We start from the raw sequence: 144,179 nt of genomic DNA, 5'->3' as shown, positions 1-144,179 counted from the left end.
AGCTGAAACCATGGAAGTCATTTCTTGACCAGAGAAGCAGTATAGGGGGAAAAACTAGAGCCCAAGTTTGAAAAGGGGAACTCCAAGCTCAATAATGGAAGGAGTGAAAAAGAGCCCAGAAAATTAAAGAAAAAGAAACAGGGCAAAAGTTAAACAGCATGTTGGAAGGTTTGGTCAACAAACTGTAAACGGTTTGGATAGTATTAACAGAGAAGTGAGAAAAGATAAGGTACAGGTTTAGAGCTAATCCTGCATCATGACTTTGATTCAAACTCTTATTCTAGGAACTAAGATCTGGCACAACCGAGCTAAATATGTAAAAGAAAATGACAAAACCAAAGTCAGAGATCAAATACAGAACCCTATGGTCTGTGAATTTCCTAGTAATAAATAGTCCATTGATGCTTGCTTACTCTTTCAGAGCTATATTAAGCATCTATTTCAAATGGAGTAAAAGAGGGCAAACCACAGGTAACATCTGATAGTAATTAAATTTTCTAGTATTTATAAACCTGCATTTACATAGAAAAAAAAGGTCTTTGGTTTTTCAAAGTTTGTTTCATGTCATGATTTATCATGATTATTCCCACATTATTACATTTTTTATGTTAACCACAGGAAATAGGTTGAGGAAGATAGACATCATGACAACCCAAGGAAATAAAACTTTCTAATCAATATATTTTAGATTTTCAGTTTTCAGATATAATCAATAGTTCACCAGACTGATGCTCTACCAACTCTTCTAGAAGTAGCCCCAGGACAACCTAAGCCCTCTTACCTATTGTTCTGAGCACATTTATTCCTTTAAATGAATTTCATTTTTAGATCCCTCATTTGTTCATGCTTCTCTCAGTTCTAAGCATTCATACCCACCATTATATTCTGCATGCTGCTTGTAATTATCTTGCCCCTATCAGAGTCTGCATGGTTTCTCACACTTCAGATCTATGTGAGCATACTTGAGATTATAATTATAGTCTTGTATATTTTGGTTCAGCAATTTTAAAAATATCAAAAAACAGTGACTCTTTTGCAAACAGAGATTCTGGAACATATCTACATAAATGGCTATTTATCTTTTGGAGGTATTGGACCTGTTTTAAAGTTGGATAAATGCTCTTTTCTCTAGTGAAAAACACATAACATAAACACACACACATACAATTTCATATAAATTTAAAGAGTTTACTTAATAGCTACTTATCCAATCTAGGGACCATAGGCTATTACAAAATTACTACACTAGATGGTTCCAAGTTAGGAAAACAAATTCCTCTCTCGTGCTGCACATTATGAAAAGTTTCATAATGCAAAAAGTCTTCTTAGACTTGTGTTTGTGCGTAGCATCCTTCAGTCTCATTTCTATACTTGGGTACACCAAGTGTTTGTGTTTGTGCGTAGCATCCTTCAGTCTCATTTCTATACTTGGGTACACCAAACCACAGGAAGTTTATAGGACATTCCATGCTTTTTCTCCTCCCCCACCCCCACTCCGTGCTATCTCCTAATACCTAATACATCCTCTGCCCTCTTTATGGTCTTACTTTAGGAAACTAGCTTCCACTGCCCTCCCCCCAGGCCAGTATCACTAATAATCTTCATGATTCTACATCTATTAGATTTTGGGGGACCTTTATTTTACTTGAATCTGTGGTAGCATTCAGAGTTGTGCCAATCACCCCAAATGTGAACTACTCTCTCCTCTTACCTTCCGCTTTGTTTTTTGTTCCAACTTATCATGTGCTTCTTTGCTTCTACACAATTTTGTTTTATTCATCTCAAGTAATACAGGTAATATTATTCAGGGTTGCTCAGAGATCTCTTTCTTTCTGCGCATTTTCTCTCTAGACAATCCATCCCAATTATAGCATCAGTTATAATCCATACATTGATGTCTCCCATCTTATTTTATATACAATCCTGATCTTTCCAGAGCCATATACATCTATACCCAAATTCCTCCCTAGTATTTTCTTTTGTAGATATGAAGTAGTTATCAAGTCCAACCAAAAGAATGATCCTTCAGTCCTAAATCTAATCTTTATTCAATTACTCTTGATGAGTGAATTGTATTCCACAAAGGGAAAGTCTAGAAGTTGTTCTTGGGACCCCCTGATGCCTTAGCCCAGATTCGAGAGAATGCAGAGCCTAAAGCAAGAGTTCTGTGTTATAGCTTTACTAGCAGGACAATTACATGGAGAGTCAGTAAAAGACAATGTGAGAGAGAAAGAATAAATGAAGAATCAATACGAAGATGCACACCATGGGACACTAATGGCTCCATTACCCAGACAACTCCTTCTTGTAGACATAAACACTACATTCCAAGACCATTTATCCAGAAGGAAAGGAGGAGGTGGAATTTTATCCACTAAATTCAGTTTTCCATGTGTCAGTGAAACCAGACCTCTAACCTAACCAGGATTAATTTCACAAGGATAGGAAACACAAATTTTGCTTTTGGGTCACTGGATAGATGTTAAGAAAAACCAATCCTAAGCTGATGTCTTTGATTCTGGACCTGGGTATTTTAGATGCTGTAGATGAGGTATTGTCTATCATCTGTTGGTTTATTATACAATCCCACTGGATTTTGTACCCAATCTGGTACTTTAATTGACCATTTAACAGCTTTTGATGGTGGCCTCTGCATTGCGGGCACATAGCAAGACTGAGCATCCTGTGGACACAGATTGTCACATTTCCACTGTCCATAACATGTGTCTCGTGCTCTGATATGCTATATGGATTAGACAAATCAAGATCAGTCGTGATGTAAGTGTTGAAATATAACTGAGAGAATGAATATACAAATGAGCAATGGCCAGAGCATACAGCAAAAGAGAATTATGACTCACAATCTAAAGCAACCAAATTTAACCACAACCTCTGTAACAGTTAGCTCAAAGTGGTTAGGACTGTATCAATAACTGCCAGCTTCTCAAATTTTTGCCCCTACTTCTACCGTAGGTTGACTAGAGAAAGCCAAGTATGCTAACCTAAGTAATCACACAGATGTCCATTTCTACCTATCCTGTTTTCAGCTTCCCCATGCCCGAACCCTCTCATCAGAGTATACTTTAAGCCTTTTCTTTTTTCTGCTATACATCTTCTAAACTTCCTATCTGTGAGCACTGACTGAAGGCAAGTAGAGTTGGCTGACTCCCTTATTACAGGAAGCTCTGAAGGGTCTTTGCTAATCTTTGCTCAAAGTGTGGCCTTAAGGACCCTCAAACAACAATCTGTTTATACACATTTCTCCTAGCTTCACCATGACCTCTTTAAAGATAGAAACCTTACTTCACTTTATAATTAATCCTTTCAATTGTGCTTAGTAAAAACATTTATATATAATCAATATTTGTTTGACTGTACCAAGAAAAACAAAAAATCAACCAAAAGTAGCCGTTAACCTATAAAAGAAAAATGAGTGGAAACAAAAAATGGAAGTTGGCCAAGTAAGATAGCTGTATACTTACAAAAATATTTGGGTATAAAATCAGCTCAATTTTCTAAAATAATTTAAAACTTAGAATGACATATTAAACAGAACCCCAAGGTAGGGAACAGGTAAGTTAAAGGGAATTTGAGAACACCAATGACAAAAGTAAACACAGAGCTCATTTACTATGGAGACTTGTAAATATCTCCATATTTGGGATTCAACTCACCTCAAACAGAATGATTCTCTCAAAAGAATTTTCTATGAGGGAAAACTGATTTGAATCCTGCCTCTGACATCACCATTTATTAAATCACTTTTATCTCCAGTAAGGAAATACCTGGCTTGTTATTAAACATGGTTCTATATTTAACCAGCAAATAGATTAGTCACACTCTAGTTAATAGAGAATATGACTCAATATATTGCTAACTTAATAACTTTTTAAAATACTAACAAGAAAAAAAAATCTCAGGTCTGCAGTGTTTTCATATGAAAAGTCGACATTTACTTCATATTATAAAAATGCTTATTTTACGATCAATGTAAGACACCTGCAATCTATTTTACCTGGAAGACACTTAATTATGTTAGTTTCAACCTCCCCAAACATATCAGTTGGAGATTGAATTTAATATTGTTTTTGAGGTAAGCCCTATAAAGCTCTACGTAGCTCTCAGTTAATACTATTATAAACTCTTTAACACCAAAATAAGTTCTTCTTTCTTGCCAGAAAGCTTTTAAAAATAACACAGATGAGGGAGTAATTTTAACTTGAGAAATTGGCCAAGGTTTTACAGAGCATTTTAACTGGATCTTGAAAAATTAGAGAGATATTAATAGACAAAACTTTTAGGAAAGAACATTTTGGCAGAAGAAATAGAAATTGCTAAGGAACAGTGACTTGAAAGTACATAGCACAGCTTAAAAACTGCTCTTAATATGACTTAGTATAATTAGTCTATATGATATGTCCCTTGTTTATGATTGAGACAGGTATAAATGGCTTTAGCGAAAACTAACTAGGGATCTGATCATGAAGGGAAATGAAGATTTTAGAAGAATTTTCTAAAGACAATAAGGAGACTTCTTAGGTTCCTGAACAAATTCACCCAAGAGGTTATGTGTTTTTGAAAGACAATTCCTGTGGGTCTATATTCAACATATTAAAGGGAAACAAATTAACAGTCTAGCAATCACAAGCAGGGTGTAAAGAAACAAACTGAGTTTTAAATAACCACACAATAAAATTTTTAAAATGCAGAAACTTAAATAATACTGTGTTTAAGCCCACTCTGAAGACTAGAGCTACAGTTTTAATGTAAGTGAGTTCTTGATTTTCATTCAGACTTTCCTGGTTTAGTGTCTGTATATTTGGCAGTGACAGTGGGAACTGTTAAAGAAGCAAGAGATTAACTATTCTTATTGACCAGGGAAATTCCAACAGAGCAGACAGTTGAAAATTTGGGTCTAGAATTCATGGGTCTGTGAGTTACAAATGAGGATGTGGGAATCATTTATCAAAAATGGCCATAGAAACAATGGGATGTTATTAGATACAAAGAAATCATATAGTTTAAATTAAAAACACAATAGTGAAACAATCATTAATGCATGTTATAAAATTAATAGTAAACTCTGAACTAACCAAAGTCCTGTTCATATAACAAAAACTTAGCAAATCTTTGTAGAGATCTTTGTGTTGGACATGGTGGGTGACAGCAACTTGTAACAAATGTGGATCTTAACTCAAGAAGATCACAGGCTAGTAGTTGTGATATAAATATACATAATCAAAGTATAACATACGTAATAAATATTATATGAAATATATCAACTAAAAGCTATTGCTAGACAGAAACCAGTCTGTAGTGGGATATAAAGAGATGTGAAGTTTGACTTTGGAATAAAGTAGACAGAATAAAGATAATTACAGATAAAGAAGAAGATACCAATAAATATGAAAATTAAAAAATGATAAATACTTGTAAATAAGGACAAATCTTATCTAGAATACAAGGGTCATGTACAATGGTTCTAGCACATTAATGTTAAAATATAGATTCTTATTCAGTAGGTCTAAGGTAAACCCTTAGATTTTATATGTCTAACCAGTTCCCAGGTGATACCAGTGATACTTACATAGAAATTGTGGGAAATAGGTAGCCAGAAAGCAGATAAACAGATTGTAGGCAATACTGAAAACATACTAAAAATTCTGTCCTCTATCACTCGGTCAGGTGATTTTAATTTGTGCCTTAATGAACCGCAGAGAAGAAAATTCCTAGTGTCCCATAGCACTACAGCATGTACTTGGCCTGTTTTATACATTGGACTCACCGATAAGCTGTTAACACAAAGATGCACTAGGAGGGAAAATGTGTTAAATACATAGATTTCCTGCATGGGAAAACTTGTTTTTTTGAACAAGTGACATCTAGTAATAAAATAAAATGGATAGTCTATGTATATCACATATTGGAAGAGTGTGATGATTGGTCTGAATAAAGACTTACTGAATAACACTATGCTTTTTCAATAGAACAAGTATCTAAAAATACAGATATTTAATAGAGTAATAGAAACAGAAATCATAAAAACAGGAAGACTCAATATAGATGGATACCAAGGGTTAAGATACGCCAAACACTGAACCAGATGTGAGGAATAAAGATGACAAAAAGACTTAAGCTTATGTACTTTGTACAATTACTGTGTTAGTGATCAAAAATACCAACTCATCTAAGGATCAATAAAAAGAGTAAGATTTCCAACCGTACATTGATCAAGTATTGAATAACAAGAAAGATTACTGAACTGGATGGACTAGAACTGGAAAGTATTCAGATTGTAGCACGTGGAGAAAAAAGAGTGGTAAGTACAGAAAAAAAGTGTGAGATACAATATAGAAAAAGCTAATGAAGTGTAATTGGAGTTCACAAATGTGAATGTATTAAAGTACTACATAATGAGAGAAAGGTCAAAAGGTCAAGAATTTCCATAGCCATGGAAGACACCGATCCATGAAATCAAGGGGTGCTAGGAACTCAAGTCTAATAGACACAGAGAAAGCTGCATCAAAGCACATCACAGTACAACCTCTGAAAATCAAAAATAGGACTATCTGAAGAAAAAAAACAGCAAGGAAAAACAATGGCACATTAACCATCTTGAAACAAAGGTAACAGTGACAATTGACTTCTCGTCAAATACATGGAAATCTGAACACAATAGTGATTTCTTTAAAATGTTGGGTGAAAATATCTGCCAACCTGAATTTCTATAGTAGTAAAAATATTCTTCAAAATGAAGGCAGAGCACTTTTCCCTTTCAGCTGGAATGTAGAACAACATGAAAGAACTTTGCTCCACTATGAATTACAAAGAAAATGGATAAAACACAAATCATGCTTTTCTTGGGGGCTATCAATGAGTGGTTGATAAAGGCTCAAAAAAGGTTGATAAAGTTGATAAAGCTTCAAAAAAGCCTTCATGAAATGAATTTTAAACTAAAATTACTTTTATAGGCAAGCAATGTGCAGCTTGCATACCTAAAGTCAGATGCCTTATTCAGGTGTAGGCTGAACAAGGGACAGGCCTTCCTCAGATCGCAAGGATGCGAATAAACAAAGATCAACAGTGAAGCCTTTGATCTAACTGTGGACTTTTGGGATATACTGGCATCTTGAAGAACCTCATATACAAAAATATATGACTGAGAGTTCTTCTGGCTCTGGTACTTGTGGAGTAGCTTCTAACAAACTCATATTACCATAATATATATAATATGTATGTTATATATATTGGGGGGGGTAGTTTAAGGCCTTAAAGCACTAAAAAAAAAAACAAAAAACAGGTAGAAATTAGAGAGGATTCAACATCCAAGTCCTAAAAAATGGACTCTCCCAGATAATATTCATGTGTGTGCCCTTTTCCCTGAGAGCACCTCCAAGACTATTCAACATAATCATGGAACACAAAATATTAAAGCAAAAGCTGCAATTTTACGAGCCTGCAGTGTGATAGATGATAACTGGGGCTCCCAAAACAACTGGCAACTGAGAATTAAAACAGAATAAATGAAGGAGATCCAAAGGACAGAGCTCTTATACATGTGTCTACATACCCCTCTTATCATCAGTTGACCCTTGAAATGCATATGTTTGGGGGGACTTCAGGGAATCTAGTAGAAAGCAATCAAACAGAAGCCCGAAAGAGTGAGCAATTATCTCAAATGTCAATCCCCAAAAAGGGAAGACGAGCTTTAGATTTTGGGTCCTACTCACTTAGTGGGGTCTACTAAATATCTCATTCTCCCCACTGAAATGACAAATGAGTTAAATCTTTCAAGTAAAGGCTGTGTACTAGAGCTTAGTGTTTCTCCTTACATTAATGGCAACATTAAAACACACCTGCATCAACCAAATGTAAAAGCAAAACTCCACAGAATCACACTGATCAGCCAGTAGCATAACAGATTGCTAGCAAACAATAAAACACAGAAGACTGATCCAGAGGGTCTACAACATTTGGCCACAATGTAGATAATTCAATCCAAATCACATGGCATGTGAAGAAACAAGAGAATGTGAAGCATGTTCCAAGTTAAGAATAGTCAATAGAAACCTATCTAAAGGGGTGCCTGGGTGGCTCAGTGGGTTAAGCCGCTGCCTTCAGCTCGGGTCATGATCTCATGGTCCTGGGATCGAGCCCCGCATCGGGCTCTCTGCTCAGCAGGGAGCCTGCTTCCTCCTCTCTCTCTGCCTGCTTGTGATCTCTCTCTGTCAAATAAATAAATAAAATTGTTAAAAAAAAAAACACCTATCTAAAGACAAACAAGATACAGTAATGAGATAACAAGGACTTTAGAGCAGCTTTACAAAAAAATGTTCAAAAACATTTTTTAAAAATGGCCATAAAGGATATACAGATGGAGAATATTAGCATAGAAATGGACACTATAAAAGTAGATGCCTGTCAAAATTATAGAATTGAAATGCTGTGTTTTAAAATGTAAATTTCACTAGCACAGTGATGAGATGACAAAAGCAACAGCCAGTGAACCTGATGAGAGACCAAAAGAAATAATTTAAACAGAAGTACAGATAAAAAATGTAGGGGGAAAAAAGTTACTTTTGGACAGTATCATACTGCCTAGCATAATTGGTGTCTGTAAAAAAAAAAAAAAATGGAAAGACTGAAGCAACAAAATCTTTCAAAGAAATACTGAACAAAATTTTCTCAAATTTAATTTTTTAAAAGCAGTGGGAAAATGTAATAGAGCTTGAAGTCCGGAATTGTGATGCCACCAACTTTGGCTTTCTTTTTCAATATTCCTTTGGCTATTCGAGGTCTTTTCTGGTTCCATATAAATGTAGGGAAAAAAGTCAGTAAAATAAGAGCAGAATAAAACATTGGCACATCACAGGACACCTCTGTGGCTTAGACAGCTAAGTGCCTTTGGCTCAGGTCATGATCTCAGGGTCCTGGATAGAGCACCCCGCTGTGTCAAGCTCCCTGCTCAGTGGGCAATCTGCTTCTATCTCTCTCCCTCTGCCCCTCCCACTGCTCAGGCTCTCTCTCTAGCTCTCTCTCTCAAATAAAAAAGTAAAACTCTTTAAAAAAAATTGACACATTGAAATTAATCTACTTTAAATCAAAAATAAAAAAGTCCTGAAGTCAACCAGAACTTAAAGAGATTTTGTGTATAGAAGAACAGCAAAAATAATGACTGTTGATTTCACAATTGAAAGAATGAAGACCAAAAGAAAAGAAAATATCTTGGGCTTGAAGGGAGGGGGAAAAATAAAAACCAAAAACTGCCAACTTTGAATTCTATATGAAGTGAATATCTTTCAAGTATGAAGGCAAAAATAAATTAAAAAATCAGTAACAATAACAAATATATGACTAGAAATTTCATAATTATTTGGGAATGAATTTACAACACTTTTATAAATAATCAGTGAGTTAAAGTAACCAATGAGTTAACAATAGAAATTAGAAAATATTTTAAACGAATGACAATGATATCCTAATCTGTCATACTTTGTGGGAAGCAACCAAAGCAGTGCCAAGAAGGAAATTTATAGCCTTAAACGATCATGTTATATAAGAAAAAAATTGTTTTAAGTAAGTCTTAACTAACTGGAATTTAAATTAAAAGATTAGAAAAATTAATATTATGCTAAAAAATAAATGAGCAAAACCTTAAAAATTAAATGAAAAACAGATTAAGCTCAAAGTAAATAGAAGGGGAAAAAAATGAAAACAATAAGATAAATATAATGGAGAAAAGCCATAGAGGAAATCAATGAAGCCAGAAAGTTGGGGTTTTGTACAGATTAATAAAATTGATAAATCACTAGAATGACTGGTCGAGGAAAAAAAAGTAAAAACATAATTCATCGATATTAGAAAGAGAAAGAGGACCTATATTTAGTAATTCCCCTGGCATCTTCTACTCCGTTACACTTTTCCTTTTATAACATACATTTAAGAAAGCACAATTACTTTTCATGCCCCTCTCAGTAGACTCTAAGCTTTAAATTGGTAAAGGGCGGGGGGGGGGGGGGGGGGGGGGGGGGGGGGAGCGGTGCGCACGTGCACTCACTCACGCTCGAGCACACATGCTTTGGACTTAACCGATATGCTTCCAGTACTTATGACAAAATTATAGCTCAATAAGATGTGTCTGAGAGAAGTCAGAACAAAAACGGAGAAACATCTTTGGTAGCTGATAGAGTAGGCAAGTCTCCGCTTTGAGTAAAAGTGTCAAGATGTCTGAGGGACAACTCACTTAGTGTAGGTCAAAATATGACTACTGTCTAGGAGAAAACAGTTAATAGCAAGAATGTAGTTCCAAATGAAGTAATTAACAAATTTATTTTGTCTTTCTGAAAATACCTAGCTTAGTTAATTCAGAAATCTCTACTTTATGTTTCATGATTTTCAAAATCTCCGAGTTCAGTTTTCTTTTGTTTTCCTATGGAATTTAACAATGATTTTTGGAAGCTCTAGCATTTCTCAGTGGCAATCACACATGGCCAAGAGCTTAGGAAATAAGGTGGGGGCAGCCTGGTGTTGACTGTGGTAGAGGAAGAGAAAGCTAAGGGCTTCTTTCTTTTTTTTTTTCCCCCTAGTCTAATATATTTTTTTTTTAATTTCTTTCACTGTATCAGAATTCATTGTTTATGTACCACACCCAGTGTCTCATGCAACACGTGCCCTCCATAATACTCACCACCAGGCTCACCCGACCTCTCACCCCCTGTTCCTCCAAAACCCTCAGATTGTTTTTCAGAGTCCAGAGTCACTCATGGTTCGTCCATGGGCTTATTTCTTAACAATGATAGAATTTCTGAGACTACAGGTGTTGTTCTATAAGGCAGGAGGTCTTCTCTCTTCATGCAGAAGTCTGAATATATCTATCTTACCCTCACCACCAAGTTTTAGCACGGAACAAAATAAACAAAATGAGATACAATAATACTGGGCTGCTACAGAGAGGGATAAGGCAAGTGAAGGCGTGTGGATCTGACCTGAATGTTTGATACTATTACTATCTGCATGTTTGTGCCCCTTCGAAATTCATAAGTTGAAATCACAATGCCCAATTGTGATTCAGGAGGTAGTGTCTTTGGAGTTGATGAGGTCATGAGTGCAGAGCTCTCACATAACGGGACTAATGCCCTTATAAAAGAGAACATCCTTGGGGCGCCTGGGTGGCTCAGTGGGTCAAAGCCTCTGTCTTCGGCGCAGGTCATGATCCCAGGGTCCGGGAATCGAGCCCCGCATTGGGCTGTCTGCTCAGCAGGGAGACTGCTTCCCCCTCTCTCTCTGCCTGCCTCTCTGCCTACTTGTGATCTCTGTCTGTCAAATAAATAAATAAATAAATAAATAAATAAATAAATAAAAAGGAACATCCTTGTCCCTTTCACCATGTAAGGATACACAGAGAAGTCCACAGTTGGGAATACTGTAGGCCCTCACCAGACCATGCAAGCACCCTGATCTGGGACTTCTGGCCTCCAGAACTTTGAAAAAAAATTTTTTACTATTGTTTATAAGCCACCTAGTCTTTAGCATTTTGTTAAATCACTCTGAACAGACCCAAACAAATGCAAATGGCTAAAGGCCCAGAAATATAATTTATTTATAATAATGCAATATTGGTAGCAAAATGTGTCATCAGTACTATACCCAAAATTTATATATAGTCAACCTGTGAACAAAATGGGTTTGAAATGACAGGTCCACTGATAATGTGGCTTATTTTCAATAAATACAGTATAGTGTTATAATAATTTTTATTTTTCATGATTCTTAGTTTCTTTTCTTTAACTTCCTTTATTGTAGGGCTACAGTATACAATACATATAACACACAAAATACATGCTAATCAACTTGTTTATGTTATCTGTAAGGCTTTTGGTCAACAGTAGCCTATCAGTAATTACATTTTGGGGGGGGGCATCAAAAGTTACAGGTAGATTTTTGATTGTGGGGGAATTGATGCTCCTAATTCCCATGTTTGTCAAAGGTCAACTATGCTTATAGAAATACATCCACACTCACACCATAAACCTCATTTAATAAAGCCATTTGTTGGTTTGCTCCTTTTCCATAAATTCTTCTCATTCATTTAGATGTCAAAGAATTTCTTAAAATGTTTTTAAATCAGAAATACATATATCCAAAAATATATGGATCCAAATAATGAGATTCAATGATAAATCTCATGGATCCAGCTAACATTTACAAGTTATTGCCTGGGTGCCCAGGGAGGAGTTGACACTTACTGGATGTTCAAGATAGCAGAGATTTCTTCCAATATAGTATCGATGGGAAATCATTCTACCTCGTTTATTTTCTTTCAAAGACTCCTGCTTTCTTAGATGTCATATACTGATATGAAAATCAGTTAAGATCTCCATGTTTATGAACAGCCACTGTTCTGCGATGTACATAGATTTCATCTCATAGCTGCCTGCTTTTCCTCTTGTTTCTCTGTTTCACTGGATGGACTGGTTCAGATGCTGGAAGGCATCAGGCTTTGCCTATTACTATGTTCTCCTGTTGCCACGATCTACAAACAGAGCTTCATCACAACTAAATCCCACAGAAGGCTTCTTTCTATGCTGGGCTTTGTTTTATTAGCTTATTTAGCAATAAAAGCTTAAGGAAAATAAACCATGTCTTCTGAACCATATGGTTTTGCTTTGATTTTGTCCCAATCCCCGCTTTTATGTCCTACATCTTCAAAATAAAGAGAGTCACAAATTGCTAAACACATAGAAGGAAATATCTTTGCTACCAAGAGAAGAGTGGTACAGCTGTGTAACAGTATGAGTCAGACATCAAAAGAAACTAAACAGGGAAGATTTTGAGAGCCCTGGGTTTGATTCAGGACTAAGTTTATGATATGGCCAAGGTTAGGATTTAATTTAAAGGATATGTATACCCTTACCTAATAGCTTTCATGGTTTCCCTTTTCCCAGGCTATCATTTCATGTCAATATAGTGATTATCGTAAAGAATAACATTACTATTGTGATAGGATGAACTTTTATGAAAATAAACTATCAATTCCAGGAGAGAAAAGGCTATTCATCGACAGGGACTGTGTGGGAAAAATAGTCCCCAGCTAGACCATTGTGTTGATCTGCATGAATTCAATAGTCTCTAACCCCAAAATGACCAATGTCTCTTTTTTTTTTTTTGTCTTGAGGCTGTATTCTTTTAGTTGCTTTTCACATCTAAAATATCAGAAAGAACCCCAGAGACACTAGCACCACCAATATACACAATTGTGATTATCAAAATATATTTGAAGAACTCTTAGTAATATTTCTGTTTCCCTCTGGAGTCCCATCCAAGGGTCTATGAAATCTATGAAATGTCAAATCCAGTATGCTTATTTAATGGATAAAACATGATGTGTAGAATTAAGAGTCAAATTCTGTTCTGACTTTCCAAGGAACACAATGGGTGTCTGGAGAGGGATTTATTTAATTATATAGTGACTCAATTTTCTCCACCTCTCCAATAAGGATGCAGATAATTATAATGGCATGACTACAAATGTATACTGTGCTAAGTCCTATAATCAGTGGGATAGAAGTAAACATGTTTAGGGCACATTAATCCAAAGCACTAAAAATAAAATATTACTCTTTGCCATGCCAATGAGAAGAATGACATAAGAAAATGTCTTTCTCAAAAAAAAAAAAAAAAAAAGAAAGAGAGAAAGAAAATGTCTTTCTCATTGTCTAAAACTAAGTTTCAATCATCTTTTGCTCACACCCACCCCCCACTCCCTTATAACTGATGAAATCTAATCCCATCAGAACTCTGTAAACCTGGATAAATATGTTTTTTTTTTATTCTGCCTTAGTAGTGGCATATAGAATTTCCATATTTCTTTAGAATTAATGTTTAAAAGAATAGTAGACTCTCTGTGTAAAGTCTCATTTCTGTAGTGCTCTACTGAATGCATCAAAGTGTTGTTTAGCAGGAGAAATACATGACTGAGAAGTGTATAAAATTATGTTTCTTAATTTACTTTCACAATAATTACAAACGTGTTTTATTTCAAAGTCTTCTCCTCTGGAGACTAGTCATGAGAAACCTCACAAAAGCAAAAGTTTCACAGTAAAAAAAAATTGAAAATGCTTTATATTCTACTCACACTCTAATAGGATCTTCAGAAATCATAGTGACACACAGACATTTCTCAAGTTGTCCTAAATTCTGTGTTTCCTGGCTGAAATAATCACAGAATCATATTTTGAGGAACAGCTATTAATAGCCCTCATAAGACGTCCATGGAAGCCATCATGAGACTGGCTGATGTGACTTTCTGCCATTTATAAAATAGATTCACATTCAACTTCTCATTTGAGCCTTGAAGATTCTCTACATAGTAGTACAGCAGCTTTCCAATGTGGGGAGGGTTTCAGACTCTTAATAAGAAGGTTGGAGTGGGGCGCCTGGGTGGCTCAGTGGGTTAAGCCTCTGCCTCAGGCTCAGGTCATGATCTCAGGGTCCTGGATCAAACCCCGCATCAGGCTTTCTGCTCAGCGGGGAGCCTGCTTCTCCCTCTCTCTTTGCCTGCCTCTCCACCTACTTGTGATCTCTCTCTCTGTCAAATAAATAAAATCTTTAAAAAAAATAATAATAAGGTTGGAGCAACTTGAGCTGCAAACTGAGATGTTAAGTTTGCAGACTTTTTGTGATCTAAAGACAGGTATTCCTTACTGAAAACTTTTATGTACTAAGTAATCTACTAGGTAGTTAAATTCAGCATTTCAAAATCTATAAGTATACTTGCAGATACGGTTATTTTCCAGAATAAACAACATCTGAAAACAAGCAATTGGTGCATACTGAATACATACAGAGGTAGTCTGTCGACTTTAATCTGTTTGCCTTCAAAATCCAGACTTTCTTCCACCTCCATTATGACCCAGGATCTCTGCACTGGGCATGATAGAGTGAAAACCCAGCTGTAGATAAGTTAGGGAATATGAGGACATGGAGATTTTTGTACTAGATTTAGGTAGTGAATTCATCCGGGAAAAGGCTCCCCTACTCCCCGGGTTTATGTCCAGGAAGACAGCCATTTTACTTAAACCCACTAATTTCCCCTTTTTCTCCTGAGAGTAAAGACAAAAGAAGCATCAAACTCCTCTCCTCTCTCTGCAGCTGTGTTGCCTCCCTTCAGTGTTGTAGGCATCTGTAGTTTCCTGGGAGGCCCAGCATTTCGCAGCCCTTTTCCCCGCCGAAGCTCTACCTGCCAACCCAGGGTCAGCTCCCCCAGCAAAGTGTTCTCAATCACTTTGCCCAATTAAATAACAATTTCTTTGGTGGAGATCAGTGCAGGCTAACACATTAAATAGTTTGTATTTTTTTTTTTAAGCATAGCTAATATTTACTTTTGTGGCCTGTGGGAATTGGGAAGAATAGAACACTCTGTAAGTAAAGAATTAAGAAGTATTTCTCCTAAAAATTTTAAAGCTTGTCTTTGATCTTCTATTCTAATTTCTTTCTTTTCTTTCACAATTTGCTTTTCAAATTCTTTTTTCTTAATGGGAAATTGCTACCATGATTCAAACTGCTACCATGATTCAAACACTTGAAATGTGAGAACAATTAATAATCATAATAATGAAGATAATCCTAATATTGAACTCTACTTTTGAATATTTATTGCATATTTATTTAAAAAATATATGTATTGCAACATTTTCACATTTTACTATGGTATGAATTTTTTGTTTGCTTTAAAAAAATTTTTTTTTACTTTCATTTCAAATCTCCAGAAACAGATGCTCCCTTAGGGAAGGAAAGCTTATCTATGTTGTTCTGATAAATCTTTTATTATAATTTCTTCTCACATTTCCATAGTTTTCTATTTTTAATAAAGTTATTTGATATAACATTATTAAGATATATTCAAAGTTTTTCACTTATTCCCAAGAAATATGTTATTTACTGAAATATCTGAATGAACAAAGTAATGACACATATTATTTGAAAATGTATTAGTTGGCTCTGCCTCCAAAATTAGGTACTAATCATAGTCTCTAGTGCCTGATTAAACAAGTCCCAGCCCTGTGTCACAGATAATACTAAATATTACAGAAATGAGAGGCTAACGCATGTAGAAAACTGTATTTATTAAAAAACAAGAACCAGGACGCCTGGGTGGCTCAGTGGGTTAGGCCTCTGCCTTCGGCTCGGGTCATGATCTCAGGGTCCTGGGATTGAGGCCCACATGGGGCTCTCTGCTCAGCAGGGAGCCTGCTTCCTCCTCTCTCTCTACTTGTGATTTCTGTCTGTCAAATAAATAACCTTTAAAATAAAAACAAAAAAACAAGAACCATATAGAAATTTGGGGGCAAATCTCTCCTTACAAATACTGTATTACATACTTCAAAATTACTAAGAGCCTAGATCCTAAATGTTCTCACCACACACACACAAAAAGAAATAATTATGTGAGGTAACAGAGCCATTGGAGCTGTGGTGGTAATTGTATGGCAGTATATAAATGTATCAAACCAATGCATTGTATACTTAAAACTTCCACCCATGTTAAGTGTTAATTAATTTTAAAAAAAAAGAGAGAGAGAGAGAGAGAGAAGGCAATTTAAGCAAAAGTATAATCATAATCTCAAAAACTGACAGAGAATTCTTCAAAATAAACTAATAGTTGCTTATTCTCTTGAAAAAAATAAAATAAATGAACCATTTCAGGGTAATTTTCCAAACCCGAGAAAACAATGTTAGCATTGCCCTTGTTCTAAGCTTGGGAAATAATGTGCTGAAGAGACGTTTACTTAATATCCAACAAAAAGAAAAACACTATGAATGAACCTGCCCTTAAGCTGCAGTGTCCACAGTAATTTTCTAGATTTGGGGTATATTCCTTACTCCATTTGTTATTACCCAATTAAACTTTGAAGTGCTAAACAGAAACAGTTTAAAAATAACAAAACATAATTCGGTTATTATTCTTTCCACCAAGGATTCATGTCATTCAGTATTCATGAAGCGAGGGCGGCCTTCGGCCACCAGGTGATTGCATAAAGTGACCTTAACATGGAAACTTAAGTCAAAGCTTCTCGAAGACCTAAACAAGACAAAACAAAACAAATCCTCTGGAGAATGAGGTAACCCAGAGGACAGAAGCTGCAGAAAGTGGCTCATATTCTTAGGGACAAAGGCAGACATCAGTGTTACTGGAACACGGGAGGCGGAACCTTTGGCTGTCCTGCAGGATGGGTATAGAGTAAGTTGTTTGGTTAAATAGAGGGCATCTGACCCACTGGAGTTGAAATTGTAGAAGAGATGCTTCCTGAAGGAAAGGAAAGGAGAGAGTAGCTTGGCCTTTGCCTTCCTCTTTCCCTGCTATTTCTCACTAAATCCAGCCAGAAACCAGATAGCAAAGAAGCCTGGAAACCATAATGCTCAAGGGTCAGCTCCTGAGACACGGGCAGAAATAAACCTGCCAACAACAGACTAAAGAAGATTGTTTGTTTTATTTGTGAGTTGTTTGTTTTGTTTTGTTTTTAGATTTTATTCATTTACTTGTCAGAGAGAGAGTGAGAGGAAGAGAGAGAGTAACACAAGCAGGGGGAGCAGCAGATAGAGGGAGAGGGAGAAGCAGGCTCCCCACTGAGCAAGGAGGCTGATGCAGGGCTCAATCCCAGGACCCAGGGATCATGACATGAGCTAAAGGCAGGTGCTTAACTCACTGAGCCACCCACGGATCCCAAAGAACAGTGTTGGTCATATAAATGGGACCTTTCTTTTTTATCCTAACCACATAAGCATACAGAGAATGTTAGAAGACACGTGGGCATAAAGGTTATTACCTGGATCCACAGTAATATTCTCAGAGATAAAGTGCCAATTATCTAATGTTCTGAACTTTTCTTCATTCAGAATAGCTCTTTGGTAACCCAGCCATGGTAATATCCATTAAAAATGCAATTAAATGAACATCACATTTCAGAAACTGCTTTAGTGTTAAATAAAAAATATCTGATTCTTGGGGCACCTGGGTGTCTCACTCAGGCATCTGACTCCTGATTTCAGCTCAGGTCATGATCTCAGGGTCATGGGATGGAAACCTGCGTTGGGTGCCATGCCCAGTGGAGAGTCTGTTTAGGATTTCCTTTCTCCCTCAGCCCTCCCCCTGCTCTTTCTCTCTCTCTCAAAAAAAAAAGAAAAAAAAAACTTAAAAAAATTATATTCTTTTAAATTAAGAGAACTAAGTCAAATAAAACCTGAGAATTAAATTATACAATACTCGATCTTAGCCAAAAGGCCAAGGAGCAATTACAAAGTGTTGTCTGTTTCTTATAAAGGACACAATACTAAAATACTAAAATGGAATCAAAATTGATTTAAATGTCTGTCTTGCTTATTTTAGGCAACGTGTTTGCAGATTCTCTGAAATAGCATCCACTGAGAGAAAAATCAGTTAGATGTTTCTGGAAAAAAATAAAAAAGAAAAGAAAAAGAAAAAGAAAACCTCTAGGAGAAATATAAGATTAGATATTGGAAACCTACATAGTAAGTAAAACATCCAGAAAATAAAATGATTTCTTAATCAAGGAAAAGAAGAGAAGGAGGAGGGGGTCAGGAAGGGAAGGTAGAGCAGGAAGAGGAGGAAGAGGAGAAGCCACCCACAAAAACATGGCATGAAACCTGTTTTCCTTCTAGTAATCAGACTTCCATCTCAAAGGTAACACTAATCAATCTCCACTATTAGTAATATGGTGCAAAGGGAAGTCCTCTAATGGCTAAACTTGAGGAATCTCAAAGTGTGATATAGTTGCAAGAAGAGAAAGCAAACTGTATTTTGAAACACTTATTTATATTTTAAATAAATGTAATTTACTTAAATTGTTTCATTATGGAAATAGCACATTATAGACAAACTCAAAATGTAATTAGGTTGTCTCCAGACTTAGACAGTCTGTGACTCCAAAATAAAGTCATATTTGTCACGTTTCCCTTGAAATATAAAATAACATGGCCTTCGAGGTCCATCACTGAAAGTGCAGAAAACAAGTTCTTCCACCAAGTTCAAGGTGTGGCTGATTTTATCTGGATTTTCTGTGACGTGCTCTCCAGAGGTGACCCTTGAGGGGGACCTGATCGGAAAGAGCCACCACATATTTGAAGACATGACAGAAGATGTAATAGTTTAGAACGTGCAAAGGCTTTTGGCTCTGAAATAAACTTGCTACAACTGAAAAACAGAAAAAGGAAGTGAAGGAAGGAAAGAAAAATATGGTTAATAGATATGAGGTAAGAGATGATGTAGGCAGAAGACAAATAATATAGGGCCTTCTAGAACATGCTGAGGAGTCTAAATTTTTTCTTTTCTAAGTGTAGGGGAAAGCCAGTGGAGGATTTTGTGCAGGACAGTGATATGGTGTGACTGTTATTTTTAAATTATTACTCTGACTGCAGAACATGGATTGTAGGGGAAAAAGAGGGATTAGTTAAAAATCTACTACACGAAGTAATGTTAAGAATAATGGTTACTCGAGCTGCAGGACAGCGGCAGACATGGAAAAACAAGTCTTTTGAGACTCAGCTAATAGCACCTGTTGATTGCATATGGAATGAGAAAAGAATCAAGACTGTGTGTTTATTTCTTTGTTTTGGGCTGAGGTACCTGGGTAGAACAGAGAAAGTAGGAACAGGGTAGTACTGAGAGCACAGTTTTGATCTATGGAGCTTGAAATGCCCGGCTGGAATTCAAACGACTCTATTAAATTGGAGTTTGGTACTGAGGGGAGTTTTATAGCCAGTGCTGTATTGTTGTTTGTCGGTGCAGATGTCACTTAGAGCCAGAGAATTACCAAAGAAGAGAGTACAGTTAGGGAAGGATATGGAGTGTAAGACTAAGCCTGTAGTCTGAGAATTCAAGGGTAAGCCAAGGAGGACCACCTAGTAAAGGAGACCAAGCTGAAGTCGTTGTAGGAGGAAAAACAGCAGTGTGGGGTCTTGAGAAATAGGAAGAAAAAATCCAGCAAGAATGTAATGGTCAACGAATTGAATACAAAATATTATGCACAAAGGATAGCTTATCAGATGCTTAGAATAAAGAGGTAAAATGATGATCACTAATAAGGCATTCATGAAATTAGTAGATTTAGGAAGTAATTTTAAAAAGTGAAAAGATAAACTATTAATACACTCCTCAAAGTTAATGAACATCTGTTGATTGAGTTACTTGCATTGGACTCACTCACTTTACGCTAGAAAATAATGAAGTGTTGAAAACTGGAAGGCAGAGCAGTTGACACTTTATAGCAGGAAAGCATGGGGATATTTTTAATTTGGGGCAGTGAAGTTATGGTGTTGCTGACCACCCAAAAAAAGCTCAAAAGTACCACACAATTTTTATGTTTGGATTGGGGGAAAGAGTTATGAGAAATCCCATAACTTAAAACTTTATCAAAATGATCTGCAGTTGGGTACCTCATCTTTCCTTTCCAAATAGTGATATTTTTGTCAAAAGATTTTTTTCTTCAAGTGTATCTGATACAGAAAGCAAAAGCGCTGTTCCTTCTCCCAAAAGAAAAAAATAAGAAATGCAATAGGCTATGATTGAGGAGGAGAAAAGTTCTTAATTAAACTTCTCTTTCCCTTTGACAAAAGTATTGAAGCTTTAGAAAGTTAGACTCTATACCCTGGTAACATGGGAGGCCAAAAAATAAAAAAGATAATAAAGAAAATATAACGAAGACATTTTGTAAGGCAATTTTATAAAGTGCTGAAAGATTGTCACACTAAGTCTTCCAAGGTTAGATTCTGATAAAGCTGTTGAGTAGGATCACAAAACAGAGTTTCCCAATCTTAATGTCTTAAGGATGTCTTAATGTTGTCTTAAGGATGCTAGCTATACTCTGATAGAGTAAGAATGGGCTTTTCCATTGCGCAGAAGATACCACTGCCAGCCCTTAACCATGAGCTCACCATTAAGCTGCCTGAACAGGTGCAGTACAAAATCAGAGATGCCTCCGTGCTTGTATTTGCCACAATCTGTCCACCAAGAAGCAAGGGATTTCACAGAGAGTGTACATTTACTAAGGGAAGATGGGAAATACCATGATCATGTACTTAAAAAGAAAAAAAAAAATAAGGCTCCATCAAGCTATAATCTCATCTTGCTTATTAGAAAATGAGTTTCCCATTTATTTCTTGAGAAAATCGAGGTTACAAACCATAAATCATTCCTATTTAATTCCTTCACTTCTACTTGATTCTCTTTCACCCTGTTCTTCTTTCCTCCCACTTCAATAAAAGTTTTCTCCCCCCACCCAATTCTTAATATTAGTCTTAACTTATTTTTGCATTCCTTTCACCCATTACTTTCTTTTCATTCATTTCTTTGTTCATAATCCTCAAAAGTTTCCCCGTAGAAGCTTGCTCCCTCAATGTTGAAAAGCATCAGACTTAATAAAAGATGGTGATGCTATGCGGCACTGAAGAAGTGAGCAGTGTCCTGGGAAGCTCTGAACTGGGCTCCCGGGAGACATACCTTTGGATGATCAGTTCCATGAAATCCTCAGACAGGGCACATACTGTATTGATGTTTCTGGTTTTTCTTATTCACCAAGCAGGGGAATACATGATCTGTTTTACAAAGGTGAATCAATGGAACAATGAATACAATGGACAAATCATGTTTGCATTTTCTTTAAAGTAAGTACTGGTGGAGAGTTATGAACTGTGTTTGTGTGGGTGTAGACTTTAGAGCACAGGGAGCAGGAAGGAAAAGAAGAGGAATGAAAGGAAGAGGGGAGAAGGACAGAGAAAGAGGCATGGGGAGAAGAAGAAAGGGAAGTGAAAGAATGGAAACTAGATTTAAAGTAAATACAATTGACTAGAACTACATGAGGAGCAGCAGAAAGGAGAAGGAACAAAAGACAAAGGAATGGAAGAAAACTTACAAGCAATGAATGAAATCAGAAGCATAAATTGATAGGGAAACACATAATCAGTAAATACTCAAAAATAAAGTACTCGGCACAGAGGGATCTAACTTTCCAAGGTTATACATTATATATAGAAGATTCAAATTCTGGTAGTCCGATTTCTGTCTTACTAATCAACGTCATACCACGAAAAGCAAGGGAATGAAGAAAAAAAGTAGAAAACTTGAAGTTGCCAGATACAGGAGCCAGTTTGACTCCATTCAAACTCCTTTCCTTAGGCACTTGATAAAACTGTCCACTTGATAAAACTTGGTAAAAGGCTCTTCAGTTTTCCCTATTCAGTAACTGACAAGCTTTCATCTGTAGACAAAAGACTAAATCCTGTTTGAAAAACAAGCCAGAAAATTCCCTGGAAAAAAGATGGAACCCAAGTTAGCATCTAAGAAGCTAATGTAAAAGTCCTTCTTTATTTTCAAGGAGCCTCACTTTAGTTTGATTAAGCCCTGGACAGATGTAACGCAGCAGATGTTACGGCAGTTGAGGCCAGTACAAAATAGATATAAATATATATTATTATATTATGTATATTTATATATTTTATTTATTTATCTTTATTATATATTTATATTTATTTTGTTGTATTTATATATTTATATTTTCTTCATTGTGTATTTATATTTATTATATAAAATTATTGTATATCTTTTATATATTCATGAATATATATTCATATATAATCACCAAATGATAGAAGAATCCAACAGGTTCAATGTCTTTATGAACAATAAAGAATGCATTAGAATCTTGGATATCATTTCAGAGGTAATCAATGTGACAGTTGAAGTAACATCTATATGTGTGCAAACACAATGGTAAATAAGTTAAGAAGTATATAAAATATCCTTTCTTTCCTAAAGAAGAAGAAGAAGAATTATTATTATTATTATTATTATTATTATTATTATTTGGGAAAGACTAAGAACAGCCCACAAACCAATTACCTGAACCAATCCTAGGGAAGCCCAGTCTTGGTCGTAGAAACAATATGACTGTTCAAATACAGCCTCTGCTACTGTTGCACTAGGTTACTTAATTTGTAGGCAGGGGTTTATTAGTGTTACCCAATGACAACCTCACCAGAATTCATATGAGAAACAATAACCTGAAAGCCTAGCAAAATTGTCTTAACTGTGACATAACTTCTTTTACCCATGATGTTTACAGAGAATGAACGGATTATCTCTTTGCTTTTGTTTGAGCCTCTCATTATTGAACTCTCTCTTGCACATTTTTTCTTCACAAAGTAGATGATGAGTGCTTTCAATCTTTTTTCAAATGTTACTCCAGATGGCATCTGATAGACAAACTACAACAGAGCTAACGATATGGACTAGTTGAAAATCCCCTGCAAGATTGCATTACTATACACAAATATTATGAAAGCCCCTTCTCATGCTCACACTCAAGGTCAGGCATCCAGGAGTATTTGTTTAATTTAGTATGAGACAACCCTACTGGTTAGACCTACTAAGTACGTATAGTATTTTGAATGTTCAGCAATGCCTCCATAAAAGAGTACATCCTCCAACCAATGACCAAAGGTCATGTTTCATCCAGGAAAAGTCAGGATTAAAAAAAACATCCTAACAAAATTAATCTAAATACAGGAAATTCTCCAATGAAAACAGTTGTGGACTGTACAGATTAGGTGTCCCTTGCTTCTCATCTATTTTTCTATCCTTCAGTGTCCTCTCTGTATCTCAGGAGGCTAGAGGTGAAAGTAATTTCTCAGATGTTTGCCAGCTCTCGGTTAGGTTCTGCAATGAGGCACCCTGGAGGTAAGAAGGGAGAAGCTATTTTTTGCTCTTCCTTCCCCCCACCCTGGCAGTGGAAATAAGAGCAAGGGAGGAGTACAGGCTATTCTGGGCAAATGTGGGTTTCGCAACAACTGCAGGTGAAGGTTGGCTTTAGCATTAGAATTCTTGGTTCAGCAACATCAAGAGGCTGACTTTTCATTTAGTAACAACAATAAGGTCCCAACAGCGATAATAAAGGCAACAGCACTTCTACAAGATTAGCGGAAAGTGTTAGTTTACGAGTTTAATCCCAGAAGTAGTCTTGGCTTCCTGATCTCTGGCTAACACCTTCTTCTCCCATGTGCTTCTCAGTGCCCCATTTTTGCTGTTCAAGACCCCCAACCACACGTCCCGTTTACTTCTCCAGATCTTCCACCATGTTTGGAACCAACTTCCTGTCTTAAATCTCTGGTTTCTTATTTTCTAACTAGACATTGCCTGTGCATTCCCCCCACCCCTTGCAAGAGACCACATTTCAAAGATTGTCATTCATGTATCTAAAAATCACTACAGAAATCACCATAGAAATAACCTCATGCACCATTTTTAGTTTCCGGACTATCCTGCCAAAATCAATTTAGTCCACGTTTGAAAGCATTATGTAAGCATATGTAAGATAGCGTCATTGTTCCCACACATATCACAAGTAAAAACAACTCTGCTGGAGGAGAGTAGTCAGAGACTTTGCTTCTCTCATCTTTAAAATGGAATGAGAAAATACATTTCTCCATTGGTTTCTTCTCTGTTCTTCACGTGTTTCTGTCTTTCCATGTATATTTATCGCTGAAGATACAGTGGGAAATAAAACCACGTCCTGCCTACCTGCTTCTTGTGTCTCTATTGAGGAGATGAAAAGTAAACGAATACATTAATTATTTAGTTATAAAACATTGCAATGGCAATGTCAAAGTATGAATTTCATCTTAATATAAATGGGAAGCTTTCAAATTGTTTTAAGCCAGAGAGTATTTTTATCTTGAGTTTTAGAAAGAAATAGAATAATATGAGACACTGTATTTTTGAGTTTGAAGAGTCAGATCTTGATAAGGAACATTGTGATTAGGGATGCCTCCAGCGCCAGTCCTTGCTGAATCTCCCTAACCTCCAGAGCTCTTCAGTGAAGAAGCCACGAGGAGATAATACTTGGCAGAAGTTGGGGATCATAGGACTAAGATCTCCAAGGAGTCAGGAGGAATGAACTTGGAAAGAGGATTTTTTGAAGCAGTGTAAATTTCCACCACATTTAGATCCAATCAACTGCTTTGGCTGCCCAATTTTCTTTTCTTTTCTTTTCCTTTTTTTTTTTTTTTTTAAGTATTCCCAAGAGCTGGCCTAATGCTTCCTTTTCCTTATCACCATATGCTTCGCTGAACTGGAGAGGTTTTATTTTACCCCAACCTGCTTCCACAACAGAAAAGAATGATCACGCACTTCTATTTCACATTGTTTTGTGAACTTTCTATAGCTAAAGAGCCAGAGGGGAAAATGACATGGAACAAGAATGAGTATTTCTATGCTTCCTCTTTTTTTTGTTACCATTTAAATAAAAATCAACTTAAAGGATAAAAGTTTTTTAAAAATGTAATTTACATTTCAGAAAAAAATTTGTGCTCAGATGGTAACAAATCTGAGAAAGCTCCTGAAACAATAGTTGGCAGAACCCTTGGGGAAGCCGAGCAGCTTCTGGGTTGCTACCAGCCTTTCCTGCACAATGGGAAACATTTGGAAATCATACCTCATCTGAATGGTCATAGGAAAAAAAGACATTTCTTCTGTGTGGACAGAACTGAAAAACACACATAGCCCTTTCCAGTCAATACACAAGCCCCCTACAGACTCCATGGCATGAAGAACCTAGACACAGCCATGATTAGGGAAGATGAAATGAACTTAGCCAGGCCTTGGAAGCTAGCCACCCATGGTATGCTTCGCTTTAGCAGACATTCTGGAAAGGCCAAGAAAGAAGGCATATGGCTGTAAATCGCAACCAGACTTACCAACCCCTGACAAATAGCAAATGGAATTCCATGCAAGCACTTGTGGGGTAGGCAATTCAGCAAGAAATAGACACTCAGATATTAGGGAGCCCTGGAGGGGGGAGTGAGACCCCCCAAATACCAGCTGGAACTCCACCAACAAGAAGAGAAAGTGAGCTAGATAAGCAAGGTAGAAACCTACCCTAGAGTGAATGTGGTGCTTAGTGGGTCATCAAGACAGACATCCAGTCAGAGAGGAACAAGGCAGAGCCCTCTAATCAGACAAATGTCCAAATTCACAACTGTCCTGGAAGTAGGTTACTGAGTCCCAGTAGATGGGGTTTAAGTTTCTCAGTTGTTTACTGCTTAAAATTAGGTTTGAAAAAAAGCCTAAGTGGTGATTTAATTGTCTCCAGAATAGGTAAAGAAAACGAGGTAAGGTTTAACATTCACAAGTGTTAATATTTTCCACCACACCCTGGCAATTCAGTCCATCCACAGCTAACAGAGGGTAGAGGTGGACCAGAAAATGGTACCTGAGATCATGAATATGTTCCGTGAAGCAGGAACAAGGACATCCTCAGGAAGCAAAAGGCATACGTAAGGAAAAATAAGGGTTAACCTGAAACAATGGCAGAGAGGAAAAAGAACAGTTCATGGGAGTTCAACATAGTAGGTCAGACACTACCTACAGTATTATTTCCACATAAAAACCAAGCGTTTGTCGGCAACACCGGAGAATGCCAGTTCCGGTGTACTGTTGTATAACACTGATGTATGTTCTTATTTATAGTCTGAGGGTTTTTCTTGTTTGTTTTTTCAAAGTAGGCAGAGGTAAGAGGCATTTGACTGGCAGTCCCAATTTCCAAATTCCTACTGTCAAAAGGAGGAAAAGTTACACACACAGGGTACTATATCTTGGTTAATGAACTCAACATATGGTGTCAATTTTGCCATACATGAAAACAGAACATCATTATTTTCTAATATTGTTCTTTTCTCCTGAAATGAGGAGTCATATGAAAGAGCTACCAAAGAATAACTTGAAAAAACATGCTTCTCCATCACCAGTAGCAGTACCCATTTTCCTACCATGGGGTCAGAGTCAGAGTGAAAAATGAAATTATTTCATGTTGCTCTAATGTAGGAGTTAAGTGAATAATCTTTTTTCAAAATCAAGGTAAGTTTTTATAACTTGAATTACCCCTACACAGCAATTACAACAGAGAGACACAGATCATAGACATCTTAGTGATAGTATCAGTCCCAAACACTGGCATAATGAATTTTAATCTCTCTAATTAGAAACAATTGTCAAAAACAAATAATAACAAACAAATAAAAATATTGGCTTGACATTTCACCCTAATGCACCTGATAGGTAGTTGAGATCTAAGTCACCATAAGGAACAAAACTAAAAGACTGAAGATTTTTCACACGCCTGTTATTTTATTGAATTAAAATAAATGTTTTCCCTAAACCCAGATTTTCATGGAAGTCAGTTAGGGGTCTGACTTTAAGAATACTTAGTGTTCTCAGAAAACAGCCTGCATGCATTCATTCAATCAATCAGTCATTCGTTGGTTTACCAGGCAAAAATTTAAGTTCTCCAACAGACATTAGAAGCTGTCGTCAATAAAGAAGAAAATCAGGGTGTAAAATATCTCAGGTGTTGATATTCAAATGCAGTAGAGTCTACTATAGGAGAAAGGTAGAAATGAACATGAGCAAACACACACACACACACACACATACACACACACACAGCCGACAAGGTTGTATGGAAATAAATGGTTTCTGTGAAAGAGATGGGTGGTTTCCTGCAAACTTACTGCCCAGAGATCACTGGGCAGTCAAGCATCAAATACTGATGGGCAGCAGAGACGTAAATAAAGGACATTGCCTAGAGACAACAAAAACAATATAAACATCAGTGGCATATGATTCCTGTACTCATAATCTGTCATCAAATTGCATTCCAGAAGTAAATATTTTTCAAAAACAAGATTCCTCTTTTCCCCTTGAAACAGCTGATTTCTGCCTCCTTCTAATACTCTCTTGCTTTGCAGTTATGCATAATAAGGGCATTTGTTCATGAAATGCAAATGACTTGATTTTCAACTCTGGAAACGTGGCAGTTCATTACCACCCCTCCTCTCACCACAAATCCATGGAAAATCTGAATAAAGGACAGTGTAGTACTAAGAGAGGTGTAAGGTCACTGAAAGAAAAAAGAGTATTGAAATCAAGTTATGGATATACATAAACTTGATAGATGACAGATGTTGACTGGAGGCATAGAGGCTAAATTGTTTTTTAACAAATCACATCAATAGAGGAAAAAATCACATCATTATTTCACAACATTTGCAAAAAATAAGTCCCAGATAGATTAAAAATTAGGCTATAAAAAACAAGGCATTAAATTTAAAAATAAAATACACAAAAATAATTTTAAAAGCTTTTAAATTGGGCTACATTTGTATTTAAAAGTTCAGTGTAACAAAATCCACCATACACAAAATTAAACAGCCACTGATGAGAGCTGTTCACAATACATATATCCTGCAAAGTATTAATATATAAACCACAAAAAAACTAAAAATTAGTAAGAAAAAGACAAAGGTGTATTTTATATTAGGCAAAATATTAAAAATGGGCTGTTAACAAAAGAGGAAATCCGAAAGACCAACAAGCACATGATAAAATAGGCTACTTTACTAGTAATCAAGGACATGCAAATTGAAATAAATATGAGATACCAATTCATTTCTCATTGGCAGGAAACTTTAAAAGTCTAATAACATCAAGGGCTGGTAAGGGTAAGATGCCACAGGATCTCTTACTCTCTGCTCTTAGACTTTAAAGAAAATGGGTTTTTAATGGGAAGATGTAGGGGAAAGAATACAAATTTTCAGTTGTAAGATGAGTAAGTTTAGAGGATCTAAAATACACAAGGTGATTATAGTTAATAATAAGGTACTGTATATATGAAATTTGCTGAGTAAACCTTAAGCCTTCTCACCACCAAAAAAAAATATATACACACACACACACACACACACATATATATACACACATATGTATTTCACTATATATGTGAGGTGATAGGTGTACCAATTATCTTGATTGTAGTCATTTCACAATGCATATGTATATCAAATCATCAAAGTGTACAATAAATGTATACAATTACATTTGATAATTATTCTTCCATAAAGCTGGGAGAAAAGAGCTATAGCTTCAAATGCAGTATTTCAATAGTAGTACTGAAAATAAGGCTACTTCTAGGCGTAAATCCTAAGACCAGAAAAACAGAACCAAGCACAAGGATATTTACCGAGCCTTTTTATCCCTAAGACTTTTTAATAGCAGTAGCAACAGCAACAAAATGACAGAATCTGAAAAAGAAGTAAATGTCCATCAGTAGGAGACTAGATGATAAGTGGTGATGTATTTGTACACTGAGGGAGAATGCTGCAGTGTTCCACTGTATAAAGCCCAGGTAATAACTGGAGCTACACCTATCAACCTGAATACTTCTCGGAAAAAAATTTAAAGGATTAAATGGTCAATAAAGATGCAAAGACATGCCAACAATAAAATATATTGCCATGGTACATATATTTAATAAAACATGAAAACATGCAGAAAAAGTATAGCTATCAATTCAAGACTGTTGCTATGTGGGAGTAAATAAAGGAAAGAGAGTGGACTGGGTGCCTTGGCTTTCTCTATAACATTATTTTCTTTACAATTATAAAATAAGCAGGGGCACCTGGGTGGCTCAGTGGGTTAAAGTCTCTGCCTTCGGCTCAGGTCATGATCCCAGCATCTTGGGATCAAGCCCCGCATTGGGTTCTCTGCTCAGCGGAGAGTCGGCTTCCCCATCTCTCTCTGCCTGCCTTTCTGCCTACTTGTGATCTCTGTCAAATAAATAAATAAAATCTTTTTAAAAAATTATAAAATAAGCAAATATGGCAAAATTACATGATTCATCGAATCCGGAGAAAATGGAAATGTGTTATAATCCTCTCTGTACTTTTTTTAGGTATTTGGAATATTTTGTAATGAAAAATTAAAATCATTTTTTAAAAAGTTAACAAAGAATACGACTGAGTAAACAGGTTGGTGACACTCTATGGTACATTGTGTAAATATGCCATTTCTAAAGCTAAAATTTTAGTTCCACTGTCCACAAACCAAGAAGCCTCGCAAGCTGTTTTATCTGAGTTGATCTAAATGCATTTAACATTACCTAGCTTTTTTCCCTGCATGTAAAGTAAAGCACATTTTTAAAACTGTATCAGTTGAAAAGCTTTTTAAAAAGATTCTTCAGCACAACCATTTGTACATTTATGCTAAATCCTTGAAAATAACATTTATTCCTCCTCTAACAATACACTATTTCATTTTTTCTAAAAAAAAGAAAAAAAAAAAAAGTACAGTAGCTCTGGGATGCCTGGGTGGCCCAGACAGTTTAGTGGCTGACTCTTGATTATAGCTCAGGTCATTATCTCAGAGTCCTGGGATCGAGTCCCGTGTCCAGTCTCTGCACTCAGCAGGGAGTCTGCTTGAGGATTCTCTCTCTCCCTCTCCCTCTGCCCCTCCCCTCCCCCTGCTTGCATGCTCTCTTTCAAATAAGTAAATCTTTAAAATATATATATATAGTAGGTCTGAATATTTGTCGAGTATCATCTCATTAAACTGTACTTTTATATTTGTCAGGACTATAACTTCAGTCTCACCTCACATAGATTTTATTATCATCGTATATTTCTTTAATCAGCTTTGTTTAAGAACAATTAACAGAGACTAAATGCTGGCATTTTAAGCATATATTTGACAATATAATACCCATGTAACTATAACCATAATCAAGATATAAAACTTTTTCAGTACTTCCCAAAATTCTGTGCTCTTTTGCAGTCAATAACTCTGCCCCAGAAGAATACTAATACACCCCAGGAGCCCCTGGAAACCACTGGCCTATTTTCCTTCACAACATATTAGATTTGTCTCACCTTGAGTTTTATATGATAGAATCAAACAGGATATACAGCTTTGCATTGACTATCTTCAGCACATCATGTTTCATCCATGCTCGTATACAGATCAGTGGTTTGTTCCTTTTTTATTTTTGAACAGTATCCCATTTATAAGTGTATTATAATTGTTCAAGCCACTTTTTAGATTTTTGGGTTATTTCCAGTTTGGGGATATTATGACTAAAGTTGCTATGAACATTCATTATCAGGGGTCTGTGTACTTACGTACTTTCATTATTTTTGAGTAAATATCTAAGGGTAGAACTATTGAGTCAAAAGTAGATACAGGTTGACAGTTATTAGAATTGTTGTGTCTGTCCTAGGCAACCAAAACAGTTAGCATGTGTTTTCCCTGGTTAATAACTACAATAAACTATGTATCTACAATAAAGCCATGTAGATGTTAACATTTTAGCAGAATAGAGATACTGTGACCAAGACCTCTGTTCTATTCCTCTCTTTCTTTTACATTTTTTTCTTTTTTCTTTTTTTTTAAAAATTTTTTTAAATATTTTATTTATTTATTTGACAGACAGAGAACACAAGTAGGCAGAGAGGCAGGCAGAGAGAGAGAAGGAAGCAGCCTCCCTGTTGAGCAGAGAGCCCGAAGTGGGGCTCGATCCCAGGACCCTGAGATCATGACCTGAGCCGAAGGCAGAGGCTTTAACCCACTGAGCCACCCAGGTGCCCCTTACATCTTTTTCATAAGGAAAACTAAAAAACGACATTAGGTGCACTTGCTTCTGTTATTATTATCATCGCTGTCTTTCTCATTCTTCCCAAGTAATTTTTTTTTTCCTGGTGGGATCTCTCTTCTCTCTTGTTTATCAACATGGTAAAGGCATAAGGGCAAGGGGTAAGGATTTTCAAGCAGAGCAGAAACATGATTAGATTTGAGATTTGCTTTTAAGGATCATTTTAGGGGTGGCTAGGAAGTTGGGTAGGTGTCAGGCTAGAGTCATAAAGACCAGGTAAATGGTAAAAGACAATGAGTCCTTGAACTAAGCAAGTGAGTGAAAGTGGAGAAGTTGTCTTCTTAACTCATCCTTACATCTAATGCAAACCAGAGTAATTTAATAGAGTAGTTTGCTGATACTTTTACTACTATTTTAGTCATTTATTTTAAAACTATCCTTGGGTTTGGGGTAAAATTCTAACTAATATAAAATACCAGAGAGGCTCTAATGGTTATATCTATTTAAATAAGTGGATTTTGTTTTGTCTTGTTTTGTTTTGTTTTATCCTGCACTAATCAGTTTCACACATACCTGTAAGATGTTATCATTTACAGAAAATCTCAGTGAAAAGAAGTCATTGACATGTTATTGTAACTAGCAAAATTGTTTCATGGTTTGAGAGATTCTCCAGTACAGAGTAAATGTTATTTCACCTTATTTTTTCAAATATATATATATATATTTGAATATATAAGAAAATATATAAGAAAATGCTGGGAATATATATATTCCCAGCATTTTCTTTCCTAGGGTATAAATGGCACTCACTTCCTTAAATCATTACCAGTCCTATACACTGAACTTAGTCACATATTTAGTAAAATCTAAAGAGGGACAGTCATCATTTTTCTTGCCTGGTTTTGCCCAGGATGAGAACCAGAAGTTATGTTGAAAGTACTAGAAAGGAGAATAGCCACAGAGAAGGTAAATACGGCATTTCTGCCATAAAGTTTGCAAAGACTGACAATGTTTTCTGCCTGTATTTTCTGTTTAAAATGACTCAATATACTGGAGTAATTTCTACTTCTCAAAAGTTCCACTGCAGGGGTGCCTGGATGGCTCAGTGGGTTAAAGCCTCTGCCTTCAGCTCAGGTCATGATCCCAGGGTCTGGGGATCGAGCCCGCATCAGGCTCTCTGCTCAGCAGGGAGCCTGCCTCCTCCTCTCTCTCTGCTTGCCTCTCTGCCTACCTTTGATCTCTGTCTGTCAAATAAGTAAATAAAATCTTTAAAAAAAAAAAAAAGAAAGAAAGAAAAGTTCCACTGCATTATATGTTCTGGTTGATCTTTGGTCCCTAAAGAACAATTTAGTCTCTATTTTCATTTAGAATTGATTATAATTCCTTTTTTATACTTATTTTCAAAGCTCCTTTTTCTCCAGAGTTTTTAAGAAAGTTGGTAGAAAAACCCTGTTACTTTTTCAAACCAAGGCACTTTTCAAAGTGGAAGGAATACTATTAATAATTTCCCAGGAATATAGGCAAAAAATCTGGACTATACCAAGCAAACTAGGACATGTGGTCAACCTAAGTAAGTAGGTTTTGCTACTGAGTTTTGAGCCTTACATGTTAAAAATCACATTTTACACTGTCCAATAAATTCCTCCACAAAAGACAACTTCAGTTCTGAATATTTTCTAAAAAGCTCACTGGCATACCAAGCCATTAAATCAAATTTAAAACAGACTAAGTAAAAAAGACCGTCATTGGTGTTTATTTAAATAAAAACACCTATGTATATATGCCTATATAGTTATCAGTGTCTCTATCATCTAGCTGCTAGCTGGTCAGGGTCACATAGTGAAAAAAGGCTGAGAGTCAGAACCGCAGTGTTCTAGTTTCACCTCTGCCACTTTATTGCTTCTTAATTTTTGTGCATTGGTATTCTTTCTATTTACCAAAGTGGTGAACACACTTACTACCCTGTGTCACAGACTTTTTCTGAAATTAAATTGAAATGATCATTGAGAAAAGGAGTTGTAAAACAGCTTAAGGTACTTATACTACAAGATTCTAATCCAAAGAGCTTGAAAGTTATGTATTGAATAGAACTGATTATCCAATCCATAAACCCTTAGATTTTTGGACCCAAATGAGGGTCTGAATAGCAGCCTTATTCGGATGATGGAAGCTCATTGGGCCCAATCTTCTCAGTAAATTAAAAAATAATAATAATAATAATGATAATAATTAATTAAAAAAATAAGAAATTCACAGAATTCCTTGAAGTTACATGTTCATTCTAAAATGCATTATTAGACAAAAGACTTTTGCTAAATTATGTTGAAAATATTTTTGCAACACAAATGTGCAACTAAATAGTATCAAAAATGCCTCTGAATGAACATTTTAACTATACTCCAAGAAAAAAAAAAAACAGTAGAGTTGTCAATAACCTCATTCTTATCCTTGTTATAAGGCTTCCTAAGAGGAAAAAATCCTGAACAAAATGAAACTTTTAAATAAACACCTTAAAGTCAGGTTATTTTCAGAATATTAGTCTCCTTAATGTTCTACATAATTAAAGAATAATTATATCTTTAGACACTGATTACCAGGAAGTTCAGAAACAAATTTGATTTACTTATATATATTTGTGTTAGTAATATACTTTTCCTCCCTTTCTGTAATCCTTATTTATCATTTCTACTTTTCTCTTTAAATAACTGAATTCTCTAAAAATATTTTGCCTCTTTTTTAAGGTTGCTGCCTGTAGTTTTGGAAGGAGAAAGGTGAAAAACTAGATTGCCAATATGTTAAAGCTCAAAGTGTTCAGCAACAAAAATACTGGTATTCCGAATGTAACAATATTACACTTATCAAGCATTTCAGTAAATAAAATTTCTCCCAAATTCCTTCTTGAGTGTTTTAAAGTGCTATTTTGGTCTTTCATTGCCATGGTTACCAAAATGATCAAAACCGCAAGAGTATATTTCAATTTGATACTCATTTTCTTTCCAATCATTGTGACTCTCTCCTTGGCACAGAACCCCCATTGATTGCATAAGCCGCTTTATGTGTGCAAGAACCATGGGGCTATTGAAGAGAGGATAAATATCCATTCTATTTAACCCCTGTTTTTACAGTTTCTTTACTATGCATTAGCTTTCTAAAAGCAAAAGAGGCTCCGAACAGGGCCAAAAAATGGCAAAACAAAACACTGCATACTTGTCCAGATCTCACAGTCTCCTTTCTCTACTGGCCTTTAGAACAATTTAACATTTTCAGATACCAGTACCATCTGTGCAATTGTCTTTTATAAGATTTTAGACTTTAAGACTACCTTGGATTGGGGGGCACCTGGTGGCTCAGTGGTTTAAGCCTCTGCCTTTGGCTCGGGTCATGATCTCAGGGTCCTGGAATCAAGCCCCGTATCAGGCTCCCTGCTCAGCAGGGACCCTGCTTCCCCCTGTCTCTCTGCCTACTATGTGATATCTCTCTCTGTGTCTGTCAAATAAATAAAATCTTTGGGGGAAAAAAAAGACTACCTTTGATAGTTAAAGGAAGAATTAAGTCAGTTACAAAAGCAGGAAAGTTGTGTATGTGTGTGTATCTGTATCTCCAGAAATGAATGGACTTAGGTGGATCCATGTAAAACTATATACCCACACCCAATCCAAAGACCCATGCATTAAATAAGTTGTCGTCAGCCTGTGCCCCATGTCAAGGTCATGATTATTACGATATCTAAATGTCTTCTTTCAATACTTCATCAGGGAATTCCTAAGCAGAAGCTATTAAAGAGAAGATGCCTACATATGAAATTAGGAAAACTAAAGCAACTTCTTCAACAGATAAGGTTAGGAACTTTGTTCTATGCTTTCCCTTAAATTCCTTGATGTATTAGGTGTATTTATCTCCAGGACAATGGTTGCCAACTCAGGATGCTATGGTCTGGAAACAGTTAATCATTATAAGTGGCGGGGAGCAGTAATGGCTACTGGCATCTAGGGGATCACCCACCTAGGAACCTCCTCCCATGTGCAGGGCGGCCCCTGATCTGGTTTATAATGTCAATGGTGTAGACGTGGAGAAACCTAGCTCTGGGTCAAGAATAACAGATGATTTTAATCTTAAGAGTAATTGGTGGAGCTGCTGTAATTGGTGGAGTTGCTGCAAGTGTTTCTTTTCCTTTCTTTCTAAGAAAGATCTTGAGGCTATTTCCTATTTTAAGGGAATTAAGGCTATTTCCTATTTTAAGGGAATTATTTGAGTGATGTCTCTCAGGGGTAAAGGATGAGGACTAGAGATGTTTTTGTTTTTGTTTTGTTTTTTGTTTTTTATCTGTAACCCAAACTCTACATGTTAGAGTTCTAATCATTTAGCTTCAATGCATCAAATGGCTTAAGAGCCTAAGTGCTTGCTGTTAGATAAGTAATTCCTCATCTCCCGGAACCCGGTTCTCCCTATGCAATTTAGAAAAGTTAACTAGAGACAGGGACAAAAAAGCGTGGAATCCTTTTCAGTTTGGAGATGCTTTGTCCCAGAGCCTGCAGGAGTAACCTTTTTCCAACCTGAATTCCATGAGCCACCTTCTACATGCCTTCAGTTACACCCAAAAGTCCACCAGTCTTATTTACTGTACAGTGAGATACAATAACTCAGACTACACAATTGAAAATTTAACAGAAGGTCATTAGCCCCAATATCTTCTTTTATATTTAGATCACTACTGGTTGCTAAGATTTCTTACTTATGATAGAAAAATAAGACAAATTTAACACAATCAGCTTTAGCAGGGCTTCTGCAAAGTATTTCCTCAGTTAAATTTACTGGAACTTGGCAATTAAGGCATTGTTACTTAACCAATCATAAACCATAAAATATTCAATGACATCTTGATGGTGATGTCCAAAATCCAGCATGTTTGGTTTCCTAAAGCAGTAAGCAACAAAACATGTTTTGCAGAAAAGGTTATAGCATATGCCAAGATGGGGTAGTAATTATCGTCAGCTTTTATATTTAATGATGATAGGATGTTATTATAGCCATCATATCTAGTAGCTGTCTTATAATCAAGTTTAAACATAGTCCTGGAGTAGCAGAGCCCAGCTCTGTGTTTTAGCAACAATTAAAAAAAAAAAGTGTATTTCCTGAAAGGTTATAAACATTCCAAAGGCGGAAAACAAAGTCATACAGAGGTACAATTAACACTTAGTTCTCCCCTTTAGGGTTCTCTCCTGGAGCTTAATGTCTAGAGAGAGAAAACCAGTCTCTTTCTAGTATTATAGGTACTATCATTTCTATGATTATCACATCATTTTTCTCCTCAGATTTTCCAGGGGTTTCCTGTCTCTGAGTAAAACAGGAGTCCTTATGATCGTCAATAAAGTCCTACACAATCCAGCCATTCACGAGCTCCCGGACTTCATCTCTTTCTTTCCCTCTTACTTACCCTATGTTAGCTTCCCTGGCGCCTTACAGTTCCCTAAAAAAAGGTAAACAGGATCCTGCCTCAGGGACTTTAAGTAACTAATTACCTTGATTGGAACGTTCTTCCTCTAGATTTCTACGTAATTCACTTTCTCAGTTCGTTACTATCTTTGTTCAAAGACTGTCACTTTGGTTATTTAAAAGTGTGAAGTGTGGAATTTAAGAAACAAAACAGATGAACATAGAGGAAGAGAATGAAAAATAAAGTAAGATGGAAACAGAAAGGGAGGCAAACCGTAAGAGATGCTTAACTCTAGGGAACAAACTGAGGGTGCTGGCGGGGTGAGGGGTGGGAAGAAGGGATCGTTGGGAAATGGGAACTAAGGAGGGCACATGACTAATGAGCACTGGCTTTTATAGGCAACTGATGAATCACGAAATTCTACCCCTGACACTAATTAAAAAAAAAAAGTAAAAATAAAAATAAATAAAAATGTGACACCACCCAGCTTCATCAGATCCTGGTCACCCGCGATCCTCTTTTCCAGCCTCATATTTCTCAGAAAGGGTGTGTTTCCCTTCTGTTACATTTCTTCCTATGTAGTTTGATAAGTTCTGTTATTAATTCAAACCTTTTTTTCTGCAATACATTTCACACCACTGTCCATAATGCACTTTAATACTACTGTATTATCAGTATCTAAATTCCAATCTGAAATAGACCTAAAACCATTATTCAATGACAAATCACTGTACTTTTTATAAATTTCCCTTATACAGTATATAACTGCAGCGAATTTCCCTGAAATGCAGCCATACACACACACACACACACACACACACACACACACACACACTAGGTGAAATAAACAATGAACCTCAATCATTCACAAATTCACATCAGGGCAAACGTTACTGACTTTGCTGTTATTCTTACTTCGCTTTCCCTACTTTTAAGTTGCTTTTTTCATTATTAAATGAAAAATATGAGCTCATTTTATTCATCTTTCTATTTCCACCTCCTTGCACTGGGTCTGGCACATAACTGGAGAACCAATCATGCTGGTTACATTAAAGAATGAATAGATTTAGTAACAGAATTACTCAGTAATTAGTAGTTAGAATAATATAAAACTTCTAAATCCATCCTTTAAAAACAAGCACTCTATAATCTCTTCTGTGTGTGTCTCTAGTTCCAAATATATATATATATATATATGTGTGTGTGTGTGTGTATGTACATATATACATATATATATATCACTTTCTATGAATGATCTTTCTGCTTTCAAAGGCACACTAATTTTTTTTCACTTTCTAGTTCAATTCTTCCTTAACAGTGATGTCAATAGGAACTTACCTTTCATTGTAATGATAATTTAAAGCCACATTAGGAAATTTTTCTTTACCCTAAATCCAAAATCCATACATCTCCTAGAATGACAGGTATTCTCACTGGCACATGACATGAATATACTATAGATTTTTGGAATTTAGTAACTAATCTCTAAAATAGAATATTATATATATACATATATATATATATAAAGTCTTTCTCTAAGGCCTTAAAATTAAAAGTCTGTAACAAATTTAACTTATTTCACATTTTTATCTAAACTCCCTTATAAGATCTGGTTTTCCTGGAGTGCTTAACAAATTATCACAAACTGGATGGCTTAAACAACAGAAATTTATTGCCTCACATTTCTGGAGACTAGAATTCCACCGTTAAGGTGTCAGGAGGGCTATTTTCCCTCTGAAACCCATCAGGGGAAACACTTTCTTGCATCTTTATAGTTTCTGATGGTTTACTTGGTATTCCTTGTCTTGTAGCTAGCTATATGACCTCAGTCTCTGTATCTGATGTCACATGGCATTCGCCTGTTATTTTCCTGTGTCCTCTTCTTAAAGAAACACCAGTTATATGAGATAAAGAGCCTACCTTACTCTAATCCCATCTTAAATAACTTCAGGTACAGTGATCCTATTTGCAAATAAGGTCACATTCTGAAGCTCTGACAGTTAGGACTTCAACACATCTTTGGTGGAACACAACTCAACCCAAGACATAAGCATTTTCCTAAAGAGGGGAAAAAAAAACCTGTAATACTCTTGTGTTAGGGATAAATCAAATAAGGCTATGCACTGCAATGCAATGCAATGTAGAGGTTAAGAGGATAGACCCCAATAGGAGCATTTTACTTCTCAAAGAAGTTGTTTGCTAACAAAAGAAAGATATTTTGGGAAGTACTAATGGCAAAGAAAATGAAGCCAGAGCTATAAAATTCATGGTGCTTCCAGAGAATGGTGTTCTCAAGTCAACAAGGCAGAAAAAGTGGTTTCAAAAATTAATGAAAAAACTACCTGATAGAGGGGTTTTCAATAATGTAAAAGGAATGAGAAAACTGGAAATATCATTGCTAAACACCACAGTAATGAGGAGAAATAGGATATTTGTGTAGCCTTAAAGTACCTTCCTCAAATTATTATTGTGTAGTTGAAATGGATTCCAAATTTTTACATTCCTCCCTCCAAGAATGATAGCTTAAATTTCTTGAGTCTTAGTTGCATTTAGCCTCTCATTTCTAATAAATCTAGCATGAAAATGGAACACATGGGAGGATTACAGAAGAGAATCCAGCAGATATCACCTTATAACCAAGTGATCAAGGTTAATATTACCAACTATACATCATGTTGATTTCATGCACCTCGGTATGATGTGATGAGAAGGGTACCTCATCTCTGTGCATATTGCTTCTGAAATTCCATAACCCCAGGCTAGTGATGTGAAAATACCAGATAAACCCAAATTATGGGACATCCTACAAAACAAACCATCCAGTGCTCTTCAAAAGTGTCAAGTTCTTTATGAAAAAGAACTATACTGGAGACTAAGGAGACTTGGCAACAGAAATTCAACACAGCACTCCGGAACCAACCTTGAAACAGAAAAATGGCATCCGTGGAAAAATAGCTGAAATCCAGGTAAAGGCTAAAGGTTGTACAAATGTTAATTTCTTTATTGTATAGTTATTTAACATTTTAGCTTTTGGGGAAGGAGAGTAAAAGGTACACAGGAATGCTTCTATGAAGTATTTGTAGCTCTTCTATGAATAGAAGAGTAAGAAAAGTTTTTAAAAACAAAAGAATGGACCAAGACTTCCAACAATGTCACTATTGTCAAAGAATCCTTTCCTCCAAAAAAAAAAAAAAAAAAGTGGAAAAATATCAAAACATATTCATTTCAGCACTCTGGAGTTTGACCAAAAGCAATGAGTTGAGAAGTGTTTACACATGAAAACACTCTGCTAGCTCTTTGGGTAACAACAGTGCCAGTTTGCAATGCCATTCTGCCTCTCCTTGCAGTCTACCTCCAGATCCATCAGCTCAGTAGTTGTCCTGGGCCAGCGCTGGCTGGAAAACCCAGCCGTTTCACTGATAGAGGGTAAGATCTGATTCTGAGCACAGGGTGAAGTCAAATGCCCAGTGGTGCTTATGATGAAAGCAACCAGCTTGGTTGGAAACAAATGATAACACCTGCAGCTCTGCTCCCATGAGGCTGCAGTCCTACTTGGGGGTAAGCAATGGGTGACCTATAAATGTGAGAGAAAGACCCTATGAGTAAGACATGCATAGAAAGAGTACATAGCTCTGCACAAATCCCTGGCTGACTCAGAAACTACACACAGGTGCATGGGAGACTCAGGAGCATGGAGGAAAGCCAAAACTGAGAGGCTTGAAAATTGCTGTATCTTTGAATGTATTTTTCTACCTCCACAAAATTATAATATAAAAGGATTATCAAAGCCCTACAGGTTCAAGGTGTTTGAGCATAGTCTTTGCCCAAATCATTGGTTGATAATGGAGATACAGACAAAAGAGGAACCCCCTAGAAAGCTAGAAAGGCATGAAGGGAGAAACAGGCAGGAAGGTGGGAGGAAGGAAGGAAGAAAAACATGGTAAAGAGACATGAGCAGCTGTATACAGTGAAGATGACGGATTCCACTGTTAAAGTACAGACAGGATACAAACAGCACACAGCACTTATTGAGAAAAATAAGTCAGGAGGACAGGAAAGGCTCAGTGGGTAGAGTCTGTAATTCTTGATCTCGGGGTTTTGAGTTTGAGCCCCACATTGGGTGTAAAGATTGCTTTAAAAAATCTTAAAAGAAAAAAGAAATCAAAATCCAGATTTGCTATATTACATAAAAATGTTTGCTTTTAGCAAAAACTTGAGTCATGTGATTTTATATTTTTAAAATATGTGAAAACAAATCAAGCCTATAGGAACTGATCCTGAATGGACCTAGATGTTGGATTTATTAAAGACTGCTACAAAATAGTTACAAAGTAGCTATTACAAATATGTTTTTAACAATAAAGAAAACCATGTTAATATAAAGAATAATATGACAACAATGATTCAGGAAATATGGAAATTCAGTGGACAAATAGAAACTATGAATGATAACCAAATGGAAAATTCAGGAATGAAAAGTAGAACATCTGAAATAATTCACAAACTGGACACTAAAGAACACGAGATGGTAAAAAAAAATTAATCCCCTTCATTTTATGACTCACAGTTCCTTGAAAGCTGGTCTGCAAGTACTTAGTCCCATATTATGCTTTTATTTTAACCCTTACCTCATTTTAGGATAAAGTGGCAGAGAGGGTAAAAAACACACACATATCACACATGTGCACACACACGTGTGTGTGCCCCCACACACACTGAGAATGACAACAACCAACCTCAACCAACAAATAAAAACTTGAAGGACTCAAATAAGTTGAGAGAAAGTGTGGCTAATTTATAAAAATTAAAGAAGAGAAAAGGCAGTGAGAGAGATAGGGAGGGACTAATATTAATTACACAATTACATTTTAAAATCATATGATTTCAGGGCACCTGAGTGGCTCTGTTGGTTTAGTGTTCCACCCTTGATTTTGGCTCAGGTCATGATCTCAGGGTTGAGAGCAAGGGGCTTTTGAGAGCAAGCCCCTTGTTGGACTCCCCACTGCATATGGAACCTGCTTGGGATTTTCTATCTCCTTCTCCATCTGCCCCTCCCTTCCATCTATCTCTCCCTCTCTAATAAGGAAGAAGATCACATGCTATAATATATTAAAATACTGAACATAAAGCCTTTTGTGGCCATTTTTTAAAGGAAGTTTATTTTCTTTTTTAAGGAGACTTAAGGAATAACAAAGTGAAAGGTTTTGGTGAACTAAGGCAGAAAACTGACAAAATAATAGATTTGCCAGAGGAGGAGCAAGATGGCAGAGGAGTAGGAGACCTAAATTTCATCTGGTCCCAGGAATTCAGCTAGCTATCAAACCATTCTGAACACCTACAAACTCAACAGGAGTTCAAAGGAAATAATAGCAGCAATTTTATGAACAGAAAAGCAAACACTTACTGGAAGGTAGGATTTACAGAGAAGTGAATCTGAGGCAATATATACAGGAAGACAGACCGTGGACCATGGTGAGAGGGCACCTCTGTCAGCCGGCTCCTGGCAAGAGATAGAGCTGCAGAGTACAAAATCAGAACTTCTAGAAGTCTGCTCTACTGAGGAACGTTGCTCCAGTGGCTAAGCTGGGTGTGGAAACCTCGCTGGGACAGTGTGGTTTCAGGACCCACGGGGTCACAAAAAGACCAGGAATGTTGAAATGCAGCAGAGCTCCCAGTATCAGAGCAGGGAATCCAGCGGCAGACGAACCAAGGAGTGGGCTCTCAGCTCCAGATTACTTTAAACTGTGATCTGAGGCACAGTCAGGCCACTGCTCTTCGAGCAGGGACCCCACAAGTGGCAGATCTGGGAAGACCCCCTCCTTCCTCCTCTGGGAGAAGCAGTCTGGGAACACTGCAGGAATCTGCTGGGTTTGGAGATTCCAAACAGGGCTATGTGCCATAGACAGAAATGCTCAGTCATGGGCTGGGTGAGAACGGAATGTGGCCGGAGACCAGGGAGACGGGAGTGATTGACTGCTTTTCTCTGAGCATGTACTGAGGAGTGTGACCCTGAGTTCTCAGTTCCTACTGGGCCGGAGTTTGGAAGGCCGCCATTTTCATTCCCGTCCTCCAAAGCTGTATGGAAAGCATTCAGGGAACAAAAGCTCCTGAGAGCGAACCCGATCAGATTGCTTAGCCCAGCCCCTGGCAAGGGCGATGCAATTCCAAATCAGGCAAAAACCTTTGAGAGTCACCAGAGCTTGCCCCTCCTCTAAAAGATCAGTAAGAACATCCAACCAATACCAAGTTCGCCAAGAAATGAGAACAGTGGGACTCCATAGCTAGGGGAAAAACAACACCTAGAATTCACGGCTTTTCCCCCATGATTCTTTAGTCTTTCAAAGTTAAAATTTTTTAATTTTATTCTTCCTTATCCTATTTTTTTTTAATTTTTCCTCTTTCCTATTTTAACACTTTTAACTATTTTATCAATTAATTTTCAAAAATCTTTTAAAATTTTCATTGTTATAGTCATATTCTATCCCTTCATTGTATTTAACCTTACTTTTTGTATATATATTGGTTTTTCTTTCTTTAAAATTTTGGAATACAGTTTCTTTTAATCAAAATATATCCTAAATCTAGCACATGGCTTTGTTCTAGTCTCCAGCCTGATCACATTCTTTCCTTTTATTTTTTTTTTCAACTAACTTATCATATCAATTCCTTTTTTAGAATCATTTTTAATTTTCATCCTTACAATCATATTCCACCCCTTCATCATGTTTCCCCGTGTGTGTATGTGTGTGTGTGTGTGTGTGTATGTAGATAGATAGATATACATATACATATATAAGTTTTTTATTACTTTAAAATTTTGGGAAGTAGTTTCATCTAACAGACCAAAATACATGGAAAATCAAGTGTGTGGCTCTCTTCTATTCATCAGTCTAAAATATATATATATATTTTTTTCTTTCTTTCCTCCTTTCTTCCCCCTGGTTTCAGGTCTCTTTTGATTTGGTTAGTATATATTTTTCTGAGGTCGTTGCTGCCCTTTTAGTATTTTGTTCTCTCACTCATCTATTGTAATCTGGATAAAATGACAAGGAGGAAAAACTAACCACCAAAAAAAAAAAAAAAAAAAAAAAAAAAAAGAATAAGAGGCAGTACAGATGGCTACAGACCTAATCAATACAGACATTAGTAAGATGTTAGAACTAGAGTGCAGAATGATTATCAAGGTGCTAGCTGGGCTTGAAAAAAGAATGGAAGATACTAGAGAATCCCTTTCTGGATAAATAAAAGAACTAAAATCTAACCAAGTTGAAATTAAAAAATATATTAATGAGGTGCAATAAAAAATGGAGGCTCTCATTGCTAGAATAAATGTGGCAGAAGAGAGAATTAGCAATATAGAAGACCAAATGACAGAGAATAAAGAAGCTGAGCAAAAGAGAGACAAACAACTACTGAACTATGAGGGGAGAATTCGAGAGATAAGTGATACCATGAGATGAAACAATATTAGAATGATTGGGATCCCAGAAGAAGAAAGAAAGACAGATGGAGGTAGAAAGTATATTGGAGCAAATTATAGCAAGGTATTTCCCTAAGTCGGCCAAGGGAACAAGCATCAAAATCCAGGAGGCACAGAGAATCCCCCTCAAAACCAATACAAGTAGGTCCACACCCTGTCATCTAATAATAACACTTACAATTCTCAGAGACAAATAGAAAATCCTGAAAGCAGCTTGGGACAAAAGGTCTGTTACACAGAACAGCAGAAATATTAGATTGGCAGCAGACTTATCCACAGAGACCTGGCAGCCCAGAAAGGACTGGCATGATATATTCAGAGCACAAAATAAGAAAAATATGCAGCCAAGAATACTATATCCAGCTAGGCTATCATTGAAAATAGAAGGAGAGATAAAAAGTTTCCAGGACAAATAAAAATTAAAAGAATTTGCAAACACCAAACCAGCCCTACAGGAAATACTGAAAGGGGTCCTCTAAGCAAAGAGAGAGCCTAAAAGTAACAGACTAGAAAGGAACAGAGACACTATACAGTAATAGTCATCTTACAGGCAATTCAATAGCATTAAATTCATATCTTTTAGTAGTTACCCTGAATGTAAATGGGCTAAATGTCCCCATCAAAAGACACAGGGTATCAGAATGGATAACAAAACAAGAATCACCAATATGCTGTCTGCAAGAAACTTATTTTAGACCCAAAGACACCTCTAGATTTAAAGTGAGGGGTAGAAAACAATTTACCATGCTAATGGACATCAAAAGAAAGCTTTAGTGACAATCCTTATACCAGATAAATTACATTTTAAGCCAAAGACTATAATAAAAGCTGAGGAAGGACACTATATCATACTTAAAGGGTTTGTCCAACAAGAAGAGCTAACAATTTTAAATATCTATGCCCCTAACATGGGAGCAGCCAATTATATAAACCAATTAATAACCAAATCAAATAAATAGATTGAAAATAATACAGTAATAGTAGAGGACTTTAACATCCCCCTCACTGAAGTGGACAGATCATCCAAGCAAAAGATCAACAAGGAAATAGAGGCTTTAAATGACACACTGGACCAGATGAACATCACAGATATATTTAGAACATTCCATCCCAAAGCAACAGAATACACATTCTTCTCTAGTGCACATGAACATTCTCCAGAATAGATCACATCCTAGGTCACAAAGCAGGTCTCAACCGGTACCAAAAGACTGGGTTCACTCCCTGCATATTTTCACACCACAGTGCCTTGAAACTAGAACCCAACTACAAGAGGAAAGTTGGAAAGAACTCAAATACTTGGAGGCTAAAAAGCATCTTACTAAAGAATGAATGAGTTAACCAGGAAATTAAATAAGAATTTAAAAAAATTCATAGAAACAAATGAAAATGAAAACATAACTGTTCAATATCTTTGGGATGTAGCAAAGATGATCCTAAGAGGAAAGTATATAGCAATATAAGGCTTTCTCAAGAAACAATAAAGGTCTCAAATACACAACCAAACCCTTCAATTAGAGGAACTAGAGAAAGAACAGCAAAGAAAGCTTAAACCCAGCAGGAGAAGAGAAATAATAATCAGAGCAGAAATGAATGAAATAGAAACCAAAAGAACAGTAGAACAGATCAACAAAACTAGGACCTGATTCCTTGAAAGAATTAATAAGATTTATAAGCCCCTAGACAGACTTATCAAAAAGTAAAGAGAAAGGACCCAAATTAATACAATCATGAATGAAAGAGGAGAGATCACAATCAACACCAAAGAAATAAAAACAATTATAAGAACATATTATGAGCAACTATATGCCAGCAAATATGACAATCTGGAAGAAATGGATGCATGCCTAGAGAGACTGTAAACTACCAAAACTGAACTAGGAAGAAAGAAAACCTGAACAGACCCATAACCAGTAAGGAAATTGAAGCACTAATCAGAAATCTCCCAACAAGCAAGAGCCCAGGGCTAGATGGCTTTCCAAGGGAATTCTACCAAACATTTAAAGGAGAATTAATACCTATTCTGAAACGGTTCCAAAAAATAGAAATGGAAGGAAAACTTCCAAACTCACTTTATGAGACCAGCATTACTTCGATCCCAAAACCAGACAAAGACTCCATCAAAAAGGAGAATTACAGACCAATACCTGATGAACATGGATGCAAAAATTCTCATCAAAACACTAGCCAATAGGAGCCAACAGTACATTAAAAGGATTATTCACCATGACCAAGAGGGATTTATTCCTGTGCTACCAGTTTGGTTCAACATCTGCAAATCAATTAATATGATACATTAATAAAAGAATAAAAATCCCAGGATACTCTCCATAGATGCTGAAAAAGCATTTGACAAAGTACAGCATCCTTTCTTGATCAAAACTCTTCACAGTGTAGCCATAGAGGATACATACCACAATATCATCAAAGCCATCTATGAAAAACCCACAAGGAATATCATTCTCAATGGGGAAAAACTGAGAGCTTTTCCCCTAAGGTCAGGAACTCAGCAGGGTCATCCACTATCACCACTGCTATTCAACAGAGTACTAGAAGTCTTAGCCCCAGAAATCTGACAACAAAAAGAAATAAAAGGTATCCAAATTGTTAAAAAAGAAGTCAAACCCTTACTCTTTGCAGACAATATGATACTTTATGTGGAAAACCTAAAAGATTCTACCCCAAAACTGCTAGAACTCATACAGGAATTCAGTAAAGTGTCAGGATATAAAATCAATGCACAGAAATTAGTTGTATTTCTATACACCAACAACAAGACACAAGAAATAGAATTTAAGGAGTTGATGCCATTTACAATTGCACCCAAAACCATAAGATACCTAGGAATAAATCTAACCAAAGAAGCAAAGCATCTGTACTCAGAAAACTACAGAATACTCATGAAAGAAATTGAGGAAGACACAAATAGAAAAACATTTAAACCATAAACCAACAACAAATTAAGCCAACCCCACACACAAGAAGGGATATAATCAAGATTAGAGCAGAGATCAATGAGATAGAAACAAGAGATACAGTAGAACGCATCAATGAAACTAGAAGCTGGTTCTTTGAAAGAATCAATAAGATCAATAAACCATTGGCCAAACTAACCCAAAAGAAAATAGAGAGGGCCCAAATTAATAAAATTATGAATGAAAGGGGAGAGATCACAACTAACACCAAGGAAATAGAAACAATCATCAGAAATTATTCAACAGTTATATGCCAATAAGTTAAAAAACCTAGAAGAAATGGATGCATTCCTGGAAACCTATAAACATTTAAGACCAAACCAGGAAGAAATTGATAACCTGAATAGACCAATATCTAGTAACAAGATTGAAGCAGTGATCAAAAACCTCCCCAAAAACAAGAGCCCAGGACCTTATAGATTCCCTGAGGAATTCTACCAAAATTTCAAAGAAGAAATACCTATTCTCCTGAAGCTCTTTCAAAAAGTAGAAACAGAAGAAAAACTTTCAGACTCTTTCTATGATGTCAACATACCCTGATCCCAAAACCAGGCAAAGACCCCATCAAAAAGGAGAATTTCAGACCAACATCCCTGATGAATATGGATGCCAAGATTTTCAACAAGTTCCTAGCTAATAGGATCCAACAGTACATTAAAAAGATTATTGAGGGGCCTCTGGGTGGCTCAGGGGGTTAGGCCTCTGCCTTTGGCTCAGGTCAAGATCTCAGAGTCCTGAGATCAAGCCCCGCATTTGGCTCTCTGCTCAACAGAGAGCTCTCTGCTTCCCACCTATCCCCCCACCGCCTGCCTCTTTTGATCTCTGTCAAATAAATAAATAAAATCTTAAAAAAAAAAAAAAGAATATCCACCATGACCAGGTGGTATTTAACCCTGGGATGCAAGGGTGGTTCAACATTTGCAAATCAGTCAATGTGATAGGACAAATCAACAAGAGAAGAGAGAAGGACCACATGGTCCGCTCAATTGATGCAGAAAAAGCATTTGACAAAATACAGCATCCATTTCTGATTAAAACTCTTCAGAGTATAGGGATAGAGGGAACATTCTTCAACTTCATAAAATCTATGAAAAACCCACAGCGAATATCATTCTCAATGGGGAAAAGCTGACAGTCTTCCCTTTGAGATCAGGAACATGACAAGGATGCCCACTCTCGCCACTCTTGTTCAACATAGTACTAGAAGTCCTAACAACAGCAATCAGACAACAAAAAGAAATAAAAGGTATTCAAATTGGCAAAGAAGTCAAACTCTCTCTTTACAGATGACATGATACTTTATATGGAAAACCCAAAAGACCCCACTCCCAAACTACTAGAACTCATGCAGCAATTCTGTAATGTAGCAGGATAGAAAATCAATGTACAGAAATCAGTTGCTTTCTTATACACTAACAATGAAAGTATAGAAAGGGCAGTTAGAGAATTGATTCCATTTACTATAGCACCAAGAACCATAAGATACCTGGGAATAAATCTAACCAAAGAGGTAAAGGATCTGTACTCGAGGAACTACAGAACACTCATGAAAGAAATTGAAGACAACACAAAAAGATGGAAAAGCATACCATGCTCAAGGGTTAGAAGAATAAACATTGTTAAAATGTCTATACTGCCTATAGCAATATACTTTCAATGCCATCGCAATCAAAATTCCACCAGCATTTTTCAAAGTGCTGGAACAAACAACCCTAAAATTTGTATGGAACCAGAAGAGACCCTGCATTGCTAAGGAAATGTTGAAAAAGAAAAACAAAACTGGGGGCATCATGTTGCCTGACCTCAAGCTTTACTACAAACTATGATCACCAAGACAGCATGATACTGTCACAAAAAAAGACACACAGACAAGTGGAACAGAGTAGAGAGCCCAGATATGGACCCACAACTCTATGGTCAAATAATCTTTGACAAAGCAGGAAAAAATATCCAGTGGCAAAAAAGACAGTCTCTTCAATAAATGGTGCTGGGAAAATTGGACAGCTAGGTGGAGAAGAATGAAACTTGACCATTCTCTTATACCATACACAAAGATAAACTTGAAATGAGGCAGGAATTTATCAAAATCCTAGAGGAGAACATAGGCAGTAACCTCTTCAACATAGGCCACAGCAACTTCTTTCAAGACATGTCTCCAAAGGCAAAGGAAACAAAAGCGAAAATGAACTTTTGGGACTTCATCAAGATCAAAAGTTTCTTCACAGCAAAGGAAACAGTCAACAAAACAAAGAGACGACCCATGGAATGGGAGAAGATATCCACAAATGACACTACAGACAAAGGGCTCATATCCAAGATCTAGAAAGAACTCCTCAAACTCATCACTCAAAAAACAGATCATCATGTCAAAAAATTGTGTCAAAAAAACAGATTATCATGTTAGAAGACATGAAGAGACACTTCTTCAAAGAAGACATATAAATGGCTAACAGACACATGAAAAAAATGTTCATCATCATTAGCAATCAGGGAGATTCAAACCAAAACCACATTGAGATACCACTTTACATCAGTTAGAATGGCCAAAATTAACAGGCTAGGAAACAACAAGTGTTGGAGAGGATGTGGAGAAAGGGGAACCCTTTTACACTGTTGGTGGGAATGCAGGTTGGTGCCACCACTTTGGAAAACAGTGAGGAGATTACTTAGGAAATTAAAAATAGAGCAACCCTATGACCCTGCAATTGGACTACTGGGTATTTACCCCAAAGATACAGATGTAGTGAAAAGAAGGGCCATCTGTACCCCAAAGTTCATAGCAGCAATGGCCACAGTTGCCAAACTGTGTAAAGAGTCAAGATGCCCTTCAACAGATGAATGGATAAAGAAGATACAGTACATATATACAATGGAGTATTGTGCCTCCATCAGAAAGGATGAATACCCAATTTTAGTATCAACATGGACTGGAGGAGATTATATCGAGTGAAATAAGTCAAGCAGAGAGGGTCAATTATCATATGGTTTCATTTGAGCATAAGGAATAACACAGAGAACATTGGGTAAAGGAGAGAAGTGAATTGGGGAAAATTGGAGAGGGTGATGAACCATGAGAAACTGTGGACTCTGAGAAACAAACTGAGGGTTTTGGAAGGGAGAGGAGTGGGAGGTTGGGAGAGCCTGGTGGTAGGTATTAAGGAAGGTATGTATTGCACGGAGCACTGGGTATAGTGCATAAACAATGAATCTTGGAACACTGAAAAAATAAAATAAAAAAAAAAAGAAAGAAAACCATTTCATGCTCATGGATTGGAAGAACAAATATTGTGAAAATGTCTATGCTACCTAGAACAATCTATACATTTAATACAATCTCTATCAAAATCCCATTAACTTTTTCAAAGAAATGAACAAATAATCCTAAAATTTGTATGGAACCAGAAAAGACCCTGAATAGCCAGAAGAATGTTGAAAAAGAAAAGCAAATCTGGTGGGATCACAATTCCGGACTTCAAGCTTTATTACAAAGCTGTAATCATTATGACAGTATGGTACTGGCACAAAAACAGACATAGATCAATGGAACAGGATAGGGAGCCCAGAAATGGACTCTCAACTCTACAGTCAACTAATCTTTTGACAAAGCAGGAAAGAATGTCCAATGGAAAAAGACAGCCTCTTCAACAAATGCTGTTGGGAAAATCGGACAGCCACACGCAGAAGAATGAAACCAGACCATTTCCTTATACCACACACAAAAATAGACTCAAAATGAATGAAAGACCTCAATGGGAGACAGGAATCCATCAAAACCCTTGAGGAGAACACAGGCAACAACTTCTGTTACCTTGGCCACAGCAACTTCTTCCTAGAAACAGCGTCAAAGGCAAGGGAAGCAAAGGCAAAAATGAACTATTGGGACTTCATCAAAATCAAAAGCTTTTGCACAGCAAAGGAAACAGTCAACAAAACCAAAGACAGCCGACAGAATGGAGAAGATATTTGCAAATGACATATCAGATAAAGCGTTAGTATCCAAATCTATAAAGAACTTATCAAACTCAACACCCAAAGAACAAATAATCCAATCAAGAAATGAGCAGAAGACATTAACAGCCATTTCCACAAAGAAGACATCCAAATGGCCAATAGACACCTGAAAAAGTGCTCAACATCACTCAGCATCAGGGAAATACAAATAAAATCCACAGTGAGCTACCACCCACAACAATCAGAATGGCTAAAATTAACAAGTCCAATAACAACTGATGTTGGCAAGAATGTGGAGAAAGGGGCACCCTCCTACACTGTTGGTGGAAATGCAAGCTGGTGCAGCCACTCTGGAAAACAGTATGGAGGTTCTTCAAAAAGTTAAAAATAGAGCTACGCTACAACCCAGCAACTCCTCTATTAGGTATTTACCCTAAAGATACAAAGGTAATGATCTGAAGAGGCATGTGCACCCAAATTTTATAGCAGCAATGTCCATAATAGTCAAACTATGGCAAGAGCCTAGATGTCCATCAGCAGATAAATGGATAAAGAAGATACTTCATATATATATATATATATATATATATATATATATATATATATATATTGCAACCATTAAAAAAAAAACCCACAAAATTTTGCCATTTGCAATGATGTGGCTGGAACTAGAGGGTATTGTGCTAAGTGAAATAAGTCAATCAGAGAGAGACAATTAGCATATGATCTCACTGATATGAGGAATTTGAGAAACAAGACAGAGGGTCACAGAGGAATGGAGGGAAAAAATGAAACAAGACAGAACCAGAGAAGGAGACAAACCATAAGGACCACAATCTCAGGAAATAAACTGAGGGTTGCTGGAAGGGACGGGGGTGGGAGGGATAGGGTGACTAAGGGATGGACATTGGGGAGAGTATGTGCTATGCTGAGTGCTGTGAATTATGTAAGACTAATGAATCATAGACCTGTACCCCTGAAACAAATAAAACAAATAATACATTATATGTTAATAAAAAAAAATAGACTTGCCATAAGTAAACCTTCCCTTCTTTTATCATTGTGCAATATTGGGACCTAACTGTATCTTGATTTTCATTAAATGCATTATAATAAGGCAACAAATAGATGAATTCAATTTCATGTCATCACTTAATACATGTAGAGACATTTTACTGTCAGTGTGGGATGCTAACAGCTGAAAAATGGAAATCTTAGTAGTTCTTTGTTTTCTTTTACTCTTGTTTCTTTTGTGTCTTTGTTCACTACTTTGACTTCTAAATATTTAAAACAAGCTTTTCATGAACCAATTGAGTTTCACTCTAGCTTATCCTGAGATTTTGACTAATTTAATAACACTCCCTGCTATAAAATCAACTTGAATTAATGCCAAACAAATTACTAAGGCAATGCTATCTGTTGCCTTAATTATTTCTATATGAATCGTTTCAGTTTGGTATTTCATCTTGTCCCCTAAATGACTTGCTACTACAGCCTTTTTTCAAAAATCGTTTTTTGTGCTTTTAAAGTCAATTCATTGTTTAAAATCTCATCTTCACTTACATGTGAACAGAATCCTAATCCAAAAATTCTTTTCATCTTTCAAAATCTTCAAATGAACCTATGTTCCCTCAAATTCAGCTTTAAGCAAGACAAGAAGTGTTGAGTCAAAGCCCAGACACTTGTTCTCCATAAATTCTCACAGGTTCAAGTAATCTTTTTTTAAGATTTTATTTATTTATTTGGGGAAGAGAAAGAGAGGGGGAGAGAAAGAGAAAGAGAGAAAGAGATGAGGAGCAGGGGGGTGGGCAGAGGGAAAAGCAGGCTTCCTGCTGAGCAGGGAAACCCCGCTATGCGGGACTCCAACCCAGGACCCTGGAACATAACCTGAGCTGAAGGTAGACGCTTAACCAGCTGAGCCACCCAGGCATCCAGGTTCAAGTAATCTTATGCAGGCTGAAATTATTTCATCTGGCAGGGACAAATTGGCCTTTGCAGTTTATTTTCTTTCTAAAAATGAAACAACTTTAGCTTGGGCAAAATAGCAAGCAAATGTTCTATTGTTCTGTTAAACTCATTTTTAACAGTATTTCAGAGGTGAGGAGGGATATGAGGTTCACAAATTAAGTGAATGGAAGAACACATCATCACCAATAACAGGTGTGAAACCATTTTTGTTTAAACCATGATCATTTGAGAGGAAGATAAGATATCTGAAATCTAATTTCTTTTTTTTTTTTTTTTAAGATTTATTTGAGAGAGAAAAAGAGAGAGCATGCAAGAGCATGGGGAGGGGCAGAGGCAGAGGGAGAGAATCTCAAGCCAACTGATCACCAAGCTCAGAGTCTAACATGGGACTTGGTCCCATGACCCTGAGATCATGACCTGAACCAAAATCAAAAGTCAGACACTTAGCCAACTGAGCCACCCACATGCCCCAGATCTAATTTCCTCTACTGAGTCTAGAATTATTTTAGAAAATAATATTGACCAAGAGATAAAACCAAAAAAATACAAAATACACCAGTTGCACATAATTACTTCAAATTGTAATGATCACGTAGTAGATGTAGCACTCACTCATTGTACTTCTCAGGTGTGCAAGAAATTAAAGCCAATCTTATAAAATTACCTTAGTTTCTATTTTAAGCTTCTAAACCACTACTGGAATAATAAAAATCTAGTGTCAGTCAACTGAGGGTTCTCTTTTTTCCCAGGTCAGGTCTGAGGTCCAAGGTTCTTACGTAGCTTCAAAGAACTGGAGAAAAAGGAACCATCTGATTCTTAAATTTTTCTACACTTAAAACTAATAAGGAAGCCTGCTTCCTCCTCTCTCTCTCTCTGCCTGCCTCTCCTCCTACTTGAGATCTCTGTCAAAAAAAAAAAAAAAAACCTAATAGCTAAGACAAGTATTCACCAGACTGGTCCTCAGACATTAACCTTTAGAGTATTTATGAAGATTTGTTTGGTAGTGACATTGTTGGGTGACCAGGCCTTTGCCAATCCAAATAATTTGCCCATAATTCTACGCTTTGGGCAGTGGAACTCCTGTTGCCTATTCCATACTTGCCTAGGGCATTAACCACCATTACACACCATTAACACAACTATCATTGTGCCGAAAGTTCTCCTGCCAGGACTCACTGTACAGCCAATTTAGGTCCCATTACATCCTTGGCAGTAGGGAATCCACTTTTCTCTCAGATCACACACACCAATTTGGATTTTGCTGCCTCCTCTCGAGCACTTCATCTCTCATTTTCTCTCTCTCAATTGAGGTGATCTCATCTAGCCTGTCAGGCTCTGGTGAATGAGGGAGGTATGGAGGTGGGGAAAGGAATTTACATCCTCTTCAAACCCAGTATTTCCCAATATTTATTCATGTAATTCTTAAAGTATAGTTCCTATAATAACAAAATCTGCATTACCTGAGACTTAAAAAAAAAAAAAAAAGCCATCTTCCAACATACAAACCCAAAAGATGACCATATCTGGGGATGGGAGAAGGATAGAGCCATCCAGGATTGAAAAACTATCCAGAGAATTCTGATACAACTAAATTTGAGAACCCCTAATTTATTCTACTATAAATCAAGATTAGCTTGATTCCCTATGGACGTTAGCTTTTAAATACCAAAATCATTGAAAAGACACTTTATTTTCCTTTTTTTTTTTTCCCTAGTCTAGCACATCCTTCTCCAAAGCCATGAGCATGGAGCATTCTAAGCATTTGAAGAGGAGGTAGCACATGGACAAAACATTAAGTATCAGATAAAAAAAGACACACTAGCATTTCTAATGTGTTTTCCCTCCAAAAGTTCTATGAACAGAAGTCAGGACAATCATTTGTAATTAAAGCACAAAGAAATAACTGAAATCTTTTGTCAATCCATTCTAAGTTGGCTATAGACACATGATTAATACAGACATTTTGCTCATCTTGATCTAGAGGAGAGATTTTCAAGCTCTAATATGCCTAAGAATCTTTTAGGAAGATAATTTAAAACTCAGATTGCCAGGCAGGCCCGATCTACTACTTTCTGATTCTCAAATATCCATTTTTTTTTTAAGACTGTGAGTATAATAGAAATGATTCATAGAGGCGCCTGTGTGGCTCAGTGGGTTAAAGCCTCTGCCTTTGGCTCAGGTCATAATCCCAGGGTCCTGGGATCGAGCCCTACATCGGGCTCTCTGCTCAGCGGGGAGCCTGCTTCTCCTCTCTCTCTCTTTCTCTCTCTCTGCCTACTTGTGATCTCTGTCTGTCAAATAAATAAATAAAATAATTTTTAAAAATCTTAAAAAAAAAAGAAAGAATTCATGGATTCCAGGTTAAAAAAATAATGTTTAGCAAGTCCTTGTCCAACTCTTTTCAGTTATATATGTTACCAAATCCCCTTGTCACCTCAAGAAAAAGAGTCACTGCAGCCTATCCTTTCCAAGTATTATAAAACCTTAGGGTGACTGGCTGGCTCAGTCAGTAGAACATATAATTCTTGATCTTAGAGTTGTGAGTTTAAGCCCCACATTGGGCATGGAAACTACTTTTAAAAAAATAACAAAATCTCAAATATTCTTGAGGAATTGCACATTTAAGAAAGAACTTGAATTCAGAGTTCAAGTATTAAGTAACAATTTTTAGAGCCATTTTAGTTAAACTTATTTCCTTTCTTTCTGAAAAGAAAGCTGCTTCTTAATGACTTAAATCCCAGGACTGTAAATTTTTCACCTTGTATCCAAAAGTGACCAGTGCAATGTCTTGCTCACTATAGACATGAAGTAAATCCTTGATAATTGAATATAGAAGTATTGAGGATGAAAGCTATTAGGCTCTTAAGGAATTTGCTAAGTCTCTGGATCTACTAGGGATATTAGAAATATAGCCCCAGAAGACTGTACTTTTTTTTTTTTTTTTTTTTTTTTTTTTTTTTTTTTTAAAGATTTTATTTATTTATTTGTCAGAGAGAGAGAGAGAGAGCGAGCACAGGCAGACAGAGAGGCAGGCAGAGGCAGAGGGAGAAGCAGGCTCCCCACAGAACAAGGAGCCCGATGCGGGACTCGATCCCAGGACGCTGGGATCATGACCTGAGCCGAAGGCAGCGGCTTAACCCACTGAGCCACCCAGGCGCCCCAGAAGACTGTACTTTTGACACACATAAACCATCCCACCAAATCCATCTTGAAGCTCAGGTAACATGCTGTCAGCATACAAATATTTACCTGAAATGTAATTTGCTCTGGAATGTCCAAAGAACAGATAACCATACTCAGTCAAACCATCTATAACTTTTAAGTACAGATGAGTTCTGATAGAGAGCTTGAGTGCACTGGCCGAGCATACCATTTGATTGCTGAGAACATGGTGTTTCCTCCTTGATTTTCAGCTATATTCTAAAGGCTTTAAAATAATTGACTTCTTTGTAGAGAACACATTCTTTTAAGGTTTGTTAAGTAGTCATGGTCTCTGAGACTTCGCTATACAATCTTAATAATTTCATATGACTGTAGTGGTTTTTATTTGCCAACAGGGAGGCTACAAAGACTCTAATATGAGTAAGATGTGGTCACCCAGAAGCAAAACATTAACTTCCCATTTGTCCCTCACGATTGAACTGCACCTTTTCTTTGCTTCAAGAATTCAGAGCATGAATGTGACATTTTACAAGATGAAATTGTTGATGACTGCTTTCATTCTCACCTTCTTTGGCAGTATAGCCCCATCATCATACATTTTTATTTTCTTTCAGTTAAGAGGCCTAGTTAAGAGCATAGGGAATGAGCCCTCAGTGAGATGATAGGAGCTGGGGAGAGATGATTTTGTCTCAGCTACTGACATAAAAGAATATTAATTAATGTTTAGTAAATGGCTACTCTATCAAGGAACAATTATAATAAACGAAAACCCAAGTGACCCAAACTGAGGGGGGAAAAGCAAGAAAAGAGTAATAAGTGTATTTACCCAGCTGAAAAATACATGGGTAGGATTGGCTTTAAGTACAACTTGCCTAATCTGGTAATTCATTCCATAAAACCAGAAAAAGATTTCTTTCCATTTCTCTGCTTTTCAAAAGCTACATTTTTGGAAATCTCCTCTAGTTCCAAGATATTTCCAAATGTAAGAGATGTGTTTTTGTTTTCTTTATGTAATTCTTAAACATATGAGAAGTGAATTCTGATTTTACTGAGGAGAAAATTGAGGGGATTTTTAAATTGTGAGAAGTCAGACCCAAAGCTTATCACTCAACCATTGCAAAGTGTGCAATTCAATGGCATTAAGTACATTTACAGTGTTGTGCAACCACCAACCCCTCTCCATTTCTAGAAATCTTTCATTATCCTGAACAAAAATGATGCCCTCATTAAACAAGAACTTCCCATTTCTCCTACCCCCTAATAACATCTTTCCTACTGTTTATATATATGAATATGCCTGTTTGAGGTACCTAATACAAGTGGTATCATATAATATTTGTCCCTTTATGTCTGGCTTAGTTTACTCAGCATAGTTTTCAAGGTTTACCCATATTGTAGCATGTATCAGAATTCAATTATTTTTAAGATTATTTATGCATTTGAGAGAGAGAGATCACGAGCAGGGGGAGGTGCAGAGGGAGAAGCAGACTCCCCGCTGAGCAGAGAGCCCAGTGCAGGACTTGATCCCAGGACCCTGGGATCATGAGCCACCCAGGTGTCCAGAACTGCACTCTTTTTAAGGCTGAACGATATTCCAGTCTATGTATAAATCACATTTTGTTTATTCAGTCATGGATAAATGGACATTTAAGTTTTTTTTTACCTTTTGGCCATTGTGAATAATGTTGCTCTGAATATTGATGTACAAGTATCTGAGTCCTGGCTTTCAGTTATTTTAGGTAAATACCTAGAAGTGGAATTGGTGAACCCTATGGTAATTCCATGTTGAACTCTTCAAGTCAAACTTTTCTGCACTGCCTGGACCATTTTACATTTCTATCAGCAATGCACAAAGGTTCTAATTTCTCAAACTCATTGCACCTGTTTTTTTTCCTCAGATACTTTCCATTCTGCTGGGTGTAAATTGATAGCTCATTGTGGTTTTGATTTCCATTTCCCTGAGGACTAGTGATGTTTAACATATTCTATGAGCTTTTTGACCATTCTATGTCTTCTTTGGAGAAATGTCTATTCAAAATCTTAATCCGTTTTTAAAATTTTTTTGAATAAATGGAGTTTTAAGGCATTTCTAACTTTCCCAAGATTATCCAATATGTGAGCAGCAGAAACAGCATTCAAAGTCCATGGGGTATGTCCCCAAACCCTTGCTGTCTTTATAATTCCAAAAGGTCTCCTCATGAGTCAATGCATCTCCTTGTAAGCCAGTGTTCTTCTTGACATGGTGGACTCACTCCAAGAGGGAAAACAAACATTTGTAAATTATAGCAGCTGTTGCTCCCTTTATGAATCCCTCCGAAATAAGGAACTCCAGCATCATTGCTATAAAAGTGATAAGCACCCTCCACGCCCGATTTCATGGCTTTTGTTAAGAAGTAAAAATTGTTCAAAGCTTATTACTTAACTGAGTTAACATTCCTTTTCATATGAAATTTCTACTAGAACAAATCTCTTTTTAGGTATTTGTGGCTTCCCTAAACATGAGTACTAACATGAGTACTAAACTCCTAAGGGCAGTGTGCGTAAAGTGCCTTACTGAAAAGCCAGTGATTAAGAGAAGTCTCCAGTGAAGCAAATAATAACAAATATGGGTTCAGTTTTCACTCTGCTTCCATTAGATGTTCTCTATGTGGGAAGAAAGGTGTACACCATCAAACATAACATCTAAGAAAGCAGTTTGAAGGAAAGAGCCTTTATTTCCTATCAAGGCGAACAGCAGCTGAGGTATACCATACATATCAATGATGGATAGATTAGTTTTAAATCACCTGTAGGGAAACCAAGATCCTCTTTTTATATAGAAAGAAACAGATTTTCTGGGAGAGAAAGCCAGCCTGATTCTGGCCATGGAGACACTAGCTTAGAAGGAGACTTTGATGCCAGTGGACAGGAAGAAAGAATTATGGTGCCTCACATAAAGGCTTGATCAGGAATTAAAGAAACAGGCCACAGAGGCATCTCATTTACAATCACTGACTGAGAGCCTGCAGACAATAGTGGCTCTCTGGGTGACTGAAGAGGCAGTCTCTCTACCATTTCTCAGCAGGTGGCAAAAAGACGTCACCTCATCCATCTGCAAATTAATAGGGCTGGAGAAGTGCTCCATTCACAGCACAGTCTGACTTCTTTTACCCAATTCCCATGAAAACAGTGACTATTATGGGAGGGACAATGCAGAGGGTCACTGGAAGGGTAATTACAAACATAGTCACAAAAGGCAAAGCAGTACCACACGGATAAGGCAATAAAGTATCTTGGTGCTTTCAAGTGGGTTTCTTAAAGGCTTGGGATATTTTTAACCTGAACTTTATTATTATTTTTTAACTCTAGTAATATGTTTTAAGAGTTAAATTGGAGCACATTCATTTGGGGAAAAAATGACATAAAGAATCATCCATGCCTTTCTTGTCTCGAGACTGAAAGTTCAAGTCAAGCATGAAGGTGGCCAGAAGACAATGTGTCCTTAAGGGGAATGTCACATAGCTTTGGGAGGCCAAATAACTGTGTGCCCCAAAGCTCTCTCCAGGGACCTGGGAAACTGGTTTTTATCATGCAAAATTCCTCCCAGCCTTCATGAGATGATGCTTGCCTTTCTTTTCACACCATTCCAGACCAGCATTGTCCCTTTGGGGAGGCAGCTCCAAAACTGTGTTTGCATGAAATACCTCCTCACCTCCCCTCCCCCTCACCAGCAGACAACTTTAAGTGCCAAGAGAGCTTCACCCAACTGCCCCTTTCCAATATATGTTTAAAATCTGATATTCAGGGGCATCTGGGTGGCTCAGTGGGTTAAGCCTCTGCCTTCGGCTCAGGTCATGATCCCAGGGTCCTGGGATCAAGCCCCGCGTGGGGCTCTCTGCTCAGTGGAGAGCCTGCTTCCTCCTCTCTCTCTCTCTCTGCCTGCTTCTCTGCCTACTTGTAATTTCTGTCTGTCAAATAAATAAAAAAAAAAAAAATCTTAAAAAAAAATCTGATATTCAGGGACATCTGGGTGGCTCAGTCTGTTAAGCATCTGCCTTTGGTTCAGATCATGATCCCGGAGTCCTAGGATCAAGTCCCACATTGCTCAGCAGGGAACCTGCTTCTCCCTCCCCCTCTACAGCTCTTTGCTTGTGCTATTGTGCCGTCAAATAAAGAAATAAAATCTTTAAAAAAAAAAAAAAGACCTTCTCTTAAAATCCAATTTCAAAACTAACATGTAAATAAAAGTTAGTGGACACTGCTTTTCCACACAAAATTCAAAGTCATCAATGCAAAAAAATGACCCTAAATTCATCCTGGGCATATGGGACAGTCAGTATGCCAAGTCCTGTGCAAAGTCCCCGGCATGTAGGAATTGCTGCCAATACCACAAATATTGGAATTACTCTCAGAACTATTTATGACTCACTCAGCAAAATCAATCTCATCACCCAGTCTTGATCAACCAACTCATTCATCAAGCTTGGCTCCAAAGGTGTGATTTCTCAAATTGAATTCTTGTTCAAAGTATGAAGATCTTCAATTACTGACTCGTTGTGGATGTATTTATAAATGCCGCTGGCAAATTCCAGAAGAATCACTAAAAAATAATTGACAATGAAGACAATGTCTTCTGGCTGATAAATATCTAATTCCCCAAGAGGGATTATTTTGGCTATTAGCCCACACCTTGAGATTGTCAGTTTGGTATAGATTTTGAACGTTGTATCATGGCTTTGCTAGGCATTCTTGTATTTAGCACTTAGCCCAGTTGCTCTTACACAGAGGTGATCCTATACGTTAGTTGTAATATACTTGGTAGCAGTTTAATCAAGGCAAATATATTCACACTTTATCAACTCTAGCTTGGACTATAGCAACGATTCCACAAATTTTAGAATATGTGTTTAGAGCTAATAATAATAATTAGCAGTGTTACAACCCAGCTGACTTCTGCTGAGTACTGGTTCAAAATGATTTCATGTATTAACTATATCATTCATACCATATCCTATTGGTTTTTTTGTAATTCTTATGCCTGTGTTACAGGTGAAAAAACAAAAGAAGGCTATGTGACTTAGAGAACTAATATAATCTGCTGAAAGTCGTTAAGCTCTTTCAACACACATAGTTTAGAGCTCACTCCCTTAACCATCAATTTAGCTTTTGAAAATTTATAAATAATTTACAATAGGATATTAATATCAATAGAAGATAAGAGATATTTATTCCTCTATTTCTCATCTCTTGCCTAGAATCTCCTTACTAATTTTGACTTTCACAAATATCTACTTTGTTTAAGATTTTTGGATATAAACCAATGATTATGTAAATTGTGAGTTTGCAAAAATCTAAGTTATGCTAATATTTCCTTAGGTATTATACTATATATTTTACTTGTGTATCTTCTACCAATTACCATTTTATTAGCTTGGGAAATTCAAACATCACAGTATTCCTAGTGTTAATAAGTATTCAGAAAATTTAATAGTCCAGATGAGCCCTATTAGGATTTCATAAATCAGAGACAACTAGTTAGTTCTAAAATACTATTTCTAGTATCCACCAGTAAAACCCAACTAAGTTTATTTGCTCCAAATTCTACATATTGGTAAGGCAACACCATCCAGGGAAGGAGAGCAGGTACAAATTTGATATCGGAGAGCCCTAATTTCCGTTTAGTTTCTGCCACTTAATAGCTATTGTCCTTAGACAAATTGCTTGCTCAACCCTCTCATCTTAACATGACCATAATACCACCTCTTTTTAGTGTTACTGTGAAGAGTAAGTTAAATTTGTATAAATTGCCAATATCAAATTTTTCAAGTGGAATTAATAGCTCTCTAAATGGCAGTGTTTGGGGGTGGGGAACTATTGGGAAAGGAGGGTGTTTTTCTTTTCCAGAAAAATATAATGGGGCTGGGAATTATGGTCCAAGGAAAACATACTTTCCTTCCTGTTATCCTGTTTGTACTGTTTTTCATATGCCTTTCTAGTCTACAGTATCCCCATGAGAATAATTTAATGCACTTTCAAAAAAGCTCTTCCATATCAATAACAAAAACATTAAACACAACCAGATGTAACAGCATCTCCCCAAGATGTCCTGGCAGCCATAGCAAATGGTTCCCTTGTTCCATCTCCTGTTCCCTAACCCAGCCTAACTTCTGATCAGATCTTACTTGTAGCAACCAAACAATCAAAGGTCATTCAATGGATCTATACATTAAAGACCAAGTAAAGAATTAACTAGAAATCCTAAGACTGGCCTCAGGAGATTCTAATTTAGCACATATCCAGGTTCTTACTCTTTCAAAGCTCCTTGGAGAATCCATGCTTAACGTGAAATATTTTGGAACCACCAATGGTCTCATCATGTAACAGTCTGAACATGCAATGATGTTGCAAGCCAAGAACTCAAAGCTGCTTTGATTCGTTACACAATATATTTCAGCTTCACAGTGAATTCCCACTCATTATTTATAATGAATAAAAACATTTTTCTTTTTATGTAGTTGTTAGGTATGGGTGAAATTATATTTTGGTTCAAGACATAAGGCAAAAAAAAATAGATTCTATGTATGAAGATGTTCTAGAGATACCTTAGGCAATTTCCATAAACAAGTAAAGAGTAGAAAACATCCAAACTGTAACTTACATTGACTCAGCTTCAAGGGGGTGGTATTTTTACATCATTTTTTAAATTTTCAGATTGGTATCACAATATCCCTGAGGTTAAACTCAGAACAATGGTCAATATTAAAAGCAAACCAAAGGATTCTTAGTATCAACACAGAGGTAGATTTTCTTCCCAAGTGCTATAACCATGTTAGCTAAACTCAGAATATTCATGTATTTTTTCCTAAATTCTGATTTAGAATATCTTCTGTGCAAACTCTTCTCAAAATGCTTCTAGAAATTACTGTCCCTTCCTATTCCAATATATTAGATCCCCGTGTGAATTGTCATTTAGGCCCAAACTCATTTTGTCAATAGATAATCTATTAGCATGAACATTAAGACGATAAGAGATAGTGGTTTTATTTTTCTGGTACAAGTGTGAAGGTATATAATTTGGGATATCCACAAAAAGATAAATTCTTGACAATAGCTCTATCTAGAAATGAGATAAACACTAGAAGTAACACACGCGTGCGCACACACACACACACACACACAAGCACTATAGCAGCTTTGGTATTGAGTAATAATTACAATGTATGTTGTTGAACTTATACACCTGAGAACTAGTTTTGAGAACAACTACAATTAAGTCCACAGTTATATTTTGGAAGGTAGCAAGTGAATCTGAGATCATTTTTAACTAATATTGTATCAGTTAGGTCAAAATATATACATTTTTCCATCTCTCAGATGACAGTATGATAAAACAATGATTCTTTGTTAGAATTTTGGAGAAGCCCACAAAGAAAATTATCTGTTTTTTTCTGCCCACATTACATTATCAGGAGTATGTAGTTCAGACACCTATATAAAAGAATAAAGATTAACCTGTATTCTTCTTTTTCCTTTAGGTCAGTATTGTGTCAAGTTTATACTATAAGGTAATTGACAAGGGGACACCATGTTGTTTAACCTTGTGTTAACAAAAGTAGAGCGCTACACTTTAACTACGTCAACTCTGAAATGGAGGCTATTCTACTATCTCTGGTTCCACTTAAAGGCAGAAACAGCAAAAGTCAGAATAGGACAGTTTCAACATATGTGAAAAAAAGCTTGAATTTGAATTTATAATTCATTGAATTTATTGAATTTATAACAATTCATTGAATTTATAATAATAGGTAAATAACTACATGTAACGGGAGAGGAAGGTTGCCGGAGTGGGTGGTTGGGTGTAACAAAGATCCATGTATCTGCTACAACATTCTATTCGTTTGATGCACGCTTTCTTCAATAAATAGGAAAGCTAAAAAATTTCAATACACAGTCAGATTTCTATATATTTAGAAAATATACATTTAACTATGCCTATACAAATGTATATAAAATGCGTACATGTACATTTACAAATAAAGATATATGTGAAACTATATAGCTAGTATTTATAAAATGCCAACTTTGTTCTGGGAATGTATTCAATGTTTTATATATATTCTATTTATATTTTTCAATATCCTTTTAAGGAAGTTCTTAATATTATCTCTTTTTATTATATTAGAAACTTGAGGTTCAGGTAAATTATTTTACTGGTTCGACATCAAACCACAAGTAGTAGAACCAGTATTAAAATAAAGATCACCCTGAACCATTTAGGTGGTTAATAATAGTGTAGGACTTAATTCTATTCACATGGAACCACACAGAGAAAGATGAATATACAGTTCTTCACTACAATTGATATTTTTAGGTTCTATTACAAAATAGGAAGGAAGGAAGGAAGGGAAGGAGGGAGGGAGGGAAAGAGGGGGGGTGAGTGTAGAAAGGAAGGAAGGAGGGAAAGCTGTGAGGGGAAGAAGGAAGGAAGGAAGGAGAGAAGGAAGGAAAGAAGGAGGGAAGGAGTGAGGGGAAGAAACTGTACTCTCAGTACCATGGCCACCTTCTTATTTTTCTCAGTTGGAGCCATAACTAATGTTAAACTGATTACAGGGATCTATGATAATAATACTGTATTAAGTATCGTTTGATACACAAGACCTAGTACTGCTATCGATGTTCTTTATATTGATGACTTTAATGTTTAGTTTCCTTACCCACTGATACGGATTTTTGTGATGAAATAAAAGTGATGGTACCAACAACTCCGGTTAGCATTCGCTACCACAGTAATTTTCAGTTGCAGTGAAAGTTAATATGGCTTTAAATACCCTCATTAAAATAATAATTATCAAGGATAGGTAAAAATTATTTTTATCAAAATGTGAACTATTTAAAGATATTTTATACAAATTTTAAGCTATTTTTATGGACTATGACCCAGGCCAGTTGGTTTTTTTGTCCTTAGTCCGCTGTGTTAAAGAACCACTTTCAGAGGTTAATTAAACACTGTCTATGATATTGCAATCATCTGACCTCGAGAATTGTAACTATATTCATAAATAAGGATGTGCGCATAGACAAGGAAATACAATGATTGCTTTGGTTCTTTTCCCAAAACCATCTTGGCAAAGAGACTTTCACACCCCAAAGCTCCACATCTGCAATGGCAAAATAATTAATTGGTTGCCAAGCCATTGTGCATATTCTAGGACATCAGCCAAGATCTAATACTGGCATCATTAAGTGAAAAATATTGTAATGTTAAATACTGTATTTCCCGGCTTCGTTTAGCCAATCAATGATGTCAGTAGTATCCTGTTCTTTAGGAAACTTAATTAAATTCTTTCATTCAGATAATCAACATTTGTTCTTCCAACCACTCTTTAAATAGAGTCATTCTTTGTCTGGCAGCTGTGAGAACTTTTTACCCCATCCCCTCACAGAAACAAATGGAGGAAAAAAAAGTTCATTTAACACTTAGATAATGAAATCCTGTTTGAGATACCATTCACGGGCATGTGGCGGTTTTAACAGTACAGCTTAATCCTGAGAGTTATTCAAACCAAGGGGGTATCTGAGTCAACCCATTGGGTAAAATGAATTAATTGCCCAATGGATCGCATCAAAATGCCATTCTCTCTTCTTAGCTGTATCAGAGAATGTACATTCTGTGAGTTGTATGGCTTTAAATGTGAAGATGTATCAAACCCAAATCATGTATTTTAGGTTATGATGTAAAAGAAGGGGTTTTAACTACTAATAGACCTTCACACAAGTCAGAAGTAAGTATTAATTTTATAGCATCTTGGTAAAGAGAGATGGGTGAAAGTCTGTGTGAGGTCAAGGCAGGATCTGTTTTTTTTTTCAACATTTGATCAGCATACCCCCACTGTTAATAGAAGAGCTAGCATAACTTATAATTCACAAATAGTTGCTTCTCTCTCATATATATGCATACTGGTATAAAGGCATACACACATACATATTTTCTTTAGGCCGTTAAAAAAAAATTACACACACATACACACACACACACTCCTTAGGTCATTAGTGTCTTTTTTTTTTTTAACCATCCTGTATATCCCTAATATAATAAACTGCTCATTTGGAAACTTTGGAGGAAATTGACAGTCAGACTTTCAAAAAGGAGATTTGCAAATATTTAAAATGTTGATGGAAACCCTGGTCTTTGATCTTAGAGCACGTTTGGGAATTTGTGTATAATTTGAAACCACATATTTATTGCAGTTATACTGTTTCCTCTTATAAAATCCCTAAAAATAAGAGCTGGGCACCGAGCAAAGGTATTTACAAAATTCATTCACCCCATCTATTTAACCTACCACTGAACTGAAGCTTGAATAACAAAGTTGAAAGCCATCTGCCTTCTATGTGCTTCACATTTTACAGAGTATAACCATCTTAGATCGTCTGCAGAGTAAAACCACTGTAGAGCAGAACTATTTAGTTTATTAGGCAATATCTAATGTTTCTGGCTTTAGAAAATCCATGTCCTTAAATATCTTGTATTCAGGTTGAATTATTTAATTTATATTAACATATTTAAATTAACTGCCACTCTCTCTTTTTTCTTTTTTCTCTTTCTTTTCTTGTTGTTGTTGTTGTTGTTGTTGTTGTTGTTGTTGTTGTTGTTATTGGTTCATTTGTTTCACATACATTATGAAGCTTCCGCACTTTGACCCAGTTGGAGGACACTTCTCCCAAGAGAGATCCGGACTCCTTTTGAATCCAGCTGTGTTTGACTTCCCTTACTGACCTCCCCAAGCCAAATAATGGCCCAGCATCTTCTTAATTATCTTCAAAAACATCCTTTTAGCACTTATCCGTATTTGGCATTTACTAGTACAAAGCGAAGCTATGCATCTGCATAGAAGAAGATGACAAAATAGAGCTTGTCTATTTGGATCAAGTCTGCTTGATATCAAAACAGGGCACATGAAACCATGAAATTATAAACCTACTGGTTGTTAAATGCAAACTTCATTCACTATGATTTAGTTAATTAGAGTTCAGCACATGTATTTCTTTGGGGCAAATTCAAGGTAACACAAAAAGTCTTGTTCTGGGAGAACAAGCCTACTGTGCATGAATAGAGGAATATTTTTCTCAAGCAATGGAATCAACAGCGCTTTTATTTCTTAATGGATTTTCTATTTTTATCCTGAAAGTATGCCTTACTGCACTCTTTATCGCATGCACGAAGAAAACCCGGTTTTCCAGGATAACTGCTGAATACAAAACCTTTCTCTCCTTTTGGGAGCTTTATCCTTGTTCCCACTCATGTGCTTGTTTCCAGCATCATCACTGAACTCATGTGCAGTTTATATGTGAACAGTGTTGAAGATCCTAAAATTAGAATTTCTTTTCTAAGATAAATATCTCCTGTCACCGGGGTACCTGGGTGGCTCAGTGAGTTGAGCATCTGCCTTCAGCTTGGGTCATGATCCTGGGGTCCTCAGATCGAGCCCCATCTCGTTGCTATTCCCCCCGCTTGTTCTCTCTCTCCCTCTCTGTGTGTCAATAAATAAAATATTTAAATATATATATTTATATATTCCAATCACTAAAAGGTGTAATTTTACCATACCTCAGAAATCCTAAGGATGTTTTCAACTCCTTGAAAATACAGCCCACACATAGTGAATTTCAAAAGGCTGGAACAGATTGTGTGCATTGTAAATAGGGCATAAGGCCCTTTGCTGAGAAGAACAGGCAAATGTACCCCTTTAGCCACAGCCAGCCACACAGGTCACTTTCTCATAATAATGATTTTATTTAAAAAGGGAACCCACCCCCCATCTGCAGAGAAGCATGGTAACTTTTTTCTGTGGCAGCTTCAAAATTTATTGTATTGTCAATGCTGCGTGTGTGAGTCAATGATTCAATAGGGTTTCTCAGAGTATATTTGTATCATTGTTTGCTTTGGTTCTCACCAACAAGGAATCTCTTCTGATAAATAGTGCTTAAGAACAAACTGTAGGTATTAGATTAACCTTATAAGCCATACCTATTTGAAATTCGTTCTCATTCCTTTTTAATAATTATCAAGGGGCAAAGATGATTAAAAAATATAAAAGGAAACAAAATAAACTGGCAAACTTTTCTTCCTGGTCACTAGACCATCACATAATGAGCCACTGAGAGGAAATCCCACGGGAACATCAAAATCAGACACTGACTCCAAGTATTTCTATGTTTTAAGATTCATTTAAAAATACAATCACTGTAGTTAAAACAAAGAGTTATTTTCACTGTAGTTAAAACAAAGAGTTATTTTCATGGCTAACATTGGCAAATCAGTTTTAAAACAGTAAGACAGAGCTGGCCAGAGCAGAGGAAACAGAAACTCTCCTATGTGGCTAGAGAGTAAATTGGTGCCATCATGTTGGATCTCATCCAGGTTTCTGTCTTTAAGTATGATGCATATGTCATGGTAAAAGAATTATTTTCCTCATTCTTTACTTCTCTCAGTATCCACAGACTTTGCTATGTAATTTTGCCCTTTGTTGCTCAAGAATGAAGAATAAGACTTCCACTTCCTGACTTTGGGATTGGCTTTGTCATTTGGTGTAGCCAATGGGAGGATAGAAGACATATGCTTGAGCAATGGGACTTACCTCTTATGTCCCTGCCATCATCACAAGAAGAAGGTAGTTGCTGCCCTCTAAGCTTTCGCCTGAATATAAGCACATGGAGAAGGCCAAAACCCAACCCATAGTGAGCAGCGAAGTCCAGCCTGATCCTTACTGAAGCAGAGCTCAGCAGAGAAGCCCAGCCTCCATTCAGGCAACCTCAAGTCATCTTGCAGGTACGTGAGAAATACCAGTCTTACTATATTCTACTCATATTCCGTGGTGGGATGCGATGCTCATGAGTCTTAAAAATACTTCTCTGTGTTGGCCTCTTCTCTTCAGTCCTGATCCTACTGCCTATTCAATATGGCTAATAGGCCAGACTTGTCCTGTTCAACACTAAAGTCTTGACATTCTTCCTCAATCCTGCTTCTTACTGTTTTTCTCATCTAGTTATTGGCACTGTACACTTCTAATTATACTCCCCTTCCCCCACCGAGAAAAGATAAAAGGACAACAACAAAAACCTTGGAATCATCTCTGTTTACTTTCTCCCACTCCCTACTGTTAATCTTTCAGTAAATCCTGACAGTTCTATTTTTAGGATCTGACCACTTACTGTTATTTCAGTTATTACTGGTGTACAGCTGGTATTATTGCCTTCTATGGTATTGTAATAGTTTCCTAACTGGATTCCTTGGATCTGCACTTACTCCAAATAATTATAGTTTAACACAAGAGCCAGAATGCTAAGTCAGATGATGTCATTCCTCTCTTCAAGCCCGCCACGGCATTCCATCTGCCTCAAAGTATAAACCACTCTAACCACAATGCAGAAGACCCTACATCATCTAGCCCATTTCTTCTCTTCATGTTCTTTTACTTCCTCCTAATTCATTTGGCTTCAGCCATACTGTCCTCTTCCCCGTTCCTTCCAGAAATGAGGTACATGTTTAGCTGAGGCATTTTGAACTTGCTTGTCACTGTGGCAGAAAGGCTTTTTCTCCACGGGTACTTGTTCTTTCTTTGGGTTGACCAAAACATCCCCTTCTAGAAGCAAAGAACAAAACTTTCTCTAGCTGATCTGTATGGAGCTCTAGCCCCTGTCCCTCTTCCTCTTCTCTCCACATTCTATCTACCACTTCTCCTTCAATTTTCTTCATGGCTCTTGTATATTTTACTTCCCTCTTTTAGTTATTATCTGTCTTCCCCACAAAAACAAACATTCTTCTGAGTATGTAGACTTTTGTCCATTTTGTTCAAAGCTAAAAAACCAACAGCCAGGATGGTTCCTAACCTCATAATAGGCACTCCAAAAATATTTCTGATGAATGAATAAATGGAAACATTTATGAAAAAAATCTCTAAGGTTTTTCAAGAATTTCTGACAAATTAGCGGAATATGCAGGTCTTCAGCCATTAACATAAACATCTATAGACAGATTTATTCATTAAAGCAAGACAAAATTGCCTGAATATTCAACATTACAGGGCTTATAAAAATTATGGTACATCCCTATAATGAAACACAATAACTGGAAAGGAGTACATTAAAAAGCGTCATGTAGATTAATACTTAGTCACATGTGGCAATAAATCCCAAGTTTTTATAAAGTATTAAATAATTGATGAATAAATAGATACATAAACAACAAAATTCAAATAGTGATTTTCCCTAGATAATGGGAATAGAAAAAAAAATTGTGACTTTTTGTTTGGTATGGTTTCAGGGATTTTTCAGTTTTTCCCACAATAAAACAGGTTACTCACATAATCAGAAAAACAAAATGTCTATAACAGCATTCATTCCTAGGAAGCAAGAAAATTCTGCTCTCTTTATACAAACCTCAGTTTTTAAAAAGCCAGACAAAATCTGAATGACCAATTTGTTCATACATATAGCATAATTCCTTCCTACCATTGTTTCTATGACTTTATTTTATTTTTTTTAAAGATTTTTTATTTACTTATTAGACAGAGATCACAAGTAGGCAGAGAGGGAGGCAGAGAGAGAGAGAGAGAATGGGAAGCAGGCTCTCTGCTGAGCAGAGAGCCCGATGCAGGGCTCGATCCCAGGACCCTGGGATCATGACCCGAGCCGAAGGCAGAGGCTTTAACCCACTGAGCCACCCAGGCGCCCCTGTTTCTATGACTTTATACGAAGTTTAGAAAGACAATTCAGAACGTGAAGACTAAGATTGTACAGGAATAAACAACATCTGTTGGATCCTCTATTATAAAACATCAACTTAAATTTTTCATTTATGTCCTCCTTCTAAAAGAGCTATCTGATGGGATGTGTGGGTAGCTCAGTCGGCTAAGTGTCTGGCTTCAGCTCAAGTCATAATCAGAGTCCCAGGGTCAAGCTCCACGTCGGGCTCCCTGCTCAGCAGCCAGTCTGCTTCTCCTGCCCCTCACCCCACTTGTCCTCTTTCTCTCTCTCGCAAATAAATAAAATCTTTTTAAAAATAAATAAAATAGCCCAGTTTGTGAGCCTCTATGCAGTTCCAGTGTGAGTGTTAAGGCCTAAAAGATCCAGACGTGTCTGCTCCCATGGCTGAGTGGTGATACACTGACTCCCAAGGTAATTTGGAAAAATATGGAGTTTTGAATTGTTCTTATTCCAAGACATCTAGTGTTAAGTAAGAAACTATGCAAAGTAAGAAACATTGATATTTAAATGCAAATTAGTGGGAAAGATAAAAATGATAATTTTGCAAAATTTGTCCCCTCCTAATCTTTTCCTCAAGATCCACAATTCACCTTTATCTCATTAATTTTGTATATAGCTTATTTCTTATATTGCTATTTCCTGTACTTAAGAAATGTAAACAGAACGGAGTACTAAATTCATTTTAGATTTTCCTTTACAAAAATATTCTATCTTTACTGAGAATGTTCTTTGTGTACTTGCAAAATGACTTCAATGTTTTTCTTTTTTTCTTTAGAAATAAATCAATTATTTAAAAAAAAAGCAATTTAGGGTGCCTGGGTGGATCAGTCATTAAGTGTCTGCCTTGGCTCAGGTCATGATCCCAGGGTCCTCGGACCAAGCCCCACATCGGGCTCCCTGCTCGCAGGAAGCTTTCCCTCTCTCACTCCCCGTGCTCGTGTTCCTGCTTTCACTGTCTCTCTCTCTCTCTCTCTGTCAAATAAGTAAACAAAATCTTTAAAATAATAAAAAAATTTAAAAAAATTTTATTAAGTGCAAAAATCCAAGAATTACAAATATTAGCTCACTTCTTCAATTTCCGTGTATTAACACGTGTTTAAAATTTAGTCCACATTTTCATATCAGTAAATCTTTAACTCAAACATAACCTGGTGATCCCTAAACTCATTTGCTAGTAAAACATGATATATAAGAAAATTATTAAATTTACATAAAGATGATAGAAAATAAAATTGAGACAAACTATTTGATAAGAGGCAAATTAGGAGGTATCTTTTCATTATATAAAAAAAACTAAAACCAAGAAATTATTTTTACAATCCACGAAAGAAGCAAAATGTAGTGATAAAACCCTCTTCCTAAAGGGAGACAGTTTATTTTCCGAAGGTAGGAGAAATGAACCCCCGCTCTAACTGCGGTAGGCTGAGCTCCTCACCCAGCATGGAAGCTCGGCTTCCCTTGCGCTCTCAAGCAAGATTCCATTTCTTTAGTGCCTTTCCAGCTTTACAGCCTACTGGAGCCACACAAAGGGGGAGGGAAAATGAAGGTAAGAAGGTAGTAATTGCTCTACAAATTACATGGGATGCCTATGGCACAGTATTTCACCTTGTGTAGAAAAAAAGAAAAGAGACAATATAACATCTTTTGTCAACTCTACTCAAAAAAAAAAAAAGAGGGAGACACATTATATCTTTGTAGTAGCATTACATACAGTATAGTTCCATATACTCTGTATCCCTCATCCTTTTTCCAATGGTATAGGAAGGAGAGCATCAAGAAGACCCTGACTTTATTTTGGAAGAGAACTATGTTTTTGTACAGTTGCATACATAGGTGGATTCCTTCGCCTGCCAACTCATTTAAGCCGTGTGGGTGTCTGAGCATTTGCTTTAGAGATGAAAATGCCACACCGAGGTTTGTCTTTGCTCTATAGGAATCTCTCAATTGGCAGGAAAAAATAAACACAGTATCAAACTTGGAGCTCCTGCTCCTCCTGTAAAATTTAAAACAAACAGACTGGAACCCTACAGCTGCGGGTGACTCAGACCCACAAAGGAGGCAACTTCAAAAGCCGGCTCTCTGTTCTCCTTCTCTCTCCATCAGCAGAAAACTGATTAGAGTGCTCGCCCATTATCCAAAGCTTTCCACCCTCTAAGGGCCTGACATAGCCTTTGTGTGCAGAAGGCTGAGGCCCCACAAAGAGAGACGGAAAGGTCAGCCTCAAGTGGTGATTATGGATCTCATCGAAAGCAATTAAAAAATCAGAGGGGGAAAAAAAGTCATGCAAATTAAACCAGGTAATCTATGCAACTATTACTAATGGATTCTTCATTCCAGAACTTTAATACAGGTTTCTTGTGTATCAGATAAATATATATATATATATATATATGTCTACGTATATACACACACCTAACACACATTTAAATATACCTACGTAATGCTGCATACAACATAGTCAATATACCCATATTGGCTCTTTTTACAAAAATGTGTAGTATTCACGAATATATATATATATATGTGTGTATATATATATATATATATATATATATATATGCACATTGCAAATATCCATCCAAAACAATAGAGGAGCTACAAAAATTAAAATGTACAAATGCAAAGGAAAAAAATGCCTCCAAACAGGTAACTGGCAAGAAAACCAATTATCAAAGCAGGTTCTAAGATATTTGGGCCGCATGAAATTACAAAGTTAAGTGAGAAACAGCCTGAGAACGGAACGGCAGTCAAAGACGAATGATTCAACTTGGCAGCCCCTCCTTAAACCAGCACTTTCGGATTCAATCATGATTAAAGTGTAATCATTTGTTTCCTTTAATCTTGCTTTTTTAAATATCTTGTCACCCTCCTCGCATAAAGGGGATGTTCAACTTTAGGTCAATAATTCTGGACGTGAACGTTAGTACAGTGACCACGACCAGATTTTTTAAAGTTATGTGAGACCTTCTGTGCCGGCAGTTATGTTGATGCTATCATATGGGACTTATGCAACTTCTCTCTCTCTCTCTCTCTACTTTCAGGCTGTAGAATTCCATCATAATAACCTTCATGCAAGTGGGAACAGTCTGTTCTCTGGCTGGGACTGTGAATTGTCATCTACATTCTGGAAAAGGAATGAAGTTCAAGTTTCTTAAAGCTGGACTATAAAAGCTCAACTAAAATCGTCATTCTCAGTTCTTTCTTTCTTTCTTTCTTTCTTTCTTTCTTTCTTTCCCTCCCCCCCCCGCCCCACCGTGTGGTGAGTCTGCACAATAACTAGATTTCTCAAACGTTTCATGAATTGCACTTTAAAGGAAAGGGAGAAAGATAACATCTTTCTAGATTGCATGAAACTAGGTACTCCTCACATGCCTTTTTTTTTTTTTTTAAACACAATCTTTTCAAACTCAGGATAAAAAAGGATGTCTGACCCACATATTGATGAAGCCATAGATGCCCCACCAAATGTGACTGACTCTGGGGTCTAAACTTCATGGTTGAACAGGGCAGCCTTTGTCCTTGACATGAAATGCAGATTATCTTCAGCTTCTACTGCCCTTTTCTTTCCTTCTATTCAGAAGTTTCCATTACCTGCTGGACTATTGTGTTACTCTGAGTAACACACTGTTCTTTGTAGAGAGGAACCATCCACACAATAAACAGCCCTTTATCCCACCATTGCAAAACCTGTTTTTAGAACTAAATACATTGCTTCCCAAAATGTTTTATCAGGGATTTTTATCAGGGTGCTCAAGGGAGAAATGAAATTGGGGTAGAAAAAAGAACATTCCTAGTCTACTGAGCCTTTGCTCAGTAGATATGATATTCCATGAATATCAACGGTTAACTAGTTTTTCCAATGCTGTGTAGGCATATTTTTCCTTTTATCCTTTGAAATTCTGAAAGTTGTGAACAACAAACTTGTGGGAAACTGGGGAGTCAAAGATAATCAACTTGTCATCTTATACTAGGTTTCAGGTGAAAAATGATGAAGTGACCCATCTGCCCCTTTATTAGGGTTTTTGATTCTATAAATTTAATCAAAAAATTAATCATGATGACAAACTTTTATAATATTAGATGTCTGGTATAACAAACAAACTTTGTCTTTATATTGTTAGAGGTCATCATGCTTTAACAGTGCTATGTTGTAAAACAAAAATTTATTAATATTTTCTTCTTTTGGATAACAACTTCAGATTCCTTGATTACCATCGGGTCAGCTCTTCCTTACAGACAGTAAGTCATTCTGTCTGTTGGGTTCATTCTGTTCTCACGTGGTGTGTGACTGCAGATAGTAGGATGGCTCTATTGATGAGTGTTAACCTAACTAAAAAGATACCTTTTTTAGATAGCCAATGTTCAAAGCAGATGTATATAACAGAATAATGTCATAAGTGAGCTGTTTAATGAGAATGGCCAGTTTCTTCACCAACATCGCTAACTTTCTAACATTGAAAAGTTTTGCACATGCAAACAGAAAAATTAGAAGGCAACTGTGGGCCTTTGGCTAACAGAGTCTGAAAATTTAACTGCATAGACAATAAACAAAGTATCTCTGTGTGCACAGGGACCTTCCTGTAGCTACCAACACGAACTTAAATCGGAGTAATGCCTCAAACTGTATTCATTTTGCTAATACTGGTCATATTTTAACATAGATTTTTAAAAAGCAGTTCCCAAAAATAGAGCTTAGTAAAAATGCCATCACACCTAAATACACACATTTTCCAGTTTTAGAGTGATGGGTGATCTTGAGTCACTTCCAGTCCAAAAACAGGGGTTCTCAAAGTATGGTCCAGAGAACCACTGGGGGTCTCTTATACCCTTTCAGCGAGCCCTTAGGATCAAAACTATTTCATAATAATACTAAGGGATTACATTCACTGTTACACTCATTCTCTCATGAGTGCCCAGTGAAATCTTCCAAGGGCTACATATGATATTACAACAGAAACAGATACACAATTCTAGCTGACTTTCCTACAACCAGACATTAATGAGATTTGCAAAAATGCAAACCAAGACTACTCTTCCCATTAACTACTTTTGTTTTAGAAAACACTTTCTATAAAAGCTTTCTATTTATGTTAGCATAGCATAGTTTCGTTGTTGCTGTTCTAAATATTTTAAGTGCTTCGATTTTCATTTCTTTTTTTATTATGCTCTGTTAATCACCATACAGTGCATCATTAGTTTTTTGATGTAGTGTTCCATGATTCATTGTTTGCGTATAACAGCCAGTGCTCCATACAATACGTGCCCTCTTTAATACCCATTACCAGGCCAACACAACCCCCACCGCCTTCCCCTCTGAAAGCCTCAGTTTGTTTTCCTGGGTCTTTAGTCTCATATGGTTCATCTCTCCCTCTGATGTTCCCCCCCTTCATTTTTCCCTTCCTTCTCCTAATGTCCTCCATGCTATTCCTTATGTTCCACAAATAAGTGAAACCGTATAATTGACTTTCTCTGCTTGACTTATTTCACTTAGCATAATCTCCTCCAGTCCCTCGATTTTCATTTCCAATAGGGAAAACATTAATAGATATAAACTACATTTAAAAGTCTATTGAGAGTCCTCAGTAGTTTTTAAAAGTATTTGAGAAATTCTGCCTTAAAACACAATTAGCCTTTATGACACCTTTCTTTCATAAACTCAAGTTAAAAGCAACGTTCTTCAGTATTCCCTTTACCTGGTGCCAGTCCTGCTATTTCCTCTGTATCCACCATTTTTATCTATGGCAACATAAGCACTGAGAAGGAATTCAGCAAATACTTACTGAGTGATAGGCAATGTTTTAGCTGAAGAGTAAAGACCATATAGGTTTCTAGGAGCTTCGCAACTGCAGATACATCCCCTTGCTGGAAATGCCATTAAAATTCCATCAGGTTTCTTCCAATGAAATTCTTCCTGACAATGTGGCAAATTACTTAGAAAAAATAATACTCTAGGCACTGCTAAAGATGATGAGACTGTTCTATCTGAAAGTCATGATAGATACCGTCTGGGCATGAATTTGCATTTTGATTTGTTCAAGGAGTTCTCTGTTCTTTTCCCCATAACACCACAGTGGAGCTAGTTGTCAAGTAGCCTTGGTAATGTTCAGTATGGTTCCACCCAGTATATGAGGATTAGGGCTTTTCCCACAACAGGCACCAGAAATCAACAGCATTGTACAGCTCTTCCATGTAATTCTGAGTCATTCTTGCTCGATGCAGGATCTGACACATTCTCCTTTGAATTAAAACTGAAAACTTGTAAATTGAGATTGTTCAGTAGATTGAACTTTTTCTTAGATATTCTTGGGATAAAAAATGCTGAACACTGAATTCGTTCTCCCACACTTGGGTGTAGGTTTCTTTCTTTCCATTACTAATAGATAAGTGTTAGCATTTTGACTTCCAAGTTAGTCTCAAACGTCATCTTAATCTCATAAGAGAAGTATCCACTAGGAATCCTTTCCTTAAATGCTGAAGAGTAACTCAAAGCAAAGCACCATTTCCCATTTTTGGACTGACCATTAATGGTGCCATTCTGCCTGCTATTGCTCTAGAAGGAAAGAAGTTTCTAATTAGCCAGATACCCTCAAGTATGTCAGAGTATAGTCCCATCAGATAAATCCAGTCATTCAGTGATCCAAGTGTAGGATGATATTACCTCCATACAACACAACTCTATTGAAATCAAGTTCACCTTTTTAACAAGTGCGGGTGGTGTGATAAGCAGAAACAGCTCAAGCTAGAAAGATTGGTATTTCAAACCCCAGCTTTGATATTTACTGGTTATGTGATATTAACTAGTTAATTTTAACCATTCTGAACCCCAGTTTCCTTTCTGTAAAATACGAACAGCACTGTCGACCTGGAAGGATAGTTCAGAGACAATACAGAAAAATTCTATCATGTTAACTGTCATATAGCAGACAGTTAATAAACAGCAACTGTTATATACTAATAAGATAGATTTTTTTGTTGTTGTTGTCATTTTACGTAAGAGTATCTACTAATATAGAGAGTTTAAAGAAAGCTGGGAGGGGATGAACTAAATTTGCCTAAGAGGTCCAAGAACCTGATGGGACACATGAGATCAAGAATTCAATTCTCCTTTTAAAGAGAAAAATGTTTTGAATTATTTCAAATAGGCTAGGACGTATGTTATAGTATGCAGTATTTTTGGCCAATACAGGTAGGGCAGCAAACATGTGTTGGGAAAACCTATATCTAGTAGCAGTCATGAAATCATGCAGAATTTAGGAAAAATGACTGAGTTCATTTCAAGCTACTAAGCAAAAGCAAACACAGAAACAAACAGAATGACCTTGAAAGATTTCTTATCTGGAGAAGGAGCGGGGTGGGCAGAGGAGACACTGGTCTTCATTTTAACTTGGGTAGATGGGTTCTTGGGTGTTATAATTTAGAATCTTAGTGGGGGGGGGGGGCGCCTGGGTGGTTCAGTGGGTTAAAGCCTCTGCCTTCGGCTCAGGTCGTGGTCCCAGGGTCCTGGGATCGAGCCCCACATTGGGCTCTCTGCTCAGCAGGGAGCCTGCTTCCCCCTCTCTCTGTCTCTACCTGCCTCTCTGCCTACTTGTCTGTCCAATAAGTAAATAAAATCTTAAAAAAAAAAAAAAAAAGAATCTTAGTGGGTACCTCAGAATCAATTATATACAAAGTAGGCAAATAATTTTAGTAACTAGATTAAAGCAGAGCTATCTGGTCGTTTTTCCTTGTGATTAATTTGAGACGGCCACGTACGGATGCAATAAGAGAGTGGAAATACACTTACCCAAGCTTTCCGGTGCTGGGAAAGTTACTTATTGGTATTGTGACCAGAAAGAAGTTATCTACACCTTCAGGATTACTTAAGTAATTCTCTGTGATGTTTACAGACACAACCTCAAACAAGGTTTTACTGAAAATTACTGCAAACCTAAAAATTACTCTATAAGCCTATCTCTAATAATGTGGTATTTAAGAAAATCTAATTTAAGAGTTGTATCAAGATCAGTTTACTAAATAGTTATAGACTAGATCTTTGTCTACGGCAATCTCCATAGATTAACCCTCAAAACTACAATTTATTCATCCTCTTAATGACCATCACTATCAAAAATTAAAACAGGGGCACCTGGGTGGCTCAGTCGGTTAAGCATCGGCCTTCGGCTCAGGTCATGATCCCGGGATCCTGGGATCGAGCCCTGGAACAGTCTCCCTGCTCAATGGGGAGCCTGCTTCTCTTTCTCCCTCTGCTCTTTCCCCCGCTTGTGCTCACTCTCTCTCTCTCCCTCTCTCTCTCTGTCAAATGAATAAATAAAATCTTAAAAAAAAAAAATTAAAAGAGTCCTCAGGATATTATACTCCATCATCACAGAACATCCAAGCCCCGGTTAGCACTTTATGTTAGCTCAGATTGGTTGGCTTTGCAAAAGTACAGAATTTTCTAGACTTTTACAATGACTTCTTCTCCAATGATTCTCATATTCACCCCTTCCCCAGGCTAACACCATTGAAATGCATTTCTGCATAGGTTCTCCTAGAATCCCGTTGGCCCATATTACATGGTCTTATTAATTTTTTTTGGAGTACAGGCTATTTCTTGCTGGTAAAGGACTTATGCTTCCCTGCTCAGGCTGTTCTAAGATTTGACTTCTGTTGCCAGGCCCAGCACATGTGTGGTGGTAGTAATGTGTCTTGTGAAAAAACAGACATTGCCTTCGAAAGGCGTTTGTTAACAAACGTTTGTTATAGGGTTCTCCTCTGGCAAGGAGCAAAGGACTTCCACCAGACAGAAGATTCTGGGAGACAAAGTCAGGGTTCAAGGTTCTCAAACTCACCCACCGAAATGTCACTATCCAGGTGTCAGAATTCCACTCCTTCTCCATTAAAAAACCCTGTTGTTGACAGAAGATTGACTGAGGCTGGGAATTCAGTCTCCCTTTTGGTATATAACCAAACCCTGGGCCTGATGTTCAGAAGCTCTGCCCTGTGGCTGCAGGAACTAAAAATCTCTTTCAGAGCTGCCAGACGGGCCCTCTGGCTTTAGAACATCACTTCTCAGTTTGCAATTAACTGTACTCTACCTGTCATGTTCCTTACAAAGTTTCCTGTGTCATTAAAAGCAGTTACCCTACTTTATTATCCTCAAAATTACCATTGCCATAGTGATCAAGAACTGCAAGTACTTGACATCTATATGCCTTCCCTCTAAGTATATGTCTTCCCAATTAACAACATTACAGTTTGAGGTGATTGTCATGTCGCTCCACTCCAGAAGTTACTACCACATCACACCACTGTCACCAGCAGAGGGGTCCTTATTTCTTTTACACAGATGAGCCCTTTATTTCCAAATCATGTCCTAAGGGTTTGCTTTCTAAAACCACTCTGGTTTCCTAGAAAACAGACCCTGTGGCTAGTCATTTATTTAAGTACTAGTCATTTATTTGAAGATGGAATTCCAGGAAAAAAAAGAAAAAGAAAAAGGAAATGAAACAATGAGATGTGTGTACCCCTGTATGTGTTGGCTTTTGCTTCCTGAGAAGCTCTTCACATACAAAGCCATATCATCTTGAGAAATCTGTAGCAAAGATGGACAGAGAAATCGTGCCTTGGACAGTTCCATCAAGGGGAGAGAGAAAGGTAATTTGCCTACTCAGTTTCTTCTCATTCCCTGTCTTCCATTGGTCAAATTTCTCCCCAGTTGGATTTAACTCCTCATAGTCTTGGGTCATATATTCCAGAACGTTGGTTGGAATATGTCTACTTGGAAGACATGCCTTATTATGTGGAATTTTATCCAGGTTCAGAAGTAATGAGAGATACCAGATTCATGATGCTATTGGTCTCAGTTGGTAAATATATTTGCCAAACACAAGGGGCTGTTTACTCAGGCGACTGCTAGGGTGGAGTGTTGGACTGGAAACTCGAGGAGACAGCTGAGCCAAGAAAATCTGAAAAAGCCCATAGTACAGCCATGCTACTTGATGCTTGAGTTTTTACAAGAGTGATGAACTTAAAAAGCAGGAACAATAGTTATTAAGGAGAGCCCTTTATGCCTAATATTTTAGACCATTCCTACTTCCAAGAGGAGTAACGCCTGATAATCACCAACTGTTCCAGTAAAAGTTTAGGAAAGCAGAGAAGCAGAGAGCTATGTAATTAAGCCTCCTGGGCACGATGGAAGTGGTTGGACAAGGGTTTTACTCATCTATCAAGGGTAAAGACCATATCATAGAGCAAGGAAGAAGAAAACACAATGCTTGGAGATATACATCAGGTCTTAGTTTCAGTGAATTAACTCACAATCTAACAGTTCAACTACAGGCAACCCTTCCTACTATCTTTCAATTACTAAGGGATGCACAAGAGAAGGCAGAACTTGCTCAGAGCCCAACAAAGAAGAAAACAGAACAGAAAGGGTGATAAAAAGCCTCTAGCTAGCAAAGACTATGCTCATGTGCCATAGCAGTGCTTTTCAAATTTTTACGTACATTCAAATAATACAAAGATCTTATGAAAACACAGATTCTGATTCTGTGGTCTTGGGGTGGGATCTGAGATTCTGTAGCTCTAAGATGTTCCCAGGTGATGCCAAGGCTAATGGCCCCAAGATCACACTTTGTAATATTTAAAAATACTACAGAATACTAATAGCAATTACAGATGATACTTAAAACTACAGCAGAAATTCTGAAAGCCTTAATCCTTTCTGGAAAACAGGAGTAAGTACTGTTTTATAGTCTGATAAAGGGCAGGTCTCTGAAATAGCATCCCCAAATGGACAAACCCAGTCAGTTACCAGAGTGCGGATGAGAGGCATAGGCAGTTGTATTATAATCTAAGTAAAAATGATCTGTGCTATTGCAAAGCCCAGGTAAAAAGAATCCAGTGCCAGTGGTGAAAGGGCACAGGGGCTTAAGGCATAAGCTACTCTTGGCACCAACCTAGTACATTCATGTCAAATGGGATTTGTAGCCTCTACTTCCAAATGGAAGCTGAGATCGGAGGAATTTGTATCTCTGTGTCTCAGCATTGGTCACAAGTGGCTGTGGGTTTAAAATCACTTAAATAGAAAAATCAAATCCACAGCCCATCATGGAAATTTAAGAGATTAGAATTATGGAGTTTAAACAAGCAAAGCCTCTCAGTTGTTTCATTGTCTTGCTAGAATCCGAACATCCTAGAGACATTCAGAGAAGAGAAAAGCACTATCAAAGTTGTAAACCCAGATCCTAAAAACTGGGTGTATGTGTGCACGTGCCTGAGTGTACGTGTGTGTGTGTGTGCATGTGTGTGTGTGAAGGATGGAGATTTACTGACCATGATCAACTTTAACTCCCTTGAAACATTTGCCTAGTACTTTGTGTAGCAGGTGTTTGAAGAAACTTCTATGAAAATAAGAGCAGAAGAGATTTAATTCTTCTATTCTCCTTTTGTTCTTTGGAGATAAATCCAATTTGATCCTCTAAATTAAATTCAGAAAATTGTGTTCTTCCTAGGGATTTTTCAACACTTGAAGAGTGAAAGAACAAAACTTGAAAGGATGCTATGAATTGAGACTAAGGATTCCCCCTACTGACCCCCACACAGACAGGGTGTGGTCTTAAAATTGATCTTTTATTTTAATATTTCATTTATTTATTTGTCAGAGAGAAGGAGATAGAGAGCACACAAGCAGGCAGAGAGGCAGGCAGAGGCAGAGAGAGAAGCAGGCTTCCTGCCGAGGAAGGAGCACATGCAGGACTTGATCCTAGGACCCTGGCATCATGACCTGAGCCAAAGGCAGTGGCTTAACCCACTGAGCCACCCAGGCGTCCCTTAAAATTGATCTTTAAGATCCATAAGACGCAAGACATTTTGAGTAAGTCTACAAAGACTGTAAACTTTAATTTGTGCTTTGTAAAGCCATACTAACCAACTCTTGATAAAAATCATCACTGAGTGCCTAAGTTCACATGTTCCTCTCATTGCGCAAAACAGGGTGAGAGTCCCTGAGGATTTCTAGAACAATTCTCTTAATGATCATATGTACAGAATTAATGAAACTGTCTTAAATAACTATCTCTAAACTTAGTAACTTACCAGATAGTAACATAGAAAGTCTGCATCTCTAAACCAGCCATGTCTCTTGATACTCATACTATATTTAGTAAGGTATCTTCTCTTTGATTCCCTGTGGGCACCTCAGACTCAACACATGCAATCTTACAGTCAACATCTCATTCCCTACCCCGAAACTTCTTTTCTCTTATCCTTACTGCATTTTGGTTAGTATTAACCTCACGGACCCAAGGATCCAAAACCAGAAATCAAGAACTCACCGTAACTTTGTCCCTTTCATTTTCTACATCAAATTTTAAGTGATTCTTTAAAATACTTTTAATACATGTGAAATCTCCATTATAAGTCCTCATTATCTTCCAATCAGATGATTGCAACAGCTTCCTAACTGGTTTTTACCACCTCTACCCTCAACCCCTTCCTGAAAGATCAGAAGTACTACCAATCTATCTGATCATGTCTCTCATCTGGCAATAACATTTCACTGACTCATTTTGTATAAGGGTAAGTCTAAATTCTTTAAGATGAAATGTTGGGTCTTATGTGATTTACCTAATTGGACATCTCCCAGCACTCCAAAAACTCTTCATTCTGCAAAAGTAGGACACAGATTCCCAGATACTTCATGTTCTGTGCCTTTTTATGTGCTATTCTCTTCCTGGATTGACTTTTCCTCCCTAATTCTCTGGACTCTGGAATGCCTGGAAATTCATATTCATTTCCAAAACTCACCGTAACCATTATTACCTAAAAGCAGCCTCTTCCTCCCCAAAGTGGAGTTAACCACTCGTCCTCTGTGCCACTTGTATATTTTAGATATAATTCTGTTATTTTATCAGTACACTCTATGATAATCTATTCTATGTTCTCAGTGATTGTAATGTACAGCCAAGAAAGAGACCCAACATTAACAGATTTTAGAGACACTACTGGAAATGTACAGAACTAAGCATTGGATAAGTGGCCTCTCAGTTTAATAGGAAGGTAGGGCAGAGAGGAATAATCCCAAAACATGACACATATATCCCTTCTGTGTGCAAAGAAGTGTGATGCCTTTTCACAGATGTTATCTCTTTTATCCTCTCTTCTCTTCTGTGTGGTCTTCACTACTTGTGGGTAAGCCAGCCGGGTAGAGAAATAGAAAACCTGTCTTCTGGCACCAGATCTCCTGACAGTTGGTAGCGGACAGCCTGGGTCTGAACTGAAGAACACAAGTGGTAAACGATGTGCAGTCCTTCCCCCCAGCCACTGTTCAGAGTTCTCACAGAACAGAGAAGACATGCAGTTGATCTAGATTTCCCATTACCTGGGAGTGTGAGTATCCCTGAGTGTGAAGGTAAAATAATTTCAGTCCTTACATATCACTCTCAAATTCCTCCAGATTTTCTTTCTCCCACCTACACCTGTCAAGGAAGCCATTAATAAACTGCAAACAGCTCATCAGTAATTCGACCTTTCTCTGCTCTTATAAACCACAGTGGGAAGAAAGGATAGAAGAAGCCAAAGTACTAGTATCATAATAGCCTTAAAAAACTGTAATATCCAATATGTTGGATATATGTCATTAACATTTATCCAAACCCACAGAATGTACAATACTAAGAGTGAACCCTCACAGTAATTCTGGGCTTTGGGTGACTACAGCACTCTAAGGTAAGTTCATCAGCCTTCACAAATGCATCACCTGGTGAGGAATGGTCATGCTGGCAGAGGCTGTGCATGGTGCTAGGGTGGGGGGGCGGGAGTGGGCAGAAATTCTATGTGAAATTCCTGTGCCTTCAATTTTTTCTGCAAACCTAAAATTAGTCAAGAAGATAATAATAAAAAAATTCCCTTTCAAATTCTCATGTGACCATGATGAGGTGGGAGTAGAAAGTAGGGGGCAGAAAAGAAAAGGAGGGAGAGGCAAGAGAGAAGCAGGGTGGGGAAGGGCACAATGGAGATTGAGGGGAAAGGAAAATTTATCTCTGAGGAAAGCCTGTTAAGAAAAACATGTAGGGGAGCCTGGGTGGCTCAGCGGGTTAAAGCCTCTGCCTTCGGCTCCGGTCAAGATCCCAGGGTCCTGGGATCGAGCCCCACATCGGGCTCTCTGCTTGGCGGGGAGCCTGCTTCCTCCTCTCTCTCTGCCTACCTCTCTGCCTACTTGTGATCTCTGTCAAATAAATAAATAAAATCTTTAAAAAAAAAACCATGTAAATGTCCTTACACTTCAGAAGTTTGACCCATTTAATAAAGCACCACCATGACATCTTAGGGAGAACTTTTACAAATGGGAAGCTAACAAAAGTTCTGAAAATATATACCCTCGAACTTTTGTGCTTCAACATCAGGGATTCTTTTACCAAAATGATACTTTGGGAGTACATGTGCAGTGTCCAAGATGTCTTAAATTGAAGAATTTACAAATTCAGTGATAATTTACAAGTTAAGAGTAGTTAAGATTACAATATTCTGAGAAAAATTATTTAGGGAAAAGGAATGTCCAGGAATAAATAAGTTTTGAGTGGTAAACATTGCCATTTAAAAGATGAACCAGTCTACATAAATTAGATCTCCAAACGAATGCAATATTTAGTCTCATTTTAATCTTTTAGTCAATACATATTTATCCAACACCTACAAAACTGATAGCTCCTATTTCCAGACTGCGGAGATACAGTGGTCAACAAGGCAGATAAAGTCCCTTTTCTCATCAAAGTTTGCATTCTGATGGGTAGGCAGGGAATGGTTATTGACCAATAATTTCAAATAGTCTTACATGCAATAAAAAATACTCTCAATAAATAACAAATATTACCTGATAATTTTATTGGGGGTAGACAAAGCTTGGTATTTCCAGCATAGAAAATTATGGGTCTATAGAGACATCATAATAGTTTCACAACCAGCAAGATACTAAACCAATAATGGTTTATGGGATGCATTAGATGTCTTATAAGCACATAGCTTTCACTCTCTATATCCTGGTATGTGTTTATTTTTTCTTGCAAATACTTAGAGCACACACAGTCTCAGAATGCTATCACCTACCTTGTGGGGCAGCACAATTTTATAGCCATGATTTATTACTCTGAGACTACACACACACACACGCACACACACGATCTCTAGGGTTTCATGGTCTTCAGAGAAATCTCTCCCAAGAGCCTCCTCAAAATAACCAATCAATGCATTGGGAATTTGGATTGTAAAATAAATACAGCTGACCTAATCTGAATCAGAAAAGGCTTCCACTTGTCGTTTTCAAGATATAACATCTATATTGTTCTTTACAAAAGGGTTACAATTTTTTAAACTCATTTAGAGTTTGTTTGTTTTTTAAACACTGAGCAATTCTGTATCTTATGTGAAGCTTTATGTGCTATGTACATATTGGAAGGAGGGACCGGAAAATGCTAATAATATAAAGCGGGTACTACAGAACTGTGGTCATTTCTAGATTTCCTCTGGGAGAGCTTTCAGAGGGATTCAGGAAACAATTTAGTTAGTATGAAGGGTTTAATTTCAGTCCCTTTTTCTTCCAAGCATCTTAGAAATAAAGATAAGAGAAGTATCACCAGAGCTCACAAAATTCCACACTTGTCCTTCTCCAGTCTCTTTAAAAACACACCAGTTTTAAAAGAGTCCTGATTTCTGGAAAGGGTAAAAGTCTCAATGACTGCTGGTTTAGAACTGGTTTATCATTAAATCACTGTACAATTCGGATTTGCACAGAAAAACACAGAAAAACACAAGCTTTGACATTAAACAGAAAAAAAAAATACCTTAATAATGTTTACGTCTTTTGTGCAAGATACATGTAGGAAAGTCCACCGCCCCAGAGCAAGAGGAGGTTGCGGGGGGGGGGGGGGGGGGGGGGGGAGATGAGAAGAACGGCACAGGAGAAAATACCTCCTAACGGCAAAGTAGTTAACATGTAAGCTGAGGGAATGGCATGACTTTAACTATAGAGCCTCTTAGAATATCCCTCTTAGAATTTGCTAGAACATGCAGATCTCAGCAAACATATTAGAAACACGAGATGTGGTAAAACACTTTCTACTTAGTGTTTCTGTAGGGAAATGGTGCAGGTGAGTCAGCCACCCCTCAGGGGAAATGAGAAAACTAAGTACTAATCCCAGGATTGCCACCAAATTGTGCTGAACAAACATACGTAAAACATCGGTTTCTTTTAAGAGCCTCAACCCTCAAGTGTACCAGCAAGGGCAATGGTACTGGGCATTTCATAAATGCTGGTCCTGCTAATGGCTATTATGGGAGGTAACTAATGATTAAAAGGAAGGCCATTTAAACACAGTGATGTGTCAATGCTGCCTGCTGTCATAGGCTTGACTTCTGTCAAGGGAGTCAACAGCAAACTTCAGGAGAGGTACAGACGGAGGAATAATGCTATTACATCTGGTATGGAGCCGGCCAAAGACAGGGTAAAGACTGGAAGCTTCCTATTTCGCAACCACCACCAATATTGAGCTAGACGTTTGTTGTTGTTGTGGTGGTGGTGGTTGTTGTTGTTTTAAATACACATAGGTAACTTAACTAAGTAAACTCTATATTAAAAATGTCCTTTTGTGAAATGACATAATTTCATCTGTTATCCTTAACCAGAGGAATAAAGACTGTACTTAATTTTAACTATTGAACATTTGGGAAGTGGAGTATAAAAGGAAAAGATGGGGGACGCCTGGGTGGCTCAGTTGGTTAGGCAGCTGCCTTCGGCTCGGGTCATGATCCCAGCATCCTGGGATCGAGTCCCACATTGGGCTCCTTGCTTGGCGGGGAGCCTGCTTCTCCCTCTGCCTCTGCCTCTGCCTGCCATTCTGTCTGCCTGTGCTTGCTCTCTCTCCCTCTCTCTCTGACAAATAAATTAAAAAAAAAAAAAAAAGGAAAAGATGGATACACTAATACAATGGGAGAGAGAAGTATATTTTAAAGATGTGTGCCTTCTCGGTCAGTTTTTTTAAAAAAACCACTCTACTAAGATATCTCCACATACCACAAAACCCATTTAAAGTGAGCAGAGCATAACATATAGAGATTTGAATCATTATGCTATATACCTCAAACTATTACAATATTATGTGCCAATTATACTTAAATAAAGTATAAAATTAGTGATAGTACATTCACAGTATTATACAATCATCACTGCAATCTGATTTTAGAACATTTTCATTCCACCTCAAGAAGCCCCCCGCCCTTCCACTTTGGCTCACTTCTCTCCCAGCCAGAGGCAGTGACTCATCTAATTTGTCTTTATAAGTCTGTATATTAGACTTAGGCACCTGGGTGGCTCAGGCAGTTAAGCATCTGCCTTCAGCTCAGGTCATGATCCCGGAGTCCAGGGCTCCTGACCAGTGAGGAGTCTTCTCCCTCTCCCTGCCGCTCTCTGTCAAATAATTAAAATTGTTTTTTTTTTTTTTAAGCTGTATATTATAGATATGTCATACAAGAGATCGCACATTTTTTGTGACTGGCTTCTTTCACTTTAGGTACTTTTTTTGCAAAATGTATCCATACCTTGCCTCCATTAGATGGCTGAGTGATAGTCCCTGCTGTGGGGGTAACACGTGTCATGCTTTTATCAGTTGGCAGACTTACGGGTTGTTTGTACTTTTAGGTTTTACCATTTCTGGTCTCTTTCAAGAGCTCTATTTTTCCTGTGAGGCGGATGTTCCAGCATCCTATTCTCTCAGGTTTTATTTGGTAATAGCTTTATTTCACCTTCGTTTTTGAAGGATGCTTTTACGAGGGTTAAGATTTTTGACAGTTTTTTACTTTCAGCACTCTGCCTGTGTCCTCCCACTGCCCTCTGATCTCTACTGTTTCTGATGAGACGTTAAATGTTTCATGTTGTTAGAGTTTCCTTATACACAGGGAGTTGTTTTTTCACTTGCTTTCTAGATTTGCCTCTCTTTCAACACTTTGACTACAGTGTTTCTTGCTGTGGATCTCTGTCCATTTACCCTGCTTGGAACTTGTTTGGCTTCTTGGATGTGCCAATGGATGCCTTTTTTCACATTTGGTTAAGTTTCCAGCCATCATTTCTTTGACTTTTTTTCTGCCCCCTTTCCTCTTTTCTCTCTCTCTGGTATACCCATCATATACATTTTTGTGTCCTTAATGGTGTCCACATTTCCCTGAGGCTATCTTATTCATTTTTCTCTTCTCTTCAGATTACCTAGTCTCCAATGATCTATCTTCAGTTTATTGATTCTTTCTTCTGACCTCGAGTCTACTGTGAAGTTCCCTCCATGGAATTTTTCACTTTGGTTATTTTAATTTTCATCTCCAGAATTTCCAGGTGTTTCTGTTTGTTTGTTTGCTTTTAGTTCACAAGTTTATTGTGAAAAACACTGTAGTGCACTTGTGCAGTAACATGGTTTTACAGGAGGGAGAAAAAAACAGTTCTGTTCAAAACAACTCATCAGATTCTGGCAATAACAATGATCAACATGAGGCTGAGATTTGAGAAGGGAAATAAACGGAGTGCAGACAAATCATACAATTAAATGGTATCCCTAAAAATAAACAAAATGGGGGTGCCTGGGTGGCTCAGTCATTAAGCATCTGCCTTTGGCTCAGGTCATGATACCAGGGTCCTGGGATTGAGCCCTGCATTGGGCTCCCTGATTGGCAGGAAGGCAACTTTCCCTCTCCCACTTCCACTGCTTGTGTTCCCTCTCTCACTGTCTCTCTGTGTGTCAAATAAAGTAAGCCTTAAAATAAATAAATAAATAAACAGAACAATTTCAAAATTCCTAAGGAGGGGAGGTCTTCCTTGGTACTTAACTTTTTAAAACGTTCATTAAGCTCCAATGGTGGTTTGCTGCTACCCTTATCTACAGTCCTGCTGAGCAAAACTATAGCTAAGTGGAAATTAAATTGTATTCACAAGGTGTTAATGTTGACATTTTATTATCTGCCGTCTCAACAGAGAAAGCAAAAGGAGCTACTAACAGTGCTATTCCAGAAACTGGTTTCTCCACCAACAGTGTCGCTTCAGCATGCAATGAACCAGTCCATTCTAAAGTGGTCATGGCTATTGATGACAAGAGGCTTTGTAATTTTTTTTAAGATTTTATTTAATTATTTGAGAGAGAGAGAGCATGAGAGAGAGCATGAGAGGAAAGAGGTCAGTGGGAGAAGCAGACTCCTTGCTGAGCAGGGAGCCCAATGTGGGACTCGATCCTGGGACTCCAGAATCATGACCTGAGCTGAAGGCAGTTGCCTAACCAACTGAGCCACCCAGGCGCCCCAAGGCTTTATATTTTTATATGCCACATCCTTTGGTCCCTGTGAAAACAAGTTTTTTGAATGTTAACTATTCTCTGACACTCTGGAGTTATCTGTCGCTCTTCCTGTTCCATTAGGTCAATATACGGTTCATGGCATTACTGTGCAAGTTTACAATGGCATTGCAGGGCATAGTCTGGGGTACAGCACCTCTGCGAGGTGCTGGGTCACACTGCAAGAAAGCATTTTAGAGTATCATCAAGTTCCATGATTGCAGCCTGATTACAGTAATGATAACAATAGTCTGGAGCCCTGAAAACAGTCACTACCTTCCGGCCGTGGCACCAATTACATCCGTCCATCACCAGCTGGTGAGCTCTGGACACCAGTGTGAGGCCACTGACATGACTAGATGTTTCAGAAATGTCTTACCCAAAGGTGTAACCAGCTCCCCAAGGAGATAGACCCCAACCACCCCAGTCGTCTGGATCTGACCCATCAAGTCACACATTGGACTGTTACAAGGAACTTCTGGCGATCAAGCACTTTGATGCGATCTATGGCTGGTGAGAGGTCACCATGTGGACAGAGTATCTGTCCATCCACCAAGGCAGTGAGAGGAAGAGAGTCAAAGAGATCTATAAAATATTTCCAAACATTTTCATTTCCATATTTCCTTTGACACTCATCATAGAAACCATATACTGGTGTGATCTGTCTGCTCTCATGATGCCCTTGAAGAATGGTGATGTATTCAGGGTAACAAATCCAAAGAGCTTCAAGCAGCTTAAGTGTTTCAAGTGAATAATATGCTGTCAACATGCTCTCCCATAAACAAGTAGTTTGGATCTGGGGATTTGCCACCAATTCTAAATAGTTCCATGAGATCATGAAATTGTCCCTGCGCATCTCCACAGACGGTGAGTGGACATGGAATTCATGTACTTCTGTCGGGCTCCCAGCAGGACCGGCCCCCGCCACTGCCCTCCTCCCCTCCATCTAGTCCTGGAGCTCAGCTCTTTGTAATGGCGGCTGCCCACGTGGTGACATGACTTCACTTTAAAAAAAAAAATTATCTTTATCTCTTCATTTACACTCTGATGAAGTATTGTCATCATACCTTTAATTCCTTAAGCATTATTTCTTTTAATCTTCAAACATATTTGTAATAGCTGCTGGGAAGTCTGTCTGCTAAGTCTGCTGTCTCACCATGTGGGCCCCTTCAAAAGTGATTCTTATTCCAACGTTTTTTCCTGTGTAGGGATCACACTTTGTTATTTCTTTGCAGATCTCAGGGTTTGGGTATTTTTGCTTTTTTGTTTTGTTTTGTTTTGTTTTTGAACGTTAAGTGTTTTAGGTATATTGTAGCAAATCTGGATACTGAGAACTCCCTAGGGGTCATTCCTGTCTTCCTTTGTGGAGTTATTTATTTGCTTAATGACTTTGTTCAAGTACTTCTGCAAATTTTAATTCCTTTCCAGGGTTCAGGCTCTAATGTTCCTCCTCAGATATCTTTCCATTGTTTTTATCTCTTGGTCTGGCTCTGTAAAAGTCACCCCTGGGTTGGCAGAGCTACGTATTGGCTCGGAGGTTGCTAACATTCACTTCTAGAAGTTTATGTTTTTTCGTCACATATTCCTTCAGGGACCAGTAGCTCAGAGATCCCGATCTGGAACTCTCCCAAGAGGCAGTAGCTTGGGGTATGCATTGTTTCCCAGACTACCAGGGATTTTATTTTTAAATAAAGGTGTGATTTTATTTTTACACCTCACTTTCTAGTAAGTCCCTAGGTGTGAGCAGTTTACTTTGTTCAATCTGTGTTTGGTCAGTTTGTGTTTAAACCCAGTATGACAGTGAGGGTTCTGCCCTCTGCTGATGGACCTTGTGCAGTGGGGAAATGCTTACAGTTGGCCCCCCTCTGCTTGAAGTGGTTGCTCCAAACTGGGAGCAGTCCAGCGCATGTGCCCAGCCTTCCTGACCCCCAGAACGGTCCGAGATCCTAAGATGGCTCTTTTCAGCTGTCTTTTTCTCTGATGCTTTTTCTCTGGTTCTCTTTCTTGACTGGCCTCACCAAATTTTACATTGTTTTTAAAACCACCCGCAGGCATAGAATTTTCCATTCTGGGTTCCAAATAAAGCAGACTGCTTCAGCCAAGCTGTAGCTCCTTCTCTTTAAGGCCTGCCTTTCCTCCTGGTGGAATCTTTGCACTACTTGCCAAAGCTGGGGTAAGAACCTGATTTTCCAAGAGTGGCACCCTGGCCACAAGAAAAAGAGCAGGACGGCTGCCTCTTGACTTTTTGGCTTGCCCCTCCTGACATGGAACTTTTGCCCTACAAGGTAGGCAAGACCAAGGACAGCCTGCTGCATTTGGGGTGAACTTCTGCTTTATAAGTAGTGACTGGGTTGAAAAAAAGGAAACCTGCTTCCCTCAAGTGTATTTGCATGGATAGAACTTCTGCAACACAGGGCTGGGATGAAGGTGAGAAATGGAAACACTGAACCCTTTAGGAGCTCAGGAGAGGGCAGGAACTTCTCTTCTTGGTGACATCTGCCCAGGATGTCACCTGGGCTAGAGATTCGGTAAGGGAGAGCCAGGAGTGGGGGGGTTAGAGAGCAGCTCCTGCAAGGTTCCACTGCCACTGGTTTTCGTTGTTCTGAGATTTAGTACATCTTCTAAATGAATGTTTCTCCATCCATTCACAGTTTCCAGAGACGCTAAATGATTATTTCATCTATGATTTTTACCATTTAAGTTGGCATTTTGCTGGAAAGAGGGTTCATCAAGTATCTTACTTGCCATTCTGCTGGTTTCACCTCCTTCATATTCCAGAGCTTTGTATTTGCAGAAATGTATATACTCTGAATTATAGGTCCTTTTCAAATTTCCACTCTTGCCTTACAAGGTCAGGAATATGAAATAAGAATAGCAGAAAAATTGTCCCTGTGGGCTACATTTCAATATTCTGATAAATCTCATGACCAGTTAGTCCTCCACACAAACTCTGCAAATAAGAGAAGTATATCTTCAGTAAGACACAAGATTCAAAACTACTTCGGACTCAGGCTTTGGCAGTGGAGGTCCTTTCCAACTTCGGGGTACCCACAACCTGTTTAGGAAGGAATGACCTTTATTTTTTACACTAAGACTTTATTTCTTTTTCTTTTTAAACCAATTTTCTTTCAAGTTGATCAATACTTTCAAAGAATGATAATGTAACTTTGTCTTTTTGTCATTCTTTCTCTCATTCTCTCTTTCAAAAGAATCCTTTCAAAAGATATTAAATGTCAACCCAGGTGTTAGGCATCTTCAGCTGGAATCCATATCCACTTGTTGACGATTCATCAAAACAGGCCACATCTCCGGTGAATTCAAATGCTGACAATTGCCTTCAAGAGCTGAGCAAGTCTAAGTTTCTACAGAGTGTGCGTTTGGTCATCTCACTAGGTTGGCTCTGACGCCTGATAATTCAGCCCTTGGATTGGTAGAGCACTGTCTGTCTTGCAAGGACCCTGCTTACATGGTATCTGTGGAAGAATTTCATTCCAAAAATGATACAGTACGGTTATGAATGACGCCACTGAAACAGCACAGCAAAAGAAAATTCTAAGATTGGTTCTTAAATGGACAAGTTTAATGAAACTCAAAATCCACAGTGCAATGCACCAGTGTTACTAAATGTTATATCAAGTATTATCCTGTATATATATATATAAAGCACATATATATACTGGATATATATAAATATATATAATTTATATATATATAAATATATATAATTTATATATTTATAAATTATAATTATAAATTTATAATTATAATTCTAAATTTAATAATACAAATATTTATAAATTATAATTATATATTTATATGTAAATATATAAAAATAAATATAAGCAACACTGTTTCCCATTTTTTTTAAATTACATGTCATGTAAGTTGTGGTTGATAAATCTTTATTTTCAATAGTGTCCTTTTCAAATATTCACATGTATTTTCACTTTGAAAGAAATTTCGGCTATAGGAGAAAAGTTATAGGTATGCTGGAAAGGACTACGTAGGATAATATGGTATATATATGGTTGTTTTCTAAGTTTCTGGAGAATTTTTTTTTTTCCACAGGGCTTGAACTTATGACCCTGAGTTCAAGACCTGAGCTGAGACCAAGAGTTGGACACTTAACCAACTGAGCCACCTAGGTGCCCCTTATGAAGAAATAGTCTTGTACATCAATGTTTACTTGTGCATATAGGCACAAGTAGCCAGTAATATTGACATAAAAATACAAGTATTTGTAAATTACATAGTAAAAACTAAAATATACTTTGCAAAGATGTCCTAGAAGGGGAAAGATCTAGATGTGTTTGAATGAAACTTAAATTCAAGTCTTCGTATATTTTTTAGATTGGCACTATCCAATAGAAACATAAAGCAAGCCATTTATTTAATTTTTAATTGTCTGGTAGTCACATTGAAAGAAGGTAAAAATAAAAATATGAAATAATCATTTTTTAACCATCTCTCCAAAAAGTTTAATACAAAAATTCAGGTGATTTATAAATTTAGAGTCTGTTAAAAAATCATTTTAAAACCTTTGTTATACCTTTCTCATTTTAGCCAATTCATCCTGTTTATTTTTTTAATTTTGATTTTAAGTGGCTAATTTAATTGATTCCCTTTGTTGAAAGAAAATATCAAATTCACTCTCATTTTATTGAAAATTTCTCCTTACATTGTCCACTTACTGTTCTAAAATTGTTACACAAGAGTAAATTTTCTGGTTTTGCTGTCCTAGAGACTGCAATGGCCATTCATCATGAAATTTGTGACGCATCTTCTTCTCTTCTTCCGCTTCACTACTCTTTTTTTATCTTTTTTTAAATTTATTTATTTGACAGACAGAGATCACAAGTAGGCAGAGAGGCAGGCGGGGGGGGGGGGGAGCAGGCTCCCCACCGAGCAGAGAGCCCGACGTGGGGCTCAATCCCAGGACCCTGAGATCATGACCTGAGCCGAAGGCACCCCTTCACTATTCTTTTAATAGCATCTGAGCCACTGAGCCACCCAGACGCCCCTTCACTCTTCTTTTAATAGCATCTCCACTCAGTGCTGCATCAGTAACAAGCCTTCATTTCAAATTTAAAAATGTGTCTGTCCATACTTATGGTTTAAGTAAAATAATTATTTAATTTTAGAAATAATTAGTATTCCAGTTTATTTACTCAAATTATATAGGTATTGGGTAAATTAAAATTATGTGAAATTAATATTTCGTTCCTCCTCACAATAGTTAGTAGTTGCCACAGTTCAAGAACAGTGTTCACCAACTCCTAATTAAAAACAGTTACATGCTACACTGAGATATTCCTAATACTCCTGAGGTAATCCTTTTGTGCTAGTTCTCAAGGATTTTATCTATGCACAAACAGCACTTCTGTGAGAGAGGCAACTGCTGAAGCTTCTGGAGCAGGTGGACAGGTTGGAGCTTGCAGGAGAAGCTGGGAAATAAGGCGTATCAAGTAGTTGATGTGGGACCATGAAATCATGCTGAAGACCCAGTCTGTAAAAAGCAGTTGCCTTGTTTAGCTATTCCTCCTTTGAGCAGCCAGAGATGTAGTCATTATGGGACCTGGGGGCCCCTGCTGGTCAGCAGGGCCAGCACTCAGAAAGCTGAATACCGGAAAGGAAGGACATGCTGGAACCTACTGTCACATGTGTGTTTGGACCACGGCTCAGCACACTAACCTTCCAAGACCAAATTGCTACTGCTTCCCTTCCGCTTCCCCCCAGCTTTTTCTTTTGATCAATTCTAACCCAGTGCCACACAGGGAAGGGGCTCTGGAGGAACCTAATTCCAAATTAACCACCACAAAAACTGTGTTCAAAAATCTTCCCCCTAAAATAGAGAAAACATGATTTTTTTTTTCAAATTTCTATTAGAGAGACAAAATTCCAATTTCTTCTATGATTTTGGGCGTAGAATCATATGGACTTTGTGATAGCATCTCTACATAGACATGTGGCTAAATGTTTAATTTATAGTTCCCTCAATTGAACAAGACTTAAAGTTATGCTTTTTCTCAGTGAACACATAATTTTGGTGATACTTTGCTAATCTTTGAAAAGATTCTACCTAAAGAACAGAGAAGTCAAGTAGGAAAGAGATATTTTAAAATAATTTAATATCCCCTTTGTCAGGGGGTGCTTGGGTGGCTCAAGTCAGTTAAGCATCTGCCTTTGGCTCAGGTCATGACCCCCAGGTCCTGGGATGGAGCCCTCCCTGCTCGGGGGGGAGCCTGCTTCTCCCTCTCTCTCTGCAGCTTGTGCTGCTTGTACACCCTCTCTCTCCCTCTGTGAAATAAATAAATAAATATCTTGAAAAAAAAAATCCCTTGGTCAGAATACTGTTGTTTGAAAAAGAGCAAGATTGCCCGTTATGAAAAATACTCACATATTATAACGAAAATATTATCTTCTCAAGGACAGAAACAAGTCATCTCTACTTTTTTGAATAGTACAAAAATGCTTAAGGAGACCTCGGAAAAGAACATATACGTGGGCTCTAAGGAAAAGATTTTCTGTAAGAAGTACTCCATACTTCTCCTGAGCGTCACCTGATCTGTAATTGACATGCCTCTCAGAACAGATAATTACATTACCGAAGACCAGATTTACTAGTAATTATCCATTAGCATGTGCTCTTTTGCAAGAATGGAATTTCATGGAAATAAATCTGAAGGTTACCTTTACTCTCAAAATTAGTGTTATCCTAAACCATTTTAGTTTTCTACCTTCAGAGATTTTCATTTAACCCTAAGGCTAAAGATTTGAAAACTTCCGTGGACCTTTTAAACTTCTAAATGGTCAAAGGATTAGAGAAGCTTATACATGGCTTCAGGGGAGTTACGAAGTCCATTTCTGTTCTGTTCTTTGGCCAGAGGAAATGTTAGTATATGAAACATTCTTTAAAGTAACTGTGTCAGATAGAATAAAATAATCATTTTTATTTTGGTGAAAATTGTTCTGACCAAACTTTCCCCCCCTTGGTAAAATAACAAAATGTCTAAATCGGAAAGATGGACTTTTCTGTTCTGTTGTTCTGTCTTAATATCATTACTTTTGGTGGCTTTGTCTGAGGAAAAGGGTGATTTCCACCAGAAAAACATCTCTGGAAAGTCAATGCCAAGGAAGGGAGAGGAAAGCATTCACAGAGCAAGAGGTACATATGTTGTCTGACACGGCACACATCTCTTTACTCCCACCTATAGCTCATCATTCCATGCCCTCTGCCCCACTGGTCACCATAGTCTACTTCCTGGTCTACTAAAAGCTACTCCTAGGACACCATAAATAACAATGTCAGCTGTGAGCACAAAGTATCAGAGCTTTTCAGTGATTAAACATGAAGAGTTCTCATTCTTTAACAAAGAAAGACTTAATGGACAGACACGGTGTTCTCAACCTTCCTGTGAAGAATGCACAGTGAGAAATCATTCAGCAGCAAACATGAACTATTCTTATGGGAAAGGAAAGATGACTTGGTGCAGGAAGCCAAGAGTCCAGAGGAAGACCCCAAAAGCCTAGAAACCCCTTCCCAGGAAGCAGAATTGGGCCCTAGACAGAACTGTCAGTATGCACCTCGCTTTCGGAATCACTGGGAGCTAGTGACTAGTCTGTGTCTCCTGGAAGGCCTTACCCCCAGGTCCCCCAGCACTGTGTGATCAGTGGAGTCTATTGAATTATTCTAAGCCTGTCCCACCAGGGTCTGTTGGATGTGGGCAGGGCAATTAACTTGTCTCTTTAATTCACAGGTCTCCAGATTGAAAGGAACCATAAACTCTTCATCCTTACATAGAACTGACAGGAATATCCAGATTCTGGACCTCAAGCCTGAGCCTTATCCCATAATGGGCTGAAACCTTGCTACATCTTGGAAGGAGGAAGTCTATTTCCTCAGTGTTAATTAAACAAGGAGGCCATGAGACTGATACGGTTCTAATGTTTTGGCAGCCTACAAAAGCAAACCGAAACCTAAGCCTGCAAATCCCTCGAGGTTAAGAACTGGAAATCTAAGGACACTCAGTCACAAACAACCAACAAGCCTTTCCCAAATAAAGTAAATGCCTAAGCAATACTCCGTCAAATAGCTCCCTTGCTTTGCTTTGTCAACTTCTCTATCTAGTTACGTTTTTCCCTAGCTCCTGTTAGTCAAACACTTCTGATCATCTCCTTTCTGGGGCTGCCTGATTCCAACAGATTTTTGCTCCAATTCTTAGCATTTTTAATATGCCTCAATATATCTTTTAACATTAAAAAGATTGTGATTATTATGGATATATTATGGTTATACTGGATGAAGACAAGGAAGTTACGAGACCATTACATTACCTCCATGAGTTTCGTTTAAAAAAAAAAAAAAAAGAAAAAGAAAAAAAGAGGGGTAGGGCGGCTGGCTTATGGACATTGGGGAGGGTATGTGCTATGGTGAGTGCTGTGAATTGTGCAAGACTGATGATTCACAGACCTGCACCCCTGAAACAAATAATACATTATATGTTAATAAAAAATATAGCTAGCTAGATAGATAGATATTACTCTCCATATTAGGAAATGCCTAATGCCATCTAGAAGTAGATGGATTTAAAAAGTATAGAAGAGGTAGAATTAACTTCTGAAGACTGACTGAAGGTAAGGGTTGTGTGAAAGGCAACATTTTATGGTGATTTTGTTTTAAAATTTATACCTTGCAAAAGTTAAGACAGTGATGGGATTCCATTCACTAAAATACAGGAGGAAATAGAATTGTACAGGAAAATTAAAGTTTAATTTTAGACATTGAGTTTAAGCTGCTTATGGGATATTCAAGTAAAAATATTCAAAATGTAGTTATATACTGTTATAAAATCAGACAACACGTCCAAAGTGGAGTTTCTTATGCTAAATCCATGTTACTGAACTAACTGAGACTTAATTACAGTTCTGGCCCTCCCAAAAATGGAATTGTAAACCTGTCAATCAGGAATCACCTGATAAGCACTAGTTAGGTAATTTGCCTGACAGACCCCTGCCGCCGTCTAAAAAAAAACTTAAGCATGCAATAACAAATCCATTTTTTGCCTAGTGTAACTTCCATGTTGCGGCTCCCTTCTGCCTGTAAAAGTCTTTTCGTTTGTACAGCATTGTGGAACTTTCTATCCATTGGGCTGGATGCTGCCTGGTTCTAATTGATTTTTGCTGAAGTAAACTTAAAACTTTTAACATGTCTCAGGTTGTCATTCAATACAGTAGTTTGAAGCTTAAGAGAAGTTTAGGCTACAAATAAGATTTTTAGCCCAAGTTTTCTGTATCATGTCTGAATCCTTGAGAATGGATGAGAGAATCTAGTAGTAGTATGTATCATAAGAGAACCGAGTCTAGAACTGAACCATATTCAACAAAAAGACTCAAGAGTCAAGGAGAGAAAAAGAAGGAAAGGGCAGAGGATAGAAAGCAGCAGAGAAGTGCAAAGTCTTAAGACTTTGCCAACAAGGGAGGCAACCATGTTTCATGAAAATAACAAGGGCAGGTCTTCTTACTCCCTAAGAGGGAGGAGATAACAACCCAAGTAAGGGTAGAGGGAACAACACTAACAGACATATTAAGAGAAATACATTCTCCAAGAAAATCAGAGAATGGAATGGGAGAAGGGCAGGAAAATTTATCTGATAGTTTCTACTCCATCCATGAAATAGAGTCATTGTTTTATCTTGACAATAAAGGGAATGGGGAAGGGGAGCAAAGTTGAGGAAAGAACAGATTATTTGACAGAGCTGCTTCAGGAAACGAAAGAAAGCCAAATCTCTAGGAGATTTAAAAGGATAGTTGGAGAGCATTTGAGAGCCTATTTATCTTTGGGGGCCGTAAATGTCGTTTTTCATCCAGCTTCCACAGAGAGCAGGAAATTTAACTACAGTTCACAGTAGGCAAGTCACTAGATTTGTGACGACAGTTTCTGTGGAGCAGGGAGGACAGATACCGTGCTTAAAAAAACCTTCTGTTTTTTCATGTGTGTATTGAGGATAAAACAATATCAACTACAGAGGTGTAATGACTAAATGAGAAAGTACGTATGAAGAGATTAAAATAGTGTGGGCCATGAAGCAAGGCCTCAAAAATGTTGGCTATTTATGTTGGTTTTGCTGTTAAATTTAGCATTAGTTTTAGCATGGAATTTGTGTTAATATTATCTTTTTGGAAAGAGAGTGGTTGAAGTGATAGGCCATTAAGTCCAATCTTTGAAGATAGGAAGTTATTACAAAATTGTCTTATGCTTTAAGGCAAAGGAAAATATTTAGTGAACATAAATATTGTTCCTTTTGTTCAGCAAAAATCTTGATCCTGAGGCTCATGATTAGATAAAGTTCGAATTATCAGCTGAATAACCACATTTGATGAAAACATAGGGTATTATGGTCAGAGAGCTAGTTGTTCAAGTATTTGCATTAAAAATAAAGGATTTCCAAGTGTTGGCAGGGTCCAAGATGTGGTCCTGCAAGTGGGTAGCTGATAGGGAAAGAAGGAACAGAATATTAGAAGCAAAGATGTGACAAGTATTGGTTGCAGTATCTACACCACACCACAGTTCCTGAAGAGGAGAATGGGGACTGTATGCATATGATCAAAGGAAGAGACTGCAAACATATTGTTTCTAGGAAAATATATATTTTTTACATATATAAAAATATATTTAAATATTATTTAAATATCATTTAATTATTAATTTATTGATCGATTTAATTATTATTTATTTATAATTACATGAATATATATTAAATATATTTAAATATTGAATATATAAATATATTTTTATACATTTGACATATACATTTAACATATATATGTTATATCAACACTGAAATGTATTATGATTTTAATAATTAATACAAGCATGCACTTGGGTTACCGTGTTTCAGCACAGAGGTGCTTCATAAATATTTCATAGATTCTGAATGTTTAACTAATCTGTTCCTCTACTCAGCCTATGAAGAATGCTTTTCAATCCTTAGTATTTAATTTCTACCCTTATCTAATAATTCACTCCAATGTTTTGCTTTTACGGTGACGAATTCCTTCTGTATACTTTCATGTATTCAACACATATTTATTGAATGCTTATGGGGTACCAGTGTTATTCCAGGTACTAGGTATACATCAGAGAACAAATCAGACAGATCTCTGTGCTCCTATAACTTGGGTCTCAATAGGAGAGATAGACACAGTCATAAACATAAGTGTATCAGCTGTTAGAAGGTGATAAATACATGAAAAAGGAACCTAGAATTACATATGAAGCCAGAAGATACATGGATGGCTGAGTCTACTTTTAAAATGGGATGTCCAGGGGCACCTTAGTGACTCAGTTGGTTAGACTTCTAAATCTCAATATTGACTCAGGTCTTGATCCCAGGGTGGTGACTTGGAGTCCCACGTTGGGCTCCACATTTGGGTGTGGAGTCAACTTAAAAAAAAATTAAATAAAACAAAACAAAACAAAAAAATGGGGTGGAGGTGGTCTTCATTAAGAAGATGCCATTCAAGCAGATACCCTGAAGGAGGTCTTGCAGCTTTCTGAAGAAGACCCAACTAATTAGATAGTCCTGCATTTTATTGAGGTATTTCTTATCCCTTACGTTCTTTGTTTTGCTTTGGATAATCCTGATACATCAGCATAAGGAAATAATGTCAATGAATGTCTCTATTAGCTAGAAATTGTTTATATAGACAAATTTATATATGGAATCACCAAAACCCCATTTTGCCCTCTACAGAAAGTCCAGAAGAAGATGATTCTTGAACTTGCAAGCTAAGTAACAATCTCAATCTTTTGATGTAAGCTTTAAATAAAACCTTATTGCAAAGATAAATTTTATATAAATCAAGATCCAAACTCTTTGCTTTGCTGATTTGAGAATTGCTAATTTCATAATATTTTCAGTCATTTAGAAAACATACTTGGTGGATGCTATTCAAGAAGAGCAGATGTTTGTGTTTTAGATCAGAAGAGTGTTTGTCTTATATTATGTTTATTCACCAATGTTCACTATCACATAGGTTGATTATGGTATTAGTTATCTTTTTGACTTTGAAAGCAGTTAAGTAGGAAAAAGCATTTGATTCAATGCTACATATTGTTAATTATTTGAAATCTAACTTCATTATGACATGAATTCTCACTAAAATCCAGTATTCTGCTCCATTTTTTTCTTTCTCAGAAAAAAATAAAAGTATTTTTAATTTTAATAAAAATGTCATTGTTTAGTTGGGGAAACTTTAATTTATAAATTAGGAGGTATTTGTCACATTTACAGGGAATCTTTCATTTCAAGAAGGAATATTATATTTCTATTTAGTCAAGCCTTGTATCAAAGTTTATAAATGGAATTAAATGTCTTTTATTTCGATTGCTTACAGTTTATCTTAAATGTGCTGCATATATTTTATCTTTATTTATTGTTATTAGATAGTTTCTCATATTTTCTAATGCATTTATGTGTATATCAATGCTACTGATTTCATGTCAACTTTGTAACCAGAAATTTTAGTGAAATATCCTTTCTTTCTGGAGTGTCTGGGTGGCTCAGTCGTTAAGCATCTGCCCTCAGGTCAGGTCATGATCTCAAGGTCCTGGGATCGAGCCCCACATAGGGCTCTCTGCTCAGCGGGGAGCCTGCTTCCTCCTCTCTCTCTCTGCCTGCCTCTCTGCCTACTTGTGATCTTTCTGTCAAATAAATGGATAAAATCTTTTTAAAAAAATACTTGGAATATGCAGCAAAAGTCAAACACTTGTTCCTTGTTTAATTTTATTTGGGTTTTTGAGTTTTGTTTTTGTTTTTTCCCCAAAATCACATATGTTTGCCAGGTACTAATTAGAATTTGAAAACCACCATGATGCACACTGAAAGGGTTACAGAATTTCTAGCAAGGAAGAAAAGATGAGTGCAATTTAAAAATTACAATTTTGACAAGAAACATATATATTCTTATTAGCTTAAGTAATGTTGTCATGAAATATTAATTGCATACTTCATGATTCTGAATCTAATTTTAGCTAATTTAGAAGGATCGTTAGAAACAAATTCAGTTATCTTTGATGCGTTCCCAAGAGCATTTTATTCCCTTTTCTTTTTATTTATAGCTCTTCTTTTTGTTCCAGTTCCTTCCAAGTTCAAATCATATATGCATGAATAGACTTTTTTCTGTAAAATTAAGATCCCAGCATCCACAATGTTCTACAGCTTGCTTCCTTTACTTTCATTCCAGACAAACTTTCTTTAACCATTTAATAATTACATGTAAGGCTAAACAAGTTCATACTACATAATTTAATGTACATTAAAATGATGTCTCTTCATCTTACACAACCAATTTCTATCCAACGACACAGTTGTTAGTTTTTTATTAACGTTCTAAATTGACATTGAATATTCCAAAAGATATGTGTAACTACATCATTTCTTATAAGTGTGAGGACATCATACACTCTTTAACTTGCATCAATAGATTTCACTTGTTCATTTGTTAAAAGATGTTCATTTTAGCAATCTGTACTTTGGAAACATCCTAATGCTTAGTCATGAAGTCCTATTTACATAAATTATGATACAGTCATACAATGGAAAAATACAGAGCTATTCAAGAAGAGCAGATGTTTGTGTTTTAGATCAGAAGAGTGTTTGTCTTATATTATGTTTATTCACCAATGTTCACTATCACATAGGTTGATTATGGTACTAGTTATCTTTTTGACTTTGAAAGCAGTTAAGTAGGAAAAAGCATTTGATTCAATGCTACATATTGTTAATTATTTGAAATCTAACTTCATTATGACATGAATTCTCACTAAAATCCAGTATTCTGCTCCATTTTTTTCTTTCTCAGAAAAAAATAAAAGTATTTTTAATTTTAATAAAAATGTCATTGTTTAGTTGGGGAAACTTTAATTTATAAATTAGGAGGTATTTGTCACATTTACAGGGAATCTTTCATTTCAAGAAGGAATATTATATTTCTATTTAGTCAAGCCTTGTATCAAAGTTTATAAATGGAATTAAATGTCTTTTATTTCGATTGCTTACAGTTTATCTTAAATGTGCTGCATATATTTTATCTTTATTTATTGTTATTAGATAGTTTCTCATATTTTCTAATGCATTTATGTGTATATCAATGCTACTGATTTCATGTCAACTTTGTAACCAGAAATTTTAGTGAAATATCCTTTCTTTCTGGAGTGTCTGGGTGGCTCAGTCGTTAAGCATCTGCCCTCAGGTCAGGTCATGATCCTGGGGTCCTGGGATCAAGCCCTGCATCAGGCTCCCTGCTCAACGGGAAGCCTGCTTCACCCTCTCCCTCTCCCTCACTCGTGTTCCCCATCTCTGTGTCTGTCAAATAAATAAATAAAATCTTTTAAAAAAAAGAAGAAGAAGAAAAATATATATTTTCTTTCATACCATTTCCCATTTTAAACTAGTCTTTTTTATATTTCAGGTACTGTGCCAATTACAAATAATAGCTTTTCTACTTCCTTTCCAATACTTACACTTTGAATTTCTCTAGATAATCTTATTGACTAATATTTGTAGAATGATATTAAATAGATGACAGTAAGTGATGTTTTTTTCTAAATTTTAATAGAAATTAATCCATTGCTTCATCATTGAGGGTGATGTTGGTGTTGGGTTGAAAATAACCTATTTCTTTATGATTATGTGTGTATATGTCTGTGTTTTCAAATAAGGAATGAATATAAATTTAATCAATTGCCTTTTAGCATGTCTGAAGAGGAACACGGTTTTCCCCACCAACATGTTAATAATTAGTTATACGTTAATATTGAGCTGTCATTAATTTCCTCATATGAATTTTACTTGGACATAATATTTTAATGACTTAATGTGAATATTTATTTTCTGTAATGATGTTGTTTAGGATTTGTGAGTGGGCTCTCTAATTTTTTATTGTATTATGTTTATCATATTTTTATATTAGTGTTACGCTGCCTATGAAGAAAGGAAGAATGTTTTTCTTCATACTCTGATTTGAAACATCTTAAAAGAATCAAGTATTTGTTCAAAATGTTTTGATAAACTTCAATAAGAAGTCATCAGGGTCTGGAAACTTAAATTACTATGAGAATTTTATTTTATGCCTTCTATGTTAAAATGTCTGTTAAACTTTTGCATTTTGTATAAGTTTTAGCAACCCAATTTTTTGTGGATTTGTTTATTTCTTATAAGTTTTTAAATTTTTATTTGTCTCGAGTTGAGACAAGTCACCTCTTTGATTTGGCAAATATATTTTGTAACTATAATAGGTCCTTGCTTTGTACACTACTATAATGATAACTGTCACGAATGGGACCTGTGAAAAGTGAGAACCTAGTTCTAATATGCACATGTATCATTTAACATGGTATGGTGCAGTGAGAACTGACTGTACAGATTTTTCCCATTCTGTTTTTACAGAACTTAAAGACAATACCTTGTCTGTTTATAAAGGAAGAATTTATTCCAAATGTCTAAATGGAATGTTTTTCACTCATTTTTAGATAATCTTTAAGGAAAAATTGTGTTATGATATCCCTTCAAAAGCTTAAAACTACATTTTGGATGGAAGTTTTAAAAGACAGTAATAAGGGGCACCTGGGTGGCTCAGTGGGTTAAAACCTCTGCCTTCAGCTCAGGTCATGATCCCGCGGTCCTGGAATTGAGCCCTGCATCGGGCTCATTGCTTGGCAGGGAGCCTGCTGCCCCCCACCCTGCCTGCCTCTCTGCCTACATGTGATCTCTGTCAAATAAATAAATTAAATCTTAAAAAAAAAATTTAAAAAAAAAGACAGTAATAAGGGTAGAAGCATAAAACAAACAGATCAAATAGACAACAAAACCCCTGAATAATCTACCCCCACAAATAAGAAATTGAGTTAATGGAGGAAATTCTACTCCTCCAGGTTGGAGTACCTCACACCAGACATTCACTCCCACTAGGAATGACTTAAAAACAGGCTCAAATACATAAAATAGTCATTTTCAGATATTGGGCAATAGCCAAAACAGGACTGATCTCTGAAGCAAGGGAATCAAATAAGGTGAGGCTAATGGTTGTCTGAAGCTTCTACCTGGAGGTAGATCTGGACCATGATGTAGGGAGGAAGGACACAAACAGAGCCTAGTGGTCTAAGTTAAGAGAATAAAGATTGGAGCTCAGGCAGTTTTGAGGAAGATGGTATCAGTGGGACAGGGTAACAGAACAGGCAGAGCCACAGATGACTAATTTAAGCTCAAAAAACAAAAGCTAAAGCAAACAAACAAAAACCCAAAAACTCAGAAGCTAACTTGGACAGATTCCCACTGACCAAAGATGAGGCAATTTGAGTTTCAGTAAAATAAGAATTGCAATGGATTGAATATAAAATATACATATAGGGTGCCTGGGTGGCTCAGTGGGTTAAGCTGCTGCCTTCGGCTCAGGTCATGATCTCAGGGTCCTGGGATCGAGGCCCGCATCGGGCTCTCTGCTCAGCAGGGAGCCTGCTTCCCTCTCTCTCTCTCTCTCTCTGCCTGCCTCTCTATCTACTTGTGATCTCTCTCTGTCAAATAAATAAATAAAATCTTTAAAAAAAAATAAAAATAAAAATAAAATAAAATATACATATATATTTTATATACATGTATATAAGTATATAAGTATATGCACACACACACTTAAATCCATGAGTTCATAATGTTATATAATTTTAAAAACTAATTGATTGGTTTCTAAAAATGATGACAAGGAGCCCAATTTATAATCTTGAAAATGAACTAATAAGAGGAAAAGGTGATCAAAAAAATTCTTCCTTTACTAAATAAAATGATACAATCATAGATTAGAGGAAACATAAAATTTTCCAAAATTAAAAAGTGTAAATAAAATGATAAAACATAGTTAATGGAGCTAGATATGGTAAACTGCTGGCTATTAACTCAAAAAATAATGAAGATTAGTATTATGGGCCTTCTGATAAAATAACACAGAATCAAAAATAGTCTTTGCTAAGGGATACAAGCTAAGTCAGAATAAGTTTTTAAATATGGCTGCCAATTTCCAGGAAAAGCAGAGGATAGAATAACATGTAAAACTACACCAGGAGCACACTCTACTTCCAACATTGTTGGCCACTAATTACAGGCATGTCCTATGTCCAGCACTTTTTCCATGCATCAATAATGCTATAAACATGCCTTGTCCTCAGCACTATCTCACAGCATTGCTAATGCCAGCAGGTGAATGCAGTCCAAACAGGAACCACCCCCTTGATCACCTGGCCATGGTGGCCAGAGGGGCTGGCCTTTCTGGGACCCATGAGACTATAACCATCAGAAAGAGTTTGGGGTGGGTACCATACCCAGATACAGCACAGAAACCCAAGTGATACACACCTTCAGACAGCCTGTGAAAAAGCTCTATTTGCAGGGCGCCTGGGTGGCTCAGTGGGTTAGGCCGCTGCCTTCGGCTCGGGTCATGATCTCAGGGTCCTGGGATCAAGTCCCGCTTCGGGCTCTCTGCTCAGCAAGAAGCCTGCTTCCCTCTCTCTCTCTCTCTGCCTGCCTCTCCGTCTACTTGTGATCTCTCTCTGTCAAATAAATAAATAAAATCTTAAAAAAAAAAAAAAGCTCTATTTGCTTATTTTGGAGCTTTAACCTGAGGGTTAGAATTCAAGCCCATCACATATCTAGAGGCTACAAAGACACTCTTAGAAAATATAGACAAAGAGACACCATCTTCAAGTCCTCTCTTGGCCTTGTAACAGTTTGATGGCACCTCTCAGAAAGGAACATATACATTCATCTGAAGCCCTAATTTTTGCAACTGTCACCTGAGGGACACCTCCAAATCTCCTAGTCTGGAGGTCAGCAGAGTTTAAAAAGGACTACATACATTTATATACTTTAAACTTTGCTAATTAAGTATCTAGCTACCAATCAGCCTGAAACTAGGTGCTGAGAGAGATCTCAACCTTTGGAACATGGGCAAGTCTTGACATACCATCAACAACTGGGACTTATCAAGAATAATTGAGGCTATGTAACAATCACAATAATTGAAAAGACAACCAAAGCTAGGGCAAATTTGAACAATAACATTTATCTCCTACACAAGATCACTCCTTCAAGACTGGTAAATATAGTTATTTTACCCAAAAAATAGAAACAAACACAGAGAGTCAAGCAAAATGAGGAACAAAGGAAAATGTTACAAGTGAAAGAACAAGACAAAACCTCAGAAAAATACCTTAATGGGCTAAGGTGATTATTCTACCTGTTAAAGAGTTCAAATAATCGTCATGAAGATGCTCATCCATTTTGGGAGAAGAATGGATGAACATGAGAGAAGGTCAGCAGTAAGACAGATAACACAAGAAAGTACCAAAGAGAAGTCACAGAACTAAAGAATGCAATAAATGAACTGAAAAATATGCTAGGGACAAGCTTTAATAGCAGACTGGATGAAGTAAAAGAACACATCAGAACCCTGGAAGATAAAACAATGGAATTCACTAAGACAGCTGCCAAAATTTAAAAAAAAATTTTTTTTTTTAAACAAAGATAGCTTAATGGACCTACCTATAGGATAACATCAAGCAGAATAACATTTTTATCATAATGATCCCAGAAGAAGAGATAAAGGGGCAGAAAACTTATTTGAAAAAAGAATGTCTAAAAGCTTTCCTAATCTGAAGAATGAAACAAACATCCAGATCAAGCATCAAAGAGTTCTAAGTAAGGTAAACCCAAATGGAGCAATAGCAAGACACACATAATTAAAGTTTCAAAAGTTAAAGACAGAGAGGGAACCTTAAAAGCATCAAGAGGAAAAAAAAAGTTACATACGAGGACTATCAACAAATTTCATAACAGAAATTTTGCAGGTCAGAAAATAAAGGCATGATACATTTAAAGTACTTCAAGGAAAAAACTTCCAACTAAGAATATTCTACCTGGCAACGTTATCATTCAGAAGAGAAGTAGAAGTAAAGATCTTTCCAGACAAGCAGAAACTAAAGAAGTTCATCACCACTAATGGGCCTCAAAAGTAAGGTTAAAGGGGGCTCCTGGGTGGCTCAGTGGGTTAAGCCGCTGCCTTCGGCTCAGGTCATGATCCCAGGTCCTGGGTTCGAGCCCCACATCGGGCTTTCTGCTCAGCAGGGAGCCTGCTTCCTCCTCTCTCTCTGCCTGCCTCTCTGCTTACTTGTGATTTCTCTCTGTCAAATAAATAATAATCTTTAAAAAAAAAAAAAAAGTAATGTTAAAGGGTCTTCTTTAAGCTGAAAAAAAAAAGGCACTAATTAACAACAAGAAAAGCTATTAAAGTAAAAATCTCACTGGTAAAGATGAATAGATAATGACAAGTAGTGGTTTAAATACTTATAGAGCTAGTATGAAGGTTAAAATACAAAAGTAGAAAATTTAACCATAACTACAACAACTACTTAAAGGACACAGAAAATAAAAAGATGTAAAATAGAAGATTGAACACCAAAAATACAGAATGAATTGCAAAAATTCAGTTTTTAGAATGCATTCAAATTTCAGTTCCTACAAACTTAAAATAGACTGATCAAACAAATATTATATATATTATAGACTGATTATATAGATAATTTATATTATATATATTATCCACTGATTATCTAGATATATGAAATTTTATACATATATATGACATATGTATCATATATATACATAATAAAATTATATATATATATATATATATATATATATATATATTACAGTCACATATGTGAATGTCATATGTGAATGTGTGAATCTCATGGTAACCACAAAGCAGAAATCTATAGTGGATACACAAAAATAATGACAAAGGAATCTAAACAATACAATGAAGAAAAGCATCAAACCATCAAGGCATCAAACCACAAGGAAGAAAACAAGAAAAAAAAGAAATAGAGAAAAACTACAAAAACAACCACAAAGCATTTAAAGAAATTTCAGTAAGTACATACGTATCAACAACTACTTTAAATATAAATGGACTAAATTCTCCAATCAAAAGACAGAGTGTCTTACTGAATAATAATCAAAACTTACTTATATATCACCTACAAGGAACTCACTTCAGATCTGAGGACACATATAGATTGAAAGTAAAGTGATGGACAAAGATATTCCATGCAAATGGAGACAGAAAAAATGGTGTAGCCATACTCATCTAGGACAACATAGACTTTTTAAAAAAGATTTATTTTGGGGGGTGGGGAGCATGTGTGAGTGGGGCTGGGGAGGAGGGCCAGAGGGGGAGAATCTCAAGCAGAATCCCCGATGAATGCAGAACATAAGGTAGGTCTTGATCCCAGGATCCTGAGACCGTGATCTGAGCTGTAATCAACAGTCAGATGCTTAACCAACCGAGCAACCCAGGTGCCCCAGAATAAAAGAGAGTTTAAAACAAAGACTATAATAGAAAACCAAAAAGAGCATTACATATATATATCATTATTAATGATAAAGGGGTCAATCCAACAAGAGGATATAACATCAGTAAATATTTATGTATGCATCATAGTAGCACTTAAATACATGGTGTAAATAGTAACAGATCTAAAGAGAAAATTTGATAGCAATACAAAAGCAGCAAGATTTGCTTGCCTCAGTGATCACTTGCCTCAGTGATAAATCATCCAGACAAAATACCAATAAGGCAAAAATCAACTTTAAACAACAAATTAGACTAAATGGACTAAATAGGTATGTACAGAACATGCTATCCAAAAGCAGCAGGATATACATTCTTCTCAAGTGCACATGAAACATTCTCCAGGATAGATCATGTGTTAAGTTATAAAAGAGTCTCAAAATTTAAGAAGACTGAAGTCCAATCAGTCATCTTCTCCTACCACAATGGTGTAAAACTAGAAATCCATTACAAAAACTGGAAAAATTATACACATGTGGGAATTAAACAATATGCCACTGACAACCAAGAAGTTGATGAACAAATCAAAGGGAAAATTTAAAAATACCTTGAACAATTGAGAATGAAAATACAATAATCCAAAATCTATGGAATGGAGCAAAAGCATTCTAAAACGGAAGTTGCTAGTGATACAGGCCTATGCAAGGGGTGGGGGTGGTGGTGGAACTCTCAATCTAATTTTACACCTAAAGGTGTAAAGGTGTAAAGTTTTAAGAACAACAAATGAATCACAAAACTAGTAAAAGAAAGGAAATAATAAATATCAGAGCAGAAATAAATTAAATAGTGAACAAAAAATAGAAAATATCATTGAAACTTAGAGCTGGTTCTTCGTAAAGATAAACAAAATTGACAAACCCATAGCTGGACTCACCAGGAAAAAAAGAGAGAGATGGCTCAAATCAAATCAGAATGAAAGAGAGCAAGTCACAACAGATACCACGCAAATACAAAGTGTCATGAGACTACTATGCATAATTATCTACCAAAATTTGTATAACATAGATGAAATGATTAAGTTCCTAGAAAGATACAATATTCCAAGACTGGCTGAGGAAGAAATAATAATTGGTCTATTCAGATTTTCTACTAAGGGGATTGAATCAGTAATTGAAATCCAACAAACCAAAGCCCAGGACTGAACAGACTCAGTAGTGATTTGTTCCAAATTTTGGATGGAGATTTAATTCCAATCTTTCTCAAACTCTTGCAAAAAACTGAAATGAGAATGCCGCCAAACTCATTTTACAAAGCCAGCATTACCCAAAAAAACCAGGCAAGGATAACACACACACACACACACACACACACACACACACACACACCATCATCATCATCATCATCACAGCCAATATCCCTGATGAATACAGGTGCAAAAATTCCCAACAAAATATTAGTAAACTGAATACAACAATACATTAAAAGAACAAAAACCATGTTCAGTGAGATTTATTTCAGAAATACAAGGATGATTCAATATCCACAAATCAAACAATGTGATACACCAAATTAATAAAATGAAGGATAAAAGAACTGATCAAAGATGCAGGAAAAAAGCACTTGACAAAATTCAACATCCACTTCTGATAAAAACTCTCAACAAAGGGGGTGTAGAAAGAATGTAATCAATATAATAAAGGTCATATATGACAAGCCAACTGCTACCATCATACCCAATGGTAAAGAAGCTAAAATCTTTTACTCTATGATCAGGAACAATACAAGGATTCCCACTCACCACTTTTATTCAACATAAAAGTAAGTAAGTAAGTAAGTAAGTCAGTCAGTCCTAGGCACTGTGTTAAGATAAGGTAGATACAATATGAGAGGATACAATAGGATAGATAAGATAGGTAAGATAAATGACATTCAAATTGGAAAGGAAGAAGTAAAACTGTTTCAGAGACTTGATACTCTGTGGAAAACCCTGAAGACTCACAAAAACATTGTTAGAATAAAGGAATTCAGTAAACTTGCAGGATATGAAATCAATATACAGAATTTTTTTGTGTTGTTTCCACGCATTAAGAATGAACTATCAGAAAGAGATAAGTAAAAATAATCCCATTTACAATTGCATCAAAAACAATAAAATACCTAGGAATAAACTTAACTAAGTCAAAGATGTGAATATGGAAAACCATAAGACATTAATTTTAAAAATGAAGAAAACAGAAACCAACATAAAGATATTCTATACTCATGGATTGGAAGAACTATGGTTGTTAAAATGTCTTCCCTACCCAAAGCAATCTACGCATTCAGTGCAATCCCTACCAAAATTCCAAAGACATTTTTCACAGAACTAGAATAATTCTAAATTTTATACAGAACCACAAAACACTCCAAATAGTCAAAGCAATCTTGAGAAAAAACAAAGCCAGAGGTATCATGCTCCCTGATTTTAAGCCAAACAAAACTATAGTAATCAAAACAGCATGGTATTAGCATAGAAACAGATATGGGTCATTGGAAGAGAAAAAGTCTCAAAGTAAGCCCATGCATGCATTTATTCATGCATTATTAAGTTATGATAAAAGAACCAAAAATATACAAACGGGCAAAGAGTAGTCTCTTCAATAAATGTTAATGGAAAAACTGGACAGTCACATGCAAAAGAAAGAAAGAAAGAAAAGAAACTAGACCATTATCTTACATAATAGGCAAAAATTAACTCAAAATGCCTTAAAGACCTAAATGTAAGACCTGAAACCATACAACTCCTACAAAAAAAACATAGGTATATAACTCCTTGGCCTTGGCATTAGAATTTTGGATCTAACAAAAAGCAACAGCAACAAAAGTAAGAATAAACAAGCGGGACTATAACAAATTAAAAAGTTTTAGTGCAGTGTGGAAACCATTTAAAAAAGGAAGAGACAACCTACTAAATGGGAGAAAATATTTTCAAGTCATATATCCAACAAGAGGTTAATATCCAAAACATATGAAGAATTCGAACTACTCAATAGTAAAATATCAAATATTTTACTATTTAAAATTTAAAAATAAGCAGAGAATCTAAACGGACATTTTCCTGAAGAAAACATACAGAAAACCAACTGGCACATGAAGGGATGTTCACTATCACTTATCAGAATAATTATCAGAAAAATGCAAGTCAAAACCACAGTGAGTTAACACCTCACACTTGTTAGAAGTGCAATTATCAACAAGAGGAGAAATAACCAGTACCAGAGAGGATGTGGAGAAAAGGAAACTATAGCACACTGCTGGTGGGACTGGAAAGAAGTACAGGCACTGTAGGAAACAGTACGGTGATTCTTCAAAAAATTCAAAATAGAAATTCCAGTTATTCCACTTCCGGTTATTTATCAGAAGAAAACAAAAATGCTAACTCAGAGAGATACATGCACTCCTACATTCACTCATGGTTATCATTTATAAAAGCCAAGATATGGAAAATAACCCAAGTGTCCATCAACAGATGAATGGATAAAGGATATGTGGTGTATATATATAATAGAATATTACTCACCCACAAGAAGAAGGAAATCTTGCTATTTGTAACAGCTTGGGTAGACCTTGAGGGTATTATGTTGAGTCAGTCAGATGGAGAAAGATAAATACTGTGCGATTTCACTTACATGTGAAGTCTAGCAAACCAAATCAACAAAAACAAAACAAAACTCAGATACAGACAAGAGATTGGTTATCAAAACAGAAAGAACTTGGGGGGTAGGCAAAATGGATGAAGGTGGTCAATTGTATGGTGACAGATGGGAACTACACTGATGGTGATTACTTTGTAGCATATATAAAAATTGAATTATTACCTTGTACACCTAAAATGAGTTATTTACCCATTTTCCCTCATTAAAAAAAAATCAGCTGTAGCACAGGGGGTGTAGCTCCAGATGGGAGTGGCAGGGAGGGGCCCCTCTGGTCATAACAGGAATAAGTCAGCAGTGGGGGCACAACATTTCTCATTTTGTAATGCAAGTGGAAGCGGAATTTGGCTACTACCATATGGAAGAGTAGAAAGAATCAAAGGAGAATTGAAATTGGGGTTTGGCCTTAGGCCTCAGTTTCCTCAGCTGAGAAACACCACTATTAATGCCTAAAATGTGGGACTGTGGGAAGTTAGACAAAATACAGCTAGCATGGGATTTGATATAAATATGAACTTCCAACAATGGTAAACAACTCTACTAATCATTAAAAAAAAATGAACAAGCAAAAAAGGAGAAGAAATGAGGGAACTGACACGGATAGTGTAATGATTGTACAATTAAGGACTGCGTAAGTCTTAGATACCAGCTGCTTTTTCAGTGATGACCTATGTTAAGAGTTAATAATTAAATGCCCTTTACGTGATAGAGATGCAACTCTTGTTCTTAACAGTCATTTAGACTTATTAGAGAACTCTGGGCAAGTGAGAAGAGGTTAGAGCATAGTGAGGTGAGCTGTAACTGGGCTTTCTCAGATGGACCACAGACCCTTTGGGAGGTCCCAGGAGGTTGGTTATTTCAGGTCAAGGGCATCTGTGACCACAAATTGCTCCTCTCCGAGTAAGCACTTTGTTTCAGGCCATCACACAAAGGAAATTAGATTATTAAGAATGCAGGCTACTCAAATAACAAGAATAAGCAGCATTTTAAATCATCTTAATATTCACCTCAGTTAAAGAAAAGGCAAGCATTTGTGTCAACCACAGGTTTGGTCTAGAAATATTGCTGCAATTTTCTGCATTACTGGTCCAACGTGAACATTACTACGGGTTAATAAACTTGCAGCTTGACACAGTGATAGTTTCACCTATAAATGTGATTTAACATGTTTATAAAATGGGGTTATACAGAAGTCTTATTCAGGCTATTTCTGCTTAGCTCAAGCAGTAAAGAAAGCAATGGCAATTCAAGCTAAAAAGATCAAAAACTAATTGCCCAGCAGTTGTCAGCATCGGGAGAATGCTGACATGACTGCACAATTAAGACCTCTAAAAACAGAAGCAGTTGTTGAGGCTGATTTTAAGTTAAGCTAACAAACCAAATGCAACAAACATTCTCTCTCACAGACCTTATTAATGGCTACAGGGATTTAATTTCTGTTAAATTAATTCCGCATTAATTTAAACTTGCATACTCTTTTACTACTTGCTGAGATTTTTCTATGCCACTCCTTTCTTTTATACCATTTCTCTTTATAAATAGATCAGATTATGTGTAAGACCAGAAATGTAAAAAAAAAAAAAAAAAAAAAAAAAATTTACGATGAAAAAAAGAAAAACCTGCCTAATGAATTCCATTTTCAGCAATGGGATAAATAGTATCAAGAGATTCTTCAGGTTAAAAACAGTTCAAAGATGAACCTGAAAGAAGAGAAGATATGTAAAATTTTCCTTGGTTGACAGAGACCCAAATTTGCATCACCCCCAATTTTGACTAAATAGTGCTTTCAAAACTAAAAACGACTAGTAAAAGTTCACAAATACGTGACCTAGTTTTTCTTAAAATAATGTCCATAAAGTTCTTAAAATAATTTAGGCATACATTGCTACTCTTTTGCTATTATTTTTATGTTATTAATTATGAAATTCAAAAACTACAGCTGTATAAAACTCACAAACAAAACTACTTCACTTTGATCTTCCAGCAGGCAGCAATGAACCACAGTCGTTTGTAATCCCAAACTTTACATATTTCTGTTTATTGTTTTCAGTACAATTTGACATGCATTTTATTTTCAATAATGAACCATACAACAGAGGAGGAGGTTTAAAGAAAACAACAACAGGAGATTAAGTCTCAATATCTTGACAGTAGGAAATGCTACCAGAAAAACAATCCTTCCTTTAACAATAAACATCACAAAACTGCAAAGGATGGAGAGAGATCAGTTATTTTTTGCTGTATAAGAAGTCATCCAAACTTATGGTGTTAAAGTATAAGTAGTAATTATTTATTAACATCTTTTATGGTTTGGTGGTCTTTTGAGTTCAACTAGGCCCCTTATGTGGGGTCCCAGACTGTTATGGTAACATGGGGGGGCCGGGGCTAAATAAGTCAGACATTAATACTTAATTAATTAATTAATACTTAAGTTCATTAATTGTTATTCACCACTAAAAAAAGGTAAAGAGAAATTCTAATACTCTCCTTACTGCTCAAATACAAAAATCTTGTGGGTGTTTTAGATAAAGAAGTTTGCTCATTTAACTTTACCTCTAGGTAGGAAGAGAATGTATGTAGTCAGATTCCTCTTCTTCAGGAGTTGTTTGGTTAGTCATATACTCTACAGAAGCATTCTCAACAATTCTCTTCATTGTGTATTGCAAGCAACCAACACTTTCTGCAGGTTTGAGACAGTGAAGCCTATCTCCGGTTGCGGAAAGCATGAGATGAGGCCTCACTTGCCCCATCCTCAAATGCAATCATGTTGGTTCAGTGTCTCCTGTGCCCTCTTCAGAACCAAAGCGAAAGCCACAGCTACATGCTCCTCGTTTGAACAGCCTGTGGGTCGTGAGTGCCAATGTAGCAGTGCAGGCATTTGGTAGAGACTAAGTTCTCTCTCAACCCTGACCCTTTGACTCAGGTGGCTGGCAGGGTCTAGCAGCCCCCCACCCTTTTAAAGTGGGCAGACACACAGGGAAGAGATTCATGAATCTCTTGATGGTTGTTTTGGAGCCAAGTACAAGGGGATTAAATCAATGAAACCATCAAAAATGAGTTTTGGGAAACTTGGGATGCATGATCTTGTGTCTAAAATTCCTTGTCTGGATAATCAAAAATTGGACCTTTCATCATGTACAAAAGGAAGTACATCATTGCACAGGTGAGGGTTACAGAACGGAAGCAGGGATGTGTAGAAGAGGCGATGTTCTTTTGACGACGATGAAAGTTAATGGAGCCAAGTGAGATAAACCGTCTAAGTACCCAGGGAGAAAGTATGTCCTCAGTTGGTTTTGACCATAAGAAAAAGAGCAATGAAGAGGCAACATGCACAGATACCTTATCCAAAGAATGGTAACCAGTACCAGAAGACTCAGATGGAAAAAAACCACAGGATGATGGCAAGGTTGCAGGGAAAAAAATTACAATACAGACTGCTAAGAAGTAGAGCCAGTGGCAGAGGCCACTTTATTGATCATCTCATTATATAAAATGACGTGACATTGAAAAATCGTCAACCGATGTTTACTGTTAGGGTGGGCAGGACATGAACCTTACCCTATACTAAGAGTAATTTCAGATTTCTCTGTCTATCCCTGAATAGTGCTTCCTGAGTGCCCATTTTGTTTCATCAGACAGAATCTAGTTTCTTAAAAACGCCGACTTCTAGATTCCAACTCCAGAAATTCTGATTGAATGGGTGTGGTTAGGGGCCTGGAAATGTATTTCACAAGCTCTCTAGATACTTTTGATGCACAGCTCAACTTCAGAACTGATGACATGCTTAGCAAGGCACAACTGGAAAGCATCCGTCTGATAGTCAATTAGTCACAATCCTAGTATAAGCAACCTCAGCATGCACATCTACATTCTAACCGTTTCATCCTGATACCAAAATGCAGTCTACAGTAAATGCCATGAGATCAGGGATGATGTCCCTGTGATTTATTATCTTTCCCTGGGACCTACCTAACACTGGTACGTTGCAGGCAATATGCATTTAATGAGTGGACAAGTCACTAAATTGTTGAATAAAATATGTTAATATCCAAATAACTTTCTCATACTGCCAAAAAGGACAAATCAAGAAACAGCATTCTTTCATTCTTTTATCAACCCACAAAGCAACAACCACTTTTTAAGGGTTTATTGTATGGTAGGTATTATGTAACACACTAGTGATGCAGCCGTAAATGAAAGTATCCCCACTTCCTATGGTTATATTCCTCAATGGTGCTTATTTCTAATAAAAAATAATAAAGCCTTTTGAATTTCCAAGATGAGAGGTGGGTTTTTTTTTTAATACTTTAGTGTCTCTGTTTTCTACAAAGGCAACTGTTAAGCAGTTGTGAGTCACTGCAATAAAATCACAGCAACAGTTCATGTCCTAACGTTTACAGCTGAGGTTTGGGATCTGGTTCAGCTTCCCTGTGATTTTTGTGGGGCTGAACATTCTCTTTCTTATCAGAGAAAATTTCGGTGAATTCCCTCAGAGACAAAGCTTTCAAATCTATGACCTTGTCACCAGAACACATTTTCTGTTTTTTTTTTTCTATTTTATTAAATAAAGGATTGGGGTGGGGGGAGTCAATACTTAACACACAAACATGCACAAATATTTTCCCAGCCATGCAGAGGGAAGGTATTACATTAATACAGAAAAGGATACCCAGGGAAGGTTGACTTAGGTAAGCAGAGTAACTATGGAATTATAAGTGACAGAAACAGTCAAATCAGTCAGAAACTAATTTCAATCTACTTCCTATCTCTGAAGGATTATCACAGGAAATTGTTAGAAATAGATCTGGCTTGTTATTTCCTGGGGAGGAAGATGAACCATTTCCTCATGGCTTTCTTAGAAAATCCTATTAGAAAAACATCTGTTCCTGAAATTTCACTTTTCTCTAGATTTTTAAGTCAATTCTGTATAAAGCCATATTCTTTTCAACAGTCCTATTTATTATTTTAGAAAATCCACAAGCCCCACACCAAACAGCAGGGACATTACTAGATTTCAATTTTTAAATATCCCAAGGAGTCCCAAACAGTGGGCATGAGTGGATGAGGACATTGTGAATCAACCAAACCAAACAGGTGTGTCTTTTCTGTGTGTATGTCTTTGTGAGAATCTGAACATTTTCATATGCCCTCTACTTAACCAGGGTAATCTGGAAGAGAATATACTTTACCTAATTCACTTTAGTTATAAGGTCTGTTTTACTTTGTTGGAGGTTGGGGTTTTTTTCCAGAGAAGTGTTTGACAAAAATGAGATTTATGATTACAGTTTTGTGTGTTCTAAGTTTTTATTTAAATTCCAGCTATTTAACATACAGTTTAATGTCAGCTGTATAATATAGTGGTTCAACATTTCCATACAACACCCTGTGCTCTCATAACTGCACTCCTTAATCCCCATCCCCTAACTCCCCCATCCCTCCCCTCTGGTAACCACCAGTTTGTTCTCTATAGCTAATAGTCTCTTTCTTGGTTTGCCTCAATCTCTTTTAGAAAAAAAGAAATTTTCTATAAAGCAGTACACCAGATGAAGTACTCAAGGGATCTTAGAGTTTATTTGCAATCGGACTTTACGGTAAAAATTATTCCTCAATTACTTAAAACCTTAATTCTCTTTTGGGTTTTTACAACGCAAATTGAAACTTTCACTAATAATTTCAAGACTATACCAAGTGTTTGTCTCACTTCAGTCTGGTTAGTTATATTAAACAATCATTTTATAGGATTATTGGACATAACCTAAGCCAAGGAGCTTTGGCATAACAGATAGCAAATTTTTAGTTTATTGAGTTATTGGAAATAGAATGTTCTGATTCATAAAACAAGTATTTATCAAAGATGAAAGAAAATTTTAACTCATTCCAGATGTGCTGGATTCATTTCTCTTCGGAGGCATCCTGTAATTGTACTCATTTGCTTGTTTATTTACAGGATCTATAGACCCTGACCCAGTATACGGTCTCTCCAAAATGGCACAGCAATGTGCTGTGGAAACCACTGACCATGTTAAAAAGTGACTAATAGAGATGTAGGCTTTTAGGTGTCATAGCCATTTTGTTTCCTCATGCTTAAACACATTTTAAGCAGGGAAACCAAAAATCTTAATTCTAAAAGAGCTATCCCTTCCCAATTACCAGCAATATCTGAGCTAAATTTAGGTCAGAACTTCAGGCATTTTAAGACTAAGGTCCGTATGAAAGGAAAGGTGTCTCAAAAGTTTCATACACTGGAGTAGGTTAAAGTCCTGCTTGGAATTTTCTAGAAATTGTTGCTGTTTTAATAACATAGCAATAGTAGAGTGTGATTTTTTTTTAGATATATAATATATATGACACATATTTTGTGATATAATGAGTGCTAGCCTCCAGAGACCATTAATTCTAACTGTAATTGGAACCAGTGGAAAGTGTAGGCCATCTATGACCAACATCTCCTCCAAATACTTTTACCTGAACCCTTTATTAGAAAGAAGACCTCGAGAATGAAATAAAAATTCAGTAAGACCAATGTTGTCTGCACCTGAGAACACAGAGTCAATAAAAGAGATGATTAAATAGCCATTTATCTCCCACCTAACCCAGGAAGCTTCCTAATGTGAATTTTCCATGGCAGCAGTGATGCGAGGTTTTGAGAAATGCTAAAGAAAATACTGGAAATGTGCTTCAGTGGAAATGAAGAAAGTTTAATCAAAACCGAAAAAGATGGTGTTTCGGGGAATTCAAAAGTCAAGTGGTTAATTATTTTTTCTAAACAACAGTGCTTTGAACTAGAGCAATAAGCCCATCTTCACTCTGAGGATTCATTTCTCTATAATCACAGAGCAAGCAGAAGGCAACATTTAAAATACAAGTCCCATCATGTACTTCGTGGGCTCCCAACTATTCACCGGATTCTCGTCTCTTTCAGAGTAAACCCTAAGTTTGGCCCTCCAAGCAAGATAAGGCCCTTTCCTCACCCTTCCTTCTCTACTTTTCTCCCACCCCTGCCATGCTGGCCTCCTTGATTTTCCTGAAACACGAGGGATGGGATCAGGACCTTTGCTTTCTTGCATCCTCTAAACTGCTTTCCCAGATTCCAGCGGGCTCACAACCACAACTCCTTCTGATTTCCCTCAGCCTCTCAATGATACCTGCCCCCCACCAGGCTGTTTGAAATTGCACTCCCCTGCCCTCCGCACTTACAATCCCTCCCCTCCTGCCCAGCTTTATCTTGCCATCACTTATGGCCCACAGAAATGATAAGTCATATCTTGTTCTAACTAGAATGTCAAGTCCATAAGGGATTTGTTCTGCTTGGTCAATGCTGCATCCCCAGGGCCTGGAAGAATTTTTGGCAAATGAGTGCCCCATGAACACTTCTTGTATAAAGGAATCAATGAGAACCGCAAGTCCCAAAAGCTCTAGGAATATTAGAACAACTGTCAGCTAGGTGTGGCTAATTCCCAATATTCATTTCCAACCTCAGAGGTCTCCCTTGACTTTCTGGCACCATTGTCACCAGCCAGCTGACATTTCATTTTGGTTTTCTCCTCCCTACCTTAAACTTTGATTTCCCAAGAAAATCATGTTCCCAACCAAATCTGAACATTTCTATCCATGACCACCTTTGAAACTCCTGCATGGGAAAACACTGTTCTCCCTTACAATTGTTTCTCACACTCATTTCTTTTTTATTCTTATCATACCCATCTATTTCTACAGATTTAATATCTGATCACTCTACCCTAATTTCTCCTTGTACCAATCAAGTGAAGTGGGTAACAAGACATCCCCAAAACACAGCTACTCTGACCCTAAGTACATACTCAAGAGAAATGCACATGAATGAATTTATGAGTAAAATATATTTTTCATTTTTCAAATACACCACTCTTATTTTCTCACATGGTCGAAAGTATATGCCTTATTTAGAAATTTAACATGTTGTATCCTTGTCAACACAAACCTTCTAGAATTTATCCCCACCCCTATCATTCTCTTTCTTTTCTTAAACTAAAGTCTCCACTCTTGCTAGCATACCCTGACTCCATGTCAAAGGGAACAAAGCCTTTCTCCATCCACTTCTGATTTGGAAGATAGAAGGCATCTCTTGTACTTGTCACTCACTTAAATCCCATCTATCTTTGAAAGCCCTGCTCAAGTTACATGTCCTCTTGGATCTCCACAAATACGTATCAGATAAATGCAGAATGTTGTGTACTCTGTAAGACATGTCATTGGATACAGATACTCCCGAGACAAAATCTCTCTCCTTGAGCATTTATGACACTAAAAACTCGAGGAAAAGGCACATGCCCACGCATGTCCTGTGAACATCCATGAACAAAATATGTTCTTCCTCTCAAAGAACTCACAATGTAGTGAGTGGAGACAGCTAGTAAACAATAAGAAAATGCACCATTTGTCTAAGCTGGATAAGCCTGTGTGAGTCAGTAAAAGGTGCCACAGGGAAAAATAAAGGCAGGAAAAGTGAACAGGTAAATATGGGTACTTTAGAGTCAGAGTCCCCGTTAATTACCTATTATTTCAGCAGAATTCTGACAGAACTGAGAGAGCAAGCCATGGGGACATCTTGAGAGGAGTAACCCAGGCAGGGGAAGAGCAAATGCAAAAAAAATAATAATAAAAAAATTAAAAAAAAGGCCAGGTCCAAAAGATCCTTTCAAGATGCCAGCACGGATAGGCAGGATGAGGGAACTAGAGAAGGAAAGGAGAAACTGGGGCATGAGATCATGCAGGTGTTGGAGAATTAATGGTGTTTTGATCCTGCCTTCCCAGCTTCCAGGTAAAGTTCTTTAAGCCAGAGCAGTCTTACATACATACTTGAAACCCTCCGTGGAATGCACTGTGAGACTGTGCACAGAGTAGATGCATGAACCGTGCTAAGAAACTGCCATTTGTACACAAAGAAATTGGTTCCAAATATCTTCATGTTCCTCAAATGAGAACAATTTACCCCCTGGAAACATGAAAGGAGTTGTAGACCTATTACCCCATCTATTAGGAATTCAAAACACTTAGGCCAGAGAAAAACTCCCAAAATTATGATCTCTCTCTCCCCCAGATGGCCATATCATTCCAAATCTTTTTTTTTTTCTTACTGTACGTGGTTGGTGATTGTTGTTACTTTTTTATTTTTTACTTCTTTTTTAAAGATTTTTTTATTTGACAGAGAGAGAGAGAGAGCACACCCACGAATAGGGGGTGCCTCAAGCAGAGGGAGAAAGAGAACCAGGTTTCCTACTGAGCAGGGAGCCTGATGTGGGGCTTAATCTCAGGACCCCAAGATCATGACCTGAGCCAAAAGCAGATGCTTAACCGACTGAGCACCCAGGCACCCCCTCATTTTTTTTTACACTTCTTAATTCATCTTACATTTTTTTTTTTTTCAGTGAAGGATTATACCCTTTGGATCCCCACTATTTTTCTTCTTTAGACACATGATTCGCAACTTTAGGTTGTCCTGGGTTACAAGTAGTATGCAGTCAGTGATCCATTAAACATGGACTAGGTGCCAGTTATATACAGATATTTATCTAGGCATTGGGATGAGACAGAATTGAGATTTGAGCACAAACACTGAAATTAGAGTCAAGTCTAATTGTGAAGCCCTTTACTAAGGGGGAGACCATATTTATGAAAGAAGGCCAAGAAGAATAACAAGTTCAGAACTTTGGGGGGACTTAAGAAAATTCCTATCAAGTATTTCTGATAGACCTGTGACATAATATTATCAATTATATTAATAACTAATACTAATTATCAGTATCAAAATAATTTTCAAAATTACATATCTAGTATGTAATCATTTTACTTATCCATAAAGCAAATAAGATGCACAACTTCAATTTTACACTCTCTCCATCTCTGCCATGTCTCCTGAGCTCCGTTCCAAGGCATATTTCTATCCGAACATTGACCCAGTGCCTGCCTGCACCCAGCGAACCCAGAACAGAGCTTTCATCATCACTCTGATACAGCCTCTGTTTTAGGATACAGTCCTCCCACCCTTTGCCATTTATCTATAAAGCACTCACAGTGGAAATTGGGTACAAAAATAGCTTTCCACAGAACCTTTCTGCCTTCGCCTTTCCTCCCCTCCAATATGTAGAGTATATCATCTGGACATTTGTAGTTTTTATTATTTGTTGCCTAAATGAATTAACCAAAAAAGCAAAGCAAGTGATAGATTAGAAATGTCAGAATGGCATTTAAAAAAAAAATAGAAGGAATTCCTGCAATTTTTAACAATGTGGATGAACCTGGACACATTATTTTAAGTGAAATAAATCAGACACAGAGACAAATACTGGGTGATCTCACTTCTAGGTGGAATTTTAAAAAGTTGAACTCATAGAATCGAAGGGTAGAACAGCGGCTCCTAGGGTCAGTGGGGGGCAGGGGGATGGGAGGTGGGTGTGTGTTCATCAAAGGACACAAATTTCTAATTACAAGATAAGTAAGTTCTGGGGTTCTGATGTATGGCGTGGTAACTATAGTTAACACTATATTGTATACTAAAAATTTGCTAAAAAAAAGATCTTAATTGTTCTCACTTCACACATTCATATGCAATAACTTTGAAGTGATACATTTTGTTCATTAACTTGATTGTGGTGATCATTTCACAGTGTATACATGTGTATCAAATCATGTTGTATACCTTACACATACACAACTTATATTTATCAAAAAAAGGAAAAAAAAGTCAGGGTGGCCAACTCACTGGGTTCTTAAGTATTAAATGAGGTGCTTTAACTTGGTTTAAGCGGAAACTCTGGGAACAAGCTCTTCTTAAGCCAGCGGGCCCTCCATTTACGGAGGGTGAGAAGGATTACCTGTCTCAGGCAGGTCACAGGGTGATAGCAGTACAGGTGAAGAGATGATACAGGAATCTTCCTTCTCCGGGCTCTCATGGGGATTTACTTCAGCTAAGTCTTTAGGCATTTTCTTTTATTACTTGTACCTAAAACCAGTGAAAATTTTGCTCTGCCTTTTGCCCATATATTAGGAAATTTTATGAACACTATGTTTTGCAAGTCTGATCTGAAAAGTTAAAATGCCCATGTTTTGTTTTCAGACAAATGTTTCAAAAATCTCAAGTAAGGAACATAATTTGATAGAATTTCAAAACCCAAAATTTTGAAAACCTGAACTCTTAAAATACCCTCTCCTAACTGCAGAATTAAAATATGCCATTGTTAGCCTAGGTGTTCTGGCCTTTTTTGTTTTTGTTTGTTTTGCCTAGTAGTGAATGAATATAAAATTAGGATATATTGTGACCTCATTGTGACAATGACACATTTCAATTTTCCTTTTACTTTATGTGGCTTTGTTTTTCAGTTTGGGCAAGCAAAAGCTACTATCAAGACATAATGTGAGATGGGGCACCTGGGTGTCTCAGTGGGTTAAAGCCTCTGCCTTCACCTCAGGTCATGATCCCTGGGTCCTAGGATCGAGCCCCACATCAGGCTCTCTGCTCAGCTGGGGGCCTGCTTCTCTCTCTCTCTGCCTGCCTCTCTGCCTACTTGCGATCTCTGTCTGTCAAATAAATAAATAAAATCTCTAAAAAAAGAAAAGACATAATGGGAGAAAGTCTGGAGAATGCTGCTATTTTTAAATACATTTTGCCATTCAAATAGTTTATAGTTATTTAATAAAATTTTAAGTTACTTATCCGATTATGGCTTTGCGGGTTACAATACAGTAAGCAATGTGGAAATGACTGTCCTCATAATTTCTTCATTCTGTTTGTGATGAAATCAAGTTTTCTCTAAAGATGAATGTCTAACACTACAGAATTACGTGAAATCTCTTTCAGCTGTTAACAGATATTAACAACATGTCAAAATTTTATCAATAGATTCTTGATATTTTTCCTGAAGTAAAAATGTAAAAAAATGTTTCCTCCAGGAATTACTTCTGCTTTACTCTCACTGAGCTGTGATTCTTTTGTTTCCTGATTACAGTGCCTAATTCCCTATTACCCTGCAAAGTGTAGTGTATGGGACTTAAAATCCAGACATCTTTTCATCAATTAGAAAGGCTCTGCCCTTTAATAAGTAGTTTCAAAAGAAGATGTTGGTCCTAAGGAAATGCTCTAGCACTGGGGAATGGTAAAGCTTTTCATATCTTTCTTATGAACAAAATATTTCCTGCCAATTCTGTGGGATTGGAAGGTATTTTTTATTTGGAAAAGCACTGGTTTTCTCACCAAATAGTCTAATGGGTTTCTGTTGTTGAATGCTTATTGATTTTGTTTTGTTTCCTGTTTAAGTACGTTCTTTGGTCTCAACTGGGTAAAAGATTTTCAAAATTAAGACAGGTCTCCAGCCATAAGTAATAACAGCAGAACTGGACAAGTAGGATTACATTAAACTAAAAAGCTTCTACATGGCAAAGACAATAATCAACAGTGAAATGGCAGAGTGCAGAATGGGAGAAAATATTTACCACCTTTATTTCTGATAAAGAACCATATATATATTTATGTATATATGGTTCTTTATCAGAAATAAATATATGTGTACATATATATATACACACACACAATTCAGTAGCAGAAAACACAAGTTAAAGTCTGCAGCCCATCTTAAAAATGGGCTGCAGACTTTAACAGACATTTCTCCAAGGACAATATACAAATAGCCAACAAGTACATGCAAGACAGTCCTCATCACTCAACACCAGGGAAATGAAAATCAAAACCACAATGAGCTATCACCTCACATTTGTTAGAGTGGCCATGATCAGAAAAGCAGGACAGTAAGTGTTGGTGAGGATTTGCACCAATTGGAGGACTTGCACACTGTTAGTGGGAATGCTAAGTTGTGCAGCTGCTGTAGGAAACAGTATGAAGGTTCCTCAAAAACAAACAACAAGTCCACTTCTGGGTATTTATCCAGAAGAAATGAAATCATGATCTTGAAAAAAAATCTTCACTCCCATGTTCCCTGCAGCACTATTTCCAATAGCCAAGTTGTGTCCACAGTCTAAATATCCCTTGGCAGATGAGTGAATTAAGCAGATATGGTATATAAATAAATGGACTATTATTCAGCCTTTAAAGACAATCCTGCTGCATGAGACAACACTCATGAACCTGGAGAATATAACACTAAGTGAAATACGTCACAGAAGTACAAATACCACATGATTCGACTTGGTTGAGGTATCTAAAAGAGCTCATAAATATTATGTATTTGAGAGAGAGAGAAAGAAAAACACAGAGCATGGGGTTAAGGTGGGGGTAGAGAAGCAGAGGGAGGGGGAGAGAGCAAATTTCAAGCAGACTCCCTGCTGAGTGTGGAGCCCAACACAGTGCTCGATCTCACACCTCTGAGATCACCTAAGCCAAAACTGAGTCAAACACTTAACCAACTGAGCCACCCAAGATGCCCTTAAAATGGGTCACAGAAGCAAATAAGAAAATGAGTTGTATCAACTTTTGTCAAAGTTTTCTACCAAAACAGAGTATTCACAGAAGTGAAGTATGGTGGTTTCCTAGGGCTGGAATGGAAGGGGATATAGGGAGTTGCTAACCAACTTGTACAAAATTTCAGTTGTGCCAGATGAGTAAATCCTAGAGATTTGTTGTATAATAGTCTATAAAAAGCTATACCATGTTGTAGACTTAAAAAATCTGTTAAGGGGCACCTGGCTGGCTCCGTCAGTAAAGCATATAACTCTTGATCTCAGGGTTGTAAGTTCAAGTCCCACGCTGGGTACAGAAATTACTTAAAAAAAAAAAATCTTAAAATCTGTTAAGAGAATAAACCTCTTATTAAGAGTTCTTAACAATTTTTTAAAAAATTAAGAGACTGAATAGTAAATACATAAAAATAAAGTCTGGACCCTGGTACATGACCTCAGTCTTCTTTCTATCTATTTTTTTAAAGATTTTATTTATTTGACAGAGAGAGAGATACATATACATACACACACACACACACACACACACACACATTCTGAACCAGAGCTAAACTCTCAGCTCAAACTGTGTGAAATTCAGTCCTGGAGAGAAAGGAGTTTATACTTTACGAAGGAAGCTTTGCCGCAAACTCTAGGGACAGGCAGGGCTCCCCTTGTCCTCTTCTAGGCATCCTCCCTCCAGCCAGTGCTGCGACAGTGGCCCTTACCACACACGGACTGGTCATCTACATTCTTTGCCCTCCCACCAGGCATCTGGGCCTCTCGAGATTAGACAGGTGTGTCAATCTTCTGCTCTATTTCTTATCAAAGTCTGACTCTCTGGAAGAGTCTCCAGTGCATAACGGCTGCCAGAAATAATGCACCAAAATTCACAACAGCAGGTTCACTGATGGGCTGAGAAACGTGTGCCCCATTCAGCCAAAGTGTGAAAACTGCCAGCGCTCTTGCAAGGAGATGGAAGGGTATCTTTAGGGATCCTGACCCTCCAAAGTTAGTTTTGAATTCTGAGGAGTGGGGGGGGCAGGGGGATAGCTCCTATGAACATGCGCACCAGCCACTTCCTAGGCATCCTTCTTCCCTTATTTTTCTGCACAACCACCCAAAACGCAACAACTTTGTCATCACATTGCCATCTCAGTCTTCCTATGTGGCATTAGCCTATTGGAGGTGATCAAAAATACTTGTTGAAAGAAAGGATAACTATTTTTCTCAAATAATCAAAGTTAGGAAAAAATATTTTCTCAGAATTCGGTTTCCTCCTTTTTTCTCGCTCTCACTTCAATACTATCTTAGTATTTCAAAGCTCCCTTTTCACCAAGGCTGTCCCACAGTGTTGTATGAACAAACACATTCCTGACAATGCAATCACTGTTATTCTTGTATTACTTCATGGCGCGTTAATATTAAATACTTGCTTGGGGCGCCTGGGTGGCTCAGTGGGTTAAGCCGCTGCCTTCGGCTCAGGTCATGATCTCAGGGTCCTGGGATCGAGCCCCACATCGGGCTCTCTGCTCAGTGGGGAGCCTGCTTCCTCCTCTCTCTCTCTCTCTCTCTCTCTCTCTGCCTGCCTGTCTACTTGTGATCTCTGTCAAATAAACAAATAAAATCTTTAAAATAAATAAATAAATAAATAAATAAAAAATAAATAAATACTTGCTTATTTTTTTGAGACCCTCCTCCCTTGGATTCAGCCTGTGTGTTGTCCCTCATCTCCTTACTCCATGCCCACTTCCTGTCCTTTCCACGGACTTAGTAGGAAAAGCAGTGGTTAATGAGAGAATAAAAACGACACTGACTATTTACATTTGACTACAGATTTTACAAGGTGTTTTGCAGGGATCACTACTTCTTAAATATTTACTTAACAAACAGGAATCATAGATAGCATATGAAGGCATATACATTGGAGTTTACTCCACATTTTTTCCCCAAAGATTTTCTTTTTAAATAGGGACCTGTTGATGTTGTCACTTTTTAGCTTGTAACCTTGTGACATTTACTTATAATGATTAGGATTCTAAGATTTGAAGAAGATTTTTCACTGAACTGAGGTAATTTTATTAATGGTCGACATTATGCTGAGCACTTCATAAGCATGGTTTCCCTTTACTCTCACAACACTCCTCGGAAGAAGACACCATTCCTGTCCCCATTTTACAGTTTGGTGAAAATGTTAGAAGCATTAGGAACATGCCAAGGTCACTAAAATCCTGATACAATGGCCTGAGCAAGACTGCCCTCCTTCTTTTCTCCACCTACTAATGCACAGCCCACTTCAGGCCACTCTGCTCTGAGCTTGGACACCAAATGAATCGAAAGCCAGGTTATCCCCCAACCTCCATCCACAGCATCTGATTGCCCTGTGTTATTTTTTAATCCAGAAAATAACTAGGGTGTCCAGATATAGAAAGTTTATATAGTCAACATTTCCAACAGACATAGGTATTAAAGTGAACCTGTGGTGTAAAAACCAACTAAGAACAGAGGCCCTGAGGAGTCTAGGTGCCTGTTCGTGCGAGAAAACACCCCATGCCTAGTTGGCCACTTTTCCTTAGGGAAACTCTCTCTAGCAATGGAGATTCCCAAGCTACTGGGGTCATGGGAGGGACAGCACATCTGGAGACCGGGGAAGCCAAACACGTGTTACTTAAGGTGTAGCTTGGGGGAAAGTTCCTAAGGTGTCACAGATGGAGTGAAGAGACAATGTTCCTTCTAGGAAACTGTCCATAAATAACTTTGTAAGAAAGCCTCTGTAGCTTTCACATTAGCATGGATGTTTTCCTGGCGAACTTACGGCATCTGCCAGAATGAATGGATGGTCCGCACCCAGCTACACTTACAACATTCTTGCAGGAATACCAGGGAATACCCCAGATATTAAGAGCTCAGTGGAATATTCTGCGTTTTTTAGTCATTCCAAACAGGCTACTGACATCCAAAATTAGAAATAAAAAGGCTAAAGCACTTCAAAGAAAACAAGTGCCACTGATATTCTTATTTCTCCATGAAAAACAAATAGTATTTCAGCACAGCAGCTGTTCCAGATTCCAAAACGGGCCACATGTTTTGTGACAGCTGCTGACACGAGCAATTTCCTCAGATTAAATCTTCCAGGGTACTTCCTACAGAGGGGACCTTGTCTTTTCCTAAAGACTAAATTTTAACTTAAAAGATGCTCCCATTTTGTTCTTTCCATATATGTATAAAATAATGAAAACAGCACAACCTATTAAGGTATTTAAACAATTTACACAATGTAAATGCAACGCAAAATTAAAGGAACTGTTGAGAAATTATCTAAAATATTTTCTTGCATTGTCGTTACAAGGAATAATTTGCACTGTTGAGAACAATGAAAGTACCTCTCAGAATCAAGGCCTCACATCCATGAGGCTCAGAAGCTTATTCATTCACCTCTCCATATTCAGCCCTTAGGGCTCACAGCTCATACTGGTCAAGCATGAAAACGAGAAGACATATTGTATTTGACTCAATTTTTTAGAGATGTTTAAAAATCTTTATGGGGGACTGGGTCAGTTACTGAAATACATGTAAATAGTGGGTATGCTCTGAGCAAAATCCCTCTCCTCCGTAAGGTTGAAGAAAGTGTTTGTATTTAACAGGAAAAAAGGGGGGGTATTCTTCGGAGAAGAAGAGAACAGATGACAAAGGGAATGGAGGCGTATTTGCCAAAACTGTGAGGCTCTGGAACACAACCTCCAGGAAGAAGACAACAGAAGTTCTTTATAACAAAGGCATCCTGTTCTGGAAATGATCCCAACAAGCTCAGGTGGTGACCTCCTTAGAATTAGCCTTTCCCTTTTCTATGCCAGGGATGATCCAAACTTTTATTGGATGGCAACAGAGTGAGAAAGCACCATTGTCTTGCCTACCCTGGTTTTATCTTCATGCTTTCCCTCATTTTTGTTGTTCTTGTTAAGAAAGTAGTCACTCTTGGTTAGTGATACCATAGGGATGTGACATCTGTCCATGCTGGAGGTTGTCTTAATATATGTCTACCATCACTCTATTCTGCAGAATTCCCAGATGCATCCAGACTTCCCAAATTTTATATCAATTTCAATGTTGAAACTTATTCCAAGATAACTGGGTTATATTAAGCTTCAGCCTAAAATTCTATCCCAGAAAAATATGTTCCTGTCTATCAGAGATAGTTAGTAGTTAAGGATCTTTAAAACAATAAATGTAGGTCTTCTTTATTTCTTTTTTTTTTTAATGGATAAAAAGGAACAGCATAACAAAGGTGAAGATGACGTGCCTAGACCCTATGTGGTCAAAATCTTATATTGGGTCTCTTTCATACCTTATTGTTTTCTTCCAAATACTGACCTATTAAAAATAAATTTTACCCAGAATTAAGTATTCTAGTTAGAAGTAGAAATAAGTATCCCAGGGGCACCTGGGCGGCTCAGTCTGTCAAACATCCAACTCTTCATTTTGACTCGGGTCATGATTTCATGGTTTTGAGATGGAGGCCTGCTTCAGACTCCACGCTGGTAAAGGAATCTGCTTGGGATTCTCATTCCCCCTCTGCACCACCCTCCCACCCCACAAAGTGTCCTAATTAACACTGAGAGCCATTTTAGATCAAGGGGAACATTTTAGTGATCATCAGTCAGAATGGTTAAAATTAACAAATCAGGAAACAACAGATGTTGGCAAGGATGCAGAGAAAGGGGAACCCTCCTACATTGTTGGTGGGAATGCAAGCTGGGCCATTCTGGAAAACAGTGTGGAGGTTCCTCAAAAAGTTGAAAATAGAGCTACCCTGTGACCCAGCAATCACATTACTGGGTATTTAACCCAAAGATACAAATGTAGGGATCTGAAGGGGCATGTGTACCCAAATGTTTAGCAGCAATGTCCACAACAGCCAAACTATGGAAAGAACCTAGATGTCCATCAACAGATAAATAGATAAAGAAGATGTGAGAAGATGTGGGGTGTATATATATATATATATACATACACATATATATACCGTGGAATACTATACAGCCAACAAAAGAAATGAAATCTTGTCATTTGCAACCACATGGATGGAACTAGAGGGTATTGTGCTAAGCGAAATAAGTCAATCAGAGTGAGACAATTATCATATGATCTCCCTGATAGGAGAAATTTGAGAAACAAGAAAGATGATCAGAGGTGGAGGGAGAGAAAACTGAAACAAGACAAAACCAGAGAGGGAGGCAAACCATAAGAGACTCTTAATCTCAGCAAAAAAACAGGGTTGCTGGATAGGCGGGGGGTGGGAGGGAGGGGATGGCCAGATGATGGACACTGGAGAGGGTATGTGCTATGTTGAGTGCTGTGAATTATGTAAGACTGATGAATCACAGACCTGTACCCCTGAAACAAATAATACATTATATGTTAACCAAAAAATAATAAAATAAAATAAAAAAATAAACAGATGGGAAGCACATAGTCTTAATTTAGTTACTAAAACTTATACTCTGTATGACATACAGACAGTTAAAGGAAATCTGGTCAATATTTCTAGACTCCCATGGAGGTGATGAAGTACAAAAACCTAGGTTCATTCCCTATTAGAATTCCAGAATTGAAAGATTCTTCAAGACCATTCAGTTCAACTACCAGTTTACAATCCAAATCCCTCTTCTCACACCTCTTTCACGGTATTACCCAGCATATGTTTGAATGTATCCATTAGAATGCTTTTGTGTTTCAAGTAACAGAAACTCAACTAATTAGTTTAAATAATGAAGATATGCTATTGGTTCATATAATTGAAGTTCACAAGTAAATTGGATTTTAAGGAAATATTAATTCAGTGTCAAAATAAGACCACCATCGGGGCGCCTGGGTGGCTCAGTGGTTAAATCCTCTGCCTTCGGCTCGGGTCATGATCCCAGGGTCCTGGGATCGAGCCTCACATCGGGCTCTCTGCTCAGCAGGGAGCCTGCCTCCTCCTCCTCTCTCTCTCTGCCTGCCTCTCTGCCTACTTGTGATCTGTCTGTCAAATAAATAAAAATCTTTTAAAAAAAAAAATAATAAGACCACCATCATTCCGCCTTCTATGTCTCTATAAGGCACTCTATGGTGTTGAATCCTCCTAAAGGTAATTCTTCTCACGATTAGCAAAGAGCCTATGGTCTCCAGGGCATCAGGATACCAACTTTACATCCAAGAGGAACTTTGCTCTGTTAATCAAAGCAAAGTCCTAGGCTCACTAGGACAGGCTGCCTTAAGTCACCTGTTCAATCAACAGCCAATTACTATTAACTGTCACACAGGTCAAAAACAGATGTTTGGCTTACCCTTAATCATGTGTTCCACTTTAAGAGCCAGGGTTGAAATGAGCTTTTCAAGAATTACATGAATCCTAAATGATAAATCAGGAGTTCTGAGGGAAAGTGAGGCAGAGAGAATACAGGGCCACAACACTGAGTGTGTCCAGTGATGGACAGCTCACTACTTAGCAGAATTGTTCCTTCTGTCTTTAGATATGTGCCTTCTTTCTCTGGATATATCTGAGAGTTGGAAAGTACAGTAACTATTCAAATACTATAAGTTCTAAACAATAATTTTGTCAACTACAAATTGCATGAGCCAAACATGAAAATAAACACAACTATATGAAATTGTTATCACTGAGGAGTTTTATTAAGTGAGAATCTCAATAGCTACAATTAGATGGGTCACGTGTTTATTCCTTGCTAGAAAGGAATCTGAAGAAAAAGTATTTTTAAGCTGGTCGTATTACAATCCTCATTGGAAAAGGAAGGGAAGGGGGGGGGAAGGAGAAAAAAAGAGAGAGAAAGAAATAGAAAGGGAGGAAGGACAGAAGGAAGAAAGAAGGAAAGAAAGAGACAGAGGAGGGAGAGAGAGAAAGAAAAGAAAAAAGGAAATGAGAAAGAGAAGTTAGGTTCTCATAATAAGGAAAAGAGGGGGGTGCCTTGGTGGCTCACTTAGTTAAGCTTCCAACTCTTCGGTTCAGCTCATGTCACGATCTCATGGTTGTGGGAATGAGCCCTGGGTCAGGGTCACACTCAGGGAAAAAATATTGGTCAAGCATCCAACAGTGTTTTCCACATTAAAATAAAAAAGATATACATGGGAATTTTACAGAAAGGGAACCACATATATCAATAAACTATGAAGAGATATTAAAAAGTGATCCAGTAAACGTCAATAAAGACCACAAAAGGACACAATTTTATGTGTATTGATTGGCAAAAATTAAAAAGGTTGATACCATCAAGTATTAGTAAACATGTGAATCTACAATAGTTGACAAAAATGTAAAATGATATAACCACTCTAGAAAATAATAAATTTCCTATGACCTAACAAGTCTACACTTAAATATATATGTTTAGGGAAGGCTCTTAAACGTACATTCCCAGAGACACATGTAAGAACATTCATAGCAACATGTTTTAAAGTATCAAAAACCTGGGAATAATCATGATAGGATTTGCAGATGGAAAAAAATTTAAGAGTTAATTTTGAAAGAATCCTCCAGATGCTGGGAATATTTCTGGAGAAAAACATTTACACACCGTCTCATTCTAGAGAAATGTCCCATCAATAGGGAAGGAGATGAATTAACTACAGTAAATTCACACAATCAAATGTATACAAATACATACAGCAGTCAAAATTAACGAAATATAGTGAGACACAACAATATGGATGACTCTTTAAAAATAATATATAAAGATAAAGAGGCCCAAAAGATTACATACAGCATAAACCCTTTTTATCAAACTAGCAACTCCTAAAATCAAAAATACATCCTTTTTAGGGGTACCTATCAATGCAATAAAAATATATAAAGGACGTCAAAGAAATGACGAACATAGGATTCAGGAGGATAGTTATTTTGGGAGAGGTATGGAAAAGAAACATCGGAGAGGGAGAACATATGGTTAGTTATGAATTTTAAAACTCTGGCATTTGTATGTACTACTCTGATTTTATCAGAAGGACATCACTAAAAAGATTAGGAGGCTGATGGGTACATTATAGCCAAATTTGTAACATGCTTCATATAGTTTGCCTCTCGGAGTGCTTGGTGAAACCGCAGCTGACAGTTGTGATCTGGAGGCTGAGAGCCAAATTTTAGTAATGGGGTAACATTTTTCTTAAGGTACGTGCCCTCATAATATTCAGAGAATGCCACATCTGTGCATGTGGACGGTCATTCCCATGCACTAGCTAGGGTAACTCAGACCACTCGAGTTATTCACACATTCTTATTTTACACATGACTCTTCATGTTACATGCACCCAAAAAAGTGGCTTTAATTGTTGCCTTGTCAACCAAGGGCTTATTTTCATGACCTGTTAAGCCAGGCCATATCCCAAATAATCTGAAAACAGGAACACTGAATCTACCACCAACCTTTCCGCCTTCAGATCTCAGACCAAACTGGATGCCTGATTTATACACTTGGGACTTCAAATTGAAGCTTTGTTTGTTCACATGACTCACTTTTTAAACTCAGGCTACCTTTTTCATCAATGTAAGTGCTGTAAGTATGTTTGAGGAGAGAAAAACAGAAGCCGGGGTGGGGGCGGGGGGAACCTGTATTAACAATACTTATTAAACTCTTTAGGGGAGATCATCTTTAATGTAGAATTCTAATTGATAAAGTCATAGTAGCTCGTAAGTTTCTGAAAACAGAGAGCATCTCTTCTTTTTACTGTACCCATCAGGGCTTAGCCCAGTGCCTAATTCAAGGTAGGTCTTCATTCGTGGGAGTCAAGTAAATAAATCTGACAATCTGGGGCGCCTGGGTGGCTCAGTGGGTTAAGCCGCTGCCTTCGGCTCAGGTCATGATCCCAGGTCCTGGGTTCGAGCCCCACATCGGGCTTTCTGCTCAGCAGGGAGCCTGCTTCCTCCTCTCTCTCTCTGCCTGCCTCTCTGCTTACTTGTGATTTCTCTCTGTCAAATAAATAAATAAAATCTTTAAAAAAAAAAAAATCTGACAATCTTCTCACTTGTTTTGACCGTGTATTTTAACAGATTTTTTGTATGAAGTTTCCTGGATGAAAATAATGATTTGATGATTTCCAATTATTTTTGTTTTTTAAGTACAAATGCCAAGTGGACAAAATGAAAGAGCACCTGGTCAATTATTTTCACTTACTTCCTGCTCCATCAATCTCTTTAAAGCAAGCCTCGAACAGAGAGGAGCTGCGGGGGAGGACAAATTTACCACGGCTTTGGAACTTGGTATGATGGATTTGAGGATCTCTTTAAATGATTTCTTTAGAAGTATCATCTGAGCTCTGCCAGGCGCATACACACTTGGTGGCACTGCTTTTGCAAAGCAGCATCTGACTCTGTCATCTATTTCCGAGGCCTCAAGGTTCATCAGGGCACAGGGAGACACAGTGCTACAGCAAGAAATGCCAATGTACAGAAGGAGGAGACCTCTCGCCATCCAGAGAAATCTTTGTTTTCAACAAGAATATAGGTGACAATGACTAGTTCAAATTATTAAATTAAATGCTTTCAAAGTTCTAAAAGTTTCATAGTTCCAAAGTTGTGTTATTTTTTTTTTTTTTTACAAAGATTTGAGAGAGTGTGCACATACGTGTAGGAGCATGCACATGCATAAGTGGGGGGAGGGGAGGGCCCTGCAGAGAGAAAGGAAGAAGCATATTCCCTGCTGAGCAGGGAGCCAAAGGTGGGGCTCCATCCCAGGACCCTTGGATCACAACCTGAGCTGAAGGCTGACACTTAACTGAGGGAACCCCCCAGGAGCTGCTTAAGTTGTATTATTTAATATATAGCCAATATGGAAAGAAAGGTTGTCTTGGTTTAACACGACTTAAAACCATCTTGCATAAAGCCACTTATTCACTATACAACTATGAAACTAATAAATTCCAGTGCAAGAAAAATTTCTGTAGTATCTCATATCATTCAGTGGACCATCTTAGAAATTATAGTAACTATTTCATACTAATAACAGATGTTTGACTACAATGATGAACATTCAGTTTCCTATAAGTGAAATCAAATGGGCTGGTCAATCACATCTCTACCTTTAACATATGTTCATATCCTACCTGAGGTCAGAGTTATGATTTATGTTAAAAACCATTGCCTTCCTGCCATTCCATCAACGGTTCTCCTTTGTAAAATCACAGAAAGTATCATTATTAAAATGTACAGCCCCATTTTGTGAATTTAAAAAATGCCTTTGTCAGCTCAACAGTGCCCCAGTGCATGATTCACAGCAGTGACCTGTACTTTTCTGATAGGAGAGTCTGAGATCAAGGGTGCAATAAAGCAAGCCCACACAGGCTTGCTGAAGAAAAATGCTTCTCACAGATAGTATTCCTTATAAAGCCTTATCTTATATGGAGAAGATGAAGATTAGAGTTTTGGGGCCTGAAGACTAACAACGTGAGTAATACCATCTGTCATTCAACTGCTGGTTCTACCCATCATTCTCATGTCCTTGCACCTTTGCAGACTCCTAACTTGTTTGGGCCAGCAAACTAGGTTTGTACTTGTAGTCCTACCATTAATCCTGTTATATAAAAACAAGTTTGTCTGGTGGCTGCACAATTTATAGATGAGACAGAATGTCTTTGTTGTCAGCACACAATTATTAAGCTGCCCTGCTCAGAAAGAACACTTGAACACTGACAACGCTTGCTTAACTTTTTTTTTTCTGAATATTTTATATTCAGTCAACTTGTTACTGCCACGTTCTTGATGAGACATGTAGATGAAGACATGAAGAGAGTTGACTGAGCTAGCTCACAATGGGAGGAGACAGAATTGAGTTAATGGGGAGTAAAGCAAGCTCTTGGGAAATTTTCACATGCTACTCCTTAATCAATCACCTTAGATGCCAGGAACACCTGGTCTTAAGTTAGTAGGCTGCACCCCATGAATCCCCATCAACTCTTATTCATAGTCACCAGGTCAACAGGATGCTATGTTCTCTTCTAGTCCATCTTTACATAGTCCTCATCATAATATACATACACACAAGTTTCTTAATGGATTTTTTTTCCATTTCTGCTGTGAGCATTTTTATGTCTTACCATAATCATCATATTACGGTAATGGCTGCAAAATATTCTATCCAGTGAAATGGATTTACTTATAGCTCTTTCCACTTATTTGCAGTACTCTGCTATAAATAATATCACCTTGCAAGCAGTTTTCCCCCAATCTTAAGTTTCTCCCTGCAAAATAAGCATCTAGGAGCACCTGGGTGGCTCAGTTGTTAAGCATCTGCCTTTAGTTCAGGTCATGATGCCAGGATCCTGGGATCAAGCCCCACATCAGGCTCCCTGCTCAGCCGGGAATCTGCTTCTCCCTCTCCCTCTGCTGCTCCCCCTGCTCGAGCTCTCTCACACTGTCTCTCTGTCAAATGAATAAAATCTTTAAAAAAAAAAAAAGTAAAATTAAATAAGATAAGCATCTAGATGTATTATTCAGGAAAAGGCTATTTGATCTTACGGCTCCTGGAAATTCTAGTCAGAGTTTTTCTAAGTGGAGTGGATATTCACTGATCTATTAATATAAGAGTGTTCTATTTTCACTGTACTTCACCAGGGAATGACATTTTCCCTAGAATTGTTCTTAATAAGAACTAACATGTATTTAGTACTTATGTCATGTGCTGCAGAGAGCATTTTGGAATATAATCTCACTTAATCCCAGAACAACTATATGAAATGGGTGCTACCTTTATTTCCCTTTCTTTGTGAAACAACACAATAAAGAGATTTAGTTATTTGTCCAATTTCACACAGTCTTTATGCAGAATCGGGACTCAGGTGTGATTGGCTAAAATCCATCTGCCTAACCTATAGATTGTGCTGCATATATAATTATTTTTTATACACAAAATGTTCAAAGATTTGATATGTTTTATTGTTAACCTACATTTTATCTTTATTGGGTATGCAACTAATATGCTCAACCTGCATTTTCTTTCACATTGCAATACTAGTCTACTATTTAAAATCTCCTCCAAGGAATAAAAAAATGCAGATTCAAAGGGGAATATGCACCCCAATGTTTATAGCAGCATTATCAACAATAGCCAAACTATGGAGAGAGCCCAATTTTTCATCAACTGATGAATGGAAGATGTGGGGTGTGTGTGTGCACATGTGTGCACACGTGTGTGCGTGTGTGTGTAGTAGAATATTACTTGGCCATCAAAAATAATTCATCTTGCCATTTGCCATGATGTGGTTGGAGCTAGACTGTATTATCCTAAGTGAAGTAAGTCAGAGAAAGATAAATACCCTACAATCTCACTCATATGTGGAATTTAAGAAAGAAAACCAATGAACATATAGGCAAGGGAAAAAGAAAAAAAGGAGAGAGGTAAACAAACCATAGGAGACACTCATAACTATGGAGAACAAACTGAGGGTTGATGAAGGGAGGTGGATGGGGGATGGGCTAAAGAAATGATGGGTATTAAAGAGGACACCTGGTTGTGATGAACACTGGGTTTTCTATTAGGTGATGAATCACTGAATTCTACTCCAGAAACCTATATTGCACACTGTATGTTAACTAAAATTTAAATTAAAAAAATAGTAAGTAGGGGTGCCTGGGTGGCACAGTCGAGTAAGCATCTGTTTCTTGGTTTCAGCTCAGGTTGTGATCTCAGGGTCTAGAGACAGATCCCTACATCGGGCTCCACACTCAGCGTAGAGTCAGCTTAAGTTTCTCCCTCCCTCTCCTTGTGCCCCTCCCCTCCATGCTTATGCACATGCTTTCTCTCTCTCTCTCTCTCTCAAATACATTTTCAAAATAAAATAAAACCTACTCCAAGGAATGAAGACATTAGTCCCAAATATATCACAGATTTACTACTTAACCATGCAAAAATCACACTGTCCCAGAAGATGCCATTAAAAGTACCATGGCATTCCAAAGAGGAAAAAGCTTTTAAAGACTTATTTCTCATTACTAATGACCTAGTTTCAGAAAGGTGGATCCAAAGCTATTTATAGTCTCTAAGAACAACAAAAAGGAATAGAAACAGGTTATCAGTCCTTACTTTTAATTAGTACTCTAAGTTTATTGTTGAATAAATTCAATAAAATCATTTAAAAAGATAAATCATTTAAAAAGATAAAATTGCTTCACATTTTCCATTCAATATTTTATAGTTTTAAATTCTATCTACAGAGTATTTTCTCACAGCACCTTAAGTCCCTTCATATTTGTGAACCAGATACAATGCTCCTTCAGTTAGCATTTTGTATACAATTTAAGATAATGATTATATAGTTTATAATAACTTAAATTATTTTAATTATTTTCAAAATGCCTCCTGATGTTCAATATGAATATACTGTGGATATCTGAACAAAGGAAAAGCCAGGATAGAGCTCCATATATGCCTAAAAATTTTATTCAAGACCCCATGCTTATATAGCAGCATTATATAAATGCAAATCCTACAAACAAAGGCAATGTCCCTAGATAGGCGAACGGGTAAGCGTATTTTGATAATGTCCACACAATACAGTTTTCTGCGTTAGTGAAAATGAGTGAACTAAAGATTTTCATATGACACAGAGAGAGCAAGAAAGAGCACAAGCAGGGGGAGCAGCAGGCAGAGGAAGAAGCAGGCTTTTCTTCTGGCCACTGAGCAAGGAGCCCGATATGCAACTGGATCCCAGTTACCCCATTATCCCAGCCAAAGGAAGACGCTTAAGACTGAGCCACTCAGGCGTCCCAATCTTTACAATGTTTTTAAGAACTGGCAAAAGAACATACATGTTACTAGTCTATGCACATTTCTGCAACTATAAAACTGAAAAATACCAACAAGATTATCAAGTAATAGGATTATTTACTTGGTAGGGTGGAGAGATCAAAGACCCTGGAGACTTCACAGGTCCCTTCAACAGGTTCCCTTTAAATCTACACGCTTACCATATATTGTTGCTTTACACGTATGTCATGCGTAATTTTTTAAAATGCAAATCCTAGTTAGATCATCTGTGTTTGCAAAACAAGGGGGTTAGGAAAATTTCTTTTAAAAATAAATAGAAACTTGGAGTCTCTAAATAGAATTTGAGAAGAAAAGTTAGAAATAGATGTTGAATAACAAACCAAATAAACTTCAGCTAAAGTCAAAAGTTGACGCAAAATTTTAAAAAGGTGAAAGGGGGAATTTATAGATATTTATTGAATGTTTATCGTATTCAGGAACAAATGATTATTTTGTCAAGAAATTGCGTGTAAGACTTCACGGACATGTTAAACTCGGTTAACGTGTTAATACTTTAAATATCTGTACTGTGGAAGAAACTGCAAAGACTAAGAAAATATTTCAACAAATGAGAAAGCTTGAGGACATGTTAAGCGATCATAAATTTGAAATAACTTTAACACTATGAAAATGAGTGGAGAATCTTACAGGCACAGGACATTATTTAGGGGAGACCTACAAAATTGCTTCTTTTAGAGCTCACTGCTTGTGAGCTTCAGCTTTCCCAAAGGTACTGGTTGTCTAATAGAATTTCAAAGCTAAATGCGAGAACCACAGTGGGAGTAAACAGACTTCATTTTTGCTTTATCTTATTCACGCAGCTTTTGATTTCATCCACCCATTAAGGAGACAAGTCAGTAAATACCAGCTGGCTCTTGCCACTAATCCAAAGAGAAAGCAGACCTATCATTTTGCATAATCGTATGTTTACTTCTATCCTATTTCACTTAGTAAGGGAAAATATTCTTGTGAACGAGGATGACAACAAAGGTCAGTTAAAGTCCATGATATGGAAGGGAACTTCTTTCTGTTGTTTTGTCATTTAACTGGATCACCCCAAAAAAAATCACAGTGATTTTTTCTGCATCACCTCATGATTTATCCTAGCAAAAAATTAATCACTTGGCCCTTGGGAGGCAAACTTAAATTATAATAATTCTACAGAATGAACCTGCAATTTATATGTCAGAATTCTGAACTTCCCAGGGGAGAAAAAAAAAGTTAGCTTTAGGTAAAAAGGTAAAAGAGATAGAATGCGTAACAAATTTTTTAAAAAATGTATAAGGAGGGCACATGATGTGATGAACACTGGGTGTTATATGCAACTCATGAATCATTGGATATTACATCAAAAATTAAAGATGTACTATATCGGCTAATTGCATTTTTTTAAAAAATTAAAATAAAGTTGCATTCCACACAGGAAAAAAAAAATTTAATTGACATGTAAATTAAAATTATTCACAAATTAACATTTTCTTTTTCTCCAGTCACTCAATGGGGGTATTTACATATATAAACATTTTGTGATTGGTAAATTATATATTAAATCACTTGTTTCATCAATGTAGGTACAGAACATATATGAATACTAAATTTTTTATAGGTTAATTTTATTTTAATGCCATACAAACAATAGGATTTCTTTGAATCCGGTAAGCCAAGCTATCATATTATTTTCTGATCATACTTTCATTTAACAGTTACCCTATTTGAGTAATTAGGAAAGATACATTCACATGCAATTGACCTAAATCATCCAGGCAAGTCTTATCAATTCTGATGTTTGGTGAGACACTCATGCTCTCACATTTTCCTATAAATGAAGGAAACTGAGAAAAAAAACTTCCTCTTCATTTTCATGTTATTTCTTGTTGTCATACATGGGTTGCTGTTCTTCTGGATGTATAGGCGTATATGAACATATTATGGTTGTTGGGGGAGAGGGGTGTGCTGGGAATGTGGAACAAGTAGTCTGAAGCATCTAGGTAGAATAATGAGGTTCATGAGAATAAAGAATAAAGTGAAGAGTCAGCAGGTGAGTTGTGGAATATTCCTGGGAAGGTGAAGTTTGTGTTTTGACATTTAAAATCAGTTTACTTATTTGCATCCACTGACTAAAGATAGTCCAAGCAAGAAGTTAACATGAGCAATGTCACAGGAAAGATTCTAGAAGTTCAATACCCATTAGAAAGCATAGGTGAACAAGCAAGTAAAAGTTGGTGACAGAAAATCCATGTATAGATTATATTTTAAAAAACATACATGTTGCCAGACAAAAATAGAGTAAAATACATACAGGAAGGAAAGCTATCAGCATTAAGGAA

The 144,179-nt window shown here is 37.1% G+C and overlaps 1 pseudogene; it reads right to left on the bottom strand.

The window, feature by feature from the left end:
• Positions 1–90,625: 90,625 nt before the first annotated feature.
• On the bottom strand, positions 90,626–91,417 carry LOC125080901 (serine/threonine-protein phosphatase 2A catalytic subunit beta isoform-like; annotated as a pseudogene).
• Positions 91,418–144,179: the final 52,762 nt, after the last annotated feature.

Source organism: Lutra lutra, chromosome 11 (genome assembly GCF_902655055.1).
Source record: "Lutra lutra chromosome 11, mLutLut1.2, whole genome shotgun sequence".
In the NCBI taxonomy this organism is placed as follows: Eukaryota; Metazoa; Chordata; class Mammalia; order Carnivora; family Mustelidae; genus Lutra; species Lutra lutra.
The sequence above is the reverse complement of the archived record's forward strand: the minus strand, read 5'-3'. Positions and strand labels throughout refer to the sequence as shown.